General features: G+C 44.0%; 2 protein-coding genes and 1 long non-coding RNA gene across 14 annotated transcripts in view; 1 reads left to right on the top strand and 2 right to left on the bottom strand.

The window, feature by feature from the left end:
* Nucleotides 1–22,924: 22,924 nt before the first annotated feature.
* Nucleotides 22,925–71,127, bottom strand: frem1b (Fras1 related extracellular matrix 1b). 7 transcript variants are annotated; one of them, XM_082524214.1, is made up of 38 exons: nucleotides 71,039–71,079; nucleotides 68,150–68,214; nucleotides 59,972–60,093; nucleotides 56,721–57,056; nucleotides 56,549–56,643; nucleotides 55,638–55,897; nucleotides 55,137–55,333; nucleotides 54,457–54,780; nucleotides 53,671–53,779; nucleotides 53,451–53,582; nucleotides 48,388–48,732; nucleotides 47,808–47,950; nucleotides 47,513–47,709; nucleotides 47,329–47,419; nucleotides 47,031–47,198; nucleotides 46,746–46,954; nucleotides 45,329–45,422; nucleotides 44,392–44,644; nucleotides 43,980–44,174; nucleotides 40,662–40,850; nucleotides 40,392–40,588; nucleotides 39,923–40,130; nucleotides 37,510–37,654; nucleotides 35,111–35,252; nucleotides 34,398–34,602; nucleotides 33,682–33,946; nucleotides 30,318–30,738; nucleotides 28,308–28,509; nucleotides 28,054–28,198; nucleotides 26,518–26,647; nucleotides 26,156–26,228; nucleotides 25,909–26,058; nucleotides 25,348–25,676; nucleotides 25,066–25,119; nucleotides 24,810–24,971; nucleotides 24,589–24,707; nucleotides 24,045–24,130; nucleotides 22,925–23,236 (listed from the first exon to the last, which is right to left on the bottom strand). In XM_082524214.1, the coding sequence occupies exons 4-38, from the start codon at nucleotides 56,937–56,939 to the stop codon at nucleotides 23,028–23,030; spliced, it is 6,462 nt and encodes a 2,153-aa protein (XP_082380340.1). In that variant the 5' UTR covers nucleotides 56,940–57,056; nucleotides 59,972–60,093; nucleotides 68,150–68,214; nucleotides 71,039–71,079; the 3' UTR covers nucleotides 22,925–23,027. The 7 variants fall into 7 exon arrangements, with proteins under 7 accessions (XP_082380340.1, XP_082380343.1, XP_082380338.1 ...); XM_082524217.1 differs by lacking the exons at nucleotides 68,150–68,214; nucleotides 71,039–71,079 and adding exons at nucleotides 58,279–58,344; nucleotides 59,622–59,857 and having other exon boundaries at nucleotides 59,972–60,204; XM_082524212.1 differs by lacking the exon at nucleotides 68,150–68,214 and having other exon boundaries at nucleotides 71,039–71,127.
* Nucleotides 71,128–117,390: 46,263 nt separating this feature from the next.
* LOC309700611 lies at nucleotides 117,391–118,694 on the bottom strand. Its single transcript, XR_014274699.1, has 3 exons — nucleotides 118,607–118,694; nucleotides 118,388–118,501; nucleotides 117,391–117,497 (listed from the first exon to the last, which is right to left on the bottom strand). It is a non-coding gene; the product is annotated as an uncharacterized lncRNA (long non-coding RNA).
* A 384-nt stretch (nucleotides 118,695–119,078) lies between these two features.
* The window catches only part of nfia (nuclear factor I/A), a 150,448-nt gene continuing 147,630 nt past the window's right edge, over nucleotides 119,079–121,896 (top strand). For all 6 annotated transcript variants that reach the window (XM_082524243.1, XM_082524240.1, XM_082524242.1 and 3 more), the window contains exon 1: nucleotides 119,079–119,186. In XM_082524243.1, coding sequence (XP_082380369.1) covers nucleotides 119,091–119,186 — 96 coding nt within the window. In that variant the 5' untranslated portion in view covers nucleotides 119,079–119,090. The remainder of the gene's footprint in view (nucleotides 119,187–121,896) is intronic.

Here is a 121,896-nt window from a genome sequence, read left to right as displayed (position 1 = left end):
ATCAGAGATCAATAAGGTAAAGGAGAAAAGGATAAAGGGTTCTGTTGTTTGGGAAAATCAGACCAGTCCTGCTGAAACGTCTGAAGAACAGATCCCCAGTCCAGGGCAAAGGACACAAGAAACTAAAGAAAGAAACTTTATAATTCAGTTTCTTGTTAGGCTGAACAACATGGTCGCCTTAAAGACAGGCACAGCAACAAAGCAGGTCAACATTTTTGCCATTTTACAAAATGTCATTGAAATGGCTGTGGGTAAACTACCCACACAACTTCCAAAATCTTTAGACAAACTTGTTAGAGCCGTTTATAAGAGTCTAAAGAAGACATATAAGTCTAAACTGATGGTACAGACTGCCATGGAATTCAGGCAGTTAAACTTTGAAGATAATGTAGCAAGAATGTTGATATCTGAAGTGAACAGGATGAAGGAGAAGAGGATTAAGGTTTTTGTTGTTAAGGAGAATAATAACAACAATTCATCTGAACAATCCTCTTCAAACACCACTAGGAACTGTTGTTCTTTTGGGAAATTTTTGAAAACATTGTTTCCCTACAAAATCATAGTCGAAATCAGGCTATGATTTCGACTATGATATATACAATTCACAAGATTTCAACAATTTTAAAATCCTACAGTGTTGGTTCTGTCTCGCATCATCCCCATCCAAACAGGTCGCGGCAGATGGCTGACCCTCTCTGAGCCTGGTTCTGCTGGAGGTTTCTTCCTGTTGAAAGGGAGTTTTTCCTCCCCACTGTTGCCAAGTGCTTGCTCGTGGGGGATTGTTTGGGTTGGAGCTTTAATTTTGTAAGGTTTTTACCTTACAATTTAAAACACCTCGATTCAGAACCTCTCACTGTTGTTGAAATTGTTTGGCCCTTTCTGTGAGGGCACTGCATGTTCTCAATCTCATTGGGAAATGCTACATTTTGCACATGAATGCAGATTTATTCTAAATTGCAAAAAGCATTTGCTAAAAATAAACAAACTAAACTAATGCATGGCTATGGTGTATTTTTATGAATCTCGTACTCAGGTAATAAATACTTTTGTCTTATTACTGAGCAATAATAAAGTTTAAAAAAAAAAACTCATGTCTTTTAATGAACCGCTTGTGTTTTAGTTTAGTTATAGTTATAGGTAGTGGCCGAAAGAGTTTTGGTCCCTCTTACTCCAATGTAAGCTTGTGGAAAAAGCCCAAGAAGTGTGTTCAAGCCTGTCTATTGAGCAGAGTTTAGATTATGAAACTCTTAAGAAAACTGTGCTGCAGGCGTATGAACTTGTCCCTGAAGCATATCGGCAGAAATTTAGGAATCTTAATAAAACTGCTAACCAGACTTTTGTTGAGTTTGCGCGAGAAAAGAATGTGTTGTTTGAGAAATGGTGTTGTTCATGTAAAGTTAAAACCGTGGAAGAGTTAAACCCTTATTTTGCTGGAGGAGTTTAAAAAGTGTTTGCCAGAACGCATCGTGACTTATTTAAACGAACAAAAGGTGTCGTCTCTCACTAACGCGGCACTCCTGGCTGACGAGTTTGTTTTAACGCACAAAAGTGTGTTCTGTGCACAGAATTCGTTTCAGGAAAATTTCTCTGAACGAAAAAAGTCACCACGAGCAGTGCGTAAAAATGTATCAGCGTTCATTGCTAGATCAAACGGTCGAGAATGTTTTTATTGTCACGACTCAGGACATTTGATTGCTGCGTGTTCAGTATTAAAAAGAAAAGAAGCGAGGGGCACTAAATTCCCCGCAGGCGTGGGTTTGATTAAAACCGCTTGCTCGCCAAAGGTGCACGCGGAGGCTGAACAAAACCCGAAAACTGACATTGATCCGCAGTTGTGTCATGCGGCTTTGTTTCGTTGACGGGTGAAGAAAATGATAAAGTGCCAGTCACGATTCTTAGAGATACGGGTGCGTACCACTCATTCTTAATAGAATCTGTGCTGCCTTTGTCGGAAAAAACATCCTGTGGTTCCGACATAGTAGTGTGGGGAATAAAAATGAGTGTCACCAAAGCCCCTCTGCATATGGGTGCATTCGCCGTTAGTGTCGGGCTACGTTAAAGTCGCCGTGCGCCAGCGATTACCAATCGAAGGAGTTTCCTTCATTCTTGGTAATGATCTAGCTGGTGGGCATGTTTTTCCCCCGCCAGAAGTTGTTGATGTTCCTGCCCTTGCTGCTGACTCAGGCTCCACTGCTTCAGAGGTGTTTCCTGCGTGCGCAATTACTCGTGCTCAGGCTCGTAAAATGGGTGAGATTGTGGATTTGTCGGGGTCGTTTATGGCTACGCTTGATGAAGACGACTCTTTCGTGTCACCCATTGATTCTGTAAAAAATCTCCACATGTGACGTCCCTGAAATGATTCCTGAGGACATTAATCAGAGCTTGAATATGACCAGAGCACAGCAGGGTGATCCTTCACTGGTGCCTTGTTTTTCCTCTGTTGTGGACAGAGAGGGATCTAAAGCTCCAGTGAAATATTTCATTTGTTCTAATTTGCTATGACCTCAGAGTAGGGCTGTGCGATGTGACCAAAATCACATATCCCAATATAAGCATCTATAGCCCCGATAACGATAGAAATCACAAAAATGTAACATTTTCTGTAAATTCTGTGAATCTCGGGCAGCTCGACTCAGCTGGGCATCGTGTACCTGGAGTTGAGTGTTTTAACCGATGCATGAAACGATACATAAGTTGTAACGGCCGCCGTTTTCTTCGTGAGTATTTATTCAACGGCGTGCTGCGGGGAAAGGCCTGTTCTAACGTTTGAGTCTAAGGTTTATTTTTAGCACCTGCCGGCTCTTTTTTGCTTCTCATCTATGGGCTCAAATTGTGGTCATAAATATTTTGTTAATTATTTGTGGGGCGGTCGTGGTTCAAGAGTTGGGAGTTCGCCTTGTAATCGGAAGGTTGCCGCTTCGAGTTTCACATGTACTTTTTGGCTAAGTCCACACACAAATCTTTTTTACACACACAAATCTTTTTTACAAGTACAACATATTTATGACCACAATTTGAGCCCATACTCATCCGTAAACACTCTTTCACGTCATTCAGTTTATTTTGAAAAGTCTCAACAGGATCTTGAGCTTTATTGTGAAAGGGAAATAAACAAGCGTACACGATGGTTTTACCGTCCTTGTTGCTAACGACAACACATAAAAACAGTCGCTACACCCTGCTGTGACATCACACTCCAGAGCTGACGTCGGTGTCACGTGATACATTTTCAGCTTTGATCTGGTCCTACCAGCTCATAAATAGGGGCGGAGGCAAGGCAAGTTTATTTGTATCGCACAATTCGACACCGATGGTTTGCTTTGCAGAGACATTAGAAACAAAAGTTATTACAGACACTAGCAACGGGATCAGAGAACAGCACAGAAAAAAACTCAAATGGATTCCTTTAAAGGAGACAGTCCACAGGAAACCAGGCCCATAGAAATATCTGAAGAGGAGATGCAGACACTTCTCTTCAAATCCGTCTTTATGACCCGTACACGGGCAGAGAGACGAGAAATGGATGAAAAAAACTTTATCGTTCAGTTTGTTGTAAAGCTTTCAAACACCATTACAACAAAAACTAAATTAGTCATAAAACCCATCGACATGTTTTCACTCATCAAAACAGTCACAGAAAAAACTGCAGGAAAATTACCTGCAGAACTGCCAACATCTATAAACAGGGTGGTTAAGTCTGTTTTCCGTGGACTGCACAAGATGTACAACTCCAAGGACTTGCTACAATTTTTCATTGTATTTCGTCAGTCAACATTTGAAGAAAATGTCTCAAGAATTTTAATATCAGAGATCAATAAGGTAAAGGAGAAAAGGATAAAGGGTTCTGTTGTTTGGGAAAATCAGACCAGTCCTGCTGAAACGTCTGAAGAACAGATCCCCAGTCCAGGGCAAAGGACACAAGAAACTAAAGAAAGAAACTTTATAATTCAGTTTCTTGTTAGGCTGAACAACATGGTCGCCTTAAAGACAGGCACAGCAACAAAGCAGGTCAACATTTTTGCCATTTTAGAAAATGTCATTGAAATGGCTGTGGGTAAACTACCCACACAACTTCCAAAATCTTTAGACAAACTTGTTAGAGCCGTTTATAAGAGTCTAAAGAAGACATATAAGTCTAAACTGATGGTACAGACTGCCATGGAATTCAGGCAGTTAAACTTTGAAGATAATGTAGCAAGAATGTTGATATCTGAAGTGAACAGGATGAAGGAGAAGAGGATTAAGGTTTTTGTTGTTAAGGAGAATAATAACAACAATTCATCTGAACAATCCTCTTCAAAGACCACTAGGAACTGTTGTTCTTTTGGGAAATTTTTGAAAACATTGTTTCCCTACAAAATCATAGTCGAAATCAGGCTATGATTTCGACTATGATATATACAATTCACAAGATTTCAACAATTTTAAAATCCTACAGTGTTGGTTCTGTCTCGCATCAGCCCCATCCAAACAGGTCGCGGCAGATGGCTGACCCTCTCTGAGCCTGGTTCTGCTGGAGGTTTCTTCCTGTTGAAAGGGAGTTTTTCCTCCCCACTGTTGCCAAGTGCTTGCTCGTGGGGGATTGTTTGGGTTGGAGCTTTAATTTTGTAAGGTTTTTACCTTACAATTTAAAACACCTCGATTCAGAACCTCTCACTGTTGTTGAAATTGTTTGGCCCTTTCTGTGAGGGCACTGCATGTTCTCAATCTCATTGGGAAATGCTACATTTTGCACATGAATGCAGATTTATTCTAAATTGCAAAAAGCATTTGCTAAAAATAAACAAACTAAACTAATGCATGGCTATGGTGTATTTTTATGAATCTCGTACTCAGGTAATAAATACTTTTGTCTTATTACTGAGCAATAATAAAGTTAAAAAAAAACCTCATGTCTTTTAATGAACCGCTTGTGTTTTAGTTTAGTTATAGTTATAGGTAGTGGCCGAAAGAGTTTTGGTCCCTCTTACTCCAATGTAAGCTTGTGGAAAAAGCCCAAGAAGTGTGTTCAAGCCTCTCTATTGAGCAGAGTTTAGATTATGAAACTCTTAAGAAAACTGTGCTGCAGGCGTATGAACTTGTCCCTGAAGCATATCGGCAGAAATTTAGGAATCTTAATAAAACTGCTAACCAGACTTTTGTTGAGTTTGCGCGAGAAAAGAATGTGTTGTTTGAGAAATGGTGTTGTTCATGTAAAGTTAAAACCGTGGAAGAGTTAAACCCTTATTTTGCTGGAGGAGTTTAAAAAGTGTTTGCCGGAACGCATCGTGACTTATTTAAACGAACAAAAGGTGTCGTCTCTCACTAACGCGGCACTCCTGGCTGACGACTTTGTTTTAACGCACAAAAGTGTGTTCTGTGCACAGAATTCGTTTCAGGAAAATTTCTCTGAACGAAAAAAGTCACCACGAGCAGTGCGTAAAAATGTATCAGCGTTCATTGCTAGATCAAACGGTCGAGAATGTTTTTATTGTCACGACTCAGGACATTTGATTGCTGCGTGTCCAGTATTAAAAAGAAAAGAAGCGAGGGGCACTAAATTCCCCGCAGGCGTGGGTTTGATTAAAACCGCTTGCTCGCCAAAGGTGCACGCGGAGGCTGAACAAAACCCGAAAACTGACATTGATCCGCAGTTGTGTCATGCGGCTTTGTTTCGTTGACGGGTGAAGAAAATGATAAAGTGCCAGTCACGATTCTTAGAGATACGGGTGCGTACCACTCATTCTTAATAGAATCTGTGCTGCCTTTGTCGGAAAAAACATCCTGTGGTTCCGACATAGTAGTGTGGGGAATAAAAATGAGTGTCACCAAAGCCCCTCTGCATATGGGTGCATTCGCCGTTAGTGTCGGGCTACGTTAAAGTCGCCGTGCGCCAGCGATTACCAATCGAAGGAGTTTCCTTCATTCTTGGTAATGATCTAGCTGGTGGGCATGTTTTTCCCCCGCCAGAAGTTGTTGATGTTCCTGCCCTTGCTGCTGACTCGGGCTCCACTGCTTCAGAGGTGTTTCCTGCGTGCGCAATTACTCGTGCTCAGGCTCCTAAAATGGGTGAGATTGTGGATTTGTCGGGGTCGTTTATGGCTACGCTTGATGAAGACGACTCTTTCGTGTCACCCATTGATTCTGTAAAAAATCTCCACATGTGACGTCCCTGAAATGATTCCTGAGGACATTAATCAGAGCTTGAATATGACCAGAGCACAGCAGGGTGATCCTTCACTGGTGCCTTGTTTTTCCTCTGTTGTGGACAGAGAGGGATCTAAAGCTCCAGTGAAATATTTCATTTGTTCTAATTTGCTATGACCTCAGAGTAGGGCTGTGCGATGTGACCAAAATCACATATCCCAATATAAGCATCTATAGCCCCGATAACGATAGAAATCACAAAAATGTAACATTTTCTGTAAATTCTGTGAATCTCGGGCAGCTCGACTCAGCTGGGCATCGTGTACCTGGAGTTGAGTGTTTTAACCGATGCATGAAACGATACATAAGTTGTAACGGCCGCCGTTTTCTTCGTGAGTATTTATTCAACGGCGTGCTGCGGGGAAAGGCCTGTTCTAACGTTTGAGTCTAAGGTTTATTTTTAGCACCTGCCGGCTCTTTTTTGCTTCTCATCTATGGGCTCAAATTGTGGTCATAAATATTTTGTTATTTATTTGTGGGGCAGTCGTGGTTCAAGAGTTGGGAGTTCGCCTTGTAATCGGAAGGTTGCCGCTTCGAGTTTCACATGTACTTTTTGGCTAAGTCCACACACAAATCTTTTTTACACATACAAATCTTTTTTACAAGTACAACATATTTATGACCACAATTTGAGCCCATACTCATCCGTAAACACTCTTTCACGTCATTCAGTTTATTTTGAAAAGTCTCAACAGGATCTTGAGCTTTATTGTGAAAGGGAAATAAACAAGCGTACACGATGGTTTTACCGTCCTTGTTGCTAACGACAACACATAAAAACAGTCGCTACACCCTGCTGTGACATCACACTCCAGAGCTGACGTCGGTGTCACGTGATACATTTTCAGCTTTGATCTGGTCCTACCAGCTCATAAATAGGGGCGGAGGCAAGGCAAGTTTATTTGTATCGCACAATTCGACACCGATGGTTTGCTTTGCAGAGACATTAGAAACAAAAGTTATTACAGACACTAGCAACGGGATCAGAGAACAGCACAGAAAAAAACTCAAATGGATTCCTTTAAAGGAGACAGTCCACAGGAAACCAGGCCCATAGAAATATCTGAAGAGGAGATGCAGACACTTCTCTTCAAATCCGTCTTTATGACCCGTACACAGGCAGAGAGACGAGAAATGGATGAAAAAAACTTTATCGTTCAGTTTGTTGTAAAGCTTTCAAACACCATTACAACAAAAACTAAATTAGTCATAAAACCCATCGACATGTTTTCACTCATCAAAACAGTCACAGAAAAAACTGCAGGAAAATTACCTGCAGAACTGCCAACATCTATAAACAGGGTGGTTAAGTCTGTTTTCCGTGGACTGCACAAGATGTACAACTCCAAGGACTTGCTACAATTTTTCATTGTATTTCGTCAGTCAACATTTGAAGAAAATGTCTCAAGAATTTTAATATCAGAGATCAATAAGGTAAAGGAGAAAAGGATAAAGGGTTCTGTTGTTTGGGAAAATCAGACCAGTCCTGCTGAAACGTCTGAAGAACAGATCCCCAGTCCAGGGCAAAGGACACAAGAAACTAAAGAAAGAAACTTTATAATTCAGTTTCTTGTTAGGCTGAACAACATGGTCGCCTTAAAGACAGGCACAGCAACAAAGCAGGTCAACATTTTTGCCATTTTAGAAAATGTCATTGAAATGGCTGTGGGTAAACTACCCACACAACTTCCAAAATCTTTAGACAAACTTGTTAGAGCCGTTTATAAGAGTCTAAAGAAGACATATAAGTCTAAACTGATGGTACAGACTGCCATGGAATTCAGGCAGTTAAACTTTGAAGATAATGTAGCAAGAATGTTGATATCTGAAGTGAACAGGATGAAGGAGAAGAGGATTAAGGTTTTTGTTGTTAAGGAGAATAATAACAACAATTCATCTGAACAATCCTCTTCAAACACCACTAGGAACTGTTGTTGTTTTGGGAAATTTTTGAAAACATTGTTTCCCTACAAAATCATAGTCGAAATCAGGCTATGATTTCGACTATGATATATACAATTCACAAGATTTCAACAATTTTAAAATCCTACAGTGTTGGTTCTGTCTCGCATCAGCCCCATCCAAACAGGTCGCGGCAGATGGCTGACCCTCTCTGAGCCTGGTTCTGCTGGAGGTTTCTTCCTGTTGAAAGGGAGTTTTTCCTCCCCACTGTTGCCAAGTGCTTGCTCGTGGGGGATTGTTTGGGTTGGAGCTTTAATTTTGTAAGGTTTTTACCTTACAATTTAAAACACCTCGATTCAGAACCTCTCACTGTTGTTGAAATTGTTTGGCCCTTTCTGTGAGGGCACTGCATGTTCTCAATCTCATTGGGAAATGCTACATTTTGCACATGAATGCAGATTTATTCTAAATTTGCAAAATGCATTTGCTAAAAATAAACAAACTAAACTAATGCATGGCTATGGTGTATTTTTATGAATCTCATACTCAGGTAATAAATACTTTTGTCTTATTACTGAGCAATAATAAAGTTTAAAAAAAAAACCTCATGTCTTTTAATGAACCGCTTGTGTTTTAGTTTAGTTATAGTTATAGGTAGTGGCCGAAAGAGTTTTGGTCCCTCTTACTCCAATGTAAGCTTGTGGAAAAAGCCCAAGAAGTGTGTTCAAGCCTGTCTATTGAGCAGAGTTTAGATTATGAAACTCTTAAGAAAACTGTGCTGCAGGCGTATGAACTTGTCCCTGAAGCATATCGGCAGAAATTTAGGAATCTTAATAAAACTGCTAACCAGACTTTTGTTGAGTTTGCGCGAGAAAAGAATGTGTTGTTTGAGAAATGGTGTTGTTCATGTAAAGTTAAAACCGTGGAAGAGTTAAACCCTTATTTTGCTGGAGGAGTTTAAAAAGTGTTTGCCAGAACGCATCGTGACTTATTTAAACGAACAAAAGGTGTCGTCTCTCACTAACGCGGCACTCCTGGCTGACGACTTTGTTTTAACGCACAAAAGTGTGTTCTGTGCACAGAATTCGTTTCAGGAAAATTTCTCTGAACGAAAAAAGTCACCACGAGCAGTGCATAAAAATGTATCAGCGTTCATTGCTAGATCAAACGGTCGAGAATGTTTTTATTGTCACGACTCAGGACATTTGATTGCTGCGTGTCCAGTATTAAAAAGAAAAGAAGCGAGGGGCACTAAATTCCCCGCAGGCGTGGGTTTGATTAAAACCGCTTGCTCGCCAAAGGTGCACGCGGAGGCTGAACAAAACCCGAAAACTGACATTGATCCGCAGTTGTGTCATGCGGCTTTGTTTCGTTGACGGGTGAAGAAAATGATAAAGTGCCAGTCACGATTCTTAGAGATACGGGTGCGTACCACTCATTCTTACTAGAATCTGTGCTGCCTTTGTCGGAAAAAACATCCTGTGGTTCCGACATAGTAGTGTGGGGAATAAAAATGAGTGTCACCAAAGCCCCTCTGCATATGGGTGCATTCGCCGTTAGTGTCGGGCTACGTTAAAGTCGCCGTGCGCCAGCGATTACCAATCGAAGGAGTTTCCTTCATTCTTGGTAATGATCTAGCTGGTGGGCATGTTTTTCCCCCGCCAGAAGTTGTTGATGTTCCTGCCCTTGCTGCTGACTCAGGCTCCACTGCTTCAGAGGTGTTTCCTGCGTGCGCAATTACTCGTGCTCAGGCTCATAAAATGGGTGAGATTGTGGATTTGTCGGGGTCGTTTATGGCTACGCTTGATGAAGACGACTCTTTCGTGTCACCCATTGATTCTGTAAAAAATCTCCACATGTGACGTCCCTGAAATGATTCCTGAGGACATTAATCAGAGCTTGAATATGACCAGAGCACAGCAGGGTGATCCTTCACTGGTGCCTTGTTTTTCCTCTGTTGTGGACAGAGAGGGATCTAAAGCTCCAGTGAAATATTTCATTTGTTCTAATTTGCTATGACCTCAGAGTAGGGCTGTGCGATGTGACCAAAATCACATATCCCAATATAAGCATCTATAGCCCCGATAACGATAGAAATCACAAAAATGTAACATTTTCTGTAAATTCTGTGAATCTCGGGCAGCTCGACTCAGCTGGGCATCGTGTACCTGGAGTTGAGTGTTTTAACCGATGCATGAAACGATACATAAGTTGTAACGGCCGCCGTTTTCTTCGTGAGTATTTATTCAACGGCGTGCTGCGGGGAAAGGCCTGTTCTAACGTTTGAGTCTAAGGTTTATTTTTAGCACCTGCCGGCTCTTTTTTGCTTCTCATCTATGGGCTCAAATTGTGGTCATAAATATTTTGTTAATTATTTGTGGGGCGGTCGTGGTTCAAGAGTTGGGAGTTCGCCTTGTAATCGGAAGGTTGCCGCTTCGAGTTTCACATGTACTTTTTGGCTAAGTCCACACACAAATCTTTTTTACACATACAAATCTTTTTTACAAGTACAACATATTTATGACCACAATTTGAGCCCATACTCATCCGTAAACACTCTTTCACGTCATTCAGTTTATTTTGAAAAGTCTCAACAGGATCTTGAGCTTTATTGTGAAAGGGAAATAAACAAGCGTACACGATGGTTTTACCGTCCTTGTTGCTAACGACAACACATAAAAACAGTCGCTACACCCTGCTGTGACATCACACTCCAGAGCTGACGTCGGTGTCACGTGATACATTTTCAGCTTTGATCTGGTCCTACCAGCTCATAAATAGGGGCGGAGGCAAGGCAAGTTTATTTGTATCGCACAATTCGACACCGATGGTTTGCTTTGCAGAGACATTAGAAACAAAAGTTATTACAGACACTAGCAACGGGATCAGAGAACAGCACAGAAAAAAACTCAAATGGATTCCTTTAAAGGAGACAGTCCACAGGAAACCAGGCCCATAGAAATATCTGAAGAGGAGATGCAGACACTTCTCTTCAAATCCGTCTTTATGACCCGTACACAGGCAGAGAGACGAGAAATGGATGAAAAAAACTTTATCGTTCAGTTTGTTGTAAAGCTTTCAAACACCATTACAACAAAAACTAAATTAGTCATAAAACCCATCGACATGTTTTCACTCATCAAAACAGTCACAGAAAAAACTGCAGGAAAATTACCTGCAGAACTGCCAACATCTATAAACAGGGTGGTTAAGTCTGTTTTCCGTGGACTGCACAAGATGTACAACTCCAAGGACTTGCTACAATTTTTCATTGTATTTCGTCAGTCAACATTTGAAGAAAATGTCTCAAGAATTTTAATATCAGAGATCAATAAGGTAAAGGAGAAAAGGATAAAGGGTTCTGTTGTTTGGGAAAATCAGACCAGTCCTGCTGAAACGTCTGAAGAACAGATCCCCAGTCCAGGGCAAAGGACACAAGAAACTAAAGAAAGAAACTTTATAATTCAGTTTCTTGTTAGGCTGAACAACATGGTCGCCTTAAAGACAGGCACAGCAACAAAGCAGGTCAACATTTTTGCCATTTTAGAAAATGTCATTGAAATGGCTGTGGGTAAACTACCCACACAACTTCCAAAATCTTTAGACAAACTTGTTAGAGCCGTTTATAAGAGTCTAAAGAAGACATATAAGTCTAAACTGATGGTACAGACTGCCATGGAATTCAGGCAGTTAAACTTTGAAGATAATGTAGCAAGAATGTTGATATCTGAAGTGAACAGGATGAAGGAGAAGAGGATTAAGGTTTTTGTTGTTAAGGAGAATAATAACAACAATTCATCTGAACAATCCTCTTCAAAGACCACTAGGAACTGTTGTTGTTTTGGGAAATTTTTGAAAACATTGTTTCCCTACAAAATCATAGTCGAAATCAGGCTATGATTTCGACTATGATATATACAATTCACAAGATTTCAACAATTTTAAAATCCTACAGTGTTGGTTCTGTCTCGCATCAGCCCCATCCAAACAGGTCGCGGCAGATGGCTGACCCTCTCTGAGCCTGGTTCTGCTGGAGGTTTCTTCCTGTTGAAAGGGAGTTTTTCCTCCCCACTGTTGCCAAGTGCTTGCTCGTGGGGGATTGTTTGGGTTGGAGCTTTAATTTTGTAAGGTTTTTACCTTACAATTTAAAACACCTCGATTCAGAACCTCTCACTGTTGTTGAAATTGTTTGGCCCTTTCTGTGAGGGCACTGCATGTTCTCAATCTCATTGGGAAATGCTACATTTTGCACATGAATGCAGATTTATTCTAAATTGCAAAATGCATTTGCTAAAAATAAACAAACTAAACTAATGCATGGCTATGGTGTATTTTTATGAATCTCGTACTCAGGTAATAAATACTTTTGTCTTATTACTGAGCAATAATAAAGTTTTAAAAAAAACCCTCATGTCTTTTAATGAACCGCTTGTGTTTTAGTTTAGTTATAGTTATAGGTAGTGGCCGAAAGAGTTTTGGTCCCTCTTACTCCAATGTAAGCTTGTGGAAAAAGCCCAAGAAGTGTGTTCAAGCCTGTCTATTGAGCAGAGTTTAGATTATGAAACTCTTAAGAAAACTGTGCTGCAGGCGTATGAACTTGTCCCTGAAGCATATCGGCAGAAATTTAGGAATCTTAATAAAACTGCTAACCAGACTTTTGTTGAGTTTGCGCGAGAAAAGAATGTGTTGTTTGAGAAATGGTGTTGTTCATGTAAAGTTAAAACCGTGGAAGAGTTAAACCCTTATTTTGCTGGAGGAGTTTAAAAAGTGTTTGCCGGAACGCATCGTGACTTATTTAAACGAACAAAAGGTGTCGTCTCTCACTAACGCGGCACTCCTGGCTGACGAGTTTGTTTTAACGCACAAAAGTGTGTTCTGTGCACAGAATTCGTTTCAGGAAAATTTCTCTGAACGAAAAAAGTCACCACGAGCAGTGCGTAAAAATGTATCAGCGTTCATTGCTAGATCAAACGGTCGAGAATGTTTTTATTGTCACGACTCAGGACATTTGATTGCTGCGTGTCCAGTATTAAAAAGAAAAGAAGCGAGGGGCACTAAATTCCCCGCAGGCGTGGGTTTGATTAAAACCGCTTGCTCGCCAAAGGTGCACGCGGAGGCTGAACAAAACCCGAAAACTGACATTGATCCGCAGTTGTGTCATGCGGCTTTGTTTCATTGACGGGTGAAGAAAATGATAAAGTGCCAGTCACGATTCTTAGAGATACGGGTGCGTACCACTCATTCTTAATAGAATCTGTGCTGCCTTTGTCGGAAAAAACATCCTGTGGTTCCGACATAGTAGTGTGGGGAATAAAAATGAGTGTCACCAAAGCCCCTCTGCATATGGGTGCATTCGCCGTTAGTGTCGGGCTACGTTAAAGTCGCCGTGCGCCAGCGATTACCAATCGAAGGAGTTTCCTTCATTCTTGGTAATGATCTAGCTGGTGGGCATGTTTTTCCCCCGCCAGAAGTTGTTGATGTTCCTGCCCTTGCTGCTGACTCGGGCTCCACTGCTTCAGAGGTGTTTCCTGCGTGCGCAATTACTCGTGCTCAGGCTCGTAAAATGGGTGAGATTGTGGATTTGTCGGGGTCGTTTATGGCTACGCTTGATGAAGACGACTCTTTCGTGTCACCCATTGATTCTGTAAAAAATCTCCACATGTGACGTCCCTGAAATGATTCCTGAGGACATTAATCAGAGCTTGAATATGACCAGAGCACAGCAGGGTGATCCTTCACTGGTGCCTTGTTTTTCCTCTGTTGTGGACAGAGAGGGATCTAAAGCTCCAGTGAAATATTTCATTTGTTCTAATTTGCTATGACCTCAGAGTAGGGCTGTGCGATGTGACCAAAATCACATATCCCAATATAAGCATCTATAGCCCCGATAACGATAGAAATCACAAAAATGTAACATTTTCTGTAAATTCTGTGAATCTCGGGCAGCTCGACTCAGCTGGGCATCGTGTACCTGGAGTTGAGTGTTTTAACCGATGCATGAAACGATACATAAGTTGTAACGGCCGCCGTTTTCTTCGTGAGTATTTATTCAACGGCGTGCTGCGGGGAAAGGCCTGTTCTAACGTTTGAGTCTAAGGTTTATTTTTAGCACCTGCCGGCTCTTTTTTGCTTCTCATCTATGGGCTCAAATTGTGGTCATAAATATTTTGTTAATTATTTGTGGGGCAGTCGTGGTTCAAGAATTGGGAGTTCGCCTTGTAATCGGAAGGTTGCCGCTTCGAGTTTCACATGTACTTTTTGGCTAAGTCCACACACAAATCTTTTTTACACATACAAATCTTTTTTACAAGTACAACATATTTATGACCACAATTTGAGCCCATACTCATCCGTAAACACTCTTTCACGTCATTCAGTTTATTTTGAAAAGTCTCAACAGGATCTTGAGCTTTATTGTGAAAGGGAAATAAACAAGCGTACACGATGGTTTTACCGTCCTTGTTGCTAACGACAACACATAAAAACAGTCGCTACACCCTGCTGTGACATCACACTCCAGAGCTGACGTCGGTGTCACGTGATACATTTTCAGCTTTGATCTGGTCCTACCAGCTCATAAATAGGGGCGGAGGCAAGGCAAGTTTATTTGTATCGCACAATTCGACACCGATGGTTTGCTTTGCAGAGACATTAGAAACAAAAGTTATTACAGACACTAGCAACGGGATCAGAGAACAGCACAGAAAAAAACTCAAATGGATTCCTTTAAAGGAGACAGTCCACAGGAAACCAGGCCCATAGAAATATCTGAAGAGGAGATGCAGACACTTCTCTTCAAATCCGTCTTTATGACCCGTACACAGGCAGAGAGACGAGAAATGGATGAAAAAAACTTTATCGTTCAGTTTGTTGTAAAGCTTTCAAACACCATTACAACAAAAACTAAATTAGTCATAAAACCCATCGACATGTTTTCACTCATCAAAACAGTCACAGAAAAAACTGCAGGAAAATTACCTGCAGAACTGCCAACATCTATAAACAGGGTGGTTAAGTCTGTTTTCCGTGGACTGCACAAGATGTACAACTCCAAGGACTTGCTACAATTTTTCATTGTATTTCGTCAGTCAACATTTGAAGAAAATGTCTCAAGAATTTTAATATCAGAGATCAATAAGGTAAAGGAGAAAAGGATAAAGGGTTCTGTTGTTTGGGAAAATCAGACCAGTCCTGCTGAAACGTCTGAAGAACAGATCCCCAGTCCAGGGCAAAGGACACAAGAAACTAAAGAAAGAAACTTTATAATTCAGTTTCTTGTTAGGCTGAACAACATGATCACCTTAAAGACAGGCACAGCAACAAAGCAGGTCAACATTTTTGCCATTTTAGAAAACGTCATTGAAATGGCTGTGGGTAAACTACCCACACAACTTCCAAAATCTTTAGACAAACTTGTTAGAGCCGTTTATAAGAGTCTAAAGAAGACATATAAGTCTAAACTGATGGTACAGACTGCCATGGAATTCAGGCAGTTAAACTTTGAAGATAATGTAGCAAGAATGTTGATATCTGAAGTGAACAGGATGAAGGAGAAGAGGATTAAGGTTTTTGTTGTTAAGGAGAATAATAACAACAATTCATCCGAACAATCCTCTTCAAAGACCACTAGGAACTGTTGTTCTTTTGGGAAATTTTTGAAAACATTGTTTCCCTACAAAATCATAGTCGAAATCAGGCTATGATTTCGACTATGATATATACAATTCACAAGATTTCAACAATTTTAAAATCCTACAGTGTTGGTTCTGTCTCGCATCAGCCCCATCCAAACAGGTCGCGGCAGATGGCTGACCCTCTCTGAGCCTGGTTCTGCTGGAGGTTTCTTCCTGTTGAAAGGGAGTTTTTCCTCCCCACTGTTGCCAAGTGCTTGCTCGTGGGGGATTGTTTGGGTTGGAGCTTTAATTTTGTAAGGTTTTTACCTTACAATTTAAAACACCTCGATTCAGAACCTCTCACTGTTGTTGAAATTGTTTGGCCCTTTCTGTGAGGGCACTGCATGTTCTCAATCTCATTGGGAAATGCTACATTTTGCACATGAATGCAGATTTATTCTAAATTGCAAAATGCATTTGCTAAAAATAAACAAACTAAACTAATGCATGGCTATGGTGTATTTTTATGAATCTCGTACTCAGGTAATAAATACTTTTGTCTTATTACTGAGCAATAATAAAGTTTAAAAAAAAACCTCATGTCTTTTAATGAACCGCTTGTGTTTTAGTTTAGTTATAGTTATAGGTAGTGGCCGAAAGAGTTTTGGTCCCTCTTACTCCAATGTAAGCTTGTGGAAAAAGCCCAAGAAGTGTGTTCAAGCCTGTCTATTGAGCAGAGTTTAGATTATGAAACTCTTAAGAAAACTGTGCTGCAGGCGTATGAACTTGTCCCTGAAGCATATCGGCAGAAATTTAGGAATCTTAATAAAACTGCTAACCAGACTTTTGTTGAGTTTGCGCGAGAAAAGAATGTGTTGTTTGAGAAATGGTGTTGTTCATGTAAAGTTAAAACCGTGGAAGAGTTAAACCCTTATTTTGCTGGAGGAGTTTAAAAAGTGTTTGCCAGAACGCATCGTGACTTATTTAAACGAACAAAAGGTGTTGTCTCTCACTAACGCGGCACTCCTGGCTGACGACTTTGTTTTAACGCACAAAAGTGTGTTCTGTGCACAGAATTCGTTTCAGGAAAATTTCTCTGAACGAAAAAAGTCACCATGAGCAGTGCGTAAAAATGTATCAGCGTTCATTGCTAGATCAAACGGTCGAGAATGTTTTTATTGTCACGACTCAGGACATTTGATTGCTGCGTGTCCAGTATTAAAAAGAAAAGAAGCGAGGGGCACTAAATTCCCCGCAGGCGTGGGTTTGATTAAAACCGCTTGCTCGCCAAAGGTGCACGCGGAGGCTGAACAAAACCCGAAAACTGACATTGATCCGCAGTTGTGTCATGCGGCTTTGTTTCGTTGACGGGTGAAGAAAATGATAAAGTGCCAGTCACGATTCTTAGAGATACGGGTGCGTACCACTCATTCTTAATAGAATCTGTGCTGCCTTTGTCGGAAAAAACATCCTGTGGTTCCGACATAGTAGTGTGGGGAATAAAAATGAGTGTCACCAAAGCCCCTCTGCATATGGGTGCATTCGCCGTTAGTGTCGGGCTACGTTAAAGTCGCCGTGCGCCAGCGATTACCAATCGAAGGAGTTTCCTTCATTCTTGGTAATGATCTAGCTGGTGGGCATGTTTTTCCCCCGCCAGAAGTTGTTGATGTTCCTGCCCTTGCTGCTGACTCAGGCTCCACTGCTTCAGAGGTGTTTCCTGCGTGCGCAATTACTCGTGCTCAGGCTCGTAAAATGGGTGAGATTGTGGATTTGTCGGGGTCGTTTATGGCTACGCTTGATGAAGACGACTCTTTCGTGTCACCCATTGATTCTGTAAAAAATCTCCACATGTGACGTCCCTGAAATGATTCCTGAGGACATTAATCAGAGCTTGAATATGACCAGAGCACAGCAGGGTGATCCTTCACTGGTGCCTTGTTTTTCCTCTGTTGTGGACAGAGAGGGATCTAAAGCTCCAGTGAAATATTTCATTTGTTCTAATTTGCTATGACCTCAGAGTAGGGCTGTGCGATGTGACCAAAATCACATATCCCAATATAAGCATCTATAGCCCCGATAACGATAGAAATCACAAAAATGTAACATTTTCTGTAAATTCTGTGAATCTCGGGCAGCTCGACTCAGCTGGGCATCGTGTACCTGGAGTTGAGTGTTTTAACCGATGCATGAAACGATACATAAGTTGTAACGGCCGCCGTTTTCTTCGTGAGTATTTATTCAACGGCGTGCTGCGGGGAAAGGCCTGTTCTAACGTTTGAGTCTAAGGTTTATTTTTAGCACCTGCCGGCTCTTTTTTGCTTCTCATCTATGGGCTCAAATTGTGGTCATAAATATTTTGTTATTTATTTGTGGGGCGGTCGTGGTTCAAGAGTTGGGAGTTCGCCTTGTAATCAGAAGGTTGCCGCTTCGAGTTTCACATGTACTTTTTGGCTAAGTCCACACACAAATCTTTTTTACACATACAAATCTTTTTTACAAGTACAACATATTTATGACCACAATTTGAGCCCATACTCATCCGTAAACACTCTTTCACGTCATTCAGTTTATTTTGAAAAGTCTCAACAGGATCTTGAGCTTTATTGTGAAAGGGAAATAAACAAGCGTACACGATGGTTTTACCGTCCTTGTTGCTAACGACAACACATAAAAACAGTCGCTACACCCTGCTGTGACATCACACTCCAGAGCTGACGTCGGTGTCACGTGATACATTTTCAGCTTTGATCTGGTCCTACCAGCTCATAAATAGGGGCGGAGGCAAGGCAAGTTTATTTGTATCGCACAATTCGACACCGATGGTTTGCTTTGCAGAGACATTAGAAACAAAAGTTATTACAGACACTAGCAACGGGATCAGAGAACAGCACAGAAAAAAACTCAAATGGATTCCTTTAAAGGAGACAGTCCACAGGAAACCAGGCCCATAGAAATATCTGAAGAGGAGATGCAGACACTTCTCTTCAAATCCGTCTTTATGACCCGTACACAGGCAGAGAGACGAGAAATGGATGAAAAAAACTTTATCGTTCAGTTTGTTGTAAAGCTTTCAAACACCATTACAACAAAAACTAAATTAGTCATAAAACCCATCGACATGTTTTCACTCATCAAAACAGTCACAGAAAAAACTGCAGGAAAATTACCTGCAGAACTGCCAACATCTATAAACACGGTGGTTAAGTCTGTTTTCCGTGGACTGCACAAGATGTACAACTCCAAGGACTTGCTACAATTTTTCATTGTATTTCGTCAGTCAACATTTGAAGAAAATGTCTCAAGAATTTTAATATCAGAGATCAATAAGGTAAAGGAGAAAAGGATAAAGGGTTCTGTTGTTTGGGAAAATCAGACCAGTCCTGCTGAAACGTCTGAAGAACAGATCCCCAGTCCAGGGCAAAGGACACAAGAAACTAAAGAAAGAAACTTTATAATTCAGTTTCTTGTTAGGCTGAACAACATGGTCGCCTTAAAGACAGGCACAGCAACAAAGCAGGTCAACATTTTTGCCATTTTAGAAAATGTCATTGAAATGGCTGTGGGTAAACTACCCACACAACTTCCAAAATCTTTAGACAAACTTGTTAGAGCCGTTTATAAGAGTCTAAAGAAGACATATAAGTCTAAACTGATGGTACAGACTGCCATGGAATTCAGGCAGTTAAACTTTGAAGATAATGTAGCAAGAATGTTGATATCTGAAGTGAACAGGATGAAGGAGAAGAGGATTAAGGTTTTTGTTGTTAAGGAGAATAATAACAACAATTCATCTGAACAATCCTCTTCAAAGACCACTAGGAACTGTTGTTGTTTTGGGAAATTTTTGAAAACATTGTTTCCCTACAAAATCATAGTCGAAATCAGGCTATGATTTCGACTATGATATATACAATTCACAAGATTTCAACAATTTTAAAATCCTACAGTGTTGGTTCTGTCTCGCATCAGCCCCATCCAAACAGGTCGCGGCAGATGGCTGACCCTCTCTGAGCCTGGTTCTGCTGGAGGTTTCTTCCTGTTGAAAGGGAGTTTTTCCTCCCCACTGTTGCCAAGTGCTTGCTCGTGGGGGATTGTTTGGGTTGGAGCTTTAATTTTGTAAGGTTTTTACCTTACAATTTAAAACACCTCGATTCAGAACCTCTCACTGTTGTTGAAATTGTTTGGCCCTTTCTGTGAGGGCACTGCATGTTCTCAATCTCATTGGGAAATGCTACATTTTGCACATGAATGCAGATTTATTCTAAATTGCAAAATGCATTTGCTAAAAATAAACAAACTAAACTAATGCATGGCTATGGTGTATTTTTATGAATCTCGTACTCAGGTAATAAATACTTTTGTCTTATTACTGAGCAATAATAAAGTTTAAACAAAAACCTCATGTCTTTTAATGAACCGCTTGTGTTTTAGTTTAGTTATACTTAGTTACATTAACTAACTATAGTTAATGTAGCTACCCTAACCCTTTAGTTGTAGTTCGTTAATGTAGCTTGAACTGAAACCTCCATGCTTCATAAGTCTGGTTAAAATAAACTAGTGCTTGATGATGTCACTGTTTGCTTCATGATGGATTGCAGCTCTGTTTTGATTTCAAAAACGTATTTTATTAAATGCAGGGGGGGGGACTGCTGCAACTATACTAAATAAGGTTATATTAAATACACTTTAAATAGGGATGTTGGTGGCACTGAAGTATAAATAGGAATACGGTTTGTAAATAAGGTGTAATGTCCATGAGTGCTGGCAGTGCAGTTATCCTCCAATCAGGGTGGAGCACAGCAAGAATTTGCTGAAATTATTTTCTCAGCAAGTAATTTTTGTAACTTTCTATGTTAATATTAGTAAATATGGTAAAAATCAAGAGTAACATGTGGAAATCACAAATATCAAAACTAATTTTGTTCAGAGAGGAACTGTAATACTGCACGAGTGCGTCCGTACACCACCAACCCGTTGATGTGTCTAATCATTCCTCCCCACTCTGCGACACAACCGCCGGGGATCAGACTGCAATTTTGTTCTGGGATATGTGAAGCTAGAGACACCATCAACCAGGGACGAGAGCAGGAGACACTGAGGCAGGCACGGAGGACGGTACGAAACGTGAACCCAAGCGCAGAGACAGACACGGAGAGCAGCACTCAAGGTTAACAAGTCTTTATTCCCACGTACCGGAAGAATCTCTGGATGGAAATCTGAGCAGGACTGAGATCTAAATTAATAATAAGTCAAAGTAGCAACATACAACCTTCAGAAATTTTCACTGCTCTAAATTTAACTGCCATCAAGTATCTGTTATTTCTGTGATTTGATTGACAAGGCCGCATGTTAGAATATAGAATACACACTGAAAAACCACCAGTTTGCCGAGACGATTCAGAATTCTGACCGCTTTACTTTTAATTAGTATTTAAATTCCTTAAGTTATCATGTTTTTAGTCTGCACTAAAAGAAATTCAGAGTGAAAATTTGTTTTGAGAGTTTCTTGAATTTTGTAAAAATGATTAAAAATCTAAAACTGAAATATTTCTTTTTTTAAAACTATTCAAGTAACCATTGAAGGTTTATTAGAATGTTTGCTTTAAGGAAGGGTGTAGAATGTCCTCAGTCCGATTGGTCCTCATTCCCAATACAAATTCCAGCAACTATATCCTGAAATTGTGTTTGTACACCTTGTCAGAGAGCTGGTCAATATTTAGCCGTGTCTTGATAACAATTTCTGTGGAAACGTGGGTTTATTATCTAAAGGTGAGGTAAAACATTATTCCAGTGCAAGGTATTTGTATCAGTGCGGATTAAATGTGATTTCAAATTCATTAATTAATTTCCAAAAACATTAAATATGGTGTAACAGAAAAGTGTAATTTGTGCAGAGAACAGAAAAGCTAACGTAAAACCGAATCTCTCCAAGCACCTGCAAAGAAGGTGCTCAGGATCTCTTGTTCCAATAAACAAGTGAAGCAGAGCAAGCTCAAACATGCACGAGGAAGGCAATGATTGCTCTTTAGAATATAACCATATCGTGGTGATAAATATATGGATGCCGAAAACAAGGTGCGGAAAGCTGCATCTGGTCAGATGGAAAAACACAAATGTGGAAGAGTTGGACGGATTTGTACAAAATCAAATGGCTGCTAATCAACGGATGCAAGGTTATCGATGGTTACACCTTCATGCAGTAAAGAAGATGCTTGTTGTTTCACATATAAGAGCTGATCACTTTGTTTCAGCTACTTATCTAAACAAGACATTTTGTAGACAGTACAGCAAATGTGGCAGTCTGTCTTGAAACAACAACGGTAATATCCACAATTCAACTTTGATCTCAATTTTTTTTTCTTAATGTGGCTCTAATACGTCATCATGATACTCAGAAAGTGATTTAAATACTGGCCTCCTTTATTACCACCATTATTCACTTTTCCCTCAGCGCTGGAGTTGTTACTTCATTATTGAAAACTGCATCCATTATTCCAATTCTTAATAATTTCCCATAATTTCAATAACTTTCTACAGATATCTAACCTCCCTTTATTTTCTAAAATTATTGAGAATGTTGTCGCCTCTTAGCTTCACACACGTCAATAACAATAATCTCTATGAACAATTCTAGTCTGGTTTTCGCCCACTTCACAGCACAGAAAATATTAAAAACGACCAATCACCTCCTGATGGCAGGTGACTCCAGTGTCCTCATCATCCTCACCCTTCTCTGATTGCAGCCTTTGATTTACCACACTATCCTTCTGAAAAGACTTTGGCATTAGTCATATCCTCCTAGCCTGGTTCACCTCATATCTCTCAGATTGCACTCATTTCATTCAACTTAAATTTCACTTTTTAGGTTCATTTTCTGTTTCTGCTGGTGTGCCACAGGGTTCAGTATTAGGGCCTTTTCTATTAATTTTTTACATGCTTCCACTTGGTTACATACTCAGAAATGTAATATTAAGTTTCACTGTCATGCTGATGACACTCAGCTGTATATTTCTTCCTTCTAGCCGCTCTGCACCGTGGCACTGGAATTCCCTTCCTCCTGATATCAGGAAAACTGGCTCTCTCTTCTCATTCAAGTCAAAACTCATCTGTTCAAACTGGCTAACTCTCTTTAAACATTGATTCCAATCAATGACACCGTTTATACTGTAATACAAACCTATCTGAAAATGTGAGGAAAGAAGTCACCAAACTGCTGACTCATATTTGTGTTTGTGCAGCAGCTTTATTAAGACAAAGTATGAAACTAATGTACAGAGCAGCATCACCTCATCACGTTAAATATGAAGGCCACTGGCTATGAATGTCTCAGTGAGTTTGAGCTGGCGATGAACAGATGAATGAGTGCTGAGTTTCTGCAGAGCAGCTCGTGGAGATCCAGCTTCTCGGGTTTTGAACCAGCACGCAGTTGGAGTCGTTCTCGGGCTCACCGGGGCTCACTGGCGCCCCCCTCAGTCTGGAGGAAGACAGCGAGCGACTGTCAGCCCACGATGAGCGTCCTGGACCTCCAGACAGACCTGAGGAGCAGACAGAGGAGCCGTCAGTCTGGAAGCAAAGCCTGACACGCACCAGGCCTCAGGATACAACATTTCATCCACTGGAGCTCCAAATCAGAGTCACTGAAACAAAAACCTTTCATCGTCATCAGAATCAGCCCGAAAACTCATGAATAAAGAAAATCTGCTCAGGTTTGCCAGCTTAAAAGTTTCCAAAGAGTTCAAAGCATCAAAAGATGGCAGATTCAAGAGTGATCCAGAGGGCCACACCGACACCACAAAGCTTCCTTTGTGTTCAGGTGTGTGAGAACAAACTCGGCACCTGTGTGAAAATGATCCTGCAGTTTGCCTGCAGCACAGCCTCCTGCCAGGTAACAATGACAGCTTGATCGCTCTGAGAACAGAGTTTAAAAAAAGACAATGGCTTTGCTTTCTTTGCCACATATTCAAAGTGATGCCCCAAACTCTAAATTTCTGAAAACAGAACTTTGCTCGTTTATTCCTCCTACGTCAGCATCACCTTTGATTCTCTCTGAACCTGCAGGTCCAGCGAGGTGTTACTAAGAGCCCAAAGTGAAAATCTGTGAGGGACCAGATTCAGCCTGCGTACAGTTTCACATATCTGTGCTACATCCTAAAAACACAGTGAAATAAAATCTGTTTCCCAGTCAAACTGCAGAGGCCTGCTGGGGTTTGTTCAGACTTTCAGTTCTTTAAATGTGGATAAAAGTCAACATGACCCAAAAGCCAAGAAACATCAGGAAACAGCTAAATTAACTATTAATTAACTTGATTAATTACTGGTTATCATTATTGAGGAAACACCCACCGATCCAAAATGGCTTCTTCCCTGCAAACCTCCACAGCCAGCTCACATCTCTCCTGGAGTGCACGTCGGTCAGGCTGCTGTTAAACCTGCCAGAGGAGAGGAGAGCAAAGGTCAAAGGTCACATCAGAGAGCAGGTTCTTCACTGATTAATATTTCCGTCCTGCTCATACGTGCAGCACAGAGGTGCATGACCTCAGGCTGGCTCAGCATCGTTGCCTTAATTAAATGAAGCACAGTTTTCAAATGCTCATGAAGTTAAAATAAAAATCAAACAGTCACTGCGATGGTTCAAAATCTTTTTCTTGCTTTGCAGCTGCAGGCTGTTCGCCACGCACAGCTGGAAGAAACTCTGTGAGGACCTCCTTTAAACCGTCAGATGTGTTACAGCGAGACTCATGGTCATGTTTTAAACATGTCAAGGATATCAGTGATGATTCTGACTTGTGTCACATCTCAGCTGAGTGACCAAATCTGAAACCAAAGATCAATCAGCAAACCGGAAACAGAACAGAAACAGAGTCAGAGGAGAAAGCGGCTTCTTTACAGCAGCGAGCAGGTTCTGTCGGCGCTGGCCCAGCTCGCCACGGACGGGCTGAGGATGTAACATCGTCTCCTGTGGTGCGTCCAGCCATCAGGACATGAGCTGCTCACAGACTTCCCCACCTGAACACACACAGATAGCCAGAGGTCAAAGGTTACTCCGGTGTGTGTGTGTGTGTGTGTGTGTGTGTGTGTGTGTGTGTGTGTGTGTGTGTGTGTGTGTGCCTTGTGCTGGCGGAGCTCGGGTTGGTGTTTCTGAGCTTGATGAGCCATCTGAGGAGAATCTCCAACTTGGAGTTCCTGCAGGGGACGACCGTGAGCTGACCAGCTCCACTCGACATCGCCCGGTTGCAGCTCCTCGAGCCGGAGAGGAGTCAGACTGTGGAACTGGAGGAAGAAGGAGGGGAGGAGGAGGAGGAGGAAGAGACATTAACACAGTGAGCTTCAGTCGGTCATTGGATAAACTGGCTGAGTGTCTTACCGTCCAAACCTTCTCCTGCTCGTCCTCAGGCCTCCTCTGTGCAGACAGACGGACCTGAACAACAACACAAAGTTCAGAATTTACAGAAAGACACACTCACACAAACACACACAGACGAGAAAATGGATCACAAATCTGTGAACAGATATTGTTTGAGAGCGCAGGCGGTGCCCATCTGAGCCCAACTTCCTGTTCGCTGATTTGTTACGATCGTGTGACAATTGTTCACTCTGACTGTTTAAAGTTTAAAGAACTCAGAATCATGTTCTGTCTGTGTCTCACCGTGCTCCCAGTGTTCCCAGTACTGCTTCCAGTGTGCTGCTGAATGTTTAGGTGGCTGCTGTGGGGGGTGTAGCCATTGCTGTGGGGCTCTGGGTCTCGTGGCTCCACCTCTTTGTAGTCCAGGTGATGTCGATTCGGGACGTCTCCTCGGGGCGGGTGAGGCTGGTTCTCCCACAGCAGCTCCGCCTCTATATTGATGACCGGAACCTCCTCTTCCTCCTCTTGCTGCAGAGGATCAGGGAGCTGAGGAGGGAGAGGGGGAGGAGTAGGAGGAGGAGGAAGGGGGCGCTGATCATCTTCTACCCACAGGTCGTCTGGGTCACAGCTTCCTGAGACACAGAAGCAATCCTTTAACGTTCAGTCGAATCTAAGACTGACCAGCGGCTTAAAGTCCTAACTGTGATGGTGTGAGGATGGTTTGATGGAGCAGCAGTTTTCATTTTAAATCGACTGGAATCATTTTTAAATCCCACTCACAGACAATTTATTGTATTTATTTCTCAGTTTGTAGAGTTAAACTCATTCATTCATTGGACTCATTGATCAGATCGATCATGTCACCTCGGTGGGGGTCGATGATCTCCACGGTGGCCGAGCTCCTTGGTCCCAGGACGGCGTTCTGGGGGTTTCTCAGCGTGACCGTGAAGCTCTCGTGGTTTTCTTCCAGGCCGTCGTCAATCAGGTAAATGTTCCAGGTTTTCACCTTCACACCTGAAGCACAACAAAAAACAGCTGTTAGACAGGGACTGCACGCTGCGCCACAACAGGTCACATGATGAGGCGGTGAAAGTCCAAGCGGCGGTCAGACCTGGATCGAACTGGATGAGACTCGCAGTGCTGTGAGTGAAATCTCTGCCAGCTTTGGCTGATCCTTCGTCCACCTGAAGAAGAAGACGTCAGGATTTTAGTCCAAAACAAACCGAGCTACAGCTTCCTGCTCGTTACACGTCGGCTTCACTCGATTCTCAGCTGTTTTTAATCTAACTCAGAGTTTGTAAAAGCTGGAGTCTTTCGCAGGTTTACCACAGCGGCTTGAAAACTGAGAAACGCTCAGGAAGACATCTGAGAGTCTGCGATTGCACTCAGACTTAAAACAGAATCTGAGCAGACAAAGTGGTTAGGAACTTCCAGTTTTATATATTATAAACCAGGAGGTGGGTGAGGCGTGACCTGGATGGCGACGTAGGCAGGGTCAGCGCTCCTCCCGTTGCGCTGCACGCGGATCTGAAGTATCCCGGCCGTCTCACAGGTTCTGTAGCAGGTCGCCGACAGCTCCACTCGAGACCAGGACAGCTCCAGCCTGCAGGAAAAAGAAGAGGCTGTTAGAGTCAGACAGCACCCCCACCTGACCGAAGGTTTCATTTATGTTCACAGAGTAACCACGAGCAGACAGACAGGATGTGATGTAACGTACATCTGAGGCTCTATCTGGAACTTTATCTCACATCATGTGTTCTCTAATTTAGGCGGCCTTAACTTCCTACTGCTCTGCAATTACAGTATTCCAAAAATACCACTGAAACTTTCTCACTTTCATCAACAAATTCTTTTGGCATGGGCGCTGATTTACAAACACAATTTCTCTCCACAAAACTGTTTTATTTGGAATAACTGCAATATTATTTATAAAAATAAAACTCTTTTTTTAAATAACTGGTTTAGTAATGGAATAATCTTGGTTAGTCAGTTATTTAGAGAAGATGGACTCTTTTATAATTACTCTGAGTTCCTCAGGAGATACAATGTACCGATAACGCCTAAAGAATTCTCAATAGTGTTCGATGCCATCCCATCTGGTCTGTCCATGTTACACAGATGCTCCCACAGTGCTCCACTACAGGTCACTCCCCCGGATGTGTTACATTCTTCTCTTGGCAATGTTTGCTTTTCCTCTCATAAGTCTATAAATACCAAAATAAGATCTCTCTTTCAGGATGCAATGGTCTCTGTTCCATCAGCCATATTTTATTGGGCCAATTTTGTAACAGATATTGAATGGAAAAAAGTTTGGACTTTACAAAGGTTTTTCTTGACAAACAAAATTAAAGAGATTTCTTTTAAGTTGATTCATAAGTTTTACCCTACCAAACAATATTTGTCCAAATTTATGGCTGAAATAAATGTAAATTGTACCTTCTGTCAAGAGCAACCTGAAACAGTTTCTCATCTGTTTTGGTCATGTAAATTTACGTGTAAATTCTGGAAGGATTTCCACAAGTTTATTACTGACTTTGTTCTCCCTAATCTTCAACTGTACTATAAGGATGTTATCTTTGGCTATTATAATTTTAAAGACAAGGACAATGATGCTTTCTTTTTTTATAAATTTGGTTTTATTTTTGGCAAAATTTCATATACACAAAATCAAAGTCCTCGGCAGAAAGCCTGAACTTCTTGTATTAAAAATGGAACTTGCACAATATATAAGGACAATCTCCTCATCAAAAAACACGAAGGCTCTCAAGACTGTTAACATCTGTAACCGATTGAAACTGCTAACTTGATTTTGGCTCTTGCAAACTTTTGTTTATTTTTGTTCCCCTTAATTTATTTTATTTTTTGTACTCACTTTTGTCTCACTGTCTTTGTCACTCTTTCTGTTCCTCATTGTACTACCACAATGTTATCTTTTATGTGATCCCTGTTTTACCTGACTGTATGTCTATAATGTGATAAATAAAGTTAAAAAAAAACAAAAAAACGTACGTCTGAGGCAACGCGCTGTTTCCTGCCGGATCTCTGAGGACAAACAGGAAGCTGTCAGACGTCACTTCCACGTCAGCGGGGAGGACGAACATCACGGCTCGCCGATCCACGTCACGCTGCGTGAAACGACCTTTGATGTACGACCCTGATGGAGCGAGAGAAGGAAGAGGAAGAGAAGGAAGGCTTTTAATCTGACTGCACGTGAGCCCTGCACAGGTGAGCCTGTGTAAGCAACCATCAGTTTCCTCGCACACCTGTGGCGGCGTTCTCCAGGTATCCTAAGAGTGGAGGTCTGCTGATGGAGAACTCGAGCTCCTCTGTGGGGCTGTCAGGGTCTGAGGCCTGCAGCTCTCTGCTGGTGATGAAGATTCCGTAACGGCCGCCGCCCAGATCCACCACGGTGCTGGGACTCCCCCTGGTGGTCAGAGTGGGAGGCGTCCGGTCGACCCAATCCACCTGAACACAGCAGGAAGTTAAATCAGTAACACAGAAACAGCGAGCACTTCAGGGGGACGAAGATCAGAGGAAACTGAGCAGCAGGAATCGAAAAGAAACCAAACGAGTCAAACACACGCAAAAAACTTTTTTATTTTCTTTAGGGAAACACTTCGTTTGTGCATCCGTCATCAACTCATCATCTCACTTCAAGACCTGAATGAACAGTTTAACAAACAGTGTTTTCTGGAACGTGTCTTCAGACGAAGTTCAGAGGAGAGGATGAGGATGATTTGTCGGTCATGCAGAGATAACAGTCGGGCTTCAGTCAGGCTTACGGCTTCCCAAGAAAGCGTCGCTCTTTTAGCACTTTACAGAAACTCAAATCTGTGGAAGCGACAGATTCAAAGGTGATGGAGGAAGTGACATCAGAAACAGCAGCATGTGACATCACATGTTGGCGGAGCTTCAGGTCATCCTTTGTCATCCTGATTTAAGATCTGAGCAGAGGCGGTCGGTGGAAGGCGCTTTTACGCTGCTGTTGTCATCAAACTGAGCACAAATCATCTCCCCCTCGTTCTCTCAGTGCCTCCTTTTCCTGAAAAGGCCTGCTGGACTTCATCTCAGGATTTTTATGTTCTGGATATTTCAGCGAACTTTGTGCAGAAGCAGCAGAAACTGATCAGTGTGTGTTATTTTACCCGTCTCTCTCTCTCTGCCTGCAGTTCAGTTGCCTGACCACCAGGTGTCACCGATGTCCTATGTATGAGTCTGTTCATGGATGATTCTGCTGACACTGATGAAGCTTATGCCATCCTCTGACTTCAGCTCTTTTTTGGTGTGTGTAATTCATTTTCAGAGCAGGAACAGAACATCTGAATAAGACAAGGTCCTTTAATATCTCAGTGATCTGCAGCTTTTTCGGTTTCTAATATTTTAAAGAACAGAGGAAGGAGCCCAGTTTCATTCATCCGGGTCGTATCTGTTATGTCCAAACACAAACAGACATAAAATCTATGTCATCATCAGGTCAGAGATTTGTGCTGCAGGCATGAGCTGCTCCTCTGTGAGGGGATCCTCTGCTCTGCTGCTTTTCATGGATGCTCCCTGCTCTAATGGCTTCACACACACACACACACACACACACACACACACACACACACACACACACACACACACACACACACACACACACTTCACTGATATCCTTCTCACACACAAACTATTCGATGTTTGGTCCAATCACAGGTGGCCTCCAGAGTCTCAGAGGCTCAAGGCAATGGTGTTAGCCACCTGGCTGCCCGTCAGCAGGTAACCTGTGGGGAGGAATCCAACTCTGGGTCAAAATCAGGCTTTTAGTGGAAACCTGGACCAGCACCTCCTGTGTTTGGTCCATTTTCACTGCTGGAAGTTGCTGGTTTGAAGCCGTGTGCAGAGGTCCAGATCGTTGTTTTTTGGGCTCCGTCTGACCTGCTTTAGTTATTATTAAAATTTCGCGTTTCTGCTGTGAGATGAATAGAGTAATTCTACCTGTGGATTGAGCCACACTGACCTCTGACCCTGCAGTCAGTGTTTGGTTCTGCTGGAGTTTTCTGCCTGATTAAATTGAGTTTTTCCTTCCCACTGTCCCCCGGTCACAGGGGTCACGTGGTTGTTGAGGTTTACTTTGTATTATTGTAGAATCTTTACCTTATCAAAAAACCGCCTTGAGGTGACTGTTGATGTGATTTTTGGTTATATAAGAAAAACTGAACTGAAATGTTCAGACTTCCTGTGTTGTGTTACTTCCTGTTACTTCCTCTGAGTTGTGTTTTGCGTTCGTGGCTCACCTGTATGTCAAACACAGCAGGCTCCTCCCTCAGCTGCCCAAACTCCAGGTAGCCCCTGTTGTGTCCGTCGCTCGGCATAAAGTAGAACCCGTCGATCTTCGCAGGGCTGCTCGGGTCGTGTTGGTAAGTCAGGTGGAGGTCGTCCACGTTCGTCTGGGAGAACCGGGGCGGCGAGGGTAGCGGCGTGCCTCTCAGCAGCAGCTTCCCGTGCTGCGGCAGCTGCGTGATGACGTATCCCAGGTTGGCGGTGGTAGTGTCGGGGTCGGTGAGCTGCAGCTGGTCCGAAGTGATGGTCACTGTGGAGCCATCCTGCAGCCGGAGGCCAACGTTGCGGCTGAGGGTGGGCGGGATGCGGTCACCATGCTCGATGGTGAAGTGGAGGGTGGAGCTGCGAGACGAGTCACCGTTTGTAACAACAAAACTGAGGAGAGAAGAGTGGAAGCAGTTAGAAACTGATCTGATATTTAGCTTCAACTCAGTTCTGCAGCGCCTCCCGATGGGAGAACATGTTATACAGGACATTGTCCTCAGGTTGAGGCAGTGTCCCCCAAACCAGTGTGTGTCTGTGTGTATGTGTTTTGTCCTCTCTGCTCTTTGCCAACACAATCTGCCTCTCAGCCCTGCAGCTGACAAACTGCCCCAGGCCTACACACACACAGTCCTGGTGTAACATCTGGCTGCAGTAGCGTCCACGTTTGCCCAGGGACGGCCGTGCTCTGGTGCCAACGTTGTTGTTATTTTTCTAATAATACACATTCATCATCTGCTGTCACCACACACACACACACACACACACACACACACACACACACACACACACACACACACACACACACACACACACACACACACACACGTGTGCACCTGAGTCCTAACCCACATCATCAGTTAAAGGTAAATCCAGCCACAGCTCAAACTCAGACTCTAAAAGAGGGTGTCAAACATGTGGCCCGGGGGCCAAATCCGGCCTTCCAGAGGGTCCTAAGCAGCCAGCGTTAATGTTGAAGAATAAAAGATTTTCACATCATTACTAGTTTTTGATTGAGGTTAAATATTTGTGTTGTTCCATGACAGAGACACACTAACTAACTGAGACACGATGTTCAAACTGGTTTTTCTTCATCTTCTGACTCGTCGGGCTGTTCGTGATTTTAGCTTCGTGACCTTATTTTGATGTTTTCAGAAGTTAAAAAGGGGACATTTCCTCCTCCTTGAATATATAACTGTAGTGGTCTGAACTACATGAGACTGAGTTTGTCTGTGCCTTCTAAAGCTGACAGGCTTACGCTGATGAAAGCTGTTTCACCCCGATTCTGATTCCAGATCTGATTCCGATACTAGGAACGTGATCAGAATTAAAGGAAATCCAGTGTAGTTGAAGCCTAAACTCTAACTGTAAACCTCGCAAGATAAGAAATACTTCCTCTCAAAAGTCTGGAAATTACTGTCCCCCAGCAGCCAATCAAAAAGAAAATACACAAAATGAAAACATCAATAAATTAAAGTCATTTGTATAGCTCTAACATGAATGCAGGTGCTGAGGTGTGAGGTAGTAAAGAAAGTGTTCAATTATCAGTTATCCACATTCATGCACCACAGCTACAACCACTGGAGTCAGCTGATGGAGGAATCTAATCAGCGAAAGCAGTTATTAATTCCCGCAGCTTATCACAGGTTTTATTTCGTTCAATTGATGTTTGATGATAAATGATGACCTCACTCGCTATCGGTTCTACACAGCCACAACTTAAACAGACATAATCAGCTGGAGCTCCACAGGAAACACAGCACACTCTTTCACTATGCAGATGACACCCAACTTTCTGTGTGAAGCCAGATAACACACACCAACTACTTAAACTGCAGGGATGTCTTAAAGACAAAGACCTGGATGACCTCTAATTTTCTGCTTCTAAATTCACATAAAACCGAGGTTATTGTACTCAAACCTAAAATCTTACAAATATGGTATCTAAACAGATACTTACTCCAGTAACACCAGACCAGCATGTCATTCAGTGCACATATTAAACAAATATGTAGGACAAATGGAAGAACATTTGTGCAGGATCTCTAAAATTAGAAACACCCTGTCTCAGAGTGATGCAGAAGAACTAGTTCATGTATTTATTATTTCCAGGCTGGACTACTGTAATTCATTATAATTCAGCTGCTCTGGAAGCCGTCAGAGTGTGGCTCTCTCTCTCAGTCTTGGCTGTGATCTGATGGGTGTTCTGGAGCCAGATAGCCAGCCGGCTGGGGCAGCAGAGGTCTGGGTGACAAACCCGGGGTCTGCACACACCAGCATGCTCCCCTCCTCCTCCTCAAAACCCTAACCGCTGCCAAATTGGCTGGAAAAGCAGATAAACATACTGCAGCAGGGAAAGCCTCTCGTCTCCTGATGCTGAGCCTTTTTTCCTCTTGTCTCCGTGCCCAGTTTTCTTTTGTTGGCCAAATGTTGTGTGTGATAGTTTTGTGTGTGTGTGTTTGGGGGGGGCAGTGATTTAAGGACTAAAATATTCTTCTTGACAATTAGATTTCTTATTTAACAACAACAAGGTTTTAAAACTTCATAAGACCTTAACCACTCTGAAAGCATCACTTTTATTTTGAAAATTCACTGTGTTTAATAGTTGCCATCTGACATATGCAGGTTGGTCAGGTTCCTGTTGGTCCTCAATATCACTCAACCTCCTCCTCGTTCTGTTTTGGAAGCTTCTTCTAACCAGAACCTGCAGCAGGAGGACCGTTTGTGAGCAGAACCAGAGCTACCACCTGCAGAACTCAATTCAATTTTATTTATATAACGCCAAATCACAACAGCAGTCACCTCAAGGCACTTTATATTGTAAGGTAGACTCTACCCACCCTGCATTCAAAGACAAAAACACAACAATCATATGACCCCCTATGAGCAAGCACTTTGGCGACAGTGGGAAGGAAAAACTCCCTTTTAACAGGAAGAAACCTCCGGCAGAACCAGGCTCAGGGAAAAGCGGCCATCTCAAGTTGAGATTCAGTGTTTCGACACAGTGACGGAGTTTCAGCAAGCATCTTAAATCTTTAATGCACGGTCAGAAAAGAACCTCCAGGAAGTGTCCTTAAATCAAGGAATTGGTCCGGAGAACACTAGCAGATGACCTCGGAGGGCAGGTGGGGTAAACTTAAATATACTAAAGAACACACCGTGTGTAACACACAAACACACAGCAACGGTTTGAAAGCTGACAGATTGCACTGTAATGGTTCTTGGAAAAAGAGCAGAGAGAAAACCCGGAGTGTTTGTTTTTTTTAAAATCAGGCTCCGCCTTCACCTGCACAGCGGCTGTCATTAAAAGAAGCTGCTCTGAGCTCCAACTCTCACCTGAAGGAGTCAGCCTCGGCATCATGGCTGTTGTCGTGGGTGTAGCAGACTCGGTGCGCAGCCACGTCCAGCTGGGTGAAGCTGAGTAGCGGGACTCCAGGCCGGTGGACGGCGTGGACGAGGCCGTGACGCGGCGGGTCAGACACCGTGTAGACCAGCTCCTCGGGCCGGCCAGTCGAGTCTGATGCCAGCAGGATGTCAGTGTTCAGGACGACACGCTGCCCCTCCCTCAGGTGCACTGGCCTGCTCAGCACCACGATGTCCCCTGGAGGCAGTCAGAGGGAGCGTTCAGGTGTCAGAGGGGACCGAGCGATTGCCTACATAATACATGTGACAGTCAGGGCCCAAGTTCAACTTTTCAACTAAAAAGCACCCAGAGGAGGTGAGGCGGCGCCCTCCACAGCTGCTCCACCTCCCCGCCATTAATTATTCAGCAGCCGAGGAGGTCGGCCATTTCTCACCTCTCTGTTCCTCCAGGATCACAGGGCGCCAAGCCAGAAGGGCCGCAGACCCACGGCAGCGTGTTCATCCGACTGGTAAAACCGGCAGGAAGGGGGCGCGCTCAATAATGAATGAAACAGGGCCACACAGGGCCCTGTGTGTGTGTGTTTGAGTGAGTGTGTGTGTGAGTGCGAGAAAACATGAAATAAAATCATGACCTGGATAAAAGTGTTACTGCTGAATTCTCTGCATTGAAACTCTCTGTGACCTCTGACCTTTCTGCATCACGTGCACAGAGATGAAGAAGCTCTGAGCCGGAGACTCGTTGTCCAGGTCGCTGAGGGTGAAGCGGAAGCTGTCGTGACCTTTAAAGCCGGCTGCGTTGGTGGCGGCGGTGTGTTGGTACCACAGTCGGTTCATCTCCACGTCGCCCTGTGTGAAGTTCTGACCCGCCGTCAGCTCGTTCCACCCCGACGTCGTCTGCGGGCGAGACGCTCGGATCAGGAAGAGACGCGGCAGGAAGACGAGTCACCTTCAACGTCTCACACCAGCCTCAGGTCACAATTTAATCAGGAGGATTTAACACCTGCACAAACACACACCTGACTTCCTGTTTCTGCCACTTCCCCTCCCATCCTTCATTCCTCTCTTCCCTTTCTCTTTCCGCTCTTATTCCCTTACTTTATTCTACCATTTGTTGTCTTCATCCTCCCTTCACTCCTCCTTTCCTTCATTTTCTCCTTTTCTAATTATTTTCCTCCTCTTGATTCCATCCTTAGTCTTTCAATCCTTCCTTCCTTCCTCTACTCCTCTCATCCTCCCTTGTTCCTTTCTTTTTCCTTCCCTTTCCTCCTTTAATTCTTCCTTCTTTCCTTCCCCCCTCCTCTTTAAACTTTTAACCTGGAAACAACTCAAACTGAAATCTTTGCTTATTATAGAAGTAAAACTCAGTAAACACACACACGCATGCACAAACACACACACACACCTTCAGCTGCAGTTTTCCAAACCGCGGAGCAACATTAAGGAAGTAGTACACCTGTTCTGGGGGCGTGTCCAGGTCCTCAGCCTCCAGAACCACACTGGAGATCACCCTGAGCTCACCTGAGTCCACCTGCAGTCCAGCATTCCTGAAACACCACAGAAGAAAATTTCTCATTATGTTTGTGGTCAAGCACATTTTTCTGTTCTCAGCATGCTCATAACTTCCATCCTGCATGGAGTTCAACTCAAACATCTGTTTAACTTAAAGTTAAACAGATGTTTGAGTGCCCCCTCCTGGCAGATCTGTGTTCAGAGTGAGACAAAAGTTCACTTAAACTTGTTTCCTGTGCAACAAAACTGCAGACAGAGAGGAGGTAATGACACTGACCCTCTAAGAGCATCTGTATGTCACAACACCAAGAGCGAACCAACATCTCTGAGGTGAAGTGCAGAGATGAAGCGCAGAGGTGGAGAACAGAAAATATTGGTCTGCTTCAGCTTCATCTTTTAGCTGCACTCTGGATGACTTTAACAAAAAATATTTCTGACTTTAAAAACATCTTGCTTTATTTTTATCATCAAACACGTTTCGCCCTACAGGACTCGAAGAAAACACGAACAGAAGCCGTTTGATGTGAGTCACGAGCAGGAGGGTGAAGGTTTGTGTGAGCAGGCTTTTCCTGTAGGATGGTGGAGATGTTGGTGGTGCTGGTGGTGGGGTCTTTTTTTGTTTTTTTGAGGTGGGGCGGTGTTGAACATCAGGAACCATCTGGCTGCTTCTTCACTCGGAAGTAAAATCCACGCAGGAGCGAAGCTGCCACGTCCATCCTGCAGGAAACGGGAAAACAAGGCGGCCGGCATCTGCCAAGTCTCTGTGTTATTTCTGCCTCGGCGGCCTTTACAGCACCAGCTCAGCCTCCGCCAGCAACCTCCACCCCCACCAACACAGCTGATCTGGGGACGGCGCAGGGGAGGGGGTGAGGGACAGTGGGTGGGAGCCCAGTCAAGGATGCAAATTCACAATCAGTGGAATGAAAACACTAAGGATGGGGGAGGAGGGGGTCACAGGTCACACGCACCTACCACCCCCTCCCCAAATGCTCTGGATTACACAGCAGCTGCAGACAGATGTTAAACCGGACGTCTGCTGACAGTTCAGGACTTAAACGAATATCCGAACACCCAAACAACACAAAAAATTCTAAACAGCTCAAAAGGTGACGCGATCGGAGCCGGAGAGATTTCTGAATTTCAACTTTTAGGGTCCAACGCTCAGACTGCAGAGGAACAACAGAGGTACAGGTGTGAGGTGGAAACACCTGGACTGAGCATCACACATAAACTTTTATTTTTAGAGTTTTTACGCCGTATTAAGAATTTACTGCACTTGTTTCTGTAGCAGTTTGTGACAGTTAAACGGATTTTTGCTGCTCTGTTGTCACACTGTGCAGGTAATTCCCCCTCCCTGTGCAGCAGTGCCGCCTGCTGTGCGGAGGCAGAAGTTTCTTTCCATAAAGCTCAATCTAATCCAAATTATAGTAGGTCCATGTGACGAGAGGAACTAAACCCAAAACATTTCAACTCCTTCACAGCTTCTCTTTACTTCCTCCCTGAAAACCTTTAAAGAGTTTTAAATCTCCTCACATACAAGGTCTTAAATAATCAGGTCTTATCTTAATGACTTTATAGCACCATATTACCCCACTAGAGCACTGACGCCTTACTTCTTGTATTTAAGTATTTAAAAGTAGAATGAGAGGCAGGGCCTTCAGTTTTCAAGCCCCTCTTCTATGGAACCAGCTTCCAGTTTGGATTCGGGAGACAGACACTAGCTCTACTTTTAAGATCAGGCTTCAAACTTTCCTTTTTGCTAAAGCATATAGTTAGGGTTGGATCAGGTGAAGCCAAATCCTCCCATAGTTATGCTGCAACAGGTGTAGGGTGCTGGGGGATTCCCATGATGCACTGAGTGTTCCTGTGTGTTAACACACCTCTGCTGCATGTAATTAACTTTTGTCATCTACTTGCTGACATCCGTGTTTGGTCTCAGACAAAGGAAGGCAGTCTTAGATATTTCTGTGTGACACCATGTTTCTGAGGTTTTTAGGGACAAGAACATTAACTTCATAACAACGAGAATAAATGTGTGTGACAAATTGAAAACGATGTTCAGCAAATGACACAAAACCATCAAGAAGAAAAACATTTTGCAGCAGCTGCATTTTTAATTCCTGCAGCAAAGTCACAGGAAATGTAAAACATGTTCAGCCTCCTTTCACCTGATTTTAATTTCAGACCCACAGGAAGCCAGATCCACATCAGGGTGAGCAAACACCACTCTGTGTGTGTGTGTGTGTGTGTGTGTGTGTGTGTGTGTGTGTGTGTGTGTGTGTGTGTGTGTACTTGAGCAGTCGTGGTTTCTCGTCGTTGACCAGCAGCACGGTGACCTGAACTGTTCCCTCGACTGCATGGACACCATCTGTCAGCCGCAGAGCCACGGCGTCCTTCAGGGTTTCTGTGTCATCGTGCATGTAGACGATCCTCATGCCTGCAGGAGGAAAACAGAAAATATGGAGCAGTGTGTTTCTGTGAGCATGTATTCATATCTTTGTGGGGTTAAAAAATTGGATGTTCCCACTGTCGCCAAAGTGCTTGCTCATAGGGGGTTCTCTGTATCTATTATTGTACGATCTACTGTACAATATAAAGCGCCTTTAGGCAACTGTTGTTGTGTTTTGGTGCAATATAAATAAGAATTTAATTGATGTTAACTATACTTATGGGGACTAACATCCTGGTCCCAACAAGTTTGAAGGCATTTTTTAGACTCAAAATGTGGGGTTTTTTGTTTTTTGTTTTTAATCGACATTTAGGAATCACTGTACAATACCACCAACTTCAGCAATTTGTTACTACATGTATTTCAAAATGTGATTTTAGTGACAGGGTTACAGCTGGGTTATGATTAGGTTTAGGGTTAGGCATTCATTTTGATGGTTAGGGTAAGGGCTAGGCCAGTAGCTCCCCAACTTTTTTTGGTAGGCCCCCCGTTGTTTTACAAGAAAATCTTTGCGACCCCCCCTGCCCGGCACAAACACATCCTCCAACCACACACATATTTTTTTTCAAACTCCATTGCAGTTTATTTCACTCCTCGAACCTTTTGTAAGCAATTAAACAAATAAAAATTAACTGCAATAAATTACAGGTAGCAATAAAATGAACTACTAACTCTTACACTACGTCCACATGTACACGAGTATTTTTGAAAATGCATCTTTTCCTATGCATTTGGGCCTTTCGTCCAAACGTAAACAGTGTTTTGGATCACTGAAAACTGAGATTTTGAAAAACTCCTGCCAGTGTGGAGTTTTCAAAGTCTGTTCTTGCATTTACCTGTGGACGAGGAAAACGGAGATTTAGTCACGCAACGTCAAAGGTGTGTGCCTTTTTTGGCATCACGCTGTGCGCCACGTGATGTTTACGTGAGATGCATTTCTACAATGGCGAATAGAGACAAAATACTGTTGCTGTTAATCTGACTATCTGCAGTTTTTACATAAACACACGCAGTTACTGTCCCTCCATTTAGAAAGACAAAGGCGTCAGAGTGAACTTCGGAAGTGGCTTCTACGTTCACCACAGACGCTTTCACAACCCAAATCCCGACGCCAATGTTGTCGTCAGTTTTGAATACATTTAATTTTTTTAAAATTATGTATGCTGTATGCATTTGTCCATTCCTAAGTTGTGAGTCTACATCAGGCATATTTAACAGCGCTGTGACTTATGATTATGAATCACTCAGGCTGATTTTCAGTTTATTTATTGAATAAACTCTGGCCAAGGGAGTCAGTGAGACAAAATCCAAAATACTGTCTTTAGTTATTAACATTTGAAATGATGAAGGTGTTTGAAAAGTAACACAAAATTAGCTGCCTTTCCAGAAAAACACAAAAACTTTTCAGTACTTTACTCCCAGGCGTCTAGACTTCTGATTGGCCAACATTTCTTCACAGTTAGGATTTGGCACATTCTTGACAGCGTTTAACTTCATTTTTTTTGTTTACATGTGGACGGAGATATTTTTTTCAAAACTGTACATGTGGATGGGATTTTTTTTTTTTTTTAACGAAAATGGAAAATCTCAGTTTTCAAAAATACCCGTGTACCTGTGGACGTAGCCTTAAATAACAAAAACAAACCATCTTTATGGTGTGATTATTTTACGTGGTTGTTTTTTTGTTTTTACTGTGTAAGAATATTCAACACTGCTGTCAATACAAAAAATTACTCTGTGCAAAATGGGTCTAAAAACATAAACAACTGTGGGATACTGTTTGTCTGTGATTTGGGGCCAAGGTATTCCTGCATGCACTCTCCGTGTATGCATGGGTTCTCTCTGGGTACTCCAACTTCATCCCACAGTCCAAACACATGCAGTTAGTGGGGATAGGTAAACTCTAAAGTGCCCATAAGTGTGAATAGTTGTCTGTCTCTATGTGTTAGTGACCTGTCCATTGCATACCCAGTCTCTCGCTCTAAGACAGCTGGGATTGACTCCAGCCCCTTCGCGACCCTGATTTAGATAAGCAGAAGCAAATGGATGGACCAAAAGCCTTTTATTTTTTAGATGGTTGGGAACACGGCCCTGCTGCTTACCCTCTCCGAATATGAAATAAAAAGCGATTATTGCTCTTGTTCAAAGTCATCCTGGTTCAAAGTGTTTGAATGATGATCATCTGTATAAAACACCAATAATCTAGAATGTATTCACATTTTACTGTCACACTTCCTGTTTGAGTGACTGCCTCACCTTGTCGGAGCTCCTGCAGAGTGAAAGAGGTGACAGAGAGGCTCCTGTGCAGGAGGTCAGCTCCCGCCTCCGTGTCGTGGATGCTGTTAATCAGGCTGCCGTGAGCCGGCGGCTGCACCACAGTGAAGGTGAGCAGCTCAGGTGGGGCGTCCAAGTCAAAACCATCCAGTATGGATGGAATTAGCTCCCTCATCCCGCCCTCTTTTACCTGCAGAGAACAGGAGGAGTGCGCCCCCGTGAGGCTGTTGGGATCATCGCAGATTCAGTTTCAGTCAGAGAAATCGTTTTACTTTGACTCTCGTGTGAATTTTGTTTAGTTTTTATTGTTATTTTCTCTTGTTTGATGTCACAATTACAGCTTTGTCACCTCAATCGGGGGGAGGTGACAATGTTTTTAATAACCAGTCAGCTGTCTTCAAGTCATAGCTGATTGATGACCGATTACTGATCAGGTCTCAGGTGTACGTACGGTGAAGTTGGCGAGCAGCAGCGATGGTGTTTCGTCATTGGTTGGTTTGATAATGATGTAGAAGGAGACGGGGGCGGAGCGATGTAGCCCGTCGCTCACACTGATGGACAGCTGGTCGACAGTTGGCTCCACCCCTTTGTGCTCCGATTGCACGTAGTTGATGAAGCCAGAGGTCAGGTGTTTGAGAGTGAAGGATTCTGGGAAAAGACAAACATTAGAGTGAGATCTGAGTTGGCTCCCCGAGGTTCTGCCCGTGCACCGCACACTGACCGACTCGCACTCCCGCGTTGCTCTTTTCGGAGCCGGGCATCGGCTGCGTGTTCTCCAGGAAGCCGTGAAGGGGAGGAGTCTCCAGGTGAAAGACGAGCTGCTCAGGGGGACTGTCTGGGTCTGACGCTCCGAGGACCCCCCCGCACAGACAGATAGAAGAGCCTTCATCCACCACCAGCATGGACTCGCCTGCGCCAGGACACAGCAACACCTTCATTCTTCATTTATCAACTATGCTGCTCGCCACACTGACTGAGCGCCTGATGGTGGATTTCAACTCCACTGCTTCCACACATGCACGCCACGCAGTAAGCACACCGTCCACCGAGATGTCCACTCGAAGCACACGGGAGCACTGGCTTATTTTCTGCCATGATGTTGAAGCCCACCTGAGCCACTAGCACAACTCTGGGCTGGACATGTTGTACACAATAGGTACAGGTGTAGATGTTGAGCTGCCAGCTCCTCATGTGTTAGCGGACGGTTCATGCAGGCGAATCTGTCCATTCTTTCACTCCCACCTCATCACACTTTACCCCAAACTGAGATCTCTCACAGCTGGAAACTAAACCTGTTTAGTTTCTAACTAAAGTTCAGGCATCGTTTAATAATCCTGTTTTTTTTATTGAGTGAAACTCAAACAGGACCAGGAGCAGAATTCCTTCCACCTGCAGCCTCCACCCCCCGTTTCCTGCAGACAGGAGCGGGTCTAAGCCTGCTGTGTTCAGTTGGAGTATGAACACTGTGGGCGGATGTGAGTGGATGGGTGTGAGCATTAATGAGGGACAGTCCTGGATCTGGCTGATAAACCAGCGTCGTCCTAAAACAGGAACACGTGGATGTGAGGCTCGCTCCACTAAGGCTCTTATTCTGTGTCTTTATTCACTGCTAATTAATTAGACCAAGAACCCCCCACCCAAACACCAGCACCACCACACGCGCATGCACACACACACACACACGCACCACCCCACCCTCGGCCCTGAACTGTGCGCCGGTGCCGAATGAGCAGGGAGACCCGCCGGCAGGATTACGAGTCGTCCCGCCGTCGGCAGCGCTAAGCTGATCTGGCTGCTGAGCTGCGGCTAACACGTCTCCTATTGTGAGCACGAAATGGAGGTTCTGTCTTTTGTTTAGTTAAGACGCTCATTGTCCGCTGTCCACACACACACACACGGTGAGATAATCTCTCAGCCGTGTGTGTGTTTTCATGTAATACCACCAGACAATTAGCAGATTTCATTTAAAACACATCAGTGCCAACCTCGTTAGCCGGCTGACAACACACACACACACACACACACACACACACACACACACACACACACACACACACACACACACACACACACCAAGTATCAGGCCAGTTTAAACAAAGACCCCAGCAAGTGTAAACTCAGGGCTCTGTCTCCAGAATAAACTCTATGCTGAGTTTAACTTTAAATCTTTAAAGTTAGAGATCATTCTGATTTCGGTTTCCTGAAGCTCGACAGGATCAGAGCACCAACCTACAGTTACATTAAAACTCGGCCAACCCCCAAACTGCTCCATCTTCTCATCTGCTGCCTCGATGGTTAAACCCTGGTTCATGAAACTGTAATCCTGGGGATCCCAACACAAGGTCCGAGGGCCAGAATCATCCCGGCAAAGACTGAAATGCGGCCCACGGGATCTCATTAAAAAATGGGAAGGAGGGCATAAACTTTTTAATGTATTTTCATAAGTTTCACAAGTTTTTCCTTTTGGGTAAGGTTGGGGTAGTCATGGGTTAGGTTAAGACCTTGCCCATGACTACTCACACTACACCAGGGGTGGGCAACTCCAGGCCTGAAGGGCCGGTGTCCTGCAGGTTTTAGATCTCACCCTGGGTCAACACATCTGAATCACATGATTAGTTTGCTACCAAGCCTCTGGAGAACTTCAAGACATGTTGAGGACATAATTTAGCCATTTGAATCAGCTGTGTTGGTTCAAGGACACATCTAAAAGCTGCAGGACACCGGCCCTCAACGCCTGGAGTTGCCCACCCCTGCACTACATCAAGGTAATGAAGTAATAAATAGACAGTTACATGAAAGAAAAGTCCCCGTTTTTAACCACCTACTGTAGAATTTTCTGGCTTTATAGTGAGTAGTTAATGCATTGTTAAACTTCATTAGACTGACTGGAAGGAGAGTTTCTTCGGTCTGACCCACAGTGTTTGACATCCCTGCTGTAATCAAGCCAGCAGCAGGCTGACAATGCAGCTCACAGCAAAGTGTTATTTGTGAGCTCAGAGGACGGCTCATTTTTACTAGAATGGTTCTGATTTATTGCCCTGAAATAAAGCATCGTGTTCACATTTCACTCCTGATTAGCATCATTTCTGGGGAATTATGCGCCGTTTGTAAAGGAACCACCGACTAACAACACAGACCTGCTGTTTCTCATCTCCCATCATCTCCACCTGTGACAGGTGAGTCACTGAGTGCAGCTACCTCACAGTTTAAACGTCTGTGACCGAAAATCAACCCAAAGAACATCTTCAGGATTAAAACAGAGAAAATGGAGACAATGCACAGATGATGTCTCTACTGTGGAGGAGATTATCCACACACACACACACACACACACACACACACACACTCACACACTCACACACACACACGCGCTCTCTCTCCTGAGAGGATGATCATTCTCACTGCTCACAGCCAAAAACAGGGATTGAAGAGCTCCATGGTTATCAATGGAGACCAGTGACCACTGGGACACACACTGGGAAGACTGGGAGACGGTGTATGTGTGTGTGAGAGATGTTAGCCCCCCTTGCCCCACCCATTACAGAGTGTGTGTTGGACTGATAGGTAACGGTGTGTTGTTGGTTAGAGAGGATTAAGCACACACATGCGCACACGCACACACGGAGCCTTTCAGTGGGAATGAAAGCACACACTTCCCTACAGTTCACAGATGTAAACGCAAACACAACATTGAAAGGACATTGTGTGAACGCCGTGTGTCAGCTTCACTAAAATCTGGCCAATCCTGAAGGAGATCAGTGAGCGAACATCAGCACAGTTTTTTAATGGTTTTTGTTATTTTTGACATTTCTTTATTTCTGCAGTTTAAATAACCACAAACCTGTTTCCTGTTTGCAATAAAGTAGTTTGATAACAGTTTGAGTTTTTTTGTGGCTCTGGTGCTGTTACAGAGGAAAGTTAAGGGCTTCTCTCTGATTGGTTCACTCACACAGATCCAACAGGTGCGTCCGCGTGACATCGTGAATGAGGCTGTTGTGTAAACTGTACACGTGGTTTTTGTGAATTTGGTGAATCTTACCCAGAGTGACAGCAGGGACTTTATCGTTGACAGGAAGAACTGTGATGTTCAGATCGTAAACAGGAAGTGTACCATGGAGAGGAACAGGAGGGGGCGGGGCCTCCCCGTGGCAGCAGCTGTCCGGCCCTCTGGCCTCACTGTCGGAGATGATGAGGGTGACCGTGTCGAACACCGGCTCAGGTCCGATCTCCCCGCCTTAAACAGAACAGCATGTCCACAACAAATGTTTCTAAAGAACTGCTTTCGTTTCATTGTATTTCATTTATGAATGCACCACGGGTTAGTTTCTGCTTTCAAACCTACTTCATAACCCATTCAAACTTTTTCCAGAGTTCAGCCAAGGCTGGTTCCCTTCCTGCGGAAGGAACACACATTTTTCCTACGTGCCGTGAACGCAGCCTGGCCTGCTCACCTGTGTGGGCATAGTAGATGTGACCCTGCAGGACGTCCTGCTGGGAGAACTTGTCCACAGTCACGCCGGCTCGCTGCAGCTCTCCCCTGCTCGGTCTCCGGGCGAGCATGTAGGTCAGCGCGGAATCGTCGCTGTCCCGGTCGGTGGCCGACAGGTAGTCCACCGTCACCTGGACACGCCCCCCTTCCTCGCAGCTCAGCCCCCCTTGCAGACGGGCGCCCAGCTGAGGAGGCTCGTCGTTCATCGGCAGCACCTGAGGACGGGGGGGTGGGTTACATTTCGTTTTTATTAACCAGCTAAAAGTCCCGGCTGTGTTTGGTCTTTTTTACACACACACACACACACACACACACACACACACACACACACACACACACACACACACACACACACACAGTCATCGCTCTGGTTTCTCTCCGCGTTTGAACTACAACCAGTGAAAACTCCTCACAGTTCACTGAAATAGGAAACTCTAGAAAGCAAACATTCACCAACATCAATGTCAGTCACATCTGCTGACCCCTCCCACTCTGCTTGCTCCTCCTCTGCATTGCCCCCTGGTTTTGTGTGGGCAGGACTCAATGTTTACAGGTGTTAAGCAACACCTGTAAGCACTGAGCTGATTGCTATAAAAGGTGGTCATGCCCTAACACGCTGACCTCTTCTGATTTAGGTTGCTGTGTGTCACCTTGCTTTTATCCATAAACTGTCCACTGAGACAGACTGTCGCTAGTTAAACACTCGGGTGTCTCTTTGTCTCCCTGTCTTAATCTGTGATTTTTTAACTGAAGTTATCCCGTTTCGATTTCTGCTAGTGTCTAAGCATCCCGCCCACAGTAGCACCTGAACTTTTATAATCAGCTTCTTCTTCACTTGTTACATGTCAGTAGAAACCTTTGAGTGCTCAGCAGGTGACACCTTTATTCAGTAGATTCACCTGAACGTGCAGGACGACGTCCACAGAGTTCAGACCGTCCGACACCTTGAGACCAACGACATCCTCAGTGGTCTCAGAGTCATCGTGGATGTACCTGAAACACAGAGACGCCGTCACGCTGACCTGTGACCAGCTCCTTAGTCAAACATCGGTGACATCAGCAGCTTCTACAAACACTGATGATGTTTAGAGCCCAGATTTTCTGCTTTTTAAATGGAGACTACTGAACCTCTTGTGAACTTTCCAACAGCGGTAAGCCAGGGGTAAAGGTCAAGCACAATACTGAGTCTAATTTAATCTGAATAATTACACAAAGTAAAACTCAATAAAAAGCTTGAATCTTAATAAATACAATAAAATCAAACATTAATGTCATAAAATAAACTGGCACAAAATAATTGCGGAATAAAAATGTTATTAAATGTACAAAAGAAAACGATGAGTCGACGAGTCAAAGTCACGTGTTGACAGAGTCTGCCTCTAATCATCGCATTAACAAAGAAATTCTTAATATATAAAACATGAAGCCTGATGTGGGTTTCAGCTAAAACAAGAACCTGGCTTCCGAGTATAAATATAGTAAAATAGAAAGATTACAGCTGCTAATTACAGAAATACTCATAGTCACCTAAGGACAACTGGAAAAAAATGTTGGATGCCTTAAACATTCAAAAAAAGAAGAAACTTTCTGATTTTCGTGAACTTTAAGAACACAAACTGCTGGCTGGTGAGTGACCCGGGGTCCCTGAACACCACACGGTTACAGCCACCGGCTGGTTGGATTTTACGTGACTGGCGCTCTTTGCAGGGCGAGGTTTCAGAAGAACACGACAACAGCAAAAACAGCAGCATCACTCACAGGAACAAACTGCAGCGTTTCTATCTGACGTGTGTGCTGGAACAAGAAATCATACATCACCTACAAATGAATGTGAGACGAGCAAAAGCAACAAAACAGTTTTGCAAAACAGGAACAATAATTGGTTTAACTAAACGTTCAGTGGACGTTTAAAACAGAGGTGCAGGTGAAACACTTTAAAGGTGACCTACCTGCACACTCTGAGCTCGTTATTAGAAACATGTTTAATGTGAACGCCCACCACTCGAGCAGGAGGTACATGACAGGAAGTGAGGAGTAGAAAAGCTGGCACTAAATCCGCTCCGTGCTTTCTGCTCTAAGAAACCAAGACTGACTGCAAACAGTCGACCACAGCGCGGTGAGCGGCTTCATGATCACCTGAAAACTTCGGAACCTCTGAAACCGAATCCTCTGAAATCAGAAAAACCCTCCGGCGTTACATCACCGGTGAAAACACACCCATCTGCTGAAGCAGCGGATAAAACCAGAGAGCTCTCAGAGTGATCGCTGAGCTCAGATCACCACGGCACGTCCAGAACCACCTGACCCGGGTCTCACCTGATGCCCAGCCCTCTCAGTTCCTGCAGGGTAAACCCGCCTCCCTGCTGCAGCGCTTGGCCCCGCAGCTCCAGCCGGCCATGACGAGCCGTGCTCCGAATCTCCACCCTCAGCGCCTCCTCTCGACTGTCCCGGTCCCGGACCAAGAGGTGCTCCTCCGTCACGAAGGCCGCGCCGCCCTCCTCCACCCGAAGCAGGTTGGTGAAAGCCTGAGGAGCACAGAGAGATTCAGCACGACGTCCACAGCACGGTCAAACCAGAGGCTCCGCCTGTTTGACCTCTGACCTCTGGCGCCTGGTCATCGACAGGGGTAACCGTGATGTTGAAGATGAGGCCGGAGACGGTGTCGCCGTGGTGATCGCTGACTGAGAAGACGAACTGGACGAAGAGCGACTCGGGCCCAATGTCCTCGACCGGCGGCATGAAGGCCACCTTCATGTGGTTCACAGCATGCTAGGAGAAAACAAGAAATTTACATCTTAACCTGCAAAAGCCCAACCCATGCCAACCTCGCCAGCCACGCCACTCTCCCCTCCAGCAGCGACTCCTTCATATGTATTAGAATCAAGCAGGTGCTGCATACCTGAGTGAAGGACTTCAGCACGGGCGCTGTGTGGTCCTTCTTCATGGCGTTGGTGCTGTCGGTGTAAAACAGACGTCCTGCATCCATCAGGCTGAAAACGAATACAAACACAATAGTTAGTTTCTCAGTCACAGGGTCTGCTCTTTCTCCTCTGTCAAAGCTAAGCTGGCAGCCGGGTCCTTACCCAGGATGTAGCGGGCTGAAGCAGGGCTGTGTAATGACATAGGTGAGGTCAGCATCTGGGTGCTCTCGGTCTGTGAAGTGAAGGTGAGCCTGGGTGATGTAAACCACCTCCGTCTCCTTCACTGTCAGCGAGCGGACGCTGCCGGGAACTTCGACTGGCACCTGGTCCTCCACCGGGAACACGTGCACCACCACCGTCTGCACACGGGGAGGAAGAGGAGGGAAGAGGTGAGAGGAAGAGGAGGTCTCAAAGCGACATTCAGACTTGTCACTCTCTCAGACCAGAGCCGACTCACGTATGTCTGCGACAGGTTGGGCGGCCGGTGGCTGTCAGACAGCGTGAAGTCGAAGGCATCCTCAAACTGCTCATCTCCCGAGTGCTGGTAGAAGATCTGACCCTGGATCAGGTCCCTCTGCAGGAAGCTGGCCACCGGTGACCCTGCAGGGAGAGCACAGAAGAGCTCAGAGACCAGCAGTGCAGGAACATGATGGTTTACAGCAGAGAGCTGCAGGACTGAGCCCTCTCACCCAGAAATCAGCATTTTCACCCCCTTGTAGATTATTTCTGAATGTGTTTGTGGTTCAGTGAGTAAAGCTGAGCGTCCCCCAGGAGCTCAGTGGTGTGACCCCTAGTCATGTGACTGTGGTGAACATTTACCTTTACCCTTCAAAACCATTAAATTCAACAGAAATCGAGTATCACAAACATTTATTTACCACAGAGGTGATTCTGGTCATTGAGGTCAGTATCAGCTGATAATCAGCTGACCTATCAGAGTGAGTTTGGATTGGCTGATTCTTCTGGGTGGGAGAGTCCCAGCGTTAGACACGCCCACATTGCCTCTCTAATTATTACGTCTAAATACTCGCCCTCACCTGTCTCATGGGCGGATGTCCTCCTGACCAGGTGCCCGGCCCGGGGGGCGGAGACTATCTGATAAAGGATGTAGTCGTCGCTGGAGTCGAGGTCGGAGGCCAGCAGCATGAACTCCTCGAGCCGCACGGCCCCACCCTCCTGCACCTCCACCGCCACGTTGTTGATGAGGAAGGGCGGAGAGTCGTCCTTCGGGAGGATGTTGATGGGGAACTTGTGGCGGACGCTGTGACGACCGTCGCTGATGCGGAAGACGACGTGGTCGCGGGTGGAGTCGCTGTCGGAGTGGTGGTAGACGACTGTGCCCTCCTTCAGGTCCCGCACGCGGAACATAAACGCCTTCCCGCCTGGAAACACAACGCAAAAGTCACATGAGTCACAAGAGAAAGATCTTTAATTCTTTTCCACAAAACAACAGTGAGTCCTCACTGTTCCCACAGCGTCAGACGTCCGTTTTCTAAAATAAAAAAGCCTCAAATCCTCACCTCTGAGAAGCCTGACAGATCAAAGCACCTTCGATTTCAGCCAGCAGGTTCAGAGCGATGACAAGATTTCAGACATTAGAGACTGAAATGTCGGCGGCCTCCTTCCAGCCACTCAAAGCATCTGACTGGCAGCTAAAATGATGTTTTTACCTGATCATAAATGATCTGTGATCCTCTCAAACTGGACCTTCAGTCTCACTGAGGAGAAACTTCAGTCAGTAACTTTATTCTTCACGCTCACTGCAGACTCTTGTCTGTCTGACTGGGGTCGAGTTCAGATCTTATATTTAACGAGACAAAAACTCATTTCTACATTTAAACAAAACTCTGACTGTGATGACGACTGTGTTAATCAGCTGGAGGCAGATTCACGACGACATCAGTCAAAAGAAAGACAGAAAATCATCTGCTGAAGGCTTCACCTCAGCGACAGCACAAACGCACCGAGGTCACTCGCCCTCTGTGCCTCTTCACGAACTACTGGCAGGATTTTTTTTAATGCTGAAAGAAGTTTTTGCAATACTGTTTGGACTGAATAAAGATGAAAGCACTCCCTCTTTAACCTGAGTTATAATTCAGAAAACTAAAACAGAACAATGCTGTAGACTCTGTTTTAAACACTGCACATATTTCTGACCCTTCACCATTTATTGTTACATTGCTATTATTTATTGTCTTCACAAGCGTCATCTTTTTAAAGATTAAATAGCCTCCATAAAGACTGATTATTGATTTTTTTTTTTTTTTTGATGGGATCTTCCCGCTGCAGCCAGGTTTCACAATAAATGTTCATGCTGACTTATAAACTGAAACAGATTGAATGTTTCCACGGAGTGACGCGTCAGGAGGGCATCGTGTCGTACTCGGGATGAACGTGTGGCGAGCGTCTGGATGCTGTTTGTCTCTCGTCGAGCCGAACATGAAAAACTTCGGTGTCCTACATTAATGAAACGGCGGCCGCGTCCATCTGCCAGCTCTCTGCCGCTGGCTGGCCCTCCTCGCGCTCTACAACATGCTGATGGCCCAGCGTCACGTGACCGTGGCCTACTGGAGGACACGTGTTGTCAGTGGCCGGTTTCCAGCCAAAGCTTCGCACTTTGATTCAATTACCGTCTCCAACACGTGCGCTGCTTTCCTCCCATTGTCACTTGGAAATAACAAGTTTGTGTTGGCGCCTGGAGGCACAGCGAGGCGCTGGCTCGGTCTGCGCTGCGAAAACCGGTGGGCTACAACATGGCGTCCTTCCCGGCGGCTGCCCGGCTGCCAGGACGGGGGCTTCCTGTCTCCTTGCGAGTGCCAGAGAGACAGAAGGGCAAGGTCAGCAGACAGATTGAGAGACGAGCGGTCGCAAGCCCGAACCTCATTAGCAACTTTACCGAGGGGAACCGGCTCGCGGTCCAAGTGATGGAAACAACTTGGTAATTGGGCCCAAAGGTGGCGTTGGGCAGCCGGCCCACGAAGGGAGAAACGCCACGCCTGTGTATATGTGTGTGTGAGAGTGTGTGTTTGTTAGGGACAGGCAGCCATCCATTTGGCTGAAGGCGTTGGAGCGAGCCCGTCCCCACGCTGCAGCCGCCACCCTCCAGTCGCAGCACCGAGGGTCAGCGGCGTCCTCAGAGACGCAGCTCCACCGCAGCTTCCTGCACGGACGCGGTGCCAAACTTCAGCCCAAACCGACGGGATGAAATGATGCAGGAGCAGGTGCTGCAGGAGGAGGAGGAAGCTGCCTGGTGGGACCAAAGTTTCAACAAGCATTATTGTTGAAACTTATTTTGCTGCGTGTTAGAGACGTTCTTCCCTCTGCAGGTTTCTGCGCTTTGATAGAGGATGCAGACATGTCGACGAAGCAAGCACGAGTTCTCGCTGTTGTGAAGTTTGTGGTTTGAAGCCTGACAGAGGCACAGTGAGCAGGTTTAACCCCTGCTCTTTTTCCAGCCTGCTGTGAAATCATCAGCCTGACCTCACTGTAGCTCTTCTGTGTGACCCCGATCTGTAAATCTGAGGAAACTGCTGCCCAATCTGAGTGTGAACACGTGGTAGGAGGCTTCCTCCGAGCAGAGGTCTGAATGTCACATGCTGGATGGAGAATTTTTGTGGATCATTTTCTGCATCAGCTTACACAACACGGGTTTTTGTCCCAAACACAGTGAAAGCTCCTCTGCTGAAAATTAAACAACCAATAAAAACAAAAACACACATCTCGATCAATAAAGTAAAAAGTAGGACAAAACCAAAATCTTAAAAAAGGTACAAACTTAGAGGAGCTGAAGAATAAATAAAAAAAAATATAAAAGTGGTTAATCATTTAAAATCTTCTCTCCTGTTCTTTTTGCAGCAGTGACGATCAGATTCATTTCTGATTAAATGTGTTTATGTTAGTAATAATTCATTTATTGGAATTCATAAATTCATTATTTTTGTTTCCATGGTTTCATTTATTTCTGTGAACTTTGACAGCTGGGGCAAAAATGATGATGTAATTATACCAAATTATTTTTGCCTCCACCTTTTTTAATTCCTGTTTATGGATGTAAGTCAGTGGATACGGCAGCACGCTGATGAAAAATCATGTTCAGGAAATAAAAATGAAACTTTTTCAGGGACATGGAAAAAAAAAAAGAGCAGAAATGTTGTGACTTAATTTGAAAAGGTGGCGCGATGTCACAGCAGCTCAGGTGAGGACTGCAGCTTGAATCACTGATTAAACCTCACAAACGAGCGGAAGATGAGGCGAGCACAAAAGCAGACATGAAAGGTTAACTCCCGCCCGCATGAAGCCCTCGGGGCGCCCGCCACCTCCTCCCCCTCCGAGCTGGTAGCATGAAAACCTGTTTGGGGACAGTGCATCTGCTCCCTGTGCACGCCGCCATGAAATGGCAGAAGTCGCTCCAATCTGCTCCGTCCCGATGCCGTTCAGACAAAGAGGCGACCTCGCCGAGCGGCGGGCTGGAAGGGACGGAAGTGGACGGAGAGGCGGGCAGCGGCGGCCCCTGGCAAAGTGGCCCTGGCCCCATTTTACACCTGATTAGGAAACACATGCAGGACCGTGAGACATATGCTTCCCCTGCCACACGGCGGTCCCTGATGGACGCGCAGCACATGGAGCTAAAAGGGCGGAAAAGGCCAGACGCCGGTTTGCAGAAGTCCCAGGTGACCGAGCAGCATACCAGCGAGGGAGTCGAGGACGGAGGGACAAGGCAAGGCGGTGTTGCCGAGGGGCTTCCCGAAACCCGTCGACGACATCTTCTATACTTTCTGTCTGTTCTGTGTTTATCGTTGGTCTTGATGATGATTTCTAACAGACGTAACATAAATACTCATGGATCATAATTTATATATAACAAGATTTAAACTCAAAATAGAGAAGATAAAAAGTAAATTAAGCGCAAATAAATAAATCATTAATTTTAAAATGGAACATAAATCCTTGAAACTTGATTAGTTTTTTAACACACTTTTTATTTGATGTAAATAAATAAAAATATATAATTTTAATAAAAAATTATCATAATATATATATAATTAAAAATTTAAGGTGTTTAAAAAAATATTTTGTCACAGCCAGAGGTGGGTAGTAACTACTAATTATATTTATTCAGTTACATTTACTTGAGTGACTTTTTGGTTACTGTACTTTTTACTTTTGCTTGAGTAAAACTATTATTATAAAGTATCACTACTCTTACTTTTAATCGACTCAGTGTGAGTAACTTCAGTGAATGTATAACAAGCACGTTTTAACCAAAAATGCATGAGACACAGACACAAACTTGCAGTTTATGTCAAAGTGATTCTTGTTTATACAAAAGGTTTGTTGTTCTAATGTTATTCTGTCTGCTGAGCCTGTTGTGCCATTTAGAGATGAAGTAAAGTAACACCATATATTGTCACTGGAAGTACTTTACCCTTTTCTTACACACACACACACACACACACACACACACACACACACACACACACACACACACACACACACGTACGTTTTATTAGATGTATTATTTTTTAATCATGTTATTTATATTTATTTACTTTTGTTTCAAATACCAAATTTTGGACTAAACTTTATACTTCTGTCTGTCTGATTATCTCATTTTCAAACATAAATCGGATGTTATGATCACGTACTCAGTACTCAAATAGGCTATATACTTTTTTACTCTTGAGTAATTTCTTGGACGGCTACTTTTTACTTTTACTTGAGTAAAACTATGTTGAGGGAGTGCTACTATTACTTGAGTACCATTTTTGGCTACTCAAGGATTAAAAACTAACATTAAAATGATTTTTAATATTTTAATAAACGTAGCACCCGACCATGTTTTCTTTCATCTGCTCAGATCTGATTGGTCAAAAGAACTCAGACTACACAGAAAGCAGAAGCTTCAGGTACAAAAGTCTCACCTATAGATTCTATTTTGTGGCACATCAAAGTTTTGGTAGCAACTAAAACTGAAAAACTTGATTAGTCTGAAAGAAAAGAAAGAAAACTGAGGAGAAGATTTTTCTTCACTTTGACTGTCTGATGTTCGATAGAGCATTTACCACCTTAAACCCAACCCCGCCGACCTTTGACCCCTCACCTCTGACACTGAGCCGCCCGTGCACGGGTCCGTCCACGGCCACCAGGTAAACGGCGTCAATGTTGTCGCTGTCGACTATCTGCAGCTGCTCCCAGGTGATTGGTCGGGACTGACCCTCCAACAGGTCTAGACCTGAGATGGCACACGTGTTCACATGTTACCTCAACGAGTAAAACGCCGTGAGACATTTTTCACGCCACAGAGATGGACGCGAACGTACCCACGTTCCAGGAGACTCTCGGAGCATTCGTTTCCGATGTCCTGATGGAGACGTGGACCACGATGGGTGGGCTGGTCAGATAGGAGCCGTCTATCACCTGAAACTCCACCTAAGCATATAAAAAGGGAACGCAATGACAGGAAATTACATTATTAAGCGTGTAAAACAAGCGTGTGGAACTTCACAGAGTGCATTCTGGGTACACTTTCAGGGCTCATATCAGCCTGTGGGACAGGTGAGAGAAAAAGAAAGGTCTTCTTTTCACCTACATTTGACACCAGGATCATCTTCTAGTTGCGATTCCTTCTGGGTCAAAATAATTTTGTAATATATATTTCTTTAGCCGTTCCAGCCCAAGCAGGCCAGCAGTGATTTTGACCCTGTGTGATTGTATCTCACTCGCTCTCCTTCTGCTGTTTTTTGTACAGCTGACTTGAAGGTGAAGCGTCTCCTAAACCTCCATGTCTCCTTTTTTTGACATAGACATTTTTGAAGGGAACAGAACACGAACACTCAGATCTGAAGCCCCAGCTCAGACCCTCTGAAACATCGGTGTGGGGTGGGTTAGCTATGGTTAGCTTTGGTGTGCTGTTATGCTGTAGAAGTTGAAGCAGCATTAGCAGCTACAACGTTAGGTTAGATTCCTAGAATAAAAGCTCAGATATCGGCCACACTGCCCTGAAAAAAAGCTGTTTTCTCCAAAATTCCCAGTGTTGGTGCTTCTAACATTCCAACTTTTCTACAGAAACTGGAAGAACCTTTGGAGCCCTGTCGCGTCTTCAGTACCTCATAGTTCCTGCGGCGCCCCCGGCTGCTGTTGGATGGCTGGTAGGCCACTTTCATCTCGTGAAGGTCCAGCCATGTGAAGGACCGGATGGGCTTGGTGTGGTCGTCCAGGTGTGTGATGTAGCCCTCGGCGGGTGGGACGGTCACATTGAAGACCAGCTTCTCCTGCGGAGTCTCGTGGTCCTTGGCGTCCAGCGTGGCAGTGGTGAGCGGGGTGAGGATGAACTGGTCCACCTCCAGGATGAAAGAGGCCATGAAGGTAGCCTGCGGGGGCTGGTTCTGCATGGCCCCGTGGATCAAAACCGGCAGCCACACGGCCTGTGACTGTGGGAGGAGGAGGACAGGTAAAGTTTAACACACCACGCAGAGATCAACACATGGCGCCACAACTTCTGCTGTTACACTCGTGAGAGGTGTTATGCCACCGCTCACGTGCTAACGATGAGACAGAAATGCTTTAAAGGAATGCTGGAGGCTTCGAAACCTCCGCCTGCACATCCGTCCTCATCGCCGAGCTGAGAAGGCGGGATGTCACCTTCTCACTGCCAACATCTCACCTGCAAACAGCAGAATCTGCACTTTACAAACTTTCTTCCTTTAAAGCAAGTCTGAGCCTCATTTCTAATCTCTTTGTTTCCACGCTGCTGTCTGAGCTGTGAGCTCATCGGTCTTTCCTGTACCTCCAGCAGTGCTCTGCTCGCCTGCTCTCTCAGCTCCACCCTGACGGGGACGTAGTCGATCTCCGGGGACGGCGGGCTGAGGTGCTGGTACTTGAGGCCAGAGCTCAGGAATTCATGGCAGCTGGTTTTGAGGAAGTGGACCTCGGTGGTGTCGTGAAGACACGGACTGTTTCCTGGGCAGAGCGTCGCCTGTCGACCTATCAGAGAGGAGAGCCGAGGGTTTTAGACCAGTCGGTGAGTGGAAAACACCAGACGCACACAAACAGATAAACCACAAGCAGCCTGCATTTCAGTTTATATTTATACTAATGTGTATTTTATATTTAAGCATTTCTCTCAGTTATCTTTAAGTTTTGATATTTTTTATAGTTTTTGCTTTATTTGTGCTCAACATTGTAAATAAAGTTTAATTTATTCAACTTAAAAGGTTAAATTACATTTTAGAAACTGTGATGACACAATGAAACAAAGCAAATTAAAAACATCTTATGAGTTTGGTACCCTTCCTCTGCGTGGAGTCTTCCTCCCTCACCAGCCGACCCGCAGCGGGGACGCTGGTGTCTGCGGTCAACAGCCTGACGGTGCAGACAAGGTCAGGCGCGGCCCTGATATTCAGCACAGAGCCGTTGATGGCGTTGGATAAACCGTAGAACTGGGGAACGACCAGCGGAGCGCTGCCGAGTGCCACCACGCCCGCACCAGAGTCCACCACCCGGACCCTCAGGATCACCGTCTCCACCTGCGTGTCCGAGGACGTGAACCTCCACACAGACACCACATGTCATGTTAAACAGAGCTCCACCTGGCCCACGAGGTCATCACACGTACATCCAAATTTGAATTAATGTTTAAGCCACGTCTGTAAACGCTCCATAAATCTAACCTGCAGAAATTGTTTTTCTCATTATTCTAAAATCAATGGCAACCTTCAGGAAGCCTGCTGAGGGGCAGCGAGTGTTGAGCGGGGTCGGGGCCGTTTTCATTGGGCTCAGAGGGGTTGTTGTTACTGTTTGCAGGATCAGCTAACCGACCATGTCTGTGCCTCCAGGACTGGACTGGCACCTGAAATCTTATCTGCTGTGTGTCCCAGATGGGCCTCAAACTTTCCACCTAGGAGAGTCCAGGAATGTCCGATCACAGGTCGAAACTCCCTGCCTTCAGTGTTTCTACTCTGACCTCCTCACCTCAGCCCTCAGAGGAGTCATTTCTGCTGCTTGGATCCTCCATCTCATTCTTTCGGTCATCACTCACCAATCCTGCTCCACCATCCTCTCACTGAACAAGCCCCTAACACCCTGACCCCCCCCCCCAGCACTGCAGCCATTTCCAGCTGACCCTCAAGGGTCAGAGCACCTCAGGTTAAAAGACATGTTAGAAGACATGTTGCAGACCTGTGGATGCTGCTGACTGACCTGTAGACTCTGAGCATCACCACGTCCTCGTCCAGCAGAGGGCTGCCGTCGTGGACATACTTCACCTCGTCCTCCAGGAAGCTGCAGTCAAACACCTGCAGAGTGCACAGAGCAGAGCGCCTGTAACTCCTCTGAGCGGCTGCCATACGGCACCAACCTGTTCCACCCTCACCTGTGGGCTCAGCCTCCCGACCCTCTGAGTCACGGGCTCGTTCATCACCACCTCCACCTTACAGTCGGCGCTCGGGTCCACGCTGATCTGAAGCTCCGCCCTCGTGATGAAAACCGAGCGCCCTCTGCTGACCTCCACGGCAGAGTTCACCACAACCAGAGTCCGAGGGCAAACGCCCGTCACCGCGAGCAGCAGCAGGGACACGAGGACGGCAGCCATGCTGTGGGCGGGGTCACCGGTTTCAGTAGTTCAGGTGAAGCAACGCTGAGGGAGAATAAATCTGTCCGAGGTTTCAGAGGTTCCCGCTCACATCGTCCTCAACTCCTCGTCTTTGGGCTGAAGGAGGAAAACAGGAAAACCTCATATTGTATTTCAGCGTCACTTGACTGATTTCACACACACACACACACACACACACACACACACACACACACACACACACACACACACACACACACGAGACGTCAAAGTAAATATATATATGAAATCCGAATGGAAACAAACTGAATAATATCAGAATTATTGTCTGACGTCAAACAGACAGAAGATTCAACACTGTGTGGTGTTTGCATGTCTGCAGCTTCCTCCCACAGTCCAAACACATGCAGTCAGTGGGGTTAGGTGATTCTAAACTGCCCAAATGTGCTCCAAATGTAAGTGTGATGAGTTATCTCTCGGTGTTAACCCTGCAACAGGCTGATGACCTGTCCAGGTGTACCCCGCCTCTCGTCCTACGGTAGCCTGGATAAGCTCCAGCCCTCCCACAACCCTGATAAGGACAAGAGGAAGAGGATGGACAAAGATGTTATTCTATTTTATAGGCTTTTATACACTTACTGCAGTTTAACTGTTCAAAAAGCTCATGTTAAATTTACTGTATTAGTCATTTGTACACACTCATTTCCAGACCCTAAAAACAAAATAATGGATGATGGAACAGAGCGAATCATATTTTAGAACTGGTTGACTAATGCTAACATTGGACCATTTACAGAGGAAATCATATGAACCATATCCAATAAGAGAGCACGGAGCCGAACACTGTGCAGGAGCACTGCCTGATACTGTAATGGGCTCATTTACAGTTTACACTGTAAACTCCGTCAGTCTTAAATAACTGCAGCTGTCATGCAAATGAGCTGTCAAAGTGTCTTCATCTGACACAACATGCCACAGAAGCACCGACAACATGACAGCCGACCCCGAGCTTATTTCAGGCAGGTATAAATACAGGTGTGCATTTACATTTTGGTTTGCCCTTCAGTGTGCTGTGGGTGTGCTTTGAACACCACCTGTCTATGAAACCGAAGACTCCAGCCTCTCCTGCAGGAAATACTGCACACAAAGAAGCGGGGAGCTGCTGCAGAACAACAGAGTCTTTCTTCTTTTGTGGTTTTCTTTGTGTGTCCTCCACAGGTCAGTTTTCTGCATGAAAACGGCTCAACACAGATCAAACTAAAGCAGATTTAATAATGTCTGACTCCAACAGAGACAGATGTAATCCTGACTCTGACCTCTTCCAACACAAACACTGAACCCAGCAGACCAGAATACTTACAGCAGATACTCCAGAGCAGCTCCAACCCTCCTCCACTGTTCCCTCTGAATCCCTGCAACTGCCCCTCTGCCACATGAAAAGTCCTCTAAATCCTTCAGACAAAAACAAAAAAACACTCCCAGCATGCAGCTGGCCAGCCCAGCTTCTTCCCCCACTGCCCCACACTCCCAGCCGGAAACTGCTTCACCCTCCATTTCACTCCCAACCAAAACTGTCTGCAGGAAACGACAGGTTAATCTGCATGACCCCGCAGAGGTGCTGGACGGGCCAGGGGAGGGGGAGAAGGAAGGAGGAGGTGATGGGGTGTTTTCAGGATCAAAGCAGAGAGCTGGCGTGCCGCTTCCCATCCAGCCAGATGAGCGTGGGTTCATTAGTTTGAGGTTGGAAGGAAACAGAAGCTACAACGAACTGCAGTCCCTGTGACGTCCAGCAGATCAGCAGTGAGTCAGTCCCCATAGACTCCCATGTAATACATTAGAGCAGAAACAAACACGTTTAACAGCCTGTTTTTGTAAATTACCTGTTTAAATTGTACTAAGGCTTAAATTAGGATTATTAGAGGCGTGGCCTCTTTGACTGACAGGTGGATGTGGACACAGGTGGCTGTACCTGCGAGCTGTCTGCTAGGCTTCACCTGAGCTGGACCTCTGGGCTGTGTTTGTTCTGTTTGAGCCTTTTAGAGCATTTTTAATGTCAATGAGATTTTTTAACTGGATATAGGATAAAGGATGTATAAAAGTCACTGCCAAAAACTGATTGCAGCTTCTACCTTGTGACAGGAATGTGGTTCAAGATGACTGGATATCATTCATGAGGAATCCATTTGACATGTTTCATATAATATAGACCAACAAGTTATTTATGACAGTTCAAACAAATTTAAATAACGCTAATCACTTTTTGGCACGACACCGGTCAGCAGTCTACACACGGCTCATCGGTACTTGACCCAATTGACCCAAATGACGCTGCCGCAGATGGACGGATGGATCCTCTCAGACGCTGTCTGGCTGACGTTCGAACAGTTCAACCCTCATCCTCCATCTTGTCTGAGCTGACGTGTTTAGATTTGCCCGAATCCCATTCTCAGAGACACCTGGACGTTAAACTGTACTGGACGGGGTGTATCTCTCTTACTTTAGTTAACAGTTGCTTATTTGGAATGTTAAGCCTGCATAAATTAAAAATTACTGGTCAAAATCATGTTTAATCGCAGTCCTGGTGATTTTCATCAACACCTCTTTGGTGGGCACCAGAATTTTAGAAAAAAAACCAAACGCTTGATAGGCGGCACCATTCACAGAAATCAGTAATGACTAAAAGGTAGACGTACAGAGACTTACATGTTTTGTAAGGATGCCGGGTTTTTACATAGAAGGACACAAAGGTACTGTCACTTCCTGCCACCAGCTCAGCTTCCCCAACAAAACGTGTCATCACTTATAGGCATTAAAGAGCTGAACTAAGTCGCGCTTCAGGTGAATGTCTGTCTGCATCGCTGCTTCCTGCTGCACCAACACGGCTGGCAAAGTTTCATCCTGAGCCTGCAAAGCCCAATGACTCGCTGTGTGAGGTTTTTCTTTTTTTAAAGGAGGAGGAGGAGGAAGCCAAAAGGAGAAAAGGGTGAGAAAATAACGAAGGAAAATCCTTTAATCTGCACGAGCCGGTCGGAGATGAGGGAGCTGGCACCTACCTGCAGCTGCAGGAGCTCCATACTTGTCTTCTTCACCTTCTGCACACGCTCACAGGAATGCTGTGACACAAACAACACAAACATCCACCGCGCGCCGTCAGTCTCCCTGACACATCTGGCATCTGAGGGGAACAGAGGGGGAAAACTGAGATAAGGAAAACAAGGCGAGCACAGACGTTCTACAGCCAGAGAGAGAGAGCAGACAGGAAGTGTGCTGAGAAGTTTCCAGGACTTTTAGTTTTACTGCCCCCGTCTGTTTACCCCCTCTGTGTGCCTGACTCAGCTCCACCTTCTGCTCTCAGTCCTGAACCACATCAGAGCCCTGAGTCCCAAACACGCCTCTGATCCTCATCAGGAATACCAAACATTTCACTCACAGATCTGAGTCCACAGACTGAACTGTATCTGTTATCTGTACACTTCAGTGTAAACGTTTTAAATGTTAAATTGAACCTTCTGGCAGGACGAGTGAAACCAGGGTGAAACGAGCAGCAAAGCTCCACAAAGTTCAGACAATAAACTCCCAAAAGCAGCGAGAAGGTTTCTGGTTTCTCCAACAAACCCATGAAGACTTAAGATGATTTCAAATATATGAGGCCAACTTTCTTCTGATTGGCTGCCCATTAAAAACCGCAGGTGGGTGGGTCTTGTATCCCTTCTGTGACATCCCACAATTTAACTAGTAGAAGAAGAAAAAAAACCGTGTGAAGTCTAAATTTTCAGAGAATAAAGAAAAAGGTAGAACCTTAAGTTCCCACAGCAACTTAAACTGTTATTGTTAATATCATTGAAGCTCCTTAAATATAAATTAGACCTGTGAGGATCTTTCTGGTTCACGTGGCTCTTGCTTCATATGAAGTAGGAAGACTCAGATAACGATCAAGTCAGAGCTGTGTGAACGTCATTTGATTTCAGTGTGAGGCTTTTAAGACCACCAGCAGATCCAGCTGTGAATCATCGCTGACGGCGTGTTTAATCAGAGGAACCCTGCTAACAGCTCTTTCTCCATCACAGCTGCAGCTCAGCTAAGCACAAACACTGGAAGTGAAGGGAAACCGTTAGCATAAAGACAGAAAGGCATCTTTCGAGAACTCGTGTTTGCATCTTTTTAAAACTAAGCTGGTATAAACAAACTTTGCCACAGAGCCGCTGATGGCCTCACAGCTCTGTTATCCTCGTTAACTCCCAGGTTACCCTGATCCCTGCTCTCTGATGGCTTCTGCAGCTGCCAGAGGAGAAAATCTGCCTTAATGGAAGAACCAGCAGCAGAAGATCAGCTGACTCAGCAGAAACAGTTTCACTCAGGCGGTAAACTCTTACCGTGCAGCTGCTCACAGCCAGCAGTGCTGCCTGTAACATTCAGTCTGAGCTCAGCTGAGAGTCTCCCTCCATTCCAGCATTACTGAACCCAAAGCAACAAACTGGAGGCAAGAGTCAAACACCATCACAGTGTGTGTCTGTGTCGTGTGTGTTTCTGAGTCTTTATCTGTGTGTTTTTCTACATGAACAAATCTGATTAAACGCATCTCTGCCAAACAGAAGCTTTCCTGCAGGTTTTCAGGTTTCATTATGACTTCGCTGTCTCTGGCTCCTCCCACCACAGCTGCAGTAAACAAACGCTGAGTATTCCGGCCTTCCATCTTTACCACCATAACAAGTCCATTCGTCTGACATCCTCTCAAACTGTCCTCGGTCTCTGTTGTGCAGATGTGATTGGTTCCTACATTTCCCCGTTCAGCAGCTGATTGGGTGTTTGGTGGCAGCGAACGAGAACATGTCTCGCCATTTTTGCCGTTACCAGACTACAGGTTTCTGTTAGGGATTCTCTTAGCGTCTCAGCCTCCCTGATAACATTTCTGCTGCAGAAAAAGTCTTTTTCATCAGCTAATTAACATTTTGATGATTTTGGAAATCTTCTAAACTCCATGCAGCGATCAGCATCTTTCCTGGGACACTGACTCAGGGAGGAGTTCGGCATGTTCTTGTTCATAAGGAATATCATGTCGGCTCAGGTCTAGTTTAAAATGTAAGAAATTTAACATGAACACCATGATTACATGAAGATGGCGGACTGAACGTACAAACTGTTTGGAAACTGAGGAGCTGTGAAGAATCATGAAATGGTTCACGGGGTCAGAAGGAGCGTTGACAAGGTCGTGTCCTCCCCATTCCTGTTCGGGTCTCCGTCTGAAGCTCGTCCCAACAGCATTTAAACACCTGTTGGTAAGCAGCAGTGGCTCGGCTGGAGGAGGGAAACCGTCCCAGAGGGAGGAAACAGACCTACTGCGGGTTTTTTACTTTAGTGAGATGAGCTGATGACTCTGTCACGGCTGATTGGACGAGGTCAGAGAGTCGAGGTCAGTCTTCATCAGGCACGAACGTGTGGGGCGGCAGTGAGTTCGGCCTCTGATTGGTTGGAACAGAGGTGAGTCATGCAGAGTCCAAAAGCTGACAAGAGTCAAGTCAAGTGGCTTTACTGTCATTCCAACCAGTGGACTGCAGCGTGTTGTGCGCTCTGCTGAGAAGGTGATTGGCTGCAGACTCCCATCTTTGCAGGACCTGTACACCTCCAGGACATTGCGGCGTGCAGCTCGGATCTCAGCTGACCCTTCTCACCCTGGACACAGTCTGTTTGACCTGCTCCTCTCAGGCAGGAGGCTCCGGTCCATTTGCACCAGAACCTCTCGCCATAAGAACAGTTTCTTCCCCTCTGCTGTTGGACACATGAACAATAACCATATGACTGTTCCCACCACTAACACATGACCCTACGCTGTGTCACTGCATCATTCCATGTTTGGCACTGATCACCACCTGCACTCATGTATATATCTTTCAACGTAGCACTCTTAATTCTTATTCTCATGTATATATCTCATGTATAGCTCATGCACATATCTTTCTACGTAGCACTTTTAATTCTTATCCCTACTTTTATTTTTTTTCATGTCTATTTAAGTGCTATTTATGACACTATGTTTGCACTGAAGCACCGCAGCAATTTCCTAATGTTGTAAACCTGCTCAACATTTGGCAATAAACCCCTTTCTGATTCTGATTCTGGTACAGTACACGGTGAAGCGAGACAGCGTTCCTTCAAGACCATGGTGCTACATATAAACAATAGGGGTGCAACGATACACAAAATTCACGGTTCGGTTTGATACTTTGGTGTCACGGTTCGATATTTTTTTTGATACAAAAAAAATGTTCATGCCTTTTCAATTTGTCATTAAAATTATAAATATATATTTTAACTCAAAAGTACAGTTTTTAAATGTAATGTTGCTGAAACAAAAACAAAAAAAATCTATCTGATCGAGAAATCACTCATCTTTGGAAAAGAGAGTTTATTACAGAGAAATGGCTCTTTCCAAAATAAAAGCTATACTATACGCTTCTTCTGGGCTATATTCTCAGCAGCATATTAAACATATCAGGTCCCCATAAGGAGAATCATGTGCTTGTTGTTTTTGTCTGCTTCCACTTGTCTTTGCACTAGGATGATGTCAGTGTAAATGTGCAGTGATATTCGTTGTGTTCCCACTAGTGCTGTCAGCGTTAATCTCGTTAAAATGACATTAATGCCATAACGCAGCAAATCTCCAACGAGTTACCGCGGATCGCCCCGTGCGTGGGGATGGACAGTGTCAACACCTTAACAAGCTAACTGCGCTGACGCACTAGTTCCCACCAACATTGCGTGCATTGCGTGGCACATCCGACATACTGTTTTACTTTTGTCCATGACACGCTTACCATCAGGGTCATGCTTCACATAGAAACCAAGATAGTTCTTCTTCTTTGTGTTAAACGGCGGTTGGCAACCAACGTAAAGGAGCATTACCGCCTCCTACTGTTCCGGAGTATGGGTCAGACAGTGAGTTTACAAGCTGTATCAAACCCCCCCCCCCCCCCCCCCCAAAAAAACCCCCACCAGTTCCCTCAACCAAGATAGTTCCAAACGCCAGATCTGAATGAGGGTGGGGGAGGTTCAATTTCGAGCTTAGCTTCTGTCTTGCTAGCTTGCGCTGCGCTCAGTGGATCTGCACTCGACAGTGCAGCCTAGTAGTGTTGCCAACTCCTCAGTAAGGAAAATCGCTATTGGCTGTCCTAAAAGTCGCTAGAAGTCGCAAATTGACGTCATCACCTAATTTGCATAATTGGTCATGTTAATATAATTGTAACCTACGCTGTTGGAGAGAGAAATAACATCGTGGAAGAGACATAAAGTGAGCAAAAAACGTCCTAAATGCATTTAGAATTTATTTAGAACTACAAATTAAATTTCTTTTAGCAATTATTGTTTTTTAATGTCACAATTCCAACCCTGCTCCTTTATCCGGGCTTCGACCGGCAAAAGTGACCCGAAATGGTGGATGCTTCTCTGGTGTCCTGGATTGTTGATTACCTGACAGGAAGACCACAATATGTACGTCTCCCACAGTGTGTGTCTGACAAGGTGATTAGCAACACAGGGGCACCACAGGGGACTGTCCTCTCCCCCTTCCTCTTCACCCTCTACACCACAGACTTCAGCCACTGCACAGAGACCTGCCATCTTCAGAAGTTTTCTGATGACTCTGCGGTGGTTGGATGCATCAGCAGGGATGATGAGACAGAGTACCGGGCTGTGGTCGACTCCTTTGTCACGTGGTGTGAGCAGAATCATCTGCAGCTCAACGTGGCAAAGACCAAGGAACTGATCGTGGACTTCAGGAAGACCAGGAAACACTTGACCCCTGTTTCAATCCAGGGGGTCAGTGTTGACATTGTGGAGGACTATAAATACCTTGGAGTACACATTGACAATAAACTGGACTGGGCTAAAAACACCACAGCACTTTACAGGAAGGGCCAGAGTCGTCTCTATTTTTTGAGGCGACTGAGGTCCTTCAACATCTGCCAGAAAATGCTGAGGATTTTCTATGAGTCTGTGGTGGCCAGTGCGATCCTCTATGCTGTTGCATGCTGGGGGAGCAGGCTGAGGGTCGCAGATGCCAACAGACTTAATAAACTGATCCGTAAGGCCAGCAATGTTGTGGGGATGGAGCTGGACTCCCTCAAGGTGGTGTCGGAGAGGCGGATGCTGTCCAAGATAAAGACAATGTTGGATAACACCTCCCACCCACTCCATGACATGTTGGTCAGTCACAGGAGCTCGTTCAGTGAGAGACTGAGATTACCGAAAAGCACCACTGAACGACACAGGAAATCATTCCTGCCTGTGGCCATCTCCCTGTACAACGCATCCACTTAACACACTGTTTGCTGCTACAACTACACATGTTTCTTTTCCAAATATTTATTTATAAGTGACTTATGTATGTATGTATATATATGTATATATTGTACTATTCTTAGTTAGCGTATTGTCTGTCTTGTCTTAATGTTGGTTTAAAATGGAGCACTGTAACAAAAAATAATTTCCCCCAGGGATCAATAAAGTATTCTGATTCTGATTCTGATTCTGAAATAGGCACTCTGGTGGAGTTACTTTGTGTGTGTGTGTTTATAAGTAGTTTTAAACCTTGTGATCCACAAAACAGCATAACAGTAAAAGAAGAACTGACTGCATTACAGTCAGTGCGGGAGCAGCGGCTTCGCTCATGCGCGATTCATTTGCAGTTTGGACGCATAGGTGTGAACATCTCCTGCAGCTGGGGGAGGACTATCCTCCGCCCGTGAGTGCTTTAGCACGGGTGAGGTGCCCACGGCAGCACCGCTACTTGTTAAGAGTAAGAGCAACACGCTCTTTCACGTCAAAAAGTCGTCATAAATAAGTCTCCAATAACACCAGAAAAAGTCGCCAGATTTGTCACTAGTCGCTTTTTAGAAAAAAAAAAAAAAAGCAGAACACAATGCGTAATCTAGGAAGAATACAACAAATAAATTAAGTTATAAATAATACAAAATAAATAAATTATTATCGCTAAGGGGCCTGAAAACTCGCTAAATATAGCGACAAAGTAGCTAAGTTGGCAACACTGCAGCCTAGGCGGAGTAGTCGAACGCAGATCCACTGAGCGCTCAACACAGACAGCATCGTCAGAAGAAAAGTTGATAAAATAAATAAATAAAAAAGTTTGTATTGTTCGATACATATGGTACCGAACCGAAAGCACTGTATCCAACGGTTCAATATCGATACAAGTATTGTTGCACCCCTAATAAACAGACAATCAATACAGGACTACATACTGTGCAAGTGTGAAAAAATTGCAACAAAACAAAGACAGAACAGAACGATACAGGCAGAACAGTGCAATAGAAATGTGCAACAATGACAGTGGGTTGTGCAAAAAGTAACGTGATGTATGAATCTGTGTGTGTGTGTGAGAGAGAGAGATTGTGCATATAAGTGCTTGGTAGGTCTGTTAAAAAAATGGATCCAGTGATCAGAAGCTAATGTAAATGTGGAACTAAACAGGAAATGGAAGTAAATGCAAAAAAATCAAATACACTTGATTAAGTAATACATGTAAATGCAGAACTTAATATAAACCAACCATCCAATAAAACTGCAAAAATGTATGTATAAAAACTGTGGAAAGGTTCAGATTAGGCTGTTTCTGACTCTCGGGTAGTTATGGCCAACATGTTTGGACCCCCGTACCTGAGTGAGGCGCTGTTGTGCATTTTTCCAGAGTTCAGAATAGAAACGTGATTTCTTAATGCATTTCTTTTTCATGCTTTGTGTAGAGTTTAAACCTGAGGAGCAATCTCTCTGAAACCGTCAGCCCCCCCGTCCCCCAGGCCGTGCACACGTCCTTGCCGTGGCCTCAGAAAGTGGCGGTGAAGTTGAAGCGTGTCTGTCACATGGGTTTATGTTCATTCAGAGGCTTCGCTGCCAGAAACGCACTGACTTCCAGTCCGCTGTCCGACGCTCTCTGATCACTTTTGACTGCTACCCTTTTGCGTGGTGACTTCAGAGGCTACCACGGCATTTGGCCCCGTGCCCGCCCCCCTTGGCCCCAGGGCCCCTGTCAGCCTGACGCCGTGACTCCTCCACCGCCTGAGATTAATTTCCCTTCCTCGCTGACCCATAATTAAACAGGCCGTGTCGCCGAGCAGCAAAGAAGAAGAATTTTCTCTCTGACTTTGCAGGCCTTTAACTTTTCTGCTGCAGCTTCATTGTGGCGCTGAAGAAGCACCGCTCCAAGTCTGAAGCTGCGGATGTGGAAACGGGGCTGAGCTGCTGGCTCTTCCTACAGCTCCGGTGGCCCAGAAAGTGATTCTGAGTTCAGTGAAGATCAGGTAAGAGCTGTGGTTCCTGCTGAGCCTCTTACAAATAGAGAGATGAAAGCCGCTCGGGTCTGCAGCGTGCTGGCAGGAGAGCGACGGGCCGCTGCCAGCGTCATGGCTGCCGTTCAGCTCGATGGCATCGACCCACAGAAAGCCGCCGCTCTGGAGAGACGAGGGGCTCTGTAATAGCAGACTCAGAGCTTCCATCTTGACTGAGCATGCTCTGTCTGTCAGAGGAAACTCTACTCCACTCATCATCATCATCATCGGGTTGCAGAGAAAGAGAAGGCTCCACTTCCTGTTCTTCCACTTCCTGTCAGTCTAAAGCAGCCGAAATCCCAAGCAGACATAAAGAAGCACGTTCTGAGATGAACACTGCCCTTTCTGGAGTGTCCTTTGACCTTTACAACCAGTGTTTGTCTGCACAGAGTTATGTCCTTTCAACTCTTTCTCCCATACCTGTGAATACAGCTGATCCTGCAGCCAGAGTCCACAGCTGCAGGCCAGGCCACACTTCTCATGGCCGAAGAATTCATGATAACATGGATCTGTACAATTTATCTGCAGGAAGAGCAGGTTCGATCCCTGGCTGCTCCAGTCTGCATGCAAGCTGCTCTCTGAGTGTGAATGTTAGATAGAAAGCACTTTGGCACAGAAAAAAAAGTGTTTGTGTGAATGAGGCATGTTGTATATAAAGCCCTGTGAGTGCTGAGGAGAAAGGAGGACCTGTCCATTTAAAGAATCATTTTAACATGTGTGAAAATTTGCTTTTTTTGGCAAAAATAATAACTCTGCACAGAGCAGAGGAGAGTCTCTGGAACCAGAATTGACCAATTTTATCACATTTTTATATTCATATTTAAGCCATTACTAATATATTATCTTTAAATATCACAGCTATATAACTGCGCACAGTATTGGATCCATCTTTACCTTATGGTCAATGTCACAGGAACCATCAGACAGTCCAAACACACCACTGGGACAGCGTTTCAGTGCTGAAGAAGTACATCAACATTTAAGAATGAGCGACTGAGTCACATGATAAGTTAGCAAATGAATCTCAGGCTCTAAAAAAGCTCCAAATCTGTACTGAGTCAAAGTGTCTGAGCAGGTGCTAAGGTCAACTCCGACTCACATCACATAAATATTCAGGTGAGATACAAACTGTTTTCACACAGTTTACCAAACACACCACCGTCCCCTCCTAAGCCCCTGAATGTCCTGATGTGGACCCAGGAGCTTTTGGAAAGATTCTTTCCTGTCCTGAGAAAAAAAGGACATTTGGGGTCAAAACAAAATTACAAATAACTGAAAGAAAAAACTACTGGGAGACATCTGGATGGTCTCCAGCTGTTTGGCTCATTCCGCTCCAGTTTAACACTCAGCTTCACATCCTGAAAGTTCTGGTTCAGGCCGACCCATCTTACTGTGTGTGTATGTCTCTTCTCTCAGGCCATTAGACCCATTAAGAGCTATACTGGTGACCAGTGGATAGTCGCACTGGGAAGCTGTCAGCTCTCATACATCACAATCACTGACTGACTGACACCCTCCTCCTCCTCAGGAGAAGAAAGGAGTGATCTCACACACACACACACACACACACACACACACACACACACACACACACACACACACACACGCCTGCAGGTCAGCCTGCAGTATCAGGTGAAGGCATATTTAAGGAGGAATCAGACAACTGGATGAGATGAGATGATGAAGAGGAGAGGGGAGAAGGTGGTGGGGATGATCTGTGGGGGGATATCGCCTCCTGAGGAAGATGGGGAGCGGAGGGATCGACCTTCCCTGGCAGTGATGAGGAGGGAGGAGCTCAAGATCAGATTATGCAAATGAGGCGTTGTTTTGATGCAAAACAAGCCGGACTGGCTGCTAATGTTTCTCCAGTCGTGAAAGGGCGAGACTCCCTGGGAGAAATACCAGAAGAGAGAGGGTGGGGGGGGGAGTGTGGAGGAACAAGGGAGTCTGGGTAATAAGCGGCGCTGGGCGGGCAGCTCCCCCGGCGTTATACATTATCATATTTCCACGTAATTAGTTGGTTTTTCCACATGAAATGAGGAAGCAGTTCGACGGTGCGTTCACTGCCGCGAGGACAGCCGGCTTCTTCTTCTTCTCCTCCTCCTCTGTTACCAAGAGATGACCTTTGACCTTTACTCTCTCATCAACTACTCTATCCCCCCCCCCCCACACACACACACACACACACACACACTTCACTGGTCAGTAAACAATAATTGAGCTACAGGACCTGATTAATATATGAATCGAGGCATGTAGAGGCAAACAGGGAGTTAATTGGAACCTTCTGGAACCTTTCATAGTCTGATTTCATCATCATCATCATCTAATTTCCAGCAGGAGAAATCTGCACCTGAAATAATCAAACAGCCACCTTGCTTTAGCATCCTTCCCTCCACGTGCCTAATATAAATAAATTCTAGTTGTGCTTCAGTCTGAAAGGTCTAGGGGCAGCTTTCGCACATCTGCCGGACAGCGACATAATTTCCTGATTTAACAGTCAAGTCATGATGTGCGATACCACTGATTTCCTTTCTGATCCGATACCAAGTAAAATTCAGGGTGGTATCGACGATACTGATCCGATACCGATACTTTGTACAAAAACGTAATATTTCATTGTATTTCATATATAATTGTATTATGTAATTGTAATAATAATATAGCTTCATAATGATTACAGGACATCAGACTACTTGTTCTTATTGCTTAATAATTCAGAATTATCATATAGAAATAAAACTTAAGCCCGTATTTCACACATGACTATGAAATGCAGAAGAGGAAGTAGTTCCTTCCAATTTAGATCCAAATGATATAGTTTCTACTGTGTTCCTGTTAATGATAAACTACAAATTTACCCCAAAATACTAAAATATCAATATTTTAATATAAGAATCGATTCTAGAACATAAATTACTGGTATCGGAAGAATCGATATTTCAATATCGATCCGCACACCACTACAGTCAAGCCAGCGTCTATTGTGTGTAGCTCATTGTGTCAAAATTCATTGTTATTCATGCATTTATTTCAACACGTCTGGATAATTGTAGCTCATTGTTCACTTGTCTTAAAGCTGCCCTGAAGCATCTGCAGGTTGTTGAGAACGTTGCTGTGAGTCTTATATTTGCTCTAGTGTCACATCGCTGATAATTCAGCTGCACTGAAGTCGTTCACGTTACCACGTGGTCCCTGTGATATACCACGTGGACATCACACAGACCGCGTGCACGCTGAGAAACTCCGTGATGGTCTAAGATGCTACAGAAATACAGCCTGACCCCATTTCTGACTGAGGTTGTCACACAGCAGGTGAGTTAGCTCGATGGTAGTGTACCACAACCTCAACTTTATTGACAATGGCAGCATGAACACATGACATTAACTTTAGTTGCCTGAAAGCCAAAACTCTAGATGTTGTGGCCCAGTTTAACCCACATTTATACCTGACTGACATCTCACCTGGATACCAAACGGCTTTGAACAAACAGCTGACGATTAAGCCTGTTTAACCCTTGGAAGGTCCTGGAGCCATTTTAATAAAAATAAAATATAAAATAATAATAATAATAATAATAATAATAATAATAATAATAATAATAAATAATTAAAAAATAAAAAACGTGTAATTAAAACTGAAATGCTGCTCATACATTTTAATTCAATAGCATATTTAAACTTTGGAGTTTTCCACTGACACTAATCGTTCTTTTAATAAATGTAAAGGTGATGAATGTTATGCTGTGAGGCTGCACCTGCGGCGAGTCAGGTTAGACGTACCTGTTAAATCATCTTCACAGCACGAAGCCTCCATCAGCTCAGGTTGGGTGCCACGTGCTCCAGCAGGTATACTAGCCAGGTACGCTTCTCTTCATGATGGTGCATTCAAGGAAACTCCGACATTTTAGAGTTAGTGATGTGCGGATCGATACTGAAATATCGATTCCTTCTATACCGATCATTTATAATATCGATATTTTAGTAATTTAGGGTAAATTTGTAGTTTATCATTAACAGGAACACAGTGGAAAGAAACTATAATATTCGGATTATCTACATTCAAAGGAACTACATCCTCTTCTGCCTTTCATAGTCATGTGCGAAATACAGCTGTGTAAATGTGTCGCAGCCCCTTGGCGTGCACACTCGCAACAATGGCTGAGCATAATTGTGCAGCCGTATTTTATCTCCACAAACAGCTGAGACGTGGTTTGCGATACATGTGGCAAAAAAAGTGAGGTGTTGTGGCCATACTTGCCAACCTTGAGACCTCAGAATTAGGTAGACATTCAAAAGGGCTGTTGGGGAAGGGGGGGGGGGGGGGGTGATAAATACATTTTACAGTGTTGATTTATCGGATAAAATACAGCGGGGGTGTCCAAATTCAGAGGCTGCTTCCACCTGAGGACCCGGCCTTCGCGGCCTAAAGAAAGCCGGGTTGTATGTCACGAGCTCCCTCGATGGAGTGAAACTCTGCCGTCTGCTCCTTGCTATCTAAAATATAAACGGGCGCTGACTTAAACTCTCAACCGTCTCACACTTTGTTTAATTAGTTTTCCCCAGAGGAATTCTCCCGAGGGATTAATAAAGTTTAATTTAATTGAATCTAATCTACTAACTTTAATCTCAGCCAAACCGATTTATCACGAACAAATAAAACACTGAAAAAGCCAAACAATAACATTTTTAAGTTATCAAAGTGACTTGTATCTCATGTTTAACCCGACTAGTGAAAGACTGCGGGGGTTTGAAAATGATGTGTCGGTCGGCTCGGATATTTGAAGTTTACACAGCTACATTCTCACCTGAAAATATGTTAAAAGTTTTTTTGCGACCCACAAAGAGAAATAAGAGTAATATTAAAACTAAGTCGCTGCCGCCATTGTTGGAAACTGGAATTGGCTGGGCTGCGCTATGAATTCTGCGATATGGTTTTTCAATTTTGTTGTCCAGGTGGAAATTCGGGAGAAATTCGGGAGAATGGTGGCTCCGGGAGATTTTCGGGAGGGGCACTGAAATTCGGTGTTCTCCCAGAAAAATCACGAGGCTTGGCATGTATGATTGTGGCCACATCACTAACCTTGTCAAACACCCCAAAGTAAATCATATCACAGAATATAACGAGCGTATGTTGAGGCGAACTGAAGAGGAGGACAGGGACAGGTGCTGCTAGGGTGAGACAGACGTCTCTCACGGAGTCCTTTAGTGCTGCAGGCAGGCAAGGTGTTCAAATAACGCACAACATCAGTGTTTTCATTTCTATATGATGAACCCTGCATTATTAAGTGATAAGAACAAATAATCTGATGCCCTGTAATCATTACGACGCTATAATTTGAGATACAATAAATAAAATACATTTTTGTACAAAGTATCGGTATCGGATCAGTATCGTCGATACCACCCTGAATATTACTTGGTATCGGATCGGAAAGGAAATCAGTGGTATCGCACATCACTAGTTAGAGTTGAGTATCGAGCAGGTGCTAATCACATGATCGCCACTAACTCGGAAACATCTACTTTCAATTTCAAAATAAGAGAGCACTCTTCCTGCTTAAAACAACCAAGCTTGTGTTAAGTAAATAAGTCGGAGAAAGTTTTTCTGAAGCCGAAGAAGCTTCTCAGAATATTTTTCACCTTAAAACTTTATCAGCTAATATTAAATAAATCCACTTCATCGTGTTTGTCGGCCAGGCTGATGTCACCCAGAGCGCTCAGACCTCTGATCAGCTGATTATTAAAGATTTCCTTCAGTACCCTTCAGTCCAAACTGAGGAGGATAACCAGGATAATTTCAGCCTGTTCTTCTCCGCAGGAGTTTCTCTTCCCCCCCCCCAAAATTCCTCTTCAGCTCAAACTCCTCTAAACTCTTCTGACGTGACATCTCCGTGCTCTACATCCATCCCTGGGGGTTCTGCAGTATGTGTGCTCAGGATGGATGGATGGATGGATGGATGGACCGGAGGCGGGGTGGAGCAGCAGCAGTAGGCTGGGATGGCGTGTGGCCCACAGAGTGTGCTCAGTGAAGCAGGAGGCAAGCAGTAGCTTCAGATTAGGCCACCAAGGCTGGAGAGGAGCTGGCTGCGGTCCGGACTTCATGCATCATCAGCCTGTGTGTGTGTGTGTGTGTGTGTGTGTCTTTTCTATGTTTGGCGCTCGGCTGTCATCCACCATGTTTTTCTTCTTTAAACTGGACGCCATGTTTGTCCATTTGGCTGGATCTGACTGAACGACCTCAGTGTGTGTGCGCGCGGGTCTGTGTGTGTGTGTGTGTGTGTGTGTGTACGTGTGTGTGTGTGTACGTGTATGTGTGTGTGTGTGTGAGCTATTCTCTGAAGAACCAGGAGGATAAAAGGTGGCTCGTACCTGTTGGTGCATTTCTGTAGGAGCCAATGCAGCATGTGTGGGATTAATTTCTTATTTTTAAAATTCAGATATTAAAAAAAATCATTTATAGTTTTGGACGTTAAATTGTGAAAGAAGATCAGATGCTTTAGTCCACAATCTCTCTCTGCTGCTGTATCCTGAAATCATTTAACCGAGCAGATCAGAGATGAAGCAGTTCACATGTTAAAAATATTTATGAGAGGAAAATTGTATAAAATCCTCAAACCTCAAGAGGTTAGACTTCTTTTGATGTTCTCAGTGGTGCTGTTTTGTTGGCCTCCTTTATTGAAAAGTATGTTGTCACAGTGATGGACATATAACTTAACCTCATAATAGAGTTTCCTCATCGATTAAATACAAACGTTCCCAAATAAACGTGTTCTTTGTCAGTTTCTTTGAATTTCACGTTTCTGGTTGATTTATTGTACATTTAAGTACATTTCAGGTTCCCCTGGTGTTACAGACTTTGGTCATAAGGTGGCAGCATCTTTGTTTCACGTTGGCTTTGCGTTTGTTTCTGACTGAGCTGGAGGACAGAAATGTTGCACTGCTATGAAGTCGTTGGCCAATATGTTCATAACCTGTTCAGATATCCTTGTGTGAAGACTTTTAGGAAGTCATGAGGTCATATTTTAAGAGAAGCCGTTGGTGTCAATGGCCGCCATTTACTCGAGACCGCCGTGTCCTCACATGTGTAGCACGACTCTGAGCCTGCTGACTGCTGAGTTTTTCTGTTTTTTGTATTTCCATCCATTTTCTACCGCTTACCCAGGTTCAGGTCACAGAGGCACCAGTCTGAGCAGAGAAGCCCAGACTTTCACCTTTTCCTGTTTCTCTGAGGGAACACAGAGTTGTTCCAAAGCCAACCGAGAGATGTAATCTCTCCAGTGAGTCCTGGGTTTACCCCGGGCCCTCCTCCTAGTAAGACATGCCCTAAACACTTCAACTGTCTCCTTTTGATGTGGAGGAGCAGCAGCTCTACTTCGAGTCCTTCTTGAATGACCCAGCTTCTTACCCTATATCTCCCTCCTCCTTATAAGGAAGAGCTCAGCCACCCTTCAAAGGAACCTGTCCCACAGACTCAAGGTCAAGTGTCTTTTGTCTCATCCTTAGCCTGAAGAAGCTACATGGATCTGTCTTCCTATGGGCTCATCCCACACAGGAGGGACCATAGGGGTTCAGTAAGGCAGAGGTCCTGGCACTACACGCTTATCTTTTGTTTAGTGTAGGTTTTATCACATTTTCATGAACTGTTGGTTCCCGAATATTTTTGATGTGCCAGATGAGTGAATCATAACAATCATGGAACATGTTAGGTCCCATGTTTTAGATGTTCCTTTCAAATCGGTGTCATTAAATGTGTCATGTGCCAGTTCAAAGAGGTAGAGTTACTTGTGAGACATTTGATTCACAAATCAGTCAGTTGGCTCAAATCATTCTTTTGGGCTGTTGTGAAGCCTTTGCCAAAACATAAATGTGTGCATCATCAGCAAACATGCATCAGTAACATTGAAGACATAATATCATTAAGTCAGGTTTATGTCAGAGTTTTGGATGAGCATTTACAGTCGTGTGAAAAAGTGAATGACAGTCTGTGGCTGTTTTGCTGCCTTAGGACCTGTGTTAGATGGAACCATGAATTCTGCCGTCTACCAAAAAATCCTGAAGGAGAATGTCCGGCCATCTGTTCGTGACCTCAAGCTGCAGCAGGACAACGATCCAAAACACCAGTGTCCCAGTCAAAGTCCTGACCTCAATCCGATTGAGATGCTGTGGCATGACCTTAAAAATGTGGTTCCTGTTCAAAAACACTCCAATGCAGCTGAATTACAACAATTTTGCAAAGATGAGGGGCAAAATTCCTCCTCAGGACTGTAAAAGTCTCACTGCCAGTTATCAGAAACACCCGATTGCATTTGTTAAGGATGGCCCAATCAGCTTTTAGGATTAGGGGGAAAACACTTTTTTTCTCACCACTCATGTAATTTTTTCTAATCTTACTGACCACTTAAAGTGCTTTAGAGTCCTTTTTAACTTTCTTTTTCTTATTTAATTTATTTGATTACTTATCACATTTAATTGTTAAAATTGTGAAAAGTCAGATAACATTATATGCTCCGCAGTGTCACGCATAGCCACTCTGAGGAGCAGGCTTTAAGGTTGCCATTCCTCGGCAGGAGCATGAAAGTAAGTGCCTCAAAGGTCAAATCTCAGTGGTACTTTTGCTACTTATTGTAGTTGTTTTGCTTCAGTATCATTTTAGGCTTCTATAAAGCTAAAATTCTAAAGTGTATTAGCTTTGTTACTCTCAGTGCATTTTCTGTTTTAATCTAATCTGGACTTCAGTGGATGACCTTATCTGAAAGACTGGGTGGAGTAAAAACGCAGGAAATCAGATTGAAATTGTGTTTCTCCCCATGTTCATGTCTCCATTTTATGCATAATCAAGCAGCACAGATGAGCTCTTCTTAAGGCAAACATGTGGTCATTATGAAAATAAATCTCAGTGTTCACGTGTGAGAAGATGGAGATGATGGAGCTGGAGAAGCTTCACAGTTTCCTGTGTGAGGAACACTTGTTGCCGCAGATATGAGAAGAAAAGATCTCAGATTCAGCCAGAGTGCAGAGAGGAGGGGGAGGGGATGAAGGCGGTGTGAGGAGGATGCTAGCTGGCTGGTGGAGGAGTGGACGGGGCAGCATGGCGGAGCTCCAGTCGGCTGGCCGGAGCCCAGTTGGTGCTTAATCACAGCGAGTGGTCAGCCTCCACTTTTCACAGCCAGCTGACATCAGGCCTGTGTGTGTCTGTATGTGTGTTTGCAGGGGTTGCCCCAACACCCCCCCCCCTCTCCTCCCCCCACATCCTCAACCCCTCACCTCCCATCCAGCATGTAGGTGTGTAATCTGCAGCCAGGAGGAGGATTAAACACGGCTGCTGTACATCATTCTGTGTGTGTGTGTAGGTTGGGGGGTGAGTGTGACCTGCCAACACCATGAGTACATGCAGACGGTGGCGGAGAGCCGAGCCAAGGCCGGAGCTGAGCTGCCAACCGAGCTGGGTGACCCGTCCGTCCACCGCTTCTCCCCCGACACAGCCTAGCAGCGTGCCAACATAGTGTGTGTGTGTCTGTGTGAGTCTGTGAGAGTGTGTGTGTGTAGCAGATTTCGGGTGTGAAAACGTCACATGATGAAAGTTTGGCTGCACGGCGTCACATTTGCATCCCCGCTGAGTCCGTGCTGTGAAATGAGCGTTGAGGCTCCACGCGGGCACAGCGGGCCAAGACGAACAGGAGCACCAAACAAACGCCCCCAACAAGCAGGGGGGAGAGGATTCAGACGTCCAGGTGTTCAATCAAACAAAACATCTTTACAGCGGCGTGTTACATCAATGGCTTCTGAATCCAAAAGAGCTGACAAACACAGACTCGGTGCCGACTATCGTGACCTCAAAGGAAAAATAATAAAAAATTACAGTGCTCTCGTCTTCCTCTTCTTCGTCGGTCGGCTGGTCCCTTTGGAGGTTACTGAGGGCAGAACTGCACAGTTCAGAAGTACCACATTCACACAGCTTTTGTTCCTTCCCTCCTCGTCTTCTGTCTTCTTTTCATTTTGGGGTTGATGTCTGACTGAGTGCTGACCCACATGTTTGTACTTGAGCATCATTGTCAGTGCAGGAGAATATTTCATATTTATAATATCTGTATTTTTCCATGAGGTATAATGTTACTGTATAATAATAACGATGCTGTGAATCAGTGATTTAAAGATGATGATAGATGAATGTGAGTTGTCTTTTCTTCAGGCTGACCAGCAGCAGCAGGAGGAGGAGGAGGTTAAAAAAGGAGAGATTACAGGAGGAAAAAACTTTGATGCGTACATATGCAAATGAGGCTGGAAATGTCAAATTAGCATAGATTTGGGTCGGCCTCCCTTGCAGCTACGGGCAGCCGGGACGCCTGACAGCTCGGCCCGCATCCAGACGGCCTGCTTTACATATTAGAGAGGCCTCCCATCACCGCGGGTTACCACCAGCATCCCGTCGCCTAGGAGACTGATGGAGACTGACAGGGCAGACGGCCTGAGTGATAGACTGACGGCTGAGAAAGAGAGAAAGAGAAAGAGGGGGGATTAGCTGTGGGCCTCGCTCGTCCACAGAATGTAAACAGGCTCAATTATGTAAATGTGTCGTTAATTTAATCAATTACTACTGTTCAGGACGACCCTGAGCCGAGCGCCACAGTGGACCCTACGCTACAGACACAGGACTGAGAAAATCTTCATCGTCACGTCTTCATGGCATCCTTTACTCTGAGTGTTTGTGTTCTGTAATTAAATTCTGTTTCAGGTTGATTTCTTTGCAAACCTCTACAGGTTAAGCAGGTAAGACAGCTGCCTGCTCAGGTATGTGTGAACCCTGCAGCTTTAAGGACACAGCTCCCCCTGCTGGGGGACACTCAGATGGCAGCGAGGACAAGATCCAGGTCCTGCACCTTGGTGTGGATCCTCCAGCAGGATGTTTGAGCTTATTTCAAACTTTAAAAACCAACATATATAAAGAAAGACATCCTGAAAAATGCCCGACATTTTAAAATCTGCTGCATGCGAAGATACGTAATAAGGAATAACAGATGAGAGTCATTGTGAACAAATAAATCTTTTAGTGTGTCTGTGTTTTCCTTTCTCTGACTTTATGAAATTGTTCTCGGTTCACATGTCTCCGGCGGGTGTCAGGGCTGCTGTATGAATAAAGTTTAATTGATTCTTGTTGTCATGTGTGCTCGCTGAGTCGTTCTTGTTTTGTAATCCTGCTTAAATGAGACGGTTCATCTTACAGGAAGTGACAAAGACAAACATGGCTCACTCACACTGTGTGTTAGCTCGCCGCCCACACGCTCATTTGGAAGTTAAATTTGAAAGCCGTGCAGGCCTCTGAGTGTTTACACTCCGATTTATCACAGCGATTATTAACCAGCACTTGATCCTGGTTTCATCCTCTCTGTTCATGTAGGTCAGCGAGGAGCCCGAGGTGCTCTGATCGGACCCTGCAGAGGGAAACGCACACACACATTTTCTTTGATTTTGTAGCACCACTTAAATTTGATGTATTCTATTTGAAATTGCAGTGTAATTATATCTGCCTACAAAATAAAACACAGCTACACTAGAATAAGAGTTAATAGGTTTTTACAGGAAACAAAGAAATAATTGTAATTTTAAGTCATTTCAAGTAGTAATTTTGTAGTAAAGGACTGTTCTCCAATACCCGCTTACACAAAAAACAAATACCATCAAATTATGCAATACTTAAAGTGACTCATGTTCTCCCTAAAATGACTTCTACATTATTTAAAATGTCTTTGTTTTCTTTAAAAACCTGACTTGTTAACTCTTATTCTCGTGTACCTACCTACATATAATTATATAAATATAATTACATTGTGATTTAAAATAAAAGTCCTTAGTCATAGGCAGTATTGCACATTGTTACATTTTTCTCTGGCAATAAAATTCAGTCGAAACTTCAGATTCAAATCAGCAGATGAAATGAGCAGCAGTAACATGAACAGAGCATTTTTACATTTTACAGTACTTTTGTACAGTATAAGTTGCCTCTGGTTTAGTTACTGTGTGCTCTGTCAAATGAAACCATCAGAAACAGCTTTGTGGGATTTTCCTCTGCTGATAGAGGACAACAAGAAAGTGCAGCTTGAAGATGGTTCCTGGTGTGTTTGTGTGCTTGCACGCATGTTTGTGCGTGTATGTGTGCGCGCGCGTGTGTGTATGTTCCTCCATCTCAGCAGCAGATCAATTAAAAATGGTGGATGAATAAATGAAAGGTGTTTGAGGCCATTTAAGCTGAGTTTGTCCATTCAGCTGACAACAGAAACCAGACTTTCTGGCAACATCTGGACACACACACCTCCCTCCCCACCCACCCACACACACTCGCCTCCCTCATGTATGTATAATAGATGTGCTGGCTCTGTGCCGTGTGGGACCGCTGGGCTCTGCTCGCTTCACTGCGACACTGCAGGTTTTGAAAACATTTAAAGCTGAAACACACCTGACGAGTGCAGCACCTGAACACGAACACTGCGTAAAATCATTAAAACCTGATAATCACACAAAGAAAACGTATGTGTGCGTGTGTGTGTGTGTGCTCATTCTGAATTTATTGCAGCTTCCTGCATGATGTAGGACATCAGCTGCTCCTTTGTTGGTTTCATGAAGCTCCACATGTTCAGTGAGTGATGGTCTGGACTGTATTCAGCTCATCTTGACTCTTTACCTGTGAAACCATACATCTGGAGTACGAACTCAGTGCTGTTCATTCATCGTCTGCTTGACTGTTGCTCCTTCACAAGTGTCCCAGTTAGCCCTGCCATGTGCACTGATGCCCCCTCACGTACTATCAGGTCTGTTTTAAACTTTGTGCTGAGGGTGCCCCTCCTCTTTCGCCCAGAGAACAGAGCATCCATGGCACAAAATCTCACACTCTGATTGGTCCAACAACAGGGCAGCGATTATGATCTTGGGCCCAAAGGAGGAAAAATAGGATAATGATCACATGAAACATGGAGTGTGGAAACAGGACATTAGCAGCACTCGCTCTCCGATCGTTTGGATGAGTGAGATTTATTTTTATGACTCAAAGAATCTGAACTTTTCTCCACTTTCCACTGTGAGCGAAGTTCAGCCTGCCAGCACATGACGCTACGCCAAACTGAACCACGGCACATGGATGGGGACTGTTTTCTTTTTATGTAGAAAAACACATTAATGACATCTCAGTGTATTCCACTGTTTTTTCTAATCCCTCTGATTTAGGTTTGTATTAAACTAAACTCACTAAAACACATGCAAGAAGGACTGAAAGCAGAAGAGCTGCAGCGCTGCATCGTAATGGACAATCAAACTGTTTGGTGTCCACATACTTTTGACCAGGTGATGACAGCGTGATTAAGAGGACCTCTCCTCCTGTGGTCTGTTTCAGGTCCAGAGTTATTACCGACCAATCAGCAACTGTAAACACAAGTCACATGGACTGACGGGAAACTCATTCATTCACTCACAGTTGTAGTGACCCTCCGCTCCTCGCCATGACATCATGACTGAGACAGAGCCAGCGTTCATGAACCACACACTTACACTCAGTGATTCTGGCGCCTCAAACATATCGCGTACACACACACACACATATGCACACATGCGCGCACACACACACACACACACACATACCCAGGCACACAAACACACACACATGCACATACATACACAAATACACGCACACACGCACACACACACTGGTGAAAACCAGCTGCAATGTTGTAATTGTTTGGCGTCCTGATGCTGCCGTGATAACAGACTACAGAAGAACTCAGAGACGTCATCGATCTTCCACCTGAAGGTCTCTTCCTCTTCCTCCACCATCACTCACACACAGTGAACAGTATCAGCACACACATAGTAGAAAACTTCACAGCAGTCTTCAGCAGTTCCTATCAGCTCACTTTTTTCTGATTGGCTAACATCTGGAAGCCTGCTGAGGGGCACCTCCTGTTTTTTGTGAGCTGCTCTGGTCCTGATGACCCGGTTCAGAAATTTTGATTTGAGAGATAATGAGATAATGAGAAGGACATTGAGCTATCTTTAATGCTCTGTAGCCCATAATGGCCACGGTGCGGTGACATGTTTCTGCTACTTTTTATGTATAAAAATGTTTTGTGCACATGATTTATTTCAACATATTTTAATAATATCAACACTTAACAAGAATAAACAAGAATGAACAAACAGATATTTGTCAAATAATTATTTGGCAATATTTTTTTGATTCTGAACGCAGGTGATGTGTTTCTACTCCCTAACCTCAAACGTGTTTACCTAGTAAGTGTGAAGCGTCCACCTTCATTTACTCTGGAGGAGGCTGTAAAACTGAGACTGATAAGAGTCAGTGAGTGAGAGAAATTCACTTCTGTCTCACAGCCACACTGAGGTGAGTGAGCATTGCTCTTGTTGCTGCTGTTAGACTCTTTTATCTGCTGTTACCCAGGGTTGCTGAAACTATCTTTGGAGAACTGAATTTAATAAGTGGATCTAACAATTTTGGACCTTCAGTGAATAAACTTTGATTCACATTTGAGGATGTAATCACAATGACACTGGAGGCTAATATCAGCTAGCATAATGTTAGCTTGTAATCAGCTGCTGTTGTTGTTTAGCTCACTCATTGTCAGCTGTCCAGAGAGGGTCACATGTGTAAACTGCTAACAGTAAGGAACTGTGACTGTATCAGGAATAAATGAGTGTGACTGTGCACGTTTTCCTATGTTAGAGCCTGACTTCAGTTCAGGAGATGAGGCCTGAGGTGAGGAGTAGACTGAGGTGGAGATGAAGGAGGAGAGAGGGCAGTGGTGAAGGCGAAGAGGAGGAGGAGGAGGAGAAATAGAGGACGTAGAATGTAGAAATCCTACATGGTTACATATAGTTTAAAAAGCAAAATGTTGTTAAATGAAAACCAATATATAACTGAGACTTTACAGCAGTTCATGTATTGTATTTATTTACTGCTTTTAGATGTTAGCATGCTAATAAACTGTTGTTGGGGTATCGAAGGCTCATCTTCTGAGGCTTCTCATTATTTAATCCTAACTTTAGCCAATCTTTGCTAGTCTCGCTAGTCAAACGGCAAACAGAAAATACTCATTCTAGCTGAAAAACAAAATCAGTGTTTTTCCATAAATATCAGTTGGTCTTTGTGGAAAGTAAATGGAGAGGGTAGGGTTACCAGTGATGATGGATCAGAGGGTTTATGGAGCAGGACCGAGAATGTGGACAAACACCATCACGTCCAAATGAAGGCAAGATTTTAGGCTCCACGTGAACCTGTGAAATGTGGATGGACAGTTTGTGATGAACAAATTTCCCTTGTGTGGGACTAATAAAGGTTATCTTATCTTATCTTATCTTATCTTATCTCATCTTATCTTTACTAGAAACCACTGTGGAAACGTTCAGTTTCATCGCTCTTCACAGCCTGTGTGCTGTGGATCAAAACGATCATGCAAGGTGAGTTTCAGTGATTTCGAAAGAAAAATGGAGACCCAGCTTCCAGGTTCTTAATGTTTTTGTTTGGAGTTCTCCATCTGGCTCTCATTAATAACCGCCTGATTGTGTAATGTGTACAAGGAGCTCTGAGAATGCATTTCCAGCCATGCTTTTCGTGGTCGAACTGATGGGATTTATTATCGGAAAAGCCCTTTCTGAGGTTTTTTTCTTGGCAATAAGTTGATTGAAGCTTGTTGGTGGTGAAAATTTAAGGAGGAAGCAGAAGATCTCCTGCAGCATGTGATCAGAACATATTCAGCTCATTTAAAACAAATATCTGCAGATGTGGGAGCACGGAATGATCCATGTTCTTCCCGAAGAAACCAAGAATATGTTCAAGAGGATGCTCAACACCTCACATTTATCTGAAATCAAATCACAGTGATCAGAACAGAGGTTCTAAGAGCTTAGCTCCTGGTCGGCCTTTACTGTCTGCTTAAGTTTTGTAGTTCGCTGCATGAAAATGAAGAAATAAATGAATGCTTTTAATCTGAAAGTCAGAGTTTCTTTCAGCTGAAGCCATTAGCTGTGTCTCAGCGATGTTTACAGAAGAAGATATGAAGCATTAAACTGAGGAGCTCTGGGTGCTTTTGGCTTCGTGCATCCTTGATGCTGATTGATGAATCTTTCATCGTGTCCTGAATCTGAAGCTTCACGCAGACCGAGGAAAAAGTCCAGGAGGAAGCTCGCAGCTGCCAACCAGGCTGCTCAAACGCTGCTTTGTTGTTTTTCTGTCATCCACCAATGAAAAGCAGCGGGAGAAGGTGGTGGTGTGTGTGTGGATGCTCCTAACAGGCCCTCCACCCGCACCGGCCTCCTTTTATTCAGGCTGGAGGTCGGCCATCTTCCCAGCGCCACCCACTGACCTCGAGCTACTGGAGGACGTCAGCGGCCACTGGGAGCTGTCTGCAGTCAAAAGACTCTGTTATCTGCGTTTCTCGCGGTGAAGAACACACACATCACATTGTTCCTGTGCGAGCTGAGGGTGTGTGAAGAGCGCGACACCACAGTTGAGAGAGCGACCTGCCACCTCCAGCAGGCTGATTATAAAGAGCTGGAGACGCTCAGATGATAAAGTCGCAGCAGCAGATCATCTGTCACCTACGCTCCTGAAGGTTTAAACATCTCTGTGCATGCACGAGTTTATCTCCATCTCACTGATGGAGAGCAGATCACAGGAAGGAGCATACATGTCTTTGGTTTTCAAATCTCCAGGTGTTAAAAATGTATCACTTTTCAAAGTAAAAGCCAGCAATTACTCTAAGGAGCTTGGAAGGAAAGCAAGTGGACTTTGAGTTTGAGAAGACATTTCACCTTCAGCTTATTTAAAATAAACATCTGCAGATGAAACTTAAAGAAGTCCACTCACTTTTTTTCCAAGCTCTTTAGACTACCATGAGCTGGATGACTGAGAACCTACACAGACCTACAATAACTCATTGGATTGGATGTTACCAAAACGACTTTTCTGTGACATTTTCAAAGTAAAATCCCATCTTTAGTTTTACAGAATTAACAGGATACAGAGGAATATCTCAGATTTCCAAAATAAAAGCCCACGTTGTCTAAAGAACTCACTGTACCTTAGAAAAATGGTAAAACCTAATGTAAAAATGTAAATAGAAGCTAGAACACCTTTTGAGCAACCTGAATGGGTCAGAGAGTCACACCCATCCCCCACATTCAGAGCTCTGCAGTGTGGAGGCAGCTGAGCTGGTCCTTGAACACACATCCTGAATCTGAAGTGAAAATACATTCACACCGTTCCACTCCCCCCGGCTCTTCTCTGCCATGTTTGCCAGCTCTTTCTGCAAACACAGGGAGTTTTCACCTTTTTATCTTACACATAATTGGATGGCAAGGTGCCCCGCGCCACCCGCTCACCGTTTGCTTATCTTGGCTGGTCTGCCTCATCAGCCTGACTGTAAGCCCCAAGAGTCCCGAGAACAACCAGACTGTGGTGAGGTTTCAGATCTGACACTTCGGTGATGGCGAAGAAAAGCAGCAAAGAAACAAACAAATGCAGAGACATTGCGACCACAAGGTCACGTTTTAAAGGACCACGTTTTAAACCACACAGGACAAACTCAAACTCACTCAACCCCAGTAAGTCCTGCTCCAAGGTTGGTGTTTCAAATATTGAACTCAGTCAGTGTGCAGTGTCCCTGCAGGCAGTCAAACAGTCCAAGGAATGACCTCCTACATCTGCAGGATTACTGCTACTATTTCCTTTTCCTACATCTTTTTCCTTGAAATAGGGAGTTGAAAGTATAAAAAGTATGAAAAAGAGATCTGGAAGTCTCGAGGTAACACTTCCAGAAGCCAAACAACTACAACATCAGTCAGATTTTAGGTATGGGCACCTTCACGCATTAGCGTCTGATGCACACCAAGTCATTTTGTTCTGGGCTGCACCGAGTCCCAGTATCACTGAAACCTAAATAAAAGTTTATGATGTTTTCATCTTTGTGGAGACAGAAGATTTAATCTGCTTGTGTCCTTATAGACATGTGTCACACATCTTTGATGTTTTTTTGTTTTGTTTTGTTTTTTTGTTATCCAGGTAGACAAACTGATCTGGACGATAAAAACTTGTCCAACTACAGTCCAACTACAGAGACACATGCCTCTGTAGTTGGATTCATTGACTTTTAATGCCACAAACACAGAAATCTGATTCCTCAGCCTTTACAGCCCACAGCTCCCAGTCTGTTCCTGCTGATGGTCAGCAGGAAATAAAGAGCAGGTCTGAGAGCGATAGACCCTCTCACTGAAAAACACATCACATGACTGAAATAATAAAATTATGAAACACAACCTTTATAAACACAACCTAAATAACACAACCTAAATAACCAACACGGTTTATCTCTTCATCATCATTGTCATCACCATACGTACGACACAGCTTCCCCCTCCTCCTCCTTTTTAATTCAATTCTGCTCTCACTGCCATCAGCGAGTCGCTTCTACAGGGCAAGGAGCTCGCCTGCCAGCAGAAGCTCCCCCCACCCCCAGCCGGCCAGGCCTGATTTAGTTTTGGCTCCGGCTTTGTTTGGGACGGCGATCCAACATGTTTCTCGCCCATCAATGGAAACATTTGGAAGCGTGACCAAAGGCACGGTCCTGGTCCAAGTCCCTCCCAGCAGGGGGCCCCGGAGCCCCCTCAGGAGCCTGCGCCGCCTCTCTACGACTGTGAGAACACAAACCACACAGGACGAAGCTGACATTAGAAAAATAAGACATACGGCTCGTCACAATAAAGAGAGCAGACCGAAACCCGATTTCACCAAATAATAAAGAGACAAACAGCAGTGTGTGTGTGTGTGTGAGAATAACAGAAGGCGTCAATATGTCTGCAATGACACTGTTTGTCTTTGATTTTTAATTTTCTAATTTTTGTGTGTGTGTTTACGTGCATGTGTGTGTGTGTGTGTCTGTGTGTGTGTCTGGTTACATGCAATCAGACTTGACTTCAGGTGTTTTTGGCTGTCATATGCTGTTAAAAGAAATTCTTCTTCTCCTTTCAGAAATCAGTTGCAGCATGCTAACACTGGTTAGCACAGACTTCCTGCTTTGGTCATTTCACAGGTTACAGAGTGAAATGTTAGCTTTGAAGCTGCAGCAGGTTATCTGTCTGTGAAAGACAGGACACATCTAAATCAGTAGAGCTTCAGCTTGCAGCATCTTGGCTAGCTCACCTTAGCAAGACCGTGTTAGCGTTTTTTTGTTGTTGTTTTTTACCTGGTAGCCTAAGCTAATAAGCTAACACTGTCCAAAGAATCTTTTTAATAACTGCAAGAAAATAACGAACCAGCTGCAGGCGAGTTGAGGAACCTTGAGGAACTTTCTTCATCTTCAGTTGGAGATCTTCTTTGCTTCAATGCTTTTTGGCAGCAGTGATGAAATCATGATCACTGAGGCAGTTGTTGTCAAAGGAGCCTTACATAAATCTTTTTATTAGACAGCGTTCATCTCATGTTTTCAAGCTTCTGCTTCACCACAATGACCTGGGGCCTGTTCTTCGTACCGCGCTAAGTGAGTTAGCTGGATGAGATTGTTGACGATTTCGCGTGATCCTGGATCGTTCGGTTCCCCGAAGCCCATCCGGGACTTGCTGTCATAGCAACAGAGCCGTAAGCGTAAACCTGCTGGGGAGCAGGTTTACTTTATGTAAACAGGATTAGATCGCGGCCACGCAGGTATGTCCGCGTCATTCATACGAAAGCAACAGCGATATTCCACCACTGTTTCACCATAAATAAATAACATCAATGTAACTAAAGATAATGCAGCACTTGATCCTTTTATTGATTTCACACAGATACATACAGGTCATTCCCTAAAAAAGCGAAATGTACTATTAACATTCTATTACATGTATGTGATTATTACAGATGTAATTCATATTTCAGAGTAGTAATTGTAAATTCTTCGTGTAATCAAGATGAGAGACCACGGCTATAAAAGCGAAGGTGGATTTGGGAAGCCTGTCGCAGCCATGTCCTGTCCGTTTACGCGAGCAACCCATTGCGGAAGGTGCAAGATTGATAAGGAGAGTCCTCAGAATTCAGCGTATATTGCGGGACAGACAGGATCCTTTAGCTCAGCGCGACAGTGTGCTCATAGAGAGATATCGATTTTCCCGTGAGGGTATTATTTACTTAACCAACTTGTTGACGAGGGGGTGCAGGACCACCACCTGTCTTTTTTTTTGCTCTGCCCTTTTCTTGGTTGCTGTTATGAACAAACAAACAGAGTATTCCAGGGTCTCTTTCCAAGAGACGACAAGCAATATAAGTGATAAATATTACCATTCTGTAGAATGTTCTTATATTTCACTTTTACTTGTTCCCATGTTCTAGTGGGTCCTGTTGTGGCTCTAATGTGAAAGGGGATATAATATAACATATTATAATATAATATAATGTAATATAATATTGGATAATATGGTGTGATATGATAAATCTACCCTACCGCCTACTGGTGTTGGCCAGAGGGGCCGATGGCGCAATATGGCAGCCTGGCTTCTGTCAGTCTGCCCCAGGGCAGCTGTGGCTACAACCGTAGCTGCCTCCACCAGTGTGTGAATGTGAGAGTGAATGAATAGTGGCATTGTAAAGCGCTTTGGGTGCCTTGAAAAGCGCTATATAAATCCACTCTATTATTATTGTTATTATTGAATTACTTACGAGTTTGATTTGTCAGCAACTTTCTGCCAGCCCTCTCTCCTTGCTTTTGCAGCCTTTGCAGTGTTCCCTTGCGTTTTAATTAAACTCTGAAACTCCTGAAATCCCTCACTCAAGAGTTCTTGCTCTGCTGCCGAAAAATACCGAGCGCGCTCCTTCGACATTTTCGCCGACCAATCAAAGGGTTGCCGATCAATGTTTCTACTATCGATGCGTAGCCCCTGTTGGGCCACCCAGTGATCTCACATTACTTCATCCAGCTATACTAATCGTCAACAACAGGTGTGTTCGGGGAACCGGAATAGCGAGCTCAGAGTTAGCGCGATGATTTGGTCTTGGATGTTTCATTTGATCTTGGATGTAGTAAGCGACGTACGAAGCACAGGGCCCAGAACCCAACAAACTAAATATGAAACAATGTTTGTGGGCCAGCGTTGATCAAAAATGTCGTAGTAAATAAACACTCACAAACTTGGCTGATTACTCTTCTAAGTTTGTATACAACTGAGAAATGTGTCTTAGTGTCATGTTGCAGTGGTACTGTATGGACTAGATGGCATTTCGAGTATATATAATACACATTTCTCTACATAAATATTAATATAAACACACTATAGGAATAAATACTGATTGCGTCCATATTTTAAAATAAGTTCCCCCATCCTTCCTTCCCCGCAGGTAAAGAGTTTGGGTGTCATACTTGACAGTACTCTCTCATTTCAGTCTCACATTAATTACATAACCCGGTCTGCATACTTTAACTTACGTAACATTAATCAACTTCGTTCCTTCCTTCACTCCTCCTCATGCTGCTGCCATCCTTGTCCATAATCTTATTACTTCCCGGATCGATTATTGCAACTCCCTCCTATTTGTTCTCCCCAATAAGTCCCTCCATAAACTTCAACTCCTTCAGTATTCTGTAGCTCAGGTCATAACTCGTGACCATGTCACCCCAATTCTTCAACAGCTTCACTGGTTTCCCATAGAAGCCAGGATAAACTTTAAAATCTTAGTTCTCAGGTTTAAGTGTATTAATAACCTTGCCCCTCCTTATCTCTGTGATCTGCTTCATATCACCGTAGCTTCCCACTCTCTAAAATCTTCATCTGCCACTCACCTTGTTGTTCCTTCTGCTCGCCTTACCACTACGGGGCACAGAGCTTTCAGTCGCTCTGCTCCTCGGCTCTGGAGCTCACTTCCTTCAGCCTTAAGGAATATAGATTCCCTTCCCTTATTTAAGTCACAACTCAAAACCTACTTAAACTGGTTTACTCGCAAATGTTATTTGAACTAAAATAACAATTCCCTCCACCAGCGTCACCCACTTACTTGCATTTCATGGTATTTGTGGCAGTTTTCCTCCCTCTCTGCAGGAACTTGCAGACCCTGTGATGTTGTGATTTCAGGTTTTCATCTCATACTCATCAGTCAAGAACTGAATGTGCAGCCTCTCGTGGTTTCAGACTTTTAAATGCTTGAGCCCATCAAAACGTAGAAATTGTGTTTTGATCTAGCTTTGCCTCTAGACAAGATGCTGTGCACTTCCACAGAAAGAAAAACACCTCCGCCCTGTGCTCTTCCTCCTCATCCCTCTTCTTCTTCACATCCATCTGCTATGCTTTGGTAATGCTGATGCTTACAAAATCAGAAGAGGTTTCTAAGAAGGCTGACTATATCTGCTGTTACACAGAGAAAATATTCCACAACGAGTCGGTTTTCCATCTGCTGGGATTGATTTCTGATTATAACTCCAAGCAGAGGAATTTCCACTGCAGCTGAAATATCATTTAAAGTGAAGATTTACTGACAAACTCTTTGGCTTGAAGCTCTTTCACAAGCTACAGCTCATTTACAGGGCTGCAAACATGGGCTGCAGAGCAGTTCTGCTTTCTGTTATAAATTCTGTTATATTCTGTTATTCTGATATAGAAATTAAAATAAATATTTACATAAATGCATTTTAAAAACTGAGCAGTAATGTGTCTGCAGAAGTCATTCAGAAAAATCCACATAGAAACAATTTTCTTTGGACTGAGCCCCAGTCGTATCCTTGTGCAGAGACACGTGCACTACCTGTGAATGAAATGCTCCCCAGCTGAGCGTCAGTGTTAGGTAGCTGCATGCTTCTTTTAATCTGGAAGATGAAGAAAGAGGTTTTATTGCTGTGCAACACGCAGCGACCACCATCATTTTAAAGAGGAAGGGTACATCTGTATGACTCAAAAATCCACGCCGGGTGACTCACATCTGCATAAAAAAGCTCTGCAAACCAAACAAAACATCTGTACATGTGACTCTGAGGTGAAGTGAACCTTTAGCAAACAATGCTGACTCCGGCACGAGTTTCCCCTCATCGTGTGGTAACCCTGCAGCTCATGAAGATGAGATGAGAGTGGATCAGTGGTAACACGACGAGGGGGAGGAGGAGGAGGGCCAGCTCACAGCTCTAATAGAGCTGACTGCACTCATTAATTATCTCATTTAAACACTTATTGCCCAGCAGCTGTCTTCTTACAGCAGCAACAGGGGGGAGGACCAAAGAGTCAGCCACTCTGGCTCTCACCTGATCTCCTCAAACTGGGAAACCCATTGCAGCAGGAAGCCCATTAAAACTCAGTCTGCACAGAAATATGACAGATAAGTTGCCGGTGCTCTGATTAGGTTTATTAGGTAATTTTAGGTTGCTCAATCAGAATGCCCACACTTCAGATGGCTCCAGGCCTAGCTGACTGGACTCTTCTTTTGGTTGGTTCAGTGCAGACGAGTTGTTCATCATCACTGCTGAAGCCCACATCCTCCCATGAAGAGAACTCCTCACTTCATAACTGATCTAGTGGAGATTTCAGTCTTCTATTGCTAAGTCTCATCCTAAGTGGCCGTTTCCTGCTGTGGTACAGGTTTGGTCAGAATCAGAGAAACTTAATTAATCCCAGAGGGAAATTCAGTTGTTATAGCAGCAAATATACAACAAAAGACAAGTACTCATATAAAATGAGTGTAGAAACAGAGTCATGATAGATAAATATTGGGAAAAATAGATAAAGATAGAGATATACATATAAATATAAAGGACAAGTATGTTTGCAAATATATGTTGTGGTGTACAAAAGTGATGGTGCACTGAGGTGTGATTAATTCTGTTCCACATGTGTGGACCTGACTCAAGTATATGAATTAAAGAGTCTGATAGCAGCGGGAAGGAACGACCTCCTGTAACATTCCCTCAGACAGTGAGGTTAAAGCATAGGTGTCAAACTCTGGCCCGCGGGCCAAATTTGGCCCGCAGCCTAATTACATTTGGCCCGCGAAGCCATACCAAATTACTATCAGAGCTGGCCTACTGGTATTGTACAGCTAATATATATATTGTTTAGTATTAAGCTTTGCTTGTTCCATATTCAGTTTTTCAGCAAAACGTGTTTGAGTCCATTAGAAAAGATTCATTCTTATATCTGGAGGAATAAATATATTTCAATAAATATTAACGTTAGCCCGCGACTTTGTTTTAGTTTTGAATTTTGGCCCACTGTGTATTTGAGTTTGACACCCCTGGGTTAAAGGAACCTGTTGCTGAAACTGCTCTTCAGATTGTCCAGTGTGTTATGGAGGGGGTGGGAGTCATTGTCCATGATTACCAGCAGTCTTGCCAGCATTCCTACACCGATCACCTCCTCCAGGGTGGCGAGCTTCATGCCAACAACAGACTCGGCCTTCCTGATAAGTTTGTTAGTCTGTTTGCGTCCTTTGCTTTGATGCCTGAACCAAAGCACGCCATAGCAAAGAAGATGGTGCAACAAAGGACTGATAAAACATATAGAGCAGCCTGCTGCATACATTGAAGGATATGAGCCTTCGTAGAAAGTAAACCTGGCTCAGAACCTTTTTTGTAGGCAGCGTCCGTGTTGGCAGACCATTCCAGCTTGCCAGATACTTGTAGGATATGACTATTTCGACATGGTCAGCTAAAATCAGTGACACTGTAAATCACTTTGTTGACCTATCCATCCACCCTGGCCTCCTCCCTGTAGTTGTCATGTTTAGTCCCGTGGCAGGCAGGAGTACGACCTAAATGCAGGACTCTAAACAAATCAGTGAACTCAGGAGGCAGCTTTAATGCAGTATCAAAAATTCAAATAATACAAACAAGGAAAATAGAAACAAATAAACCAGGAGCACAGAGAAACACACAGCAATTTCTTTTGGGGGGGGGGGGGGGGCAAGGACCACAGGACAACACACAACAACTGGCACAGAAAACACAGGGCTTAAAAACAGAGGGATAACAGGGGAATGAGACACAGAAGGGAACACAGGTGGGAGTAATCACATACACAAGACATGAAGCAAAACTGAACACACTAAACACTAGACTAGACTATCAAAATAAAACAGGAAACATGAGACACAAGACTAAGATGCAGACTTGACTCTGAGACCAGGAGACATGACTGACTAGACAGAGGGAACATAGTCTGAACACAGGAGATGCACGAACTTAGAGACAAGGACGACTAGACACGAAACATGGAATCCAGGGGAGGTGTAGTAACAAAACCTAAATCCTAGAAACTACAGAAAATAACTATGAAACAAGAAATACAAAGACTATGAAATGAACAACACTAAATCAAAGAACCCTGGGTCCCTGGACCCAGCACTGTGACAGCAGGCTCCTTAGCTTTTAACTTCCTGTTAAAAGGGAATTTTTTCTTCCCACTGTCACCAAAGTGCTTGCTCATAGGGGGTCATATTAGGGGTGGGTTTTGATAATCGATTTATCGATTAAAATTGATTCTGGCTTGGATAACGTGATATCGATTCATTAAAATCCTGAATCGATTTTTTTTATATTAATTTATTTTGCCCGAAACGCCAGAACCTCAGGTTAAACCTCACAAAATTTCAAGAACCACCAAACAGCTAAAACAGTAAATGAGAGCAGGTACACAGATTCTGCACAAAGATGTAAACACAAAGCTCGGACCCGCCGACGGATCAGAATCAGTGAGATGTCGCCTTTCTCACCTGACGGCACGGACACAGTCAGGGCTGAAAGCCAACAGCTCGCTGATTCTGATGTTTTGGCGGGTCCGCGCTTTGTGTTTACATCCTTTTTGCGCTGATTCTAAAGCTTGTTACGCACAAGTCTACCGTTGTTTACAGCGCTGTCAGTCGCTGTTTTTTTCCCTTTTACTTACTTCCGAAAAGAAAACCTAATTTCTGCCGTTCAATAGGCTTCTGAACAAATGTAAACTTTTTAAAATTATGCAAAATGCAAAACGCTCAGCTGTGTCTCTAATAAAACCGCTGTAACTTCAGAGGTAATGTCCATATGTTGATTAATGGTTTTCTTTCGTTTTTGATGCACTGCAGAATATTTTTATAAAATCCCAGGCCAGGAAAATCACCTTCATGTTTTTCTGTGTTTTATCTTCAGCTACTTTGACACAAAGGCATCTGCTGTGACGCTCACACCTTTGATAAAGTCTTGCGAGTGTCAGCTTCCTTTTTATAGATACAAAAATATGTAAATGTACTGATCTGAATTATAATATTTCTGACTGTCTGAGGCAAAATTTCCCAGATTTAAATCGAATCGAATTGAATCGAATCGATTCGGGACCTTGTGAATCGGAATCGAATCGATTCTAGAAATCAGTGACGATACCCAACCCTAGATCATATGATTGTTGGGGTCTTGTCTGTATGTATTATTGTAGCTGTAGTTGAATTATTTGTTTTTGTATAATATTTTTTATTGTAATTTGGATAAGAGTTTGTTTAATGGAAGACTTTCTGACGTTCAGGACAGGTGTGGGTTTATGCTATTCCCACAGTTGTGTTTTCTCTCACTTGCGCAGCTCTGAACCCAGAATGGATGACATGTCGTCAGCTGTTTCAGATCTCAGGAGCATGTTCACTGAGGAGTCAGACATGAAGAAAAGTGCTACTCTGTGGTCTTCACTCAGTATTTCAGCCTTTGAGGTGAGCTCCTTCCTTGGGGATCGGGTCCTGTGAAACAAACTGAAGTGTTTAGGAGAGGACAAACTCTGGCTAATGACGCTAATTAAAGGCACTTATTAATGAGTGCGACACAGCTGAGAGTCCCCGGTGATATTAACTGCTATTAATCTGTGCTAATCAGTTCTGTCGCCCAGCAGGAGGACACCCCCTCCCTGCTCCTCCTCTGAGCAGGCCCCTCTGTCACAGCGGTTAGCGTGGCGTGCTAATCACGGCGGGCCTCCATATTGTAGTCCCCAGTGAGCAGGTGGTGCGAGTCACAGGCGATGACTGATGAATCTGCACGGGCGCTGCAGGCGGGACCTCAGCGAGCCATGCTGCCTTTAACCGCTCAAATATGTCCGATTTACATCCGCTTTCACATTTCAGAGCTAGTCTGACCTGGAGCAGCGGAGGACTCTGAAACAAGCTCCCGTGGCTGCGCTCCAGATTCGATTTAAATATTTTAGAGCAGCCTGCAGCCGGGACTCTCTTCACATTAACGCTCGACATATTTTGTGTTTCCTCTCAGCCGTGCGATGTGGCACAGGGACACCGCCCCTCTACGACTTTAATGTCATCACTTTAACTCGAACTGCTCGTCGGAATCACGGCGACAAAGAATATCCACTCAGATATCCACTCACTTTACCTTCAGACAGATCGGGGTGGTCCTGGCTCTGAGGATCTGCTACATGATCAGATTTCAGTACTCCAGGCAGAGGAGGAGGGGCAGATGATGATGAAGAACTCCTGACCCAAGGGCGGGGGCCCTCTGCAAGAATGGAGCGAAGCATCCCGGGCCGAAAAAAAAGCTTTGTTTTCAGTCCACTGACCGCCAGCCCCGCCTCGCTCCTCCTTAATGCCTGTGTGCAGAGGAGAGGAGCTCAGGAGCAGCAGGAGAGGAGTGATAACAAGGAGGAAGTGCTCTAAGCCTCAGAGAGGCTTGGATGGGGCCCCGGGATGCCGTCCTCCTCTGGGTGTGAAAAGCTGTTTTGTTGGAGGAGCGCTGTGTCGGGGTCCACGGGGGGGAGGCCGCTCACTTTGTTAATCTGCGCCCGGCAGGAAAGGCTGACGGACGCGGTGCCAAGAAGGAGCCAGCAGGCCACAGACTGCGAACCTTCACAGGCTTGTCACGGGGTGCTCCGCCCACACTTCAGAGTCCTTCTATAAGAAAACAGGACTCTGAAGTGTCCCACCCCCCGCTGCCAGCTCTCTTTAATCAAACACATCTGCAAAAGAAGCACAAAGAAAGACATGAGCTGACGGAGGCAGCACACCTGCCAGGATATGAGCTGTGTTAAAAACACACCTGGAGAGTAGGTGGCACCATGCAGCTGTCACGCCGACTTATCTGACACTTAAAGAGAAGAAAAAGCCCTGAAAACAGTGAATCAGGGAGCAGGAAGTATCAGGTCATCGTGGTGTCGGTCTCTTTACTCCCCAGAACCAATGAGCAGCGAGCTGATGGACATCGTGATGTGCACGGCAGAAAACAATCAATGCATCACCAATGATGAGTTTAGATGATCCATGTCTTTCCAAACCCTGAAAAACAAAACCTTCATGATTCAGTGTCAGGTTCTCGATCACAGCGGTCCGAGCTTCTTGGCCCGATCTTTGCAGACAGTCCTTACATGTCCTTTCTGACATCATTCCAATTTTTCCTTGTAAATGTTTAATTTTATAGCCAGTGACTTTTTCCTTTTAAATTTTTGTTGTAATAAATTTTTGAGTTTTTCAAACATTTACAACTTAAATGTTATTGTGTTTTTAGTTTTTGCACCTCCAGGCCACCCTACCTGATCCATACAGGGACGACACATATTGGGAAATAAAGCAGGAGGATGCTTTACTCTTCCACAGCTGGAGTCAGGACCACAGGTGGGGTGAAGATGGAAGCAGTTACCGTTTTCTTTTAAATGCGAGTTTCTCAAACAGAAAGTTTTTTTTCTTGGAATAACCGCCCTTCATTGGCCCTGATACGTCTTCACAGGAAACAGATCTGTGTGACGGGATTCAAATCCAGAGCTGATGCAGAACAATGCACTCCTGATCTGATTTTTTCTTTTTACTTTAAAGCGTGGATTACGTTGCCTCTGCTGCAGCTGAAACCTCTCTGTGTAAAATCATTCCTACACTTGGTGGAGCAGGTGAAGGACACCTGAAGGTCGGAGTTATTTGCAGAGTTGGGTGCCACACACATCTGCATCGCCTCTCATTAAAAACACTACAGAGGGACTGGAAGAGTGTCAGAGCTGCGCGCCAGGCCCTGGAGGAGGCGGCTCCAGGGCCTGGAGGAGGCTCGAATCACAGCGGCAGAAGCTTCACGTTGGAGCCTCCAGTCGGACATCTGCTGGGGGGGTTGGTCAACATATGTTCCCACAAAGACGACAATCTGATCTCCCTCCAATTAAAAAAAAAAAACCTTGAGAATAACACGAAACGCAGCGAGCTCAGTCAATGTTGCAGAGGTGGTGAAGGATGAGGCTGAGGAAGAGGAGGAGCTGCGGCTTCCCGTCTGGACTCGTTCATGTTCTCCAGAGGGGCACCCAGGTTACTGCTACAGTTCCAGTTTACAGAAGTCCCCTAAACGCATCACACACAGATGCTCTAGAAAGAGTCTGAATGACGACAGAGAGTGACCAGCGACACTGAACTGAAATCAGCTGAGGCCATGGAGGCCGCCCCACCACAGACCACAGCTCGAGATTTTTGGTCTGTTATTTTAAATGCATTAATAATGATTGTCAATATAAACCATGCAGTCAAGGTTAGAGAAAGATCTCTTACAACCTGCACAGGTGACTTCATGTTTTATACAGTCTGTGGTCAGGACAGCGTTAGCTTAGCTCTTTTTTTTTATTGTTTTAAGAATTTAAAAGTTATGCTTGATGAAAACCTGAAGATTCTCGATGGTCTCACCCTTGGCAGGAGCTGGTTAAATATCCAGCCTCCTGGTTTCTCCTCTCAGAAACTCTCGCTGCAGATAAAAACCCTCTCTCTGTCTTTGATCGTCCCCGCTGCCGTTAAACTGGTTAGCGTGGCGATGTGATGCCCAGTGGCAGCAGCCCGGGCTCGCTGGGCTCCACTGTGGGCCGATCACATTAATTATGCTAAGCAGCAGTCAGAGGCGGGGGGGGCAGCAGCATTGTTCTGCAGGAGATAAACTCATGGCTGATGGCATTCACAGATCACAGCCTCCAGTCGGCCGTGGTAACCGCACGAGGCGGGCAGGTCGAATTTAAAATGGACGCCGGAGGGAGGGAGCATTAGCATGAACCTTTGCAGGGGAGACGCAGTGTTGTGGCACCTTCCAGCTTGTTCCATGAAAAACATCATCGTGGTTAAACATGCAGCGGCGGCTGGAGGTGAGAGGCTGAGTGAGGAGGCGGAAGGGAGGAAGAAACATGGCGGGAAACAGATTCAATAAATGAGCTGAAAAGAAGGCAGGAACACAAAAAACCCCAAAAAAGAATGGAAGACATGTAAAATATGAGAAATGCTTAGTTATACACAAGAGACAAACAATAGTCAAGTCAACTTTATTTATACAGCACATTTAAAGGACACCAAGTGTCGGTCAAAGTGCTAAACAGAGGGATAATATAATCAAATAAAAGAATTAAAGTGGATAAGATGAAAAACATAAAAAACATCGTAAGACATCCATATATATTTGTAAAAATATATATGTACATGCAAAATGCACATACATATACAAAAGTGAACATAAAATACGTGTATACGTATACATATACATACATCATCCAATGAGATAAAAGCGCAGAATAGCTAAAACAGAATAACAGTGGTGTCAAAGAGATCCGAAAGCCCTGGAAAATAGGTAGGTCTTCAAATTTGATTTGAAGCTTTCCAAGGAGGAAGAGGATTTTATAAAAGAGGGAAGACTGTTCCAGAGTCTCGGGGCGGCAATGGAGAAATGCCCTGTCAGCTCTGGATTTTAACTGGGAGCATGGAACCAGTAAAAGAATCTGACTGAAAGAACGCAGAGTTCGAGTGGGTAGGTGCAGGCTAAAGAGATCTTAAATATAACCTGGGGCCAGACCATGGAGAGCTTTAAAAACAAATAAAAAAACCTTGAAATCAATTCTATATTAAACTGGCAGCCAATGTAAAGATGCAAGTATTGGAGTAATACTCTCTCTCTTTCAGGTATCCGTCAGGAGCCTTGTGGCTGCATTTTGAACAAGTTGCAGGCGGGACAGGCTTGATTGACAAACGACTAAATAGAGAGAGTTACAGTAGTCGAGATGTGATATGAAGGGATGGATAACGATTTCCAGATCTTTAGATGACAGGATATCTTTTAGTTTAGAAATGCTCCTGAGCTGGAAAAAACTGCCACGAGATACTGAATTTATTTGTTTGTCCAGCTTGAGGGTAGAATCGAAAATGAAACCATGATTTTTTACATGGGGGTGTACTTTAGCTGATAGTCGGCCCAAGTTCAGCTAAAAGCTGAACACCTTCAGTAGAGCAGACTTTGTGCTGTGGAGGGCTCTGAAACCAGACTAATATTTATCCTGAATACTATACTTTACCACAAATAAAACAAGATAGTTGCCATAGGCTAACGTTAGGTTTTAAAAAAGGACTTACTTCCAGATGTTTCTTTAGGTTGAAGTCTTTCGATGCAGCTTGGTTGCTTGCAAAGAATGTTTGCATCGCACGGTCAGATTTTGCCCATCCTTTTCTTCTTTATTCGCTAGCTGGGCCCATGTCCTCATTTAGGTTTGACAGCGTTTTAGTAGGTAAAAGTGAATGCTTTGACATGAATTGAGCTGCGGTTTGGGAAAGGCCTCGAATGAACAGCTTGCAGAACTAGGGGGAACCTTTATAGATGACAACCAGAAGGAGCGTGTTTGGAGGGGTGGTTCCGCTCCTGAAATTCTGATACATAATCTAAAAAATATGAAATGGTGTTGGAATTTCAAAGTAAGAAATGCACTCCTGCCCATGCACTGCTGACTCTGTTATGCTGGCTCTGGCTCCATTGTGTAACTGACGCCACCAACATTAACAGGACACTCACATTAGAGCCTCTTATTGTGTGTTTTGTTTGGGTCTTTGGCATTGCATTTAATTACCAACATTAGAGAGGGGATAGCTTAACATATGAAACAGGAAAAGACGGCTGTGTAATCCATCTATTTCAACAAAATTCTATTCTAATTATCACCTATTTAAGCGGTAACTGTAACAGAATACACATACTCATATTTTGTATTTTAAATACATAACACGTTTATTCCGTTACTCCCCAACACTGGTGACGGCGATGGATGCCGACGTGTTAAAGTGCTCACACTCTGAATTTAGAGGAAGAGGAAACTAACCTTCACTCTCCACATTGTCCTCCCGCCCCTGTCATTTTTCTTCCAGCCTTATTCCGGCTGGCACAGCCTCCAGCCTCATGTTGGGAGCTCCTGTAGCGACCATTTTCAATTAATGTCTCCATTCATCAGCAGGCAGCGGCCTAATTCTCGAGCCGGCGACCTCATTCTCGTACAGATTTTATTTTTATGGATGAGTCTTTAGACAGCAGAGTTCACTCTGTGTGGGTTTTAAAGTGAGGGCCTTTAGCGGCTGTAAATCAGACGTTTATCCATCGTTTTATTAAAAACGATGACCTCTGATGCACAATTCACAGTGTGAGTTCAGCTGTAGATTTAACAGTGTCATACACTGAAAGCAGCACTCCATTTTAGCATAAACACACTCAACCAAACAAGAATATATATTTATTAGAAAGTCTGTTCATTAATTTTCTTCCGCTATTTTAACTCAGGGTTGTCATAGGAAGAGGGGCGGAGTACACCTGGACAGGTCGCTTGTCTGTTGTAGGTCTGACACAGTGACACAAACAGTCATGCTTAGTTTGACACCAATTTTGAGAAGTGTCTGGCTGCAGCCACTGGGGAGCGCCACATTAACCAGAAACACGTGACCTCCACAGTAACCAGAAACACGTGACCTCTGCAGTAGGTAGAACCACATCCAATATATTGCAATACGGGATACAACACAAAAACAGAGGCCGTTTCTCAATTCTCAAGTACGCAAGTCTGGACTTCTTAAGCACACACGGAAGTCCGGACTTCCCAAAAACGCGAGAATGCAGTACGATCGTTCTAGAATTGGAACAGCAGCATACTTGATGACATCACCGAGTTTTTACTGCCCTCCTCTCTTAATTTAACTGTGATTAATATTTACAACGGAAATTACACATGATGTTGTAGGTTTTCTTTTTCTTTCTTTCTTTCTTTAAAAAAAAAAAAGATAATTTTAAAAAGTATGTTAAGCACTAGGCAGCACAGTGACACGGTGGTTAGACTTCAGTGTTAAATAAAACAGTCCAGTTATAAAGCTCAACTTTAATCTCAGCCAAACCAATTTGTTCAGGAACAAATACAGCACTGAAAAAAGCCAAACAATAACATTTTAAAGTTATCTAAGTGACTTATATATCATGTTTAACCTGAGTAGCAGAAGATTAAATTCAATTCAATTTTATTTATATAGTGCCAAATCACAACAACAGTCGCCTCAAGGCGCGTTATATTGTAAGGTAGACCCTACAATAATACATACAGAGAAAAACCCAACAATCATATGACCCCCTATGAGCAAGCACTTTGGCGACAGTGAGAAGGAAAAACTCCCTTTTAACAGGAGGAAACCTCCGGCAGAACCAGGCTCAGGAAGGGGCGGCCATCTGCCAAGACCGGTTGGGGTGAGGGAAGGAAAAGAGGATAAAGACATGCAGTGGAAGAGAGACAGAGATTAATAACAAGTATGATTCAATGCAGAGGGGTCTGTTAACACATAGTGAGTGAAAAAAGTGACTGAAAAAGTCCGGGTTTGAAAAGCAGGCTTGAAAAGCAGGCTCAGTAAACTCAGCAATCAGGTTAAACTTGTTTATCAGTGAGATGTAGAACTATTTACAGACACCAAACACACCACAACCCAATATGACTTAACACTACTATTTACAGCACTCAAGAATATTCTGTGTGTCAGTGGAGTGGCGTGGAACGGACACAGGGAAACTTCTCAGGGAGACAATGAGATGCAAGAGGGGCATGGGAAATGGGTTGTCCACAGCAGGAGCATAGGGTCTCTAGAGCAAAGGGAGAACAGGGTTTGTGAGGCGGACCGAGGCGGAGAATCAGAGGAGTGGTTTTGCGGGGCGGTTCTCCAGTCGTGGGTCCGACAGAGCGATTAAGGGTTCAGGATTATCTGGCCTGTGAGTCCAAATCCCGAAGCAGGCAGCAGAGGCGAAGGAAATCCAAATCTTCACGCCGCAGTTTCTGCAAGTGAAGAGATTTTCCAGCTGGAAGCTGCCAACCATTTGGCAGAGTAAGTGGTGTGGCAAAACTGTGAACACAAGTAGAAACGAGTAAGGCAAAAACATTGACCAGACAGAAACACTGAGGTATGCGGCCTGTTACCACCATTAGCAACTGACCGACTAGCAAAGGAGAGATGAGGATGCGGGGTTTAAATGCAGCTTCCTGATTGAAGTTGATGAGTCACAGGTCCACCTCAGGTGGACCCAGGAAAAACACTGCCAGCCCCTAAGACACATGCACCACTCACTCACTCGTGACACCAATACTCCCAATGACTAAGAAAAAAGTTCTCACACCGTTGTACTGCAGTCAGAGTCCTTTAATATTAAGTGAAAGGTTGCAGCCCTGTGTGCATGTTTGTGTGCATTTTGGTCCGAAACTATGAGACCCTCTCACGTGCACGTGCAGCAGTTTTACTCACGACCTCCTGACAGTCAGCTGTCACAGCCTGGTAGTGAATTAGTGATGGAAACCTGGAGGAACCATCGAAGAGAAGGACGAGAGGGTGCAGCGACAGAAATCCCCACAGGAGAAAGCGAACATCTGGGTCCGTCTGTGCTCCATCAGGAGGAGGTTAGCCTCCTGCTGCTGTAGCTTAGCGAGCGTGCACAAATGTTTCTCGGTGCGTTTACTTAATGAAGCTTTTAAACCCGTGTCAAGTTCACTGAGCTTTTTCTGACTTACAACAATGAAACACATTACCATGGTAACGGACACAGCTACAGGTGGTACACGTGCTAACATTGCTATTAGCATGTTTAACACTGTGCCTGAGACAGTCCAAAACAAACCTCAGATGCGTTTACCTCCACATATCTACAAACTTGTTAAACCAAACTCTGCAGTTGCCATGGTAACAGTCACGTATTCACTGCTCTTCACAGGTGTCATCTGCCGTCTTTCAGCTTTGGCTCCGCATCTCGCACAGCCGCTCTCTACAAGGTCAGCTTCACATCCCACACCGACAACTCCCTGATTGGTCTGAAGTTCACCAAGAACCAATACTGACAGTGTGCAGCTCAGCAGGGTAGGTACGAAACAAAGCTGTATTCAGTTTTATTAACATATAGAAAATCCTTTTTACAGCTAGTGTTTTAAAACAAATGATTAACTTTAAAACACTTCTAAATGAACTTTTAGGTATTTAAGCATAAGTCACTTATGTGCTGGGCTCCATGTGTTTAAAGTGTTTAAAGCTTCATGAATCTAACGCCTAACCGGTGACCTGAAACAGAAATTGACACCAAAGCTTTAGAAACATGGATTTGTTTTATATTTTTTATTTATTTTTTAATTTAAAATAATAACTGGGGTGCCAGTTTAGCTCAGCGGCATGAGCAGGCGACCACATGCTGCTAGGCAGAGAACGGCTGGCCCAGTTTCGACTCTGACCCGTGGCCCTTTGCCGCATGTCTTACCCTCTTGCTTCCCGTTCTTTCCCATCACTCTTCACTGTCCTTCGTAGTAAAGGCCAAAAATTAAATATTTAAAAAAATAATAGTATTAACAGGAGAACATGACGAGGTCCAGCAGTGACCTTGTCAGGTAGACAGATAGTGTCTGAGCTCAAGGAACACCAGAGACACGTGTCTGTAGTGAGACGATTGTTCGATTGTTTCCGTGACGACAGGATTAGGAGCTGCAGGCATAATCCCACGTTCATTAGTCTGTGTTTTCTTTCTGTAGCATGATATAACGAGCTGACGATAGTGTTCATCAACACAGCTCAGCTTGATTCAAATACAACATTTCATCTCTTTAGAGGCTCAATCTTTCTGCGCTGCTTTCCTGATCCTCTTTATTATAACATGGCCACTCATGGAGTGCACATCTGTTCCAGCTGTGGTCAACTTTCAGTTTATATGACCTGTGCACTGCAAGTGTGGCAGTAATGATCATCTGAGTAACTTCAAATTTCTAAGATTCAGTGTTTTGTTTCTGGATGTGACGAATCAGAGTGGATCTCAAACTGCATGTTCATGTGTGCACCTTTGTAGCCCCACCCTAAATCCTGCACTGCTTTCTGACTCAAAACTCATCGGGAAAGTGATCAGTGAGATCAGAATAGGTGAGCAGGAAGATCATTTCCTCACAGACTTCTTTTTACAATCAGAAGAGTCTCCCCCTGTTGGACATTAGAATGGATGCAGGTTTAATCCTCTTCAGCTCTAGCTTCACTTTGCAAACCTTTAAGATACGGCATCTTTATTTACAGTCTATGCTTGCTAAATACATCAAAAGGTGACAGCTTGGTCTTCAGAGGGGGAAGGTGAGGAAAAAGAGGTATAACATGCAGGAAAAGGTGCAGCCACATGCAAATCTGCCAGTTGGTTGTTGTTTTGGGGTTTTCTTCAGTGGTATTTTTCTGAGTTCAACCAGTTAGGACTAAGCCCAGTCTCACCCAGTTTCTGGCTCTCTTCCTCCGCTCACCTCCAACCAGTCATGGCAGACAGCCGCCCCTCCATGAACCTGCCTCTCCTACATAGTTTTTCCTTCCCACTGTCGCTGCGTGCTTATGTAAATAACACTGAACTGAACTGAATTTCACATGGCAGCTCCAAAAACCTGTCCTGGAATCCATATCGCTACATGTCCGAGTTAAGCTGGAGGTCACAGGTGAAGTATTCTGTGTAACAGGATCAGCTGTCAGACAGAGGCAAAAATAAGTGGAGAATAAATCAAGCGTTTGGTGGTTTTGTGTCGGTGCTGTCCTGCAGATTCAAAAATTAGACACTAACGAAGCTTGAGATATAAATCTGTCGAAATACACAAGAAATAAACTCCCAGATAGCCCAGGCCTGGATGCTGAAGGCAGATGAAAAAGTCTGAGTTTTTCTTTAAGAGAAACCAAGAAGAGCAGACAGCTTATTTTACACAAATGCCCGCTGAAGATTTCCTATCACGACAAGCCGACGATCGTATATCAAAGAAGATTCGGCTGTATTGTTGTCGGGATGGACAGGCTAATTCAGGCGATGGAGTGTTAGTCGCCCGCTTCAACCAAATCAGCAGATGAAAGCGTCCTGGCCCGGGCCGGCTGCTGAAGCAGGAGGAGAGTTTCAAAGGTAGAAGGAATAAAAGTGAGCTTTCAGGCCGTCCACTCAGGGGAGAGCAGCTACTCTGTGAACTTCAGTTCCAGCGTCTAATCTGCAGTCACAACAAAAGAGGCATTATACTGAGAAGAGGAAATCTTAGATCCAGCTTTCACCCAAACCCCCCAACACACACACACACACACGCACACACACACATCCCAAAAACAGCATTTTAAACCAGCGGCCTCCTCGTTACAGCAGATAGGTCTTCCGCTGTTGATACAGTAAAGCAGACATTCCTGTGCAGATTCCTCTCCTCAGATAACCGGGAAAGGTTTGCTCAGAAGTTTCTGCAGAACGGCAGCTCAGTGATGTACAAAGCCGAGGTTAAAGAAACCGTTTCCTCCCACAAAATTCACTGAAATGTTTTTAGCCTGGAGCCAGAGCACCAATCGGATCATTTAAGATCTGATCTTACAACAAAGATTTGAGATGCTCGATGTCCATTTAAGGACAGGATCCTGTTCTTTTTTTTTAGTTTAACCAATCAGGATCAGTCAATAGGATGCGCTTTTTTCTCCACAAATAACCTTAGTGATGTCTTACAGGTTTCGTCTCTGTAGTCAGAGCTCACAGAGACAAAACCTGTTCGTGAAAGTCGAAATCAGCCTGCTAACAATCGTCACTGCGGACGTGTCATTAAACTACAGATAACCTTGTCATTAATGCCGATTACATCATACACGTTAACTGAAGCCTACGCTAGCTAGCTGTACATGTTTAACTCAGTGTGGCGAGTAGCTCTATAGCATTTTGTTATTTGTACCAGGATGATGTGCTGAGATGAAACCAGGAGTCTTTGCATGCTAAGCTGAGTCTGCTGCGCCTGCTGGGTCAGGCAGGTTCTAAGAGAAGTGATCGGCATCTGCTGCATTAATGAAAGGATTTGACCCTGCAGCATGAATGATCTGTGCTTTGTTAGCAGAGCAGAGCGAGTGTGTGGTTATTTGCTGTAGAGGTTTTCCTGAAGCTGGAGGCTGCAGACATTTGATTCTGTAGTTCATATGTGACGTGAATCTTTAAGTTTTAAATCTACTGATTCTTCATGCACACGAGAAACTTCTCTGATGGTTCAGTCCACTTCAGGTAGCCTGCATGGTGCTGTTCTTCGGTCTTAATGATGAAGGCTGTGTTTCTGTTAGCACAGACTGAAATCGTCACATCATTTTGGCTGCACGTGTTCCTAAACTGGCCCAGTTTACCGCTAAGACTCTGAACATCTCGCTGTGTTGGGCCGGGCTGTGGAGAAGTGTTTGTTGTGTTGCTCTGGCTGGAGAAACCCTGCAGCGCTGCCAGGACAAGAGCTGCTGCCAGCCACTGCCTCGCAGCCCAAGAGGGGAAGAACCTCAAAAAGCCAAATCCGAATTGAGCGATGGCCAGTTTAACTGATGTCTCATGCTCTCTGTGTGAAAAGCAGCGTCAGTCTGCATGAGTGTGATCGTATTTTAGTTAGCACTGAAATAAAGATGCAAACCTTTAACATGCTGGCTTTTAGAATTATTGCATGTTCAGTCTAAAAATGTGAGAAAGTTAAAGAGAGCTCTGACTTGAACCAGGGTTAGTGGTCTAAAAAGGCTGCCAGAATATGAAGACACTAACCTGCAATTATAGCAGATCGAAATCGATGCGACCAGCAGCACTGACCATCAAGAACCAAAGCATACCACAAAAAATGATTAGAGAGAAAAGCCGTTAAATTCACTTCTTATTAACCTGTCATCTATAAGTCAAAGAGGTTTGGTTAGGCTCCAGTCCCAGTGGCTGGAAATGTGCTTCAGGTAGCAGGAACTTTATTATTGAACGGACATGAAACCTCTGAGCTAGCTTGGTTTCAGTTTTATTCTTTATTTGATCTTCTGCTTTAGACCAGATTTGGTTAAATACTGTGCTGCTGCATCTCCTCAATATGTGAAACATGTCCTCATTTTATACAGCACCAAATCACAACATCAGTTTCCTCAAGGTGCATTATATTGTAAGGTAGACCCTTCAATAATACATACAGAGAAAAACCCAACAATCGTATGACCCCCTATGAGCAAGCAATTTGGCGACAGTGGGAAGGAAAAACTCCTTTTTAATAGAAAGAAACCTCCGGCAGAACCAGGCTCAGGGAGGGGCGGCCATCTGCCGCGACTGGTTGGTGTAGGAGAAGTAAGATGGGATAAAAAACATGCTGTGGAAGACAGCCAGAGAGGAACCACCGACTGTGCTGCTATCTCAAGAAAAGCATGTTCTGTGGAGCAGACATCAGTCTGAAATGGTGAAACTGAAAAATATTAGATTTATTTCATTCAGTTTTATTTATATACAGAGATGGGCAGTAAGTGTAATCTGATTACTTTTTTTCAGGTAACGAGTAAAGGGATTACTATTGCAAAAACGGTAATTAGATTACCGTTACTTTCCCGTAGGAACGCTGCGTTACTGCGTTACTAAAACCGTGAGTTTTTTGCGAGAATGTCTCATGACAGTGACGTAAGCGAGTGCGACATTCGTGACAACAGCTGTGTGCAGATCAACAATGGATCATATATCAAGTGCGGGAGAGAGTATGACCGTGCAGCGTTTAAAGCGTGGGAAGAAAACTTCTTTTTACAGCGAAAAAACCCCTAAACTTCCGAGCAAGCACCAAGTGCGCTACCACGTAATGGGAAACTCACAGAGAAACTCGCGAATTCTTCCACTGACCACCTACGCCTCTCCTGCTTTACAGGTGAAAATAGAGCAACAGGACTGCTGAGTCTTTGATGTTATTTATTTTCTGCTGTGTTTTACTTGCATCTATTTGAAAGACTGAGTGTAAACACAAAAAAAAATTATTTTATGTGCTGGAATGTGCAGAAAATAAGTTTAAATGTTAAACAAATTTCTTCCAGTCAGTGAATGTTGCATATAATTACATTTTTGCTGGATGCATAAAGTTAAAAGGTTAAAACTAGTAAAACAAGTTTTAAAAAGAGACTTTTCCATTTGATTACATTTTGTATGATGGATTATGCAGAAAAAGTAGAATTGGGCTGAAAGATCTATCGCTTTATTACCTACTCAGGTTGTAAATCGTGTTTTTAAAAAGTAACTAAGTAATTAATTACTTTTGAAAATAAGTAATCAGTAAAGTAACGGGATTACTTTTTTGGGGACGTAATCGGTAATTAGTTACTGATTACTTTTTTCAAGTAACTTGACCAACACTGTTTATATAGCACCAAATCACAACAACTGTCACCTCCAGGTACAATAATACAGAGAAATCCAACAATCATATTGAGCATGCGCTCAGTGACAGTGGGAAGGAAAAACTCCCTTTTCACAGGAAGAAATCTGTGGCAGCAGGCTCAGATTAGTATATTGATGAATGATTTTAATTGCACTGAGATGTCTGCCTCTTTAGACAGCAGCCAGCTCCCCCTGAGCAGCATGTCGGCTGCACACATGCATCACCCTGATGGACAACAGCTACCAGTTGCCTTCCACGAATACGATGTTATAATATTAATAAAATTATGTGTGATAAGAATTTTTTTTTTTCTGTTAGCACTCATATTCTCAGCAGCAGCTGTTTTCCTGTCTTATTTTTCTGACCGTAAACTCAAGGCCTTGTGTCTGAAACATGCCGTGGTGTTTGGGGCCGAGGTGGAGGAGCGAGGTTTGCGGGGCTTGTCGGGGGTGGGAGGATCCTGGCTGTCAGAGGACATGAGGATGATGAGTTTGGCTGACACTCACCGCCACTCTCTCTGATCGGCTGTGATGTGCCAAGATGGACATCAGCACAGCCGGGGATGCTCTGGCTACCGGCCCCGCCTGTCTGCTCGCATGCCAACACAAACTGCACAATGTCTTGTTTTAGGGGAGGAAGCGTGGCTCTTTTGGCATCCCACGCCACCTCGCGTCATTTGGCTGCTGCTCTGCTGTCTTCAGGGCCTCTGTGGAGGGAGGTGCACGGCCTCTGTGTGTTTTTGTCAGGAAAAAATCACTCCAAAACTTTCATGTTGGGTGCCAACGTGACCGTCAGGCCTCACCCAGCAGAATTGATGAGTGCCTTCTGATAATCCATTAAGACACAGCGAAAGGTTGCGGGGTATAAATAGCCTTCAAGGACGCGGCGTGGCGCCATCTGAAGAGGACATGCAGAAATCTCCTCATCAATCTGCACGTGAAGCTGTTTGTTTCTGAGCAGCTTTGTCAGGTAGCCCGTGACATTTACACAGACCGGGGGTGGACAAAATAGCAGCAACACCTGAGAACAGGACGTAACTTCTCCCCGTGACCTGTTTATCCTGCAGCTCATCAACTCAACATGACGGCCTCAAGGCAGAAAGCCCACGCAGCCACAGCAGCAGTTGAAAACTGGACACTGGTCGTGACACACTTTCTTTCTGCTGGAGCAAATGTAAAGTCCATTTATATTCCCAGCTAGTTTACTTTGGTGCCATTTTAAGACTTTTTCATCTCACTCTGAGAAATCTACCAACTTTTTTCAACAGCAGGTGGGAGGGGCTTCTGTGCTCAAAATGACCACATTACCGCTATCCTGTTATGACATCATGCAGCTCCAACAGTAGGAAAAAAACTGATTAACCTGAGTTTTAGGAGCAGCCTGAGGTTTACTGCACATGCACTGGCCTCGTTATTAGAAACTGCGGATGCATTTAATGTGAACATCAATCACTGGAACAGCAGAAGAAGCAGAACAGATCTCCCTTGAATGTAAAAATAGGTTAAAGTCTTACATAGTTTCATATGGGATGCAAAGGGGGGTTCAGAGGTTCCCATAACAACACATCACACAAGTGAATGTGGAAATAAAGCCTGCTGCATTCAGCTCAGACATACTGTGCACATAACAGGTCTGCCATTCCTCCGTAACTGAAGCTTTGTCATTACATGCACAACGATCCTGTTTGTCTCCGCTGGGAGAGCATGTCATCAGGCGGCGCTCAGGTGACCCATGAGCTGATAACGGGCAGAAAAGAACAACCTGCAAACACGGTGAGCAGGACGAGCGCCCAACCTCACAACCACGTCCAAGCTCGCCGCCGAGCGCTTTGACCAAACGTCTTGGCTCTGAGTGATGGAGAGGCAGATGGTGCTCATGGCTAACACATGCACACACACACACACTCGGGCTGAAGAGCAGCAGCTGTTGTACAGTGGAGGTGGCAGCTCTGCTGTTTGGAGGCTTTCCAGCAGAATACATTAACCTGCATCCGTGTTCACTCAGAAACAGGAACTAAAACATTTGTTTTGATGCACGTTTTACTACAAGAACGGATTTTATTTATTTTTGGGAACCATCTACATCACTCAAATCACTTCACACCTTCTCTTTGTTATTAAAGGAATTTTTTCTCTTTGTTATTAAAGGAATTTTATTTTGACAAACATGCTTATTGTGTTATTATTTAGTATAATTTATTTAATTAGAAGAATATCTATTAACACTGTCAGACTGTCAGCGCATCGGTGTGAAAGTGAAGAAAATGTAATTAAAGAAATAAAGTCGTGACACGACCCCGTCCCCCACAAATGAAAATAAATGATGGCAGATGTGAAAGATGGCTGTAGCTTCGTACCTTACCAGCTGGGTGGAGCTGTGGTTGCACCGCCTGTTTTGTGAGAAATGTCTCCACATTGTTGTTTGAATCTCTGACTGAGGAGTGATACACTGCAGCATTTCATTATTATTACTGAGATGTAATGTATGAAATCTAGACCCATCACAACAACTGTTGTGTTCACAAACCATGTACTGGACCGGCTTGCTTCAGGATGCAGTGCAACCGTGAATAGAAATGGTGTAAGACTGTGCTGATGTTCAGTGTCTGTTTGTCTAAGGTGGTTCTCAGCAGCTCTGCAGCTCTGGCATCAACAGTCTTCTTGGGAACAAACCAACAACCAGAGAACAAAACAACACCCCTCACAAACGTACTCATTCAATTTCAATTCAGTTTAACTTTATTTAAATAGCAACAAATCACAACACAGTCACCTCAACGCGTTTTATATTGTAAGATAAGGACCCTTTAATGATAGAGAGATTAGCCCAACAATCAGACGACCCCCTATGGGCGAGCACTTGGTGACAGTGGGAAGGAAAAACTCACCGTTTACTGGAAGAAACCTCCAGTTCAGGGAAAGGCAGCCATCTGCTCTCCAGACAGCTTCACATTCTTTACTGTTGGCTTCAGAAACCGTCAGCCACCATCATCCATGTTTACATTACCTTCATAAGGACAGGAGCCCCGTGAGGTGTAACAGAGGCCACGTGACCAGGAGATATCACAGTTGTCCTCCAGAGTAAGAACAACTTTCTCCCTGCTGCACAGAGCTAAACTCTCCGACATGTTTCTCTGGGTTTGCTGACTGTAATGTTTAAGGATTGCTGAAGTACCACAAACTTGCAGTCTGTTCACACATCTTTGTTTTCCTCATCCTGAGAGGTGATCTAAATATTCTTTTCTCGGAACAGCTGGAAAACTGACAGGTGTGCTGTACAGCGTTTGGATGGCTGTTTGTGCTCTGCGGCGGCAAAATAACAACAGTAATGCTGTTTGACACGGACGCAGATTCATGAAGCAAACTCGTGTGGAAGAAGTTACAAAAAGAATCAGACAAGAAAAAACGAGCTCGGACAAATGAAACCATGCGGACAGGTGACGGTTACATCGAGGCGATGGCGGTGTAAGGGTAGTGCGCTGACGTTTGGGTATCCTGCGAGTAAACGTGAGAGCGGAGACGCTCTTCGTGTGGAGGCCGACGGGAAGTAGCATGTCAGGTAGTCTGTGTGCGAGTGCTTCAGCGTCTGTTTCTCTGCTGCGGAACAATGAAGTCATTATTGTGCTCATTTGTTTCTCGTGCTCCGTAAACCAGATGCACCATGTTTCTAATCATCAGAGCACGCGTCCATCGGGTCCTCGTTACTGCCTCCGCGGTGACTTCAGGACACGTCCGTACATTAGAACAATCAGCTCAAAAAATATTTAGATTTACATGATGGCCACTAAATTACTTCCAAGTATTCCTCCAAATTATTTGGACAAGAAAGATTTTTTAAAACTGTCCAGTCGCACCAGTGAGTTTTCTTCTTGTTTTTACAGGATTTATCCACAGTTTGGTTCCAGATGTCATGTTGTTTCAGGAGTTATTGTGTGTGATGTTTGGTGTAGTGACTTAAATCCTTTCATACTGGAGAGATTTTATTCTTTATTTCTTTTTCTGTGATCTGCTGTAGTTCTGTGGTTAAATGCTTCTTGCTGTCCGGGTCCTGTTAGTTTATCCTCTATTTGTTTCAGCCTTATTCCAGATTTCACCATCACCTCCAGTTTCATCTCTCTGGCAGTGGTTTCTGCTTTGTAGGAGGTAAAAGAGCAACAGACCAAACTGTGCCAGCACCCCTCCCAGTGTAATGCATTCAGTATTTCAGAACCATCCCAGCAGTTTGTACTCACAATCCTAAAAAAAATCACACTGTGATTATTTGCTTTGATTTATTTTATGGGAACTGAAGAGAACCGACTTTTCAACATGTGACAGAAAACATTTTCCAGGTCTCGATCTTGTTGTCTAATTACAGATTAACACATATGTTCATAGCATCTGTCTGTCATTGGAAATGTTCTGGAAAATGACTTCCTGAAGGAGTGGAAGGCCTGGTTAATAACAATTAGTCACGAGCAACAGATTGATGAGGAATTCTTCCAGCTTTGTGTCCACAGTTTACTTTTTCCATTATGATGACCAGATTCTGCAGAAATGCTTTTACAGCAATCAAACAACCCCCGTGAGCAAGCAGTTGGCGACAGTGGGAAGGAAAAACTCTTTTAACAGGAAGAAACCTCCGGCAGAACCAGGCTCAGGAAGTGACGGGAATCTGCCGAGACCTGTCGAGGATGAAGGGAAAGAAATTGAAATGATGACACTGAGGGAAGTGATGTGAAAGTGAAGAATGCAGTTGTAATTGCTGGTCATATTCAAAAATCCCCCAGATCAAAATGAATAGTTTCATACGATTATTATGTGACCAGATGAAAACAATATGTTCAGTTGTTGTTATTTGTTTAATATGGTCATATTCCTGTTGCAACTCACTGTTTTGATATTTGATTTTCAGATCAAGCTAGATTTTTCTGATTTTTCGCAGGCGAATAAACAGATCTGACACAGTTTCCACTTTAGAGTCCACACCTCAGCTTTCAGTACTTTTAAGGAGCCTGCTACCCAAGCCTCAGATATATGAGACCAGCACACTTCTGGACCTGTGGAGGATCTCCTGCCGATTTCCGTCAGGATCAGAAAATCATAAATGTTTTTCTGTGAGCAGCAGCATTGACCTTTATTGGATGCAAACCCTGAGAGAAACACAGGTTAAATACCACTAGTGATCTCATTCACTTTCAGCTGGTGCTGATTCGTCAGCGGCCCGGAGACAGTAATCAGTTCTGTTGTGGATTCCATGGCCATGTGGTTCTTTTACCCTTGGTGGTGTGCTGAATGTGTGCGCTGACAGCAGCGGGAATAAAGGAGGATGTGTGGTGTTTGTTTCTGCATGTGGTTTTCCCTCTGCAGCCTCAGCCACCTGGAACACAAAGGCATCTGACAGTAATCAGGACAAGGGGGAAAGGCATGAAAACAAACACTGTTGTTTGGAGCTCAGGCTTCCTGGCTTTTGTCAAACGCTTCGTTTAAATGCTCCTCTAATGTTCTGCAAGTGCTGCACGACCAGACAGCGAAGATTAGGTGCAAGAATACACGAGAGACAGGGAGCAGGAAGAAGACAAAGGGTCATTTAATATGGCTGATGTGGCGAGTGCTGCGGGGACAGCTGGCGAGCTACTCGGGGAAATGTCCCTGATAGTGTGTCCTCATATGGACGCTTTGGCTTCGGTGAGCTTCAGCGGCCGGGTGGACGGACAGACGGGTGGGTGGCAGGGTGCTCCTGCTGCGACGCCCGGGGGCGCCACCGTGCTGCGCAAAGAGGGGGGGGGCAATGGGAAAAACAGCTGCTGACAATCAGGTCTTTTTGTCTCTGTAGTTCGGGGGAGGAAGGAAGTGAAACACATATATTTGGGTAACTTATTGGATTTAGTGGAAAAATTGGAGAAATGTGTTCTTGGCTCGTCGTGCTGACAGTTTGTGGTCGACATGAAAGCTTGTTGTTCATGCTTTGGGTTTTGCAGCATTTTCACTTGTTTCTGTGTATTTTTGTACTGTGCTTTTTCACAGAGGCCAGAAAAATATTGAAAAATGAGCCGTGTGCCCCGTGAAACGCAACACCGGTGCTTTCTTAATGTGTTAACTGTGGAAATATAATAAAATTAACGTAAAAGAATATGTTCCGTATAAATATAAATGTGCTTTATATTTATTTCAGTTACACCTCATTGTCTGAATTCCTTAATAATATGTGGGAACAAATATATTTTTAAGTAAGTGTTTATTTGATTAATATCAGCGTGTCCGCAGTGTGATTTTAAAAAGGTTTTCATTTTTGCTCCCAAATGATTACTTTTTAATATGTTTGCAGAAAAAGTCACGTTTTCAGTAGATGAACACAGATCCATCTAATCTCTGCCCTGCAAGAATAAATGATTCCACTGAGTGATGATGATGATAAACGTGATGCGTTTTTCACCGTCAGTTTTGTGTTTATTCTGAGAGAATAAATTACTGCCCTGCGGCAGGTGAGTAGAACTCTCAGCAGAATCAGGTGGAATAAGGACAAATGTGCCAACTTTCTTCTGCAGGTGAGCACAGGAGGTCCAAGAAACACAACAGCGCCTTCTGCTGGGAGCTGAGGTAAAGCCCGGCAGCTGCTTCAGAGTGTGCAGGTACTGCAAAGCGTGAAGGTCCCACTCATCTGACACACGAAAGGGCCACACAGAAGAAAACTTCACACTTTTATTGACATCCAGTCAGGTCTTCACACACAACATCATCACTTCCTGGTTAAACCCAGCTCCCCGCGGTGAGGAGGTATTAATATTCAGGCAGTCTCACAGTTTGGAGCCTGCTGCACTGACAGATGTTTATTTTTTAGACCCACTGACGCACGTGTGAATGCAGACCAGACATCATTTCTGAATTAAAATCTGAACTTCATTACAAAGTAAAACGTAAACACTTTTTCATAATTTTTGAAAATACATAACTTACAACAAAAGTCGCTTTTTAACGTTTATATTTAATATAATTGTTTTTTGTTGGGGGGGGGGGGGGTGATTGTTTCAATCAATTTCAGTATTATATATATGCATGTAGCACCATTCATATTCATAATAGTAATAACATTAGGCACTTAGAGTTGTTTTTTTTTTAAATCGACCACTAACATTTAAAATAGACTTGCATAATTTTATTCAATAACAAAAATAAGATTGCTCAGATTTAATGTGTATTTCCGGAAACGTACAAGAGCATATTATTGCTATAAATATTAAAAAACAACCCACCCATAGTAAACGTTTATTTCCAAATAATGGATACGTAATGTCATCATTCCTGTGACATCAGCTACTACATATATAAATATGTAAATCATTGTAAAGATTTAAGTGTTTTTGTGTGTTTTAAGAATTATTTCCAAAGCATAGATAAATATCCTGAGCAGTTCATATAGTAAATTTCCTCCGGGTTGATGAACACTTCTACGAGGAGTTAGAGACACGTGTATGCTACGATGGTGATGGTAAGAGATATATTTGGTTTAAGCAGCTCACAGGTGCAAACGTAATGTGACCAGTATTAATATCAGTTAAAATTAGTATATTCAGTTTTATATTAGTATTGATCAACATTTTATTTTACCAGCTAAAGTTTTTTCAATTCACTTTTATTGTTGAAGAAAAAGTTTAATTTAGTTTATATTCAGTTTTTCTTTTTGTGCAGGTTTTTATTCAGCTGTTAATTTTACATATTGAACATGTGAAATTGTTTATTTAAGTTTTTCTTAAATAAATTGTAGAGTTTAGCTTGAATGTGAATGTTAGCTAACTGTTTAAATGATGCTAAAAAAACGAACGATTAGGCTAATATAGTTTAAGCTAAATTTATATTAACACATTAATACATTTATGATTTGTTTCAGTATGTGTAAGTAATTAGGATTAACTTATCCAAATTTTAAAGGTGAACTTGTGGTAAATTATTCCATGGCTGAATAATTTAATAGTTGTTTTTTTTTAATGGCGGTTTTTCGTGACTTTGAAACGTGAAAGGACGTCTCTAATGGACTCAGCGGTAAGAGACCAAGAAAAAAGAAGCTTTGAAACGTGTGGTGAAAATGTTTCACTCTGTCCACGATGTTTTCATTAAGCCGAGCGAGTTGGCCAAAACGAAACACAGAGGAGCTGAAAATGTCTCCAAGCGTTGAACCCATTTCTGGTTCAAACTGGAACTTTGAGGTAAAAGGCCTCCTCCTCATACCTGGAGTGGACTTCAGGGACAGTTTGGTGAGTATTTCACAGCCTGCTGTGAGACTTTTCACTTATTTTACATCAGCAGCTAAAACAGGTTTAATTTACAGGAGAAAAGTGTAACTGTACCTTTAATCATGAAGTCCAGGTGGATTAGAGCTGAGATGGGTCCGTTTGGGTAGCAGACAGCGTACTTAAAATTAAAACTGACATCCCAGCTATCATGGAGAGGCACAAACTGGATAGGTCACCATTATAATCAACATTTAACAATTTTAAGGGATACTGCAGAAATACAGTGAGCATAAATGTATTTGTCACAACAGTTATAAATGTAGGGTCTCTGCTGCTACAGGAATTGGCCCTAAAAGCCAGTATTTAAAAGTGGTTTACATTTCCTGGTTCCTGACATCTCGGTTAAGAGCTTAGTGACGTCTGGCTTTGAAAAATAAAAATCATCAGGAAAAACAAGGGAAGTGTTTCAAGGTCCTTGTCTGTGTTAGTCAGGTTATTCTATTAATGGTAAACGGCCTCAGGTATTTGCCTATCCCGGCAGGCCTCGCCTCGTCCATCTCTCTCCACAAATTTAGGATACGAATCGGCGAATCAGACGCAAACAGAAGGCAGTGCTGCCAACTGTTCACTTTCATGTGAATGACTAGCAGTTTTGTGTCGGCTTTCTTAGAATAAACTGGAAAATAACTAATCGACCGAAGCAACGTGTAACCGCGACCTACACCGCCGTGTGGATGCCGGTTGAGGAAGAAACCACGACTGTTGGTGCTGGCACTACTCAGGTTAGTCACACTCCAGACCAACCTGACAGTGTGTGTGTGTGTTTGCAACGTTAGACACAGATCTGCAGATTTCGACGATATGATTTGATTAAAAGGAGCCTGACTAACAAGTTCATGCAGCCCCTTGAATGCACAGGAAGTATTTCTGACCGATTATTAATTCATCTGACAGGAAAATTCCTGATAAAACCTGACAGGCAGCCGAGTTGTCGGGAACTGAAAATTGTGAGAGCTGTGCTAGTTTGCAGAAAGTTTCTGAGTGAAAAAAAACACGCAAGCTTCATAAAGTCTGAATTCAGAGATCATCCTCAGCGCACATGTGGAGGGAAGTGGAGTGATGCTAACGCCAGGGCTGGCCTACGAAAACAGTTCCGCTCAGCATCTGTCGAACGCTCGTGGCTGGAGTCACAAAGTTTGTCAGCAGGGAAGACGGAGCTGGTTCCTCGTGTTCCCCGTGAACGACGTGTCCTAGATGATCCCAAACAGCACCACAGACGATAACTGCACCTGAGCATGCTCCATAAGCCCGACTTGATTCAACCTTTCACTGCAGGGCTCTCCAAATTTATTCTAATTTCCTTCCAAATTTTCCAGAGAGCCCCTCCTCCCCCCCTCCGACGTATCTCCGGCCGAATCGCATTCCTCCGTTTGGCCGCCACAATGGGTGAACTGTTTGATGGCGGCTCTGCCCTGGTTCAGGTATTCCCCGTCTGATTAGGAACCTGAGCTTCACAGACACCCCCCCCCCCCACACACACACACACACACCGCCTGCTCAGACCCCCCCACGCACACACACAGAGCGAGGCTCTCTTAGGCTGAAGGGCTGAAGCACATGTGATGGGACGACACCGCCGCTCAGTCCATCCTGAGAGGAAATAAAAACAGAGACGTGTACAAAGACGATTCCAGAGTTTAATTACCTGCATTTCCACAAAAAGAGAAACATAAAATAATAAAGGTAATATTCATACACACAGTGAGTACACAACAGAAATATATGCCACCTGACCATTATCACTTGCTTTTATTATTAAAAAAAGAATAATTAAAGACCTGCATCATTTTGTAATTAATTCCTTCCTATTCTGTGTCATTATACATATATATAATAAAAGTTATTATGTATGATGAGGACGAATATTTATCAATGTTTCCTATTGATTTAGCTTAATAATTTTTCTCTTTCTATAAATGTGAAATAATTACAAACAGGAAGTGCTTTGGCATTAAAATATTCACAGCCAAGAACTATAAAATACATATTTCTTTTTTATATAAATATACAGTGCTATAAAAATAATTTAATTCTACACTTTGATTTTACGTATGGTGTAAAGCGTGGCTGTGACATAAACTGTCCTGTCAGATTGTTGTTCAGATTTGTTTTACGCTCACACTAAAATAAATAAGAATAAATTTGGCTTAGACTGAAATAAAAAAGAAATCATAATTTGCAGTGATTTCTGTCTCATCTGGAAATATATGAAATATGAAAGCAGCTCCTTTATTAATGGCTGTAGCCTCCTAAACAAAAATATGAAAGTTTAATTAAAGACTAAAGCTACATCTGTCAGAAAGTTTTATTTTTACATCAATAATAAACATAAAAACCAGTCAAGCTAATTTTAGTCTCAAGTTTAAGTTTAAACCCTCTCTGTCTGTTCATTTTTAGGCTTGGAGGAGGCTGAGCCTCAGCTTGAGCCTCCTGCTGTCTCCTTCCTACAGGTGAGGTGCATGATGGTGGAGCAAACTTACTGATTGAGCTCGGGATGATGAAGCTTCGGCCGGGAGAGGTGCGCTCTGTCCAGGGTCCACTCGCGCACGGCCCCTCGGTCTGGAGGTATTTATGCCAAAACACACGAGGCTCGGCTGCAGGAGGAGGAGGTGGAGGAAGAGGAGGTGGAGGGCTCACAGCGGATGAAAACAAAACAAAGCATGATAAGCAGTTCCATGTGCACCCTCCCTCCCTCTTACCCGCCTTTAAAGTGACCACGAAGAAGAAGTTTGCAAAGTTCAGCTCGCCTCCTCTTCCTCTGCTCCTGATGATGATGATGAAGAAGCCCTAATTAAACCGGAGGAGGAAGAAAGGGAGAAGCGACCCGAGGCGCGCGACGATGCGTAAAAAGGCTCGTCATTCCTGCGCTCGAACGCGCGCGCGTGTGAGCGAGTGTGTGTTGTGGGCGTATAGAGTGTGTGCGCGTGTATATGCAGTGAGTGTGTGTGTCTGCTTGTGCAGTGAGTTTGTGTGTGTAGGGTGTGTGTGTGTGTGTGTAGGGGGTGTGTTTTCCTCGCAGCAGATGACTGCCGCTCACCTTGCCACGGGGTCTGCAGGAGATTGGTTCATTGTCAGGGCGCTTTTTTTCCCATGATTCCATGTGCTGCGGCTACATGTTGCCCAACATGCCAGAGCAAATGTTTTCTCCGTGAGGTGTCTCATGTCCGGTGAGCGCGCTCTCAGATGAGGCTCGCGGACAGCGTGATGGCGGGGAAAAGCTCGGAAGGATCCATCAAATGGCAGCTGTGCTACGACATCTCAGCCAGGACGTGGTGGATGGTGAGTTGGCACGAGCTGCTCTCCTCCTTCTTCTCTTTCTCTTTTCCTCCCGCCAAACACCCCCGCTCCCCTCTGCTCCTCTCTCTGCTCCTCTCTGCTCCTCCCGCGGTGTCGGAGCTTCTCTCCACTCAGAAGCGCAAACTTGTCAAAGCGCGGATAAAGTGGCTCCGCGTCCGTGTCCGCGCGCTCCTGCCGGTACTTACGGAGCGGACACTCCCGCCTCACCCCTCCCTCACCGTGATGTCCCGGGACGAGCTGGGCTCCGGCCCCGGTCGGCTGCTCCGTGATGACGCGTAAGGTTCGGCGGACCCGCCGTGGTCCCACGGAGCTTTCTGAAGCTCCGGGGCGGAGGCACCTGCAGCTCCCGCTCCCCCAGCCTGAGCGCGGAGACACAACGGCGGCTTAACGCTGCCGAACAGCTCCGAGAACTCTGCATTCCTCCGGTCACACTGTGCCGTCCGCTGCCGCCGCCAGTTCCCGGTCCAAGGAGAGAGATTTTAGGTGAAGAGTTTCCATTAAAATAATCTTTTGAATTTAGTTTGAAGCAGGAAAAATAAAAAAAATAATTTATTTCCCGTTTCAATGAAGTGAATGTATTAAAATAAATTTATGGCACGCGCTGAGCACAAGATAGAAACGTCTGTTTGTCCTTAAACGTTTCTTATTAAAGGAAAAGTTTCCTGTCGTTTTACTTGATTTAAATAATTTTATTTAAATCAAGGAGGTTAAATTAAACACATTTGTACTTTATTTATAACATTTATTTAAAAATACATTTGGAATATAAATGTAAAATCCTGATTGGACTCTACTTTTACTTTTTATTTCTTTATTAAAATGATTTTAAACCTCACAATTAAATGTAAATATAAAAAACTGAAAATAAATTAAAATAAGGCCAATGCTGGAAGTTCACAGTGATTTTAGGCAATAAATATGCACAAAAATTACGTTTTTTGGGGTGTAAAACCTGAAATATTTTCCTTTTTCCTCTAAATGATTTAAATGAACGGCACAGGTATTTTCTGGGTTTTTTCTACTGGACTTTTGCAGTAAATTCAAATTAATAATGATTTGAATTTTTCGCTCTGCGTGAAAAATTTGACAGTTCGTGGGGAGATATCAGACACGTTTACAGTGACTGCATTAAAAACTCAGCAGTTGAGAGTTTTCTAATGAGGTATCACCGCAGCAGCATCCTAAATGATCATAGCGGGTAATTAGTGGGACTTAAATCTGTGAAGCAGCAGGAAAGGTTAAACTGGCTGAAAGCACAAAGAGGATTATCTGCTCCCATTTTCAGAAAGCAGCTGTGATTATTCCAGATGATTTCAGGCCAGCGCACCAGTTTTCCTTTAGTGCTTTAATGGATTTTAGGTTTTAATCTCATTTAAATATTTTTTATAATCTGCTGTTTGGTGGTTTAATATCGTTAATGAGTCTTTCAGATTCAGGATATTTTGTTTTTAAAGCTGTAAAAATGTTCTGAATTCCTGCTTCCTCTTGTGGAGTCGGGTTTTTTGTGAGCCTTTCTTCGGCCTTCTTCGTCTTCGCTGCACGTTACAGTTAAACGCTGGAGAAGTGAAGCTGAATTGTTGCCAGTTTGTATTTACTGCTGTGCGGCATCTGCAGCAGTGAACACGTCGCCTTCATTAATAGTCACATTTACAGTGAGAGTAGGATGAAGGCGGAGAGCACGAGCAAAAAGATAGAGAAAAATAATATCAGGGAGTTTTTCTCAGAAGAGACAGAAAATTTATTTAAATTATAAACTCAAAACCATGCAGGACAAACGGGCTGCGCTTCAATTTAAACTACAGCAGAAGAAGAACATCTGACTTTCATACACAATAAAGACGAGAGAGTTTATGTGTGTGTGTGTGTGTGTGTGTGTTTGTTCTCTGCAGGGGTTAACAGCACTACAAGCGACGTTTAGCATCACAAATAAATAAGCAACTCTGTTTTCAGGATGTTGTTGTGTGTGTTTGTAAACATGTTTGTAAACATGGTGCATGTGGAACATGTGGAACATGTGGAACATGTGGAACGTTATTATTATTATTATTAGAGTTTCTGCAGATGCTTTAAAAACTGTGATGTTCACGAATTTGAAAATTATTTTTAAATGTGTTAGAAAGCTGAGGAGGAGGCAGGTGTAAACACCACTAACACTGAGCTCCTAGAATATTCCCATCTCTTCAGATTGTTCACTCTCGCTCATAGTGCCAATAAATGAGTCTTCAAAGACACAAATGAAAATATTTAGTTCCTTTTTCAAAAGCTGCTTTATGCTCATCTTAAAAGCAGAACGTTGGAGTGAGCACTGGTGGCGATTCAGCCGCAGGCGGTTTATGATTTGAAGTACCTGATCTGAGCACATGCTGGATGTTGGAGGCTCAGGAGGAACAGTAGCTGTGTGCTGCAGACGGAGCGCAGTACGGCCTCATGTCTGCACCTCCATCAGTTTCAGCTTCAGTGACTGACAAAGCACAAAATCCAAGTGATCTGAGTGTGTCACCCTCAGGAACTCTACACACACTCACACAGACACTCACAGACACACACACAGACACACACTCACGCACACACACAGAAACACACAGACACTCGCAGACACACTCACGCACACACACACACACAGAGATACACCCACGCACACACACTCACAGACACATACACACAGACACACTCACAGAAACACACGGAGACA

The sequence above is a fragment of the Aulonocara stuartgranti genome, assembly GCF_965226115.1.
Source record: "Aulonocara stuartgranti genome assembly, chromosome: 23".
Lineage (NCBI taxonomy): Eukaryota > Metazoa > Chordata > Actinopteri > Cichliformes > Cichlidae > Aulonocara > Aulonocara stuartgranti.
This window is presented reverse-complemented; position numbering and strand designations above follow the sequence as displayed.

Bases quoted from the DNA above. Each gene is read 5' to 3' on its own strand.
- frem1b (XM_082524212.1), bottom strand. From the start codon at position 56,939: ATGGCTGCCGTCCTCGTGTCCCTGCTGCTGCTCGCGGTGACGGGCGTT. The intron at 47,710-47,807 runs GTGAGTCGGCTC...CCCCGTGTGCAG, and splicing joins CCAACCTGTCGCAGACATAC to ACGGTGGTGGTGCACGTGTT. The intron at 26,059-26,155 runs GTCTGACCGCCG...GTTGTGCTTCAG, and splicing joins TCTCATCCAGTTCGATCCAG to GTGTGAAGGTGAAAACCTGG.